Here is a 142,133-nt window from a genome sequence, read left to right as displayed (position 1 = left end):
GGCCCATCGGGCCCCGTATCACAGGGTTGATGCCCAGCAGACCTCCTGGTGGAGCAGGTGCTGTTTCCTGTTGTGCCAGGGGTGTCGGGTTTTACAGGGACGATCCCGGACTGGCTTCTACAGCTCCCCCCGCTCATCCCTGGGTCAGCCCTCGGGGTTTCCTCATCTTGTGCTCTTCATCTAGGGGACACCAGTCTCCAGTTTGTCTCCCTTTAGGTGGGTCCTAATCACCAGTTTATGTGAGAGATTCCTCCCCTGCAGGGGTCCAGGGCACCGGGGACATGGGGGGGGCAACCAGTGAGCATGTGCTCACCCAGCTTACATTCTGATGACTGTGAATGCCTGTGCTGACACCCCACGCTTTGACAACTCTTGTGACCCAGAGTACCTGACCTGCTTCAGAGCTGAGTAAGTGGCACCGTGTCGACTGCGAGTCGACAGCCTCTCCCTCAACGTCCGGTGCTGGCTGTGGTTCCGCAGGACTCAGGTGGAGGGCCGGTGTAGGAGCCCCAGGAAGCCCCTCTTTCTTCCTCTGTGTGGACTGTCCTCTGTGTGGACTGTGTGTCTGAGCACAGAGGTGGGATCAGCCATTACCGCCCCCTTTGGGAGTCCATTCTCCCTGCCATTGTCCCTCTTGTTTACATACGGCACAAAAAGAGGGCCTCATTTCCTGGCTTCTTGTCCCTCTGGGGGGACCGGGGTCACTTGCGGCGTCAATGGCCTCTGTGGGCCCAGATCCCTGTGACGTTGGAGGGCGGCAGCCAGTAGGTGGGGCTGCCTTGGGGCTGCCTTCTCCTCTGACTTTCCTGCCTCCCTCTCAGTTATTGACACCCAGTAGGTGACCGCGACCAGGCGAGGGGTGGGGTATCTTGTTCTGTTCCCAGTTTCTGAAGTTGATGCCTAATGTTGGGGGCACTCTGGGTGATGAAATGCGACGTCCCAGTGACTCAGGGTCAGTGCAGCACCGATTCGGGGCAGAGCCGTGGGCAAGACCAAGCGGCTCCTCCCGCCCCCGGTCCCCGTCGTCCCCGGACGTCTGGCTCTGCAGGCAGACGTGTGTGAGCTTCCATCTCCCGTCTTCTCAGGGGCCGCAGTTCCGGTTACCAGGGCTATGCTGTGTGCATACCATACCCGGGTATGGGATGCTGGGCAGAGTTGTTCTGGATTCAGTCTAAATGCACCATGCAGGTTAGTTCAGTGGGCGTTTCACTTTGCCTTCCTGGCAAAAGGGCACGTCTCTGGGGTTTGCTCAGGACGGAGCGGGGACAGAGGAAACAAAGTGAGCCGTGAACAGGAAATTCAGAGAGCTGGCTGATAAATACACAGGGGCTTAAAATTCTGTCTGCTTCTACATATGTCTGCAATTTTCCATATAAAATGCCCGCCTCTGAGCAGCACACCCCATCTGCTCCCATCTGTGCCCCTTAGGACCTGTCAGAGCAGGTTGTCAGACCGCCGAACTCTGTCTAAATTCCAGAAATAGTAAGAGCACTGGAGCTTTCAAACGTAGCACCTGACATAACTAGGGGAAAAGTCTGTGTCCGTGTGTCCAAGACCATTAAAGAGTTCAGGAAGCAGGCCAAAGCGGGGGCCGGGGGGCGGGGTGGGTGAGGGAGGAATCTTTTCTTTTATTAAAGCTAGCTGTTAGGGGTTTATGCCAAGTCCTTGTTACTTTATGTATAAACTTTTTGAAACTCAGAATTCTTCTATCCAGCAGAAGACTGTGCTCTCTTAGCACTATGACAAGGAGGAAGAGGGGTCAGGATGGCTGGAAGGAGGGGAGTGTCTGTGGTGGGGTGGTCTCTGAGCCCCCATCATTGATCCGGGCAGCCATCATGAGGTGCGCCCCATGACAAAGAGCAGAGCCATCTCAGCCTCCAGAGAAAGCCTGTGAATGGATCACATGGATCCCTGACTTTGCACGCAAGTGCAGACACAGAATCGATGCCATTACCTTTGCAGGAGCAAAGATGAAATGTTGGGGCAGGTGTGGCTGATGAGGGCTGACATGCCATGTGACAGCGTCTCCATATGGAAGGGGACCAGGCTGCTCCCAGCTTGTCCCTTTGTCTTCATTCTGACACTGAATTTAGGTTTCCTCCCATTGTTATTCACAAAGTCTTTGTCCTTTGCAAGAAGAGATTTATAAAAATTCACGGACTTTAAAAGAAGAAATTGAAACATGAAATCAGAGCAAGGGGAACAGTAAGGAAAGAAACAACAGCAGCAGTGAGTTTAGCAACAGAACGCACACAAAGACCCTATTGTCTCCTTGGAGCTGAGCCCAGTACTGCTGTCTACGGACGCTCCACAGAGGAGCGCACACCAGCGACAGGGCATGGGCCGTGCACAGATACACCCAAACGCGCTTCTTGGAAGATGCATTCCCAGTCTGGAACAAGATCACAGAGAAATTCCTCTTGAGAGTTTGTTATTAGAGTTAGTCTTTCTTATCTTCCAGGGAATGCGCTTTGCAGTGGGAGGAGAGAACATGAAAAAGCAGAGTTAGTGACACAACTGCAAAGCAATTTTAAGTGGTCACAGCTATTTTTTTTATTTTGGAGAGCATGCTTATTTAGGACATGTAGCTAAACACCGAGTCTACCTTCCTTAGGAAATCCTAAGATTAGACTCCTTTAGATGTGTACATGGACAGCTGGCCTTCTGTGCTCGTGGGTGTTGTTTTGTAAAGTGGGCTGAGGTCAAAGGGCCTAGTACCAACCCTTCACCATCTGCATCATCAACACCATCACTCATGCCACCAGAATCACCCCCACCCATTCCCGTCAGTAATACCATCACAGACGCCACCACGGCAGCAGCACCAGTGTCCCTGGCACTTGAGCAAATACACAGGGGAGTCAGGCATGAGCTTGTGATGCCCTGACATGAAATTGCACAGTACTATACTTGGAGACAAAAACAGGAGAACGTTCATAACAGTGTTTTACTGAAAATTATGGGTCTTGATACACAGTTTTCTCAAAGAGCTATTGAATCAAGCAATGGAGTGAGACTGAGGATGGAGATGCAACCTCAGGGGAGAGAGGAAGACCAGTAACCACCAGCAAGCGGGACGAACGGGCAGATGGGGCCAGCTTCCTGTACCTGGGCTGGTAGTCGAGCACCTGGGGTTGACAAGCACCAGCTCTGCCCAGATCTTGTGGCTTTAAAGGTGAATAAAGAAACAACAAATGGCACAAGAACCTTTAAAAAAAAGTGTGTGAAGTGTGTGTGCACACACGTGTGGGAAGCAGAGGAAGGTCCTACCTCTAGAGTCATTTCCAGGGAAACACAGGCAGGTTGTCGGACAGCCTTCAGCATTCCTCTCAGTTGACAGCACCCAGGTAGAGCTCCCCCAGGAGAGGGCCGCATGGTGATGGGGAAAAGGGGGGATGGAAAAGCAATGGAAAATGTGAGTTACGTTAGGGACGAGAACGGACCGGAAGCACCTCTTACAGCAGCAAACCTGAGTTTGAAAATAACCTCTACACAACTGGACCAAGAGTTTTATTTAGGACCAACACAGACCAAAAAAAACCAAAACCAGGTAAACTGCTGAAAATTAAGCCAGTCACTTGGTCAGTAGGCTTGAGAACACAGAGGAAAAGGAGGAAGAGACCAAGTGTGGGTAAAACGAGCCAGGCTGTAAAAAGACAGGGAAACGGTTTACCGATCAACAACTTTCAAGGGGAGACTCCAGGGTGGAAAGAAAAAGCAAAAGGAAAAAGCTTTTATTTCAGGGCATGCAGTTTACAGTGAATACAATATCCCAAGCGTATCATGTGGGGCACGTACAAATGAACACACAGTAATACTTAAGGGAGAATACTTAGAGCAGATACTGAGATAACTGGCACAGAACGGAGAAGAGGAAGTTTGGGACAGAATATCAACCCAGTCCATGCAAGGACTCACACTCAAAACACTAAATTCCATAGAAAGGAGGAGAAGCAAGGCAGCGTTTTTGATCTGGGGATTCTGTACCAGTCTGTGAAGATAGCAGAGCGAGAACTCTCTTTCCAAGAAAGACGTCTGAAGATGCAGCGCCCAGACACCCTTGCTGAAAGGACGGGCCCAGATGGAGGAAAGGATCCGGCCGCTGTCGCTTGGGTGAGAGAAGAGACAGCTGCCCGGCCAGTGTGGAGGTCAGTCTTACTCAGCCCAGATAAGCTGCTTTCTTTCTTTTTCTATTACAAAGTTCAGCTTAAATAGCAAACCTCACCACACAGTGCATTTTTCAATCTCAATCTCGTCTCCAAAGAGTAAGGTTTCTTTAAGTTGTTAGTAGCGTGTGACTTCGTTTAAAGGAAAAACATCAAGTCCAATTAGAGTAGTACCACAATGGACCTGTGTGAAAGCTGATTTGGTTTAAGAGCAATCTATTTTTTTTTTCCCCAAACAACTGGTATCTTAGCAAGATATTTAGAAATAATAAACAGTTCCGAAGCTACATTGAGAAGCTGAGAAATGCTCCATAATTTTGGCCCACACTCCTACCCTGCGGGTCTACATTGGCGCTGTGGGCTGAGAACAAGGGCAGAAATAAACCTGAGTAGCAGCACGGACTACCAAAGCAACAGAATGATTTGGGGGGGATTTGCTCTCCAGCAGATGTGTGCCGGCCCTGGAGTTTCAGGTCATTTAGCGACAGTCCCCTCGGAGTGACAACAAACTCAAAAGCAGCCTCTCATTGACCAGCAGAGTCTGACTTGAGGGCAGGAGTCTTAGGCTAGGCGTGTGCTGGGGAGGACGGACCACCGAGCTCAGAGGATGTCAGGGGCAGAGCCGAGGGAGGGAGCCTGTGTCCTCACCTGGAGCAAGGGGCAGGGAGATCTCTGAGGTCTCCTTCTTAAGGACACCTCCCATCCTGGGGGCTCCACCCTCATACCATCACCATCCCCCAAAGCCCCACCTCCTGACACCACCCCCTTAGGGTTGGTGCACTTGAATTTTGGAATTCCCCAGCCCTGGCAGGACACAGGGGCTTCAGTATCTTGTCTTATTAGAGGCGTCAACAAAATAAGCGAGTAAGCACTATTTTCTCTTAATACAGCTGCTGGTAAAATCCCAACCCAGCTGAGTCCCTCCAGCCACCACCCCTTGAAGGATCCCGCGAAGAGCACACAAAAGCTGGGACGTTCACCACACCCCAGCTCACGGCAGCCCCCCTACAGATCAGAGCACCGTAGGGCCTGACATCCAGACCTCCAGCCTTACCCCCGCCCCTCAGGGCAGCACCAGCTGTCTCTGAAGTCAGAGCCCAAGGGCCTGGGGCACACGCAGAGAGGCCCTGCTCCCTGACCTCTCCCCAGCCCCACTTCTGTCTTCCCGCATACCCCCAGCTGTGTCCGTCTTGTATTGCATGTCTGTCCATGATTTAGACCATAGTGATTGTTACCTGTGCTGAAGAGCAGCCTTGAGAGTCCACCTTCTGAGGTAGCCTGTCACACCGGTGATGACTTCACACAGCATCCACCCCCGTGACTAATCTACAAGGATCGCCGAGAGACCTGTTGTCTGTGTCTGAATGTACGGATTGGAACTGATTAGCTAAATTCCTGGGAGCTACTTCACAGAGGAAGTTTGTTAACTCATGATTAATTTTACCTCTCGTCATTTGCATTTCATTTGATGGACCATTATTAACAAGCTGACTGAGCATTAATGTGATTGGAATCTGAATTAATGCATTTTAATAACTGACTGTTTTCATCAGTCCAAGACTGATGGATTAGATGGATGGACCTCGTGTTCTTAGACCAGTGGATTCAGAATGAAAAGCCCATTTTACCTTTGAGTGCATTCAAATCTCTGTGCAAAGTGGCTTGTCCTGGCCCAATCACTTTCAGTGCTGGTGACAAGTGGGTAAGTTTTCTGGCCCTCACCACGGAAGTCCCACTTCTGTAAATGTGGAGACTGATCCTCCGGTGTCAGGAACGACAGTATGTGCAGTTCAGGACCTGGCCAGGTTCTGATTCGGTCTCAATGCCAAATTCAAAGGTGTGAACTTCCATCTGGCTCACGGCTGACGTCTTGAGTTACCCCTTCAGTCCCATCCCTGTGGGCACCCGTGCATCTCTCTATGTAAACAGAATTGAGAGTGTGATGTACGGGCCACTCCTGCTGGCTGCTGCTGGTCAGGAGAGCATCTGCTTTCTTCTCCATCATAAACAGGTGGGAGCCACACAAGATGGAATTCGAATCATCATCCTGAATGAGGTGAAGGTGTTAGTTGCTCAGTCCTGTCTGACTCTTTGCGACCCCATAGTCTGTCGCCCGCCAGGCTCCTCTGTCCATGGGATTTTTCAGGCAAGAATACTGGAGTGGGTTGCCATTCCCTTCTCCAGGGGATCTTCCTGACCCAGGGGTCGAACCCAGGTCTTCCACACTGTGGGCAGATTCTCTACCATCTGAGCCAGCAGGAAAATCTGAGGGTGAGTTGAATCAAGTTCAGTTTTCATTTCGGTTAAACCCCAAGCATCCTAAAATCTACATAACTGTGTTGGGCCTCACAAAGTGAAGTTTATACGTGAACAGCTTTTAGAATGTATTTGGTCAAATGAACTTCAAGTTTTAAATTATATGATTTGAGCATTTTTACATGTCAGCAGCTTATTTAATTCAACTGAAAAATGCATTGTTTGTGTAAACTCATGTGTGAGATGTTAGCCTGGTTAAAATTGGAAAATTAGACCATGAATACCTTTGTATTATGAAGGCAGGTGTAGTTTCTCAGAAACGTGTGGTTGAGACCATGATCTTAATCTCCATCAACGTCTGAGTTAAACAGCTGCTTACAAACTGAGCCACCAGTCAGTTCACGACGTGGGAGTTTGGTGATGTAATGCCAAACCTCAAATGAGGCTGTTCCTGCCTTTTATCCAGTGACTTAAATGGATTGGTTCCCTGCCTTAGGGAGACGAGTGCACCAGGTTAATACCCAGGAGATGCTGTCCTGCCAGACTGACCTGGGAACCCGCACAGAGAACCTGAGATGTGCCTTGGAGCCAGAAACACAGGGACACCCTTCATAATAAATGCAGCAACGGCTCAAAGGGGCTGGACAGCAGACACTTTCTGACTGACTGGTAAGATTCTATCCGTAAAGCAATAACTATCACAGCTGTGGTCCAAACATCACTCATTATCAGAGAAATGCAAATCAAAACCGCTATGAGGTACCATTTCACGCCAGTCAGAATGGCGGCGATCCAAAAGTCTACAAGCAATAAATGCTGGAGAGGGTGTGGAGAAAAGGGAACTCTCTTACACTGTTGGTGGGAATGCAAACTAGTACAGCCACTATGGAGAACAGTGTGGAGATTCCTTAAAAAACTGGAAATAGAGCTGCCTTATGATCCAGCAATCCCACTGCTGGGCATACACACTGAGGAAACCAGAAGGGAAAGAGACACGTGTACCCCAATGTTCATTGCAGCACTGTTTATAATAGCCAGGACATGGAAGCAACCTAGATGCCCATCAGCAGATGAATGGATAAGAAAGCTGTGGTACATATACACAATGGAGTATTACTCAGCCATTAAAAAGAATACATTTGAATCAGTTCTAATGAGATGGATGAAACTGGAACCTATTATACAGAGTGAAGTAAGCCAGAAAGAAAAACACCAATACAGTATACTAACGCATATATATGGAATTTAGAAAGATGGTAACAATAACCCTGTGTACGAGACTGCAAAAGAGACACCGATGTATAGATCAGTCTTATGGACTCTGTGGGAGAGGGAGAGGGTGGGGAGATTTGGGAGAATAGCATTGAAACATGTATAATATCATGTATGAAACGAGTCGCCAGTCCAGGTTCGATGCACGGTACTGGATGCTTGGGGCTGGTGCACTGGGACGACCCAGAGGGAGGGTAGGGGAGGGAGGAGGGAGGAGGGTTCAGGATGGGGAACGCGGGTATACCTGTGGCGGATTCATTTCGATATTTGGCAAAACTAATACAATATTGTAAAGTTTAAAAATAAAATAAAATTAAAAAAAATCTACCTCCTTATGGTTTTTTAATTCAGAATAAAAAAAAAATTGAGTGATGGTGGAAGGATGACTAGGCAGAGCACAGAGGATGTTCAGGGCGGTGAAACCGCTTAGTGTGACACTGATGGTGGATGCTTGTCCTCGGACGTTTGTCCACACCCACAGGACGCACAGCACAGTGACCCCCAGGGGCAGCTGGGGACACGGGTGCTGACGATGCGTCGTCCATGTGGGGTCGTCAGTGTAACAGGTGTTGATGGTGGAGGAGGGGGACAGGAACGGGGCATGTGTGGGAAATCACTATGTCTTCCTCTCCGTTTTGCTCTGAACCTAAAACTGCTCTAAAAATAAAAAACTTTTAAAAAAAAATCACTGTGATACGTAACTAAACCCCAAAGTACGTCACTCCCGGAGACAGCGTGATCGGATATGTGAAGGGGAACTGAGAGTATTCAGTAGCTCTGGATCATCTCAACATGTTCATAAAACCAAAGAGTAGTTTTATACTACACACAAAAAAGCAATAGAGTAGAACACTTTAGTTGGAAAGAATTCCTTCAGCCAGTTATCTGCAAAGCCATCCACCTGCAACACAAAGCCTTTTTCCCGGGATGACTGTCAGCATGCTGGCCACCTCGCATGGCCGGTGGCAGAGGTCACACCTGCTTGTACATATGGACAGACGCCCGGGCAGGCTGTCGGTGACAGGGCCCAGGCCCAGGGATCATGCTGCAAAAGTGCGTCCATCAGTGTGGTCCCAGGAGCTCACGGAATACACGGGCAGTGTCTTTACAGTCCTGTCAAGACGTGAGTTTTTTATAGAATGTTATTTCTGGTTCTCTGGATACTGAAAAACCATAAGGAGAGAGACTGGTGGAGTGAGCATATAATATTAGCAGCTTATGGTAACTGTGTCAGGGGCATTCTTTCACAGTGTCGTTTGCTTTGGAGTATATTCGAATACTTCTGCAAAGATGCATGGAACATGACCTGAATATTCTAAAAGGTCGGCAGGCAGACGAATGTGTCTTCTGCTCACTCATCGTGACCAGGTTCTGATCTGTCTTTCCAGGTCACTGTGTGTGTGTGTGTGTGTGTGTGTGTGTTAGTCGCTCAGTCGTATCCGACTCTGCGATCCCACAGACTGTCGCCCACCAGGCTCCTCGTCCATGGAATTCTCCAGGCAAGAATACTGGGGTGGGTAGCCATTCCCTTCTCCAGGGGATCTTCTCAACCCAGGGATCAAACCCAGGTCTCCCGCATTGCAGACAGATTCTTTACCAACTAAGTCACCAGGTCTTCGAGGTTATTGGTATTTATGAATTTTAGTTCTTACTCAGACCTCTTGTGCTGTCCTGGGTCGTGCCTCCATTGAATGTTATACTTCCCGTGTGTGAGTGTGTATTTGCTTTTTTAATTTAACTGTGGTAAAATATGCATAACAAAACTCACCATCTTAACCATTTTTAAGTGTTCGTTCAGTGGCACTAAGTACGTTCACATTGTTATCCAGCCATCCCGTCCACCGTCTCCAGAAACTTCTCGTCTTCCCAAACTGAGACTCTGTCTCGATTCAACTCTGAGTCTTTTTCTCCCCTCCCCTGGCACCCACCATTCTATTTTTGTCTCTGATTTTCACTGTCTTAGGGACCTCCAGCATCATGTTTGTACTTTTGCATCTGGCTTCTTTCACTGAGCGTAATGTCCTCGAGCTTCATCCGTGTTGTAGCCCCTCAGCATGTGCTTCCTTTCTGAAGCTGGATAATACTCCACCGTGTGCACAGACCACACTCCTTTATCCACGCACCCCCTGCTGGGCATTTGTGAACTGTGCCGCTGAGAGCATGGGATGCAAGTATCTGCCAGAGACTCTGCTTTTAGTTCCTTGCGCTTCACACCACATAAAATAAGTAAGATACTGTCCAAAAAGGATTAAGTATATCTTCTTATTGGAGGAAGTGGAATTGCAGAGTTTGGCTTTAAGTTTGCCTTCTGCTTTTAATGCTTCTTCTTTTCCTGTTTGGGGTTTTTAAATTTTTCATTGGGTGGCCTACTGTATGGTCTTTGTATGTGCTTTGGTGTCCTTTCTTTTATGCTAATTTAAAGGTTTTTTTTTTTTTTTTGTCTTGCTACTAGTTTATACTACATTACTTTGCCAACAAAGGTCCGTCTAGTCAAAGCTATGGTTTTTCCAGTAGTCATGTATGGATGTGAGAGTTGGACTATAAAGAAAGCTGAGTGCTGAAGAATTGATGCTTTTGAACTGTGGTGTTGGAGAAGAATTTTGACAGTCCCTTGGACTGCAAGGAGATCCAACCAGTCCATCCTAAAGGAAATCAGTCCTGAATATTTATTGGAAGAACTGATGCTGAAGCTGAAGCTCCAATACTTTGGCCACCTGCTGCAGAGAACTGACTCATTTGCAAAGACCCTGATGCTGGGAAAGATTGAAGGTGGGAGGAGAAGGGGATGACAGAGGATGAGATGGTTGGATGGCATCACAGACTTGACAGGCATGAGTTTGAGCAAGCTTTGGGAGTTGGTGATGTACAGGGAGGCCTGGTGTACTGAAGTCCATGGGGTCGCAAAGAGTTGGACACGACTGAGCGACAGAACTGACTGACTGACTGACATTTTACTTATAGTTTTTGTAGTTTTATATAGTTAGTTTTGCAGCTTTAAACTACTTGTGTGATATCCTTAATCCTCTTTGGACAGTATCTTGTTTATTGTATGTTATGTTGACAGCGTAACAGCAGAATGTCATAAGTGAGACGCTGTGGCCCAGACAGCGTCGGGGGTGTGGGTGGCGGTACAACCAGGTGGTGTCTCTCCCCAGCTCTAGTCTGGAGTTGACACACACGGCATCAAAATGAGTGATGCAGGTAGTATTCCGCTGTCACCGTAATCCTCACGATGGTTCTGGTCTTATTCCTACATTTAACTGGCTTCAGGGCTCACGGCCCATGTTTCATGTCCGCCTCTCCATTCCCTCCAGAGCCATGTTCCAGACGCCCCCAGGAGGGGTCCCAGAGACTAGCCCCTGTCTTGCATGCGCCAGGCGGCTTTGCTCCCTCCCAAGAATGAGCATCGTTGGTGAGTGTGAGGGCCGCCGAATTTCCCTTAGAAACATCTCATTCTTCGTTTCCTTGGCCTGGACACCGAAAGGAACTTTGCTTCACCTTTTATAGATGCCTGTTCCTCACCCGCGGTCAGTGTTTCCTTAGTGTCTGGCCTGCAATCTGCACGTGGCAATTTATGCTTCTTTCTGTATCAATCTGATTTAAGCCTCTGCCTTTATGACTTCTTCCCCATCTTGACCTTGACATCATCATCTCCAGCCCTTTGCTTCCATCCTCTTCCTCACTGCCGGCACTTCCTATGGTGGCTGCACATCTGCAGTGACCTGCGTGTCCCTCAGATCGGACAGAGGGACCAGAAGTGCCCACCTCTCTTCACATGCCCGAGTGTCCCCTGTGTCCTGAGGGAGCCTTTCTCTGATCTCAGCACTCACCCCAGCCTGTTGGTTCCCCTTTATCCAACTTCTTCCTTCCCTCTTTTTTTTTTCTTAAATAGTATCTTTCCTAGATGCCTGTTTTTTTCTTTCTTGTTAAATTCACCTTTTAATAAAGGGAGGCTTTTTTGGACCAGCTGTTTACACAAGATACAAATGAAGGTCTTGGTGACCAAGGGCAGTGTGAGTGTGTGCAGCTGTGTGCAAGTGTGCATATGTGTGCCTGTGTATGTGTGTGTGTGCAGGTGTATGCATATGTGCACACGTGTACCCGTGCATGTGTGTGTGTGCGCACCATCTCTGTTGCCCTGCCCCAGCCAGCAGGGAGTGAGGACTGCGCTGCTCCGTCTGCGGTCTGTGCCCCACACCCCTGACCCTGATCCATGGCCTCCAGCAGAGGGTAAAGTAGCGTGCTGTTTAGAGCGACACCTGAAACAGGGGCCCGGTGCTCAGGATGGGCAGTTGCTTGCTTCCTTGTGGGCTGTCTCTGCTCCTCTGGGTGCCAGGAGGTGTCTGCAGCTCCTGTCTTCCAGCCAGGCTCACGTCATGTGGGAAACCTGGGGCACTGCCAGCTGTGCCCTGGCCCCACCTGATCAAACCGTGTTTGACGACCTTTCCCGTCACTGCTGTTCATCGTTGTGCTATCTGCTTCATGGAAGAGAATCTGCTGTCTGGATTTTTTTTTAATGAACGTTTAAAATTTTTTTAACATTATTTCATTTTTGGCTATGCTGGGTCTTGGTTGCTGCAGGGGCTTTTCTTTAGTTGTGGCGAGTGGGGGTTCCTGTCTAGTTGCAGTGTGCAGGCTTCTCATTGTGGGGGCTTCTCTTGTTGTGGAACAAAGGTGGGTGTGGCTCAGTAGTTGCAGCTCCCAGAAGTAAAAGCTCAGTAGCTGCCATTGCACAGGCTTGAGTTGACCCGAGGTACACGGGATCTACCCAGACCAGGGACTGAACCGGGGTCTCCTGCATTGGCAGGTGGATTATTTACCACTAAGCCACCAAGGAAGCCCCTACTCTCTGGATTTGTTCTTGTTCTCTAGGGATCACTTTGGATGAGAAGATGTCTATACTCTGCTGCCTTAAAGTGGAGGCAGTATGTTGTTTTGTTTCTGTTTATAAGCAACAAAAAGACCATCTACTCCAGGACATTTCTTTACTCATCATCCAACAGAAGTTGGTTTTGTTAACGTTTCTAACTTTGGTGCATGTGAGGCATATAAAAATAAACAAAACCCAGTGGAAATGGAAGGAGAGACTTGAAGGTCTGTCTGTACAACCATGTGTACAGCGTGACTCACCACCACCAAGTGTGCACACAACCCAAGAGTCCATCAGCAGATAACTCCGTACACAGAATGTGGTGTACATATGCAGTGGAATGATACTCAGCCTTATTAAGGAAGAAAATTGTGACACAGGCCACAGCAGGCATGAAGCTTGAGGACATTATGCTGAGTGAAGTAAACGAGGTGCAAAAGGACAACCCTTGTGGGATTCCTGTTACACGAGGGCCCCAGAGCACTCATGTTCATAAGTGGAATGGCAGGGACTGGGGGCAGAGGAGGTGAAGAACTAGGATTTACTGGGTAGGGAGCTTCTGTGTGAGATGGCACAAAAGTTCTGGAGATGGTGGTGGTGATGGTCGCACAACAATATGAACGTCTTAATTCCCCTGAGCTGTACACTTAAAAAAAGATAAAGATGGAAAGCTTTATGTGTATATATTTTATCACAATTAAAAATGAGAAAAATAAGCAGAACACCATCGCAGCCTTCAGGAAAGCCCTGCAATGGCCAAGGAGGAGGCTTGTTGGCAAGAGACTCCGCTCCCCTGCAGACCCGTGCAGTGTGGAGGCGCCAGGCCCCTGTCTGAGCTCAAAGGGACAGATTCTCCAGGTTCTCTGAGGTTCTGATGTTGTGGTCTTGCTTGATGTTGCCCCAAACAGACCGTAAATCTACCAGGGTTATTATCACACAGCCCATGCTTTTGCACATACAGCTCTCCACCTCCCATCTGTGGACAGCTCTGTACACACAGGTGCAAACCGAGCTGGACAGAAATGGGGTTTTGCAGAACCATGCAGGGTTCAGGCCAGAGGTGCCTGTGCCCAGTGACCAGAGCTGGCTTCCTCGCCTTAACCTTGGCAGGCACCCAGCCTGTCGGGCCTCTCGCCCCACCAGCCCCACCTTGAACATCTTCACGAAGCACAGCATCCCCAATCATGCGGCTGGCTCTGCACAGGCTTTCACCCCAAGCAGTGAAGGTCAAGTCAGAGTTGCTTCATTTTCAAAGGAATCCAGCCCTTGGCTTCACTACGAGGACAGCTGACCAGGGCTTTGAAATACTGAGAAGAACAGCGCACCGGGAGCCATAAACATGTCAGAGAGACGCCGCAGAAGCCTGCTTTCTTATGCCAGGCCCTCGGCGCAGGCTGGGATGAAGGATGAGGCTGGGAGCTGGAGCACAATGACCAAACTCGGACTGGTTGACGTCACTTTCTGGCCTATGCACTTGGCTCTTCCTTTAGGCTTTATTTCTGTTCCACTCACCCCTCCCCAAAGGCTCCCTTCTCTGATCACAGACAGAATTTTACTAGCATTTTTGAGAAGAAACAGGAGGAGAGGAGAGAGGTTAGGTGGCCCCATGGGTCTGGTTCTGCTTCAGTTGGCCGTTCTTCACTGAAACTTAGAGTAAATAGTTAACTATCTGGAAAGCAAGTAAAATAGAGAATACATCCCTGGCTCAGCATCTCTTGGCTGTTGTGTCACTGGGGGTGCCGTGGGTGCTCTGGGGAGCCCTTTCTGTAAACCCTGGGGCTTCAGGTTACAGGACTGAAACGTCAAGGCAGTAGAGACCCCAGCCCGGGTCTGTGAACCAGGAAGTGGGTCCTCACCAGACACCCCATTTGCTGGTATTTTATCTTGGACACCCCCAGACTCCAGAACTGGGGGAAATGCACACCTGTTGTGTATAAGCCACCCAAGAGGCTGGGATGCAAGGTCACATGGGGATAAAGAGGCCCCAAGTGAGAAGAAATACATGACCCAACGCAGTTTTGAGAGCTGCTTAAACAGTTCTGCAAACAAGGGCAGCTAAGTGTCAATATTCATTGATGGCTCCCTGCCACAGATATTAGCACTTCAGTGTTCATTAATTTTTACACCTAATTGAGAAAGCAGTGTTCTCCATTGTCTTCTCATACACCAGACTCCCATCTCCTTAAATCAGTGTATCCGCCTGCCTGTAGCTGGGACGTTGCGAAGTGCGTTTTAGTCGTGATGTACATGCTGCCCAGGTCTGCAGGGTTGGGGGATGTGTCACTTTTCATAAGCAAAGAGGAGGATGCTTTCCTCCTCAGTGCTCAAGGCAAACGGGAACCACAGGTTAATATCTCCATGTTATTAAAGGTCATCTTCTTTAATTAACATAATCAGGGGAAAATAATATACTTTGGAGGCCAAAAAAGTGGCATATCTTAGATCAAAGATTTTTCCTGGTGATTGTGTTTGATTATCTTTTAAAAACATGCATCATAAGAGTTTCTAGATGGCGGTAATTTGGTTCTTGGCTCTATTTACTTTGTATAGTACTTACTCTGATTTTTAAATCATAAGGCGACAGGGGATTTCCTTTTATAATGTTTGTACTGTTGGTAATCCAGAGGGGAAACTATGTAAACTGTACATTTTCTTAATTCTAAATAGAATTATACCTGGACCTGCAATTACTTTTCTTAGGAACAACTTCAATGAGAACAGAGCTTAGTAGCTTATCCCCCACTGCCCTGTGCTCCTTCCTGGTGCTGCCCTTCCATGTGGGAGAAGAAAAAAGGCCATGGCTCCCACACCTACACACTCATGTGTGTGTGTGCACATGCTCATGTGTGTCTTTGTGTATGTGTGTGTGGTGTGTATGTCTGTGTCTCTGTCTTTGTGTATCTGTGTGTTGTGTGTGTACATGTGTATGTCTTTGTGTATGTGTCTCTCTGTTGTGTCTGTGTGTGCACGTGTGTGTGTCATGTGTGTGTTGTGTGCATGTCTTTGTGTGTTGGTATATGTGTCTCTCTGTGTGTGTTGTGTGTATACATGTGCGTGTCTTTATGTGTATGAGTACCTGTCTCTGTGTGATATGTGTGATGTGTGTACACACATGTATGCCTGTGCTCTAAAGAACTGCAGGCCCCCATGGGGTCAGGACTCCACGTGTCCCATGGAAGGTCCTGTGGGGCCCTGCACAGACTCTGCACCTTTCAGCACCCCTGAGCTGCTGGCCTCGCTGAATCTCATGTTTTCAGGTACAGGAGGTGCAGAGAAGACCATGGCTAAAATAAATGCAATAACACACACGAAGTGTGGGCGGGCTGCCATGTGTGATCAGGGTGCCCTTGGGTTGGTTATGGTGGGTGGGCACCCTCTTCCTGGCCTGCAGACAGCACCTTCTCCATGAGCTGTCACAGTGGGGAGCGGCTTGGGGGTCCTTTCCTCTTGTTTTAAGGGTCCTTTCAGATCAGGGGCCCACCCTCACCACCTCATTTAACCGTTAACAATGCCAAGAGACCCCGACTCCACATGCCTTCACACGGGGTCAGAGCTCAACGTGTGAATTCAGGGGACATGGTTCCGCCCCTTCTGGGGGCCTGGAGACCCAGCCATCTGCCCTCCCACATCCTTCTGTAACCTGAGACCTCTACTCCCACAGAGAGCCTGGGAGCTTTTCCAAATAATGCTCTTCTGAAGGACCGAGGTGCCTGCAGAAACCCAGGCCAGAGCTGCCTTGCCTCCATATCTGAGCCCCTGGGGTGGGAAAGCCGGCCTGAGAAGATGAAAGGACTCCATCCCATGACCTGAGGAGGCCTGACACTCAGAGTCCTGCGTGGAGTCCTGGGGGCCCCAACTTGGAGAGGCGGCTACTCGCCTTTCATTTTACGGAGACTCTGAGGGTGATGGAGAAGGTGATGGCACCCCACTCTAGTACTCTTGCCTGGAAAACCCCATGGATGGAGGAGCCTGGTGGGCTGCAGTCCATGGGGTCACTAAGAGTCGGACACGACTGAGCGACTTCACTTTCACTTTTCACTTTCATGCATCGGAGAAGGAAATGACAACCCACTCCAGTGTTCTTGCCTGGAGAATCCCAGGGACGGGGGATCCTGGAGGGCTGCCGTCTATGGGGTCACACAGAGTCGGACTCGACTGAAGCGACTTAGCAGCAGCAGCAGCTGAGGGTGAGGGATGACTCAAAAAGCCATGGGGTCCAGAGCACCAGGCTGGGAGGTGCTCACAGTGACCCCAGTGCAGGGGCAGAAGCCCCGAGCTCGCCCTGGCGGCTCACTGGCCTGACGGCGGTCAAAACAGTTCTCCAGGCCTCTGCCCCTCCAGCCAGGCCTCCTCTCCTGTCTCAGAAGACAAATGGCATGGATAGAAACGCAGACTGAGCAACACAGCACGCTCATTTTCAAAAGGCAAAGTTTAAAACCTTCAGAAGCTTTTCGATCCGGCCTCATAGTCAACAACCAGTCAGATCCCTGGCAGCAGCCGCGGCTGTGTTGTGCTGACGCTCCTGCCCTGATGGGCGACACGAGAGGTTTTGTCCACACAGAGACCGACCTCTGCTTGAGACCCAGGTCCTGCTCCGTGGGGCAGTGAGCACTGAGGAGGTGATGGCTGGCCCCACGGTGTCGCCTCTGCACTGAAAATACTAGAACACGTAAAGGCCCCGCAGGGCACCGCTTGAGTCGGCTCCTGGTGGCGTCCTGAAGGATCTCGCCATGCTGCTGCTTCTCAGTCATGTGGAGACAGCTCGTGGGAAGAGCGAGGCTTGGGCAGAATCATAACAGAGCAGGACCCTTGGCTTTGGAAGCTGTACCCACCCTTGACCCTGAAGCTGCTGTGGGAAATGGAGGGCTTCATCTTCCAGAATACCCCCAGGTCAGCACTGAGAGTGACCATGACAGAGCAAAGCACGTGGCTCCTCCCCTGTGAGACGAGGTGGTGTTGCTGGAAGGTCCCTGGTGCTCCCGAGCACCAACCACCCCCCAACCCCACCCCGGGACAGGCAGTGCCAACCCACAGAGCCAGGCCATCCTGGGGACCAGGACTGCCTACCCCCAGAGACCACCGTCTCCACACCCGACCGGAAAGACAGCCGACGCGAAAGCCCCTAGTGAAAGCTTGGAACTGAGCAGAGTGTATCTGTGGGGAAGGAGGGAGCTCAGATTTCAGAGGTGGTGGGAGAAAAAGGGTGAAATTCATTATCCCAGATGCTTCTAAATTGTGGTGTTGGAGGAGACTCTTGAGAGTCCCTTGGACTGCAAGGAGACCAAACCTGTCAATCCTAAAGGAAATCAGTCCTGAATATTCATTGGAGGGACTGATGCTGAAGCTGAAACTCCAATACTTTGGTCACAGGATGCAAAGAACTGACTCATTAGAAAAGTCCCTGATGCTGGGAAAGATGGAAGGCAAGAGGAGAAGGGGACAACAGAGGGTGAGATGGTTGGATGGCATCACTGACTTGATGGACATGAGTTTGAGTAGACTCCAGGAGTTGGTGATGGACAGGGAGGTCTGGCCTGCTGCAGTCCATGGGGTCACAAAGAGTCAGGCATGACTTGAGTGACTGGACTAAACTGAACTGAACTGAACAACACAGATGAAAGTGGTGGTCGCTTGGTTGTGTCCGACTCTTTGCAACCCCGTAGACTGAAGTCTGCCAGGCTCCTCAGTCCATGGGATTCTCCAGGCAAGAATAGTGGAGTGGGTTCTGTTGCCTTCTCTAGGCTAAACATACAAATAACCCTGAATGTGTAAGACAATGGAAGACTGCTCAGAGGCGGATTGCTGTGCAGAGGCAGAGGGCTTGGGAACAGAAGGAGGAAAGATGCTGGGTTGGACTGTCTGCTTAGCCGTCGCCACAAAGATCCCCTGTTCCTTTAGAGCCACGGCAGGAAGCAGACGGGTTCAATGCTGCTGTGTCTCTCATCACAGGCACACTGCGGGAACTGCCTGATCCACATGACGTACAAGCTTCTAATCTGTCCGGTCCTCGCTCACGGCAGTCATGCAGACGTGGGTTCATGATTGATTTGGCATGTATTAAATATTTCTTTTTCCATATGTATTTTTTTATTCTTCACTAAGTTATTGCAGTGTCCTCATTTATCTTTGGCTTGTTTTCTTTGAAAGGAGTTCTGTATCCCCTCTTTTGGTTTCATAATATTTTCTGTAGAGTAAGCCCAGATTTGAGAGAAGTAAAGAGCTCGTCAGCAGCTATCTTAAGAGTGATGACTGAGGCCCTCCCTGTGCTGGGCTTTCCAGTGAAGGGGTCCGCTTGGAGAAAGATGATCACTTTCTTCAGCCGTGGAAGTGCCGTGGGCTTCCCTGGTGGCTTAGACAGTAGAGAATCCACCTGCAAAGCAGGAGACCCAGGTTCGATCCCTAGGTCTGGACGATCCCCTGGAGAAGGGGATGGCTACCCACTCCAGTATTCTTCCCTGGAGACTCCCATGGACAAGCAGCCTGGTGGGCTACAGTCCATGGGTTGCAAAAGAAGACACAACAGAGCAACTGACCCTTAGAAGTTCTCACTTTTAGGAGAAAATGCTCTCCCTCAACTGTGGAAGTGCCCTGGGTCCTAGCACTGCCCTCTCCAGCCAGGCAGCCAGGTTCCCAGGACAGTGGGATCATACCAACAAGACCCCTTCGATGCCCTCCAGGGTGGCAGAGGCTGGCACTAACACGCCTCTCAGCTGCTGCCATCCTGCCCTTGCTGGCATCTGGCTGGGACGCCCTGTAGCCTACTTTGTTGGAAACTTAGTTTTCCTTTTATTGTGTGGAATTCACACTTAAATTTCCTGTCTATTGTCTACACCCTAGTGAGTCCTTAGGGCACTGGGTTTTTTTTTTTTTTTTTTTATGACAGAGAATATAATCAAAGCTGCTTGAGCCTCTTCTTAGAAAAAGTCTGGATGTAGATATGTGCAAAAAAATGTACAGTTGATTTTAGGAGGTCAAAGTCCACGAATAATTCTTGAGATTTCCAGCTTGAAACAAGGTGAACAAATACACTCCAAACCCCATGAAAACATTAGGAAAACTTTGGTTAAGAAGATGTTGATGGACTAACAGCGGATTCTCTTAACCTGATAGCTGGCTCTGCCTGCTTATGTACCCTTACTCCCAATTTACCTGGGAAGGATTAGAGCCACCCCACCACCATGAATCACAGCCACAAGCAGTGTAGAGTTTGTGTACAGAAGTAATGAAATGCTGACCGTGGGTGCTGGAGCGGGCGTTATTTATTATATTACGACGGAGCATTCACTGTGTGTCAGATCAGGCTGGCATCCCCGGGCAGTGCCCAGCAGGTGACCAACCGCTGCCCAGTGCCCCTCTGATCGCACAGGGACACTGAAAGCAGCCTGTGGGTTCTGTACTGGCTGCGCCACACCTTTAACACCACAGAATTTTAGGTCTTCTGTTTGTGTCCTTAAGCCCTATTTATGGGCTTCCCTTGTGGCTCAGCTGGTAAAGAATTTGCCTGCAATGTGAGAGACTTGGGTTCGACCCCTGGGTTGGGAAGATCCCCTGGAGAAGGGAAAGGCTACCCACTCCAGTGTTATAGCCTGGAGAATTCCATGGACTGTATAGTCCGCGGGGACACAGAGTCAGACACGACTGAGTGACTTTCACTTCACTTCACTTATGTCCTTAAGACACTTCAGTTTGGGAGACAGAAAGATCCCAAGGGGAAAATCGGATCACTGACTGCAAGAGTTCTTCTGCGCTAAGAAGGAAGCTGTCAGTTACATCCCAGCACAATTCTTGCCTGGATGCTGACAGAGATCAGGACTTTCTATGTTTCTAAGAAAGGTGTTTCAAGACTGTAGCTTCAGTTGGTGATGTATTTGTTTTTAATAAAACTCAATAAAATGCATGTATCTCAGCTTCTTTCTGGGACAGTATTTGATACTTTGCTAGTTTGGTTCTTCTGTGGACTGGAAGGATGGGGGAAAGCATTCGTCAGCAGAGAGAAAGTTGGACAGCTAATCGGCCTCACTCCTGGAGGTCGAGTCCTCTGACCCAGCCTGACCTTGCAGGAGGGCACGCTTCGTGTTGAGCTTGTCTTCTTCAGTGACTGCCACCTTAATAATGCCTGATTCCTGCATTAGCCCTGTGGGCGCCTCGTCTTTGCATCTGTACTGTGGTCAAAGGTTTCCGGATATTCCATTGTTATTGCCCCAAAGAAACGTTCTCACTATTGTGCTTAACTCGGAACACAGAACAATGAACATTTTTCAAAGAGGAAGAAATCTGGGAGATTTCTTTTCATTTCACAGACTTCTTAGTGGCCATTTCAGGAAATGGAGTGTACCCAGGCGACAGGAATTAAAACAAGGGAGCGGGTACTTTTCGAGAAATGGTGAAGAGAGTCTTTGGGGAACAGAGTTGAGCTTGGCTAAAGTGAAACTGAATATGTGTCACCGGGGCCCTCGTGTCCTCCGTGTTCTGTCGGGTGACACAGTTACCTGCAGGATCAGGAGACACTCAGGCTGTTTGCCTGGAGTCCTTTGAAGATCAGAGAATGATGAGTGTGTTTCAGATGTCATGGCAAACATCTCCAAATAATTGTGTGGGGCCCCCTGGGCTTACATAAAAGATGCTTTATTCTCACCTGAGAGCGGGTGTGATGGCTGGGTGAGAAGGGCAGTGATACCTGAGACAGGTGAGCCCCAGACATGACTGCCCTGAATGGAAGGACACCTGGGGTCCTTTCTGCGGGACAGCATGGACCAGGGACCAGGCTGTCTGTGATGGAGCAGCCTATTGATGCCTCACTGAGTTACAGTGACCAGCATAAGGAGGAAGCTCACTCTCATGGGTGCTTTTTTCTTTTTTGGCTGTGGCGAGTGCCATGTGGTGCCAGGGTCCAGCCCCGGCTGATCCAGGGTATTCGAAGCGGGGACGGCGTCGGCGAGGATCAGGATACAATAGCTTCAATTAGATATTAATTAGACATGTAAAGAGTAATAGAATGAGGATAGCTCAGTAGGAAAATTCAATGGAGAAAAGAGGCTGGGTAGCTTGATTTACGCGGGAGACCAATAAAACTTCAAGACAAGAAGTTTGCACCACTTACGTAGGCCGCAGGTGTCCTTCCGTTCTCCCGAAGGAGAGGAGACACTGAGGCCTCCCCAGTCGGATCTTAGAAGCCCAGGCATAATTAGTAAGCATGGCGGGTTCTGCGCTCCAGATGGAGACTCAGCCGGAGTGAGAGAGAGAGCGACATGGGGAGACCAGTATTTTGAGAAACTGATCCCAATTCTTTATTTTCCGTGGTCTACTTTTATACACTGAGATGTTATGCAAAAGTCACGCGGGGTCAGCAGTCCTGACTTTTATCAAAGTCAGGTGCCTCATACAAATGTATACAGAGGTCTTAGGGGTGTTACATCATCTTCTGGCCAGGGGGCCTGCTGACAATTTATGACCCTCTCCTTGTGACAGCAGTCAGTCAACCAGGACACTTATTTCTCCAGGGGTGATTATTCTTAAAACAGATGCCACCCAAATAAAGTTACATTCCTATAGGGTGAGGGTGTAGTGGGTTTTAGTTAAGGAAAGAATTTACTTACTAAGGTCTAATGTGATTAATATCAAAGGTTAATACTTATTTCTTCTATGTATTCATTAATGTGTGTAAGGGCAGGGGATATGGAAACTTAGCAACAAACATTGGCTCAACAAATGAAAAACCCTTCACCAACACAATTTCTAATCAGCCCATTATACTTATACTAATAGTTTTCTAACTTTTCTAAGGAACCTGTTTTTAGAAGGTTTAAAGCATCTCGTGCCTCTCACGGTTGGCAGGCTGTGAGCAATCACATGTGGCCGGACAAGCCTGTCAGGCAGGCTAGAGAACCTTCAGAGGAGTTTGTAGGTTAAAACACTCTTGTCATGCCCAGGAGTTTTTATTAACTGGAGCTCTAGGTTAACTCCTTCTCAGAAAGAGGTGGTGGGGGACAGCCCCCCGTAAAGTCAGAGGTGTAGGTGGGAGCACAAAGTAGTAAAGCAGGCAGGCTCTGGTTACGGGGGTAGATGCTCGAGGATTTCCAGGGGGACTCCTGAGGCTCGATCCCGCCTTTGCGTATGTCGAGCCTCCTTCCTCATGACCTTTGCCACGGGTGGAGTGCCTCACTCTGGCCCCCAACAATGTGGGATCTTCGTTCCCTGACCAGGGATGAAACCTGCACCCCCTGCAGTGGAAATGTGAGGTCTTAACCCCTGGACCCCAGGGAAGTCCTCGTTGGTGCTGTTTGCATGAGTCTGGAGCCGGGCGCTCTCTCAAGGTTAACCCCAAGCTTCCCAGCTCCCAGTGCACTGAGCCCGCGCCCCCACAGAGCAGTGGTCAGGCTCACGGCTCATCACCCCGATGAGCTCGTCCCTCTCGCTGGAGCACCAGCTGCCCCACCTGGGACTAACCCGTTTACGTCTATTTTCAGAGCTTCATGCATGGCCCGACACACAAATTTCCATACCACATACGTGTTCATTGAGTGAATGAGTAACGGAATCTATGAAGGAAAGGTAAGTGATTTATTATGTTCAGAAGTGCGTCTACCCCATGTTCATTGTTTAGAGGTGGGAGCAGCCCACAGGCAGTTATTACTCTTCCACCCTTTGCTGTGCCCTGTGCCCTGGCCAGGCTGAAGTCCGAAAGAACCCTTGCCACCATCCCCATCCCAAGTGTTTGGGGCCCTTCCTCATCCACATATTTGAGCAGTTCGTGGTGCTGCAGGTCCCTGACCCGCGTCCTCCCGTCCCCACCTCTTCACCCCCCGGCCAAGTACCACTGGCCCCGGCACCAGCTCTGCCCTAAGGTCACCAACCACTCAGCCCGCTCTGAGCTGTCACCTGCTGGCCTGATGTTCACAGCAGACGGTCCAGATGCGCTTCACGTGGTCGCGAGGCTCCGCATGTTCACCTGCCTGGAAGACCACTGTGAAGTGGGACCAGATTTGTCTGTAGATCCCACCCCGACCTCTGAGTCAGTCTTTCCTGGCTTGCTCCCCACATCCCTGCCCTTCGGAAGGTTCCCCTCGAGGCCGGGAAGGAGCTGCCTGCCGCTGGGGAAGTGAGGGCTCCCCGTGGCGTGTTGGCAGATCTGGGTTCTCCATCCTCAGGGACGTCGAGGACTGTCCCCTTGTGGTTTTCCCAGGGCTAGGTCCACGCTAGACTCCAGGCCCCAGCCCCAGGCCAGGTGCTCCCCACTCTGGATCTCAGGACCTAAATTCTTGGACTCGTCTGTTTCATTCTCTATCAAATTTGTGTTGAGGCGTCCTGAGGTGCTGGACACTGCAGGTGGTAAAGATGAGAGAACCTCCATGGGGGTGCGGGGGGCACAGCGGGGAGAAGACGGGAAGCAGCAGGAGCCACAGGCAAGGTCCCTGCTGACACAGGCCCCTCCCTGGGTGGACGGCCTCACCAGGAACAGAGTGCCTGGGACCCTGGGCCTCCAAACAGCCCTCGCTGGCTCAGTCCTGTTCACATGGAAGGCAGGTTTGGGGCCTCAGCAAACTGCAGGCCCTGGCATCTGGGGCCCCACCTCGGTGCCCCCCAAGAGCAGCTGTGGGGTTCAGGGGCACTCCAGAACTTAGGGCTGCTGTCGAGTTGTCTGTTGACAAGTCGAGTTGTGTTGAGGTTGTCACTCAAGGGAGGAAAGCTCTGCGGGTGTGAGTCAGTGTGCCACCTGCGTTTCCCCTCCTAACCCCAGCACGCCCCCACACAGGGCGGTGCAGGTCTCTAAGGTCTGCAGGCGTCCGTCAGCCCACAGTCACATGGCCCAGGGCCCCAGGCAGCTGCTTGATTCTGAGAGGCCTCAGTGAGGCACAGGGACAGGTGCCGACCAGGGGACCTCTGGGAGCTCTCATTCTACCTTCTTTTAAAAATAATTTTATTTACTCATTTGTGGCCATGCTGGGCCACATTTGTGCACCAGCTTGCTCTAGTTGTGTGGAGTGGGGGTACCTTCTAGTGTCTCTAGCTGCGGGGAGTGGGGGTATGCTCTATTTGGGGTGCTCGGGCTTAGCTGCTTTACAGCTGGTGAGATCCTCCCAGACCCAGGATTGAACCCACGTCTTCTGCGTTGGCAGGATTCTTTACCACTGAGCCACCTGGGAAGGCCTGATTTCACTTTCTTAAGGAGCCTCTGTGCTGTTCTTCGGAGTGGCTGTTAGCAATGTACATTCCCACCAACTGCAGAATTTATTGCTTGTAACCTTTTTATGAGGGTCATTCTGACCAATGCAAGGTGGTACCCTCATTGTACTTTTGATTTGCATTTCTCTGCTAATAAGCAATGTCAAGCATCTTTTCCTGTGAGCTTTTGTTTAAAACACTGTGAGTAAAACTTACCTCTTGAAACTGGCTTCTTGAAGGTCTGCCCTTTCTCTTTCAGTTATCTACCCCAGGACAGTGCTTGCAGGCAGGGGTCATTTACAGCCCCTTGGGCCTTGTGACTATTAAGAGCCAGTTTTAAAGTTGTTATAGGAAACAGCCACAAGGTGACAGCATTTCTTCCTGCCTGACTCTGGGTTCCTGGGGAACCAGAGCCTGACCCGGTGGGGGACCCACGTGCTCCAGGAGGTGTCCTGGGCTGGAGCAGCGGGAGGCCCCGGGCTGGACAGAGCGTCCCTGCGGTTGGAGGGCTGCTTCTGGAGCTCAGCTGAGAGCAGAGGTGGGCCTCGGGGGCCTCGTGTCCATGGGGAGGGGGCCGAGGTGGGGAAGGGGTCTCTGTTCTTGCCTGAAGTGCAGGGGAGGACCCCAGGCTGACCTTCCTGTCTCTGCCTCACTTTGCCCTCATGGCACACAGGTGACCACCTGTTCTGTCCTGTGTCACCTGCCTGCCTCTGGGAGGGTCACTCTGGTTTCTGTTAAAACTAAACAGAGCGAGCAGGAGTGTATCTGGGCTCCGCAGAGGGTCTGGGGCTCTGGCTCTGTCCCCCGCCCTCCACCCCCTGCACAGCCTTTCTGCTGCTTCTTCGCGGGCTTAGCCATCTCGTGCCCTGCTGACTGCGGCTGTTGGGGGAACCGCTGGAGCTGGCCTTGGAGCAGCTGAGGCCCACCCGAGCGCCTTCCCACGCGTCCCGCCGTTCATCTTGGCCTCTGCAGCCACACAGGGTCCCTCGCCGCCAGGTGGAGGGGTGGGCCAGGGCCTGGTCAGAGCTGCCAGGCCCAGGGGTGGGGGGCCCCGCAACCCCAGGATGAAGATGGTTCACAGGAGCCACTGAGCCCTCCATCTCCGGTCCTCCCTCCGCCAGGCTCTTTTCTTTTGTGGTGAAATCAGATGAAATGAACCCAAAAGTCAGCCTTCAAGGTGAGAGGCTCCAAATGGAAGCCCTGGAAGCCCTTTGTTCTCAGCTCTCCTGCTCCTCCGACCTGGGGAGGGGGCGGGGCCTTCCAGGAGAAACACCAGGGGACGCCTGCACCCCGGGCCTCTGGGATCAGGGGACGCCTGCACCCCGGGAGTCAGGGATCAGGGGACGCCTGCACCCTGAGCCTCTGGGACCGGGGGACGCCTGCACCCCGGGAGTCAGGGATCAGGGGACGCCTGCACCCTGGGCCTCTGGGATCGGGGGATGCCTGCACCCCAGGAGTCAGGGATCAAGAGACGCCTGCACCCCAGGCCTCTGGGATCAGGGGACGCCTGCACCCCGGGAGTCAGGGATCAGGGGACGCCTGTACCCTGGGCCTCTGGGACACCTGCACCCTGGGCCTCTGGGATCAGGACCTGCCCTTCACGGATGACAGGCCCACAGGCCCTGCGGCCAGGGCCCCCATCACCACAGACATGGTGCAGCTGTGGTCACTGCACAGAAGTGTCCCCATGCTTGCTGGCCTGGGTCTTGGGAAACCCCAGAAAGTCAGAGAAGGTGACAGAAGCCACGCTGAGGTTGGAATCACTCACACACAGTTCACTGAATGGCGGAAATGTGACAGAGGCCAGAATGGGAATCACACTCAGCAAATGGATGTCTGGTAAACTGGACATTCTAGGAATGGGTCAGCCATGAACAGATTTTTGGTGGGTTGGCCCATTTCTGGATTCATGGCCAGGGGCCAGGTGAGCAGAGCCTATTCTTGGTTCCACTGGAATTATTATTTCACAGAGATGACTGCCAGGAGCAGCAGAGGAGCACCCTTGTGATGGGGATGTCCAGGCGAGGTGCTTGGGGGAGAGTCTCAGGAAATACTGATGATAGACAGGAACACACGGACCACTCTCAGATCCTCAGGGACGTGGTGGTCTCTGAGCCAGCTGCGGAGATGAGGATAGCAGTAGGAGGAGCAGACGTGTCCAGTCACACCTGCTCTGTGCAGGGACTCCACGTGAATCCACTCGCTGACCTTCACAACCCTTAAGGATCGTGATTCTCGCTCTGTTTCTCAGAAGAGAAAACTGTCATGTTCACAGGTTTTAATTTTCCAAAGCAAGAATCAACTAGGCTTCTAAGAGTTTTATTAATTTTTATGTCCACAACTACGTATTTCCTGTATGAAATATAGGAACATGTTTGGCACTTGGTCGTGTGAACTTGACCGTCCTCTTGTGAACTTCCTCTACATGAAGATGCTGTCATACCTTTGTGTTGCTGCTGCTACTGCTGCTAAGTCGCTTCAGTCGTGTCTGACTCTGTGCGACCCCATAGACGGAAGCCCACCAGGCTCCCCCGTCCCTGGGATTCTCTAGGCAAGAACACTGCAGTGGGCCGCCATTTCCTTCTCCAATGCGTGGAAGGGAAAAGTGAAAGTGAAGTCACTCAGTCGTGTCGTGTACAACTCTTAGCGACCCCATGGACTGCAGCCTACCAGGCTCTACCATCCATGGGATTTTCCAGGCAAGAGTACTGGAGTGGGGTGCCATTGCCTTCTCCAATACCTTTGTGTAGGCCCAGGCAGATGGCCCGTGTTCCATAAATATTTATTAATTGCTTTATGTTTGCCTCTCAAAGCAATCGCATCGAAGGGACTCAATGTTACCTCCTTCCTGTATATTTCATGCCTTCTTGAAGGAAATGTAGATTGATTCAGGAAAAGTCAGTGAGTGGAGGGAAAACAGCTTGAGAGAACAGGTGGAAGAAGTGGGAAGCTTTCATAAAATCACTTCAAGAGAGACTTTATTGTGATTTGGGGAGACATTTGTTAAAACTGTCCGAGACTGAGCTAGGATATTCTGCCTGCTTGTGGAATAAAATTCAGCTTTGAAATGAGGGTACAGGCAAGTGTGGGAATATGCGGATTCAAGTAGAAGGGTCCATCGTGGGTTAATGGGACTGATGTGTGTTTTTAAAAAAGAAGAGACATAACTAAGGAAAAAAAGAGATAGCAGTCATCCTGGGCTAACAAAAACAGAAGTGTTGTCAGACTCCACTTTCTACTGTAATAAGAGTCTTATTACACTTATAAGTGTAATAAGTTCTGGGAGACAGAACTCGCTATGGTATTTTCATTAATTGGGACTCTTAAGTACCAAAAGGTTAATTCATGAATTTTAATCACCTAATATTCAATCCTTGTTATAATCTTTCTCCAAACCAGTCTCCCAGGAATGGTTTCCCAAGTATGATACTGTGAAACTATTCACAATTCACCAAAATAGTCAAGACAAAATCCAATCTCAGATTAATGTAAGTGCTTCACATGAATTACCCATGACAAATGGAGAAGTGAACCGAGAAATGAATTAATGCCCTCTGACCCACGAAGCTGCCTTGTCAGCCTCCTGCTCTGGATGGAGGAGCTGCCTACAGGGGAGGGAGCGTGGGAACTGCTTCTGTCTGCAGGTGTGGTCAACTCGTTGCCAAAGTCCTCAGTCCCTTGGCAATTCCCTGTTGAAATAGTTTCTCCTCAAAATGATGGCAATTTGAAGTTTGGGTCTCTGGATGAGGGTATGCTAAGAGACAACTTGATGTAGGCGAGCGGTGGCCGTGGTGGTGGCAGGAAGGCAGGCAGGCTGCGGAGGGTTGAGTCTGGTCATAGGATTGATGCTGCAGAGCCATTCAAGTTTCTGAAGCCGCAGGAGCTGAAAGAGCACGGAAGTAGTGAGTCTGACCGCATCTCTACAAACACGTACATGGAGAAACGCTGAACATACGGGTAGTGGGAGAAGGGTCAGGCTTAGGGGTTGTTTCACACCAGGGGCCGTGGGAGCCCCGTAAGGATGTGTGGTGTGGTGTTGGGAGAAGAGCATTCTGGATGAGGGCACCGCAGGTACAGGCCCTGACGCAGGGAGGACCGGGCGGGAACATGGATCAGCTTGTCAGGTCATTCTGAAGACCTGGGCTGGCACCAAGAAGTCCAGGCACAGAGGGTGGCTTTCGGGCAGCACTCAGTTGACAGTCAAGGGCTCATGAGGTAAAGACACAAGGAGATCCACGCCTACGTGTGGAGGATGAATTTCAGCCTCTGTAACCCCTGATTCTCGTGGAATGTTGAGCTGTCAGGGTGGTGGGAAGGGGCGCTGCCACAAGCAACCTGAGTCCTCACGCCCTTGGGTCTGAGAGATGGGCCTGCTAGTTCCTGAGATGCAGGTGGACCTGTGTCTACAACGTCTAACGAGAAGCTGTCATCCGAACAGGAAGGCACCAGGTCCTCTCGCCCAGGACTGGCCAGGGAACCCCAGAAACACAGAGTGTGTGAAGGATGGGAGGGGGCGTTTCCACCCCCACAGCCAGAAAATCAGCAATGGTTTTGGATTTTGTGGCCCCAGGACTTTGGGCTGCCTGGAAAAGGAAATGGCTTAAAATGGGAAATGGTCAAAACCCAAGAGCGAAGAGAGCTTGGGCACGAAGGCTGACCGTCTGCTCCGCTGCTCAGCTTCCTGGAGGGACTGTCTGCCAGCTTTCCCAGCTGAAGAGGGGAGATGCCCTGCTATGGGGCCCAAGAACTTCCTCGGAAAAGAGTTGGTTGCTTGAGTCTTTGCTCCGCTCCTGAACCAATTCCTGTCAGTGGAGGCACAAGCGCTCTCGCCCGCAGGGTGAGCGGATGGACCGTTCACTTGGAGAGGGCTGGAGGGTGTGTGCAGGACTGGGACCAGGAGGGACGTTCACGGACGCTGTGGAGACAGAAAGCCCTCGTGCACCTCCCACTCCCTTCTCCACCTCGGACTCCCTTCTCCTCCACAAAGCACTGCTATCAATGTGTTTATTGTAAAAGTGCGATAGTGCTTTGTTGAGGATTTTGCGTCTATTTTCCTCAGTGAAACTGGCCCATGATTTTCTTTTTGGTGATGTCTTTATCTCGTTTCAGAGAAGGCAATGGCACCCCACTCCAGTACTTTTACCTGGAAAATCCCATGGATGGAGGAGCCTGGTAGGCTGCAGTCCATGGGGTCACTAAGAGTCGGACACGACTGAGCAACTTCACTTTCACTTTTCACTTTCATGCATTGGAGAAGGAAATGGCAACCCACTCCAGTGTTCTTGCCTGCAGAATCCCAGGGACAAGGGAGCCTGGTGGGCTGCCATCTATGGGGTCGCATAGAGTCAGATACGACTGAAGTGACTTAGCAGTTGTCTCGTTTGGGTGTCTGGGGGATGGCGGCCTTGTAGAATGAGGTCAGAAGTGTTCCTTCCTCTGCGGTTTTTCAGAAGAATGTGGGAAAGATGGGCATTAGCTCGTCTCTAAATGTTTAATAAAATTCACCCGTGAAGCCATCTGGTCTGAGACTTCTGTTGGAAGATTTTTAATCACTCTTTCAGTTTCATTACTTGTGATTGGTTTCTTCATATTTTCTATTTCTTCCAGGTTCAGTCTTGAAAGGTTGTACCTTTCTAAGAATTTTTCCTTTTCTTCCAGGTTATTCATTTTATTGGCATAGTATTAATAGTCTCTTGTAATAGTTTCTTATGATCCTTTGTATTTCTGCGATGTCAGTTGTAATTTCTCCTTCATTTCTTATTATTTGAATCCTCTCCCCATTTTTTCTTGAGGAGTCTTAATTTTTTTTTTAATTTTGGATTTTTTCTCAGGATAGATTCCCCAAAAGAATAATGATGGAGACCCACTTTATACTTTCATAGTGACGGAACAGGAAAGGAGGATGGATCTAGGGAATAAGCAGCTTCTGACCCACTTTTGGACACAAGAGGAGGAAATTAATGTTATGAAACAAGAATTGTCATAGAACCGAGATGCAATAAAAACATAAATAAAGTTGGGAAATATGTCTTAAGTTATATGTTACAATACAGTCATTCAAATGATAGACTTTATATTCATTGCCTTCTCCAAAAAGTCCTTTTTAATGTTCACAGGTTATTTTTTTGATAATTGGGCCTTACTTTTTATTTTTTAATATTGATCTATTTAGGCTGTGCTGGGTCTTATTTGTGACCTTTGAACTTCTAGTTGCAGCATGTGGGATCTAGTTCCCCTGCATTGGGTGCATGGAATCTTAGCCACTGGACAGCCAGGAAGTCCCTGTGTTGACAGGTTTGCTTGGAGAAATGATCAAAGAACAAAACAATAAAAAACTTAAAAAAAAAAAAGAAATCCTCAGCAGTTCTAAACTCCCTGTTACTTTTGGTTTATTTACAGCGACCATGGCTTTGTCTCACTTGTCCTTTTTACAGTGCCAGCCAAGCAGGCTGAAGTGGTCGTAGGTGTGAATAACTGTCATGAAAGCAATTTCAGTGAAAATAAATAAACCGTGTAAAGGACATATTTATGCAAAAGCAGAATCCTTGCCATGGAAATGGTGAAATTTAAGGAAAAGGCGCCATCTAGTGGCTGTTACTGAAAATCAAATTGAGGGCTTTGCGAAGACAGCTCTGTTGGAGAGGAAATCATTTTCTTTCCTGTAGATGACAGTCATTGCTAGGGGCTGAGGGACCCCAGAAAACGTGTCTCTCGCTGGACCAGAATCACACCTCCAAATCGCTACCTCGCAGACTCCCTGTGAGGCAGGACGTGGAGCTCAGTAGTTGCAGCTCACGGGCTCCAGACCACGGACTCCCTAGCTGTGCCACCTGTGCCTGGTGGCCCCGTGACACGTGGGATCTTCCCAGGCTGGGGACCAAACCCCTGTCCCCTGCATTGCCAGGCACGTTCTTAACCACTGGACCGCCAGGGAAGCCCCAGACATTTCTAACTACAAAGTTTTATTCAGTACAGCAGTTTTTTTCCACATAAAGGGCAATCCGATGGAAATTCTACTTTATTCATTCGTGAATATGTGCACATGGTAAGCCATGCGAGGGAAAACGCCCACTGTCAGGAATGTGAATTATTTTATCATCTGATCAATTGCTGAGTGCGGCTCTAAAGTGTCCTAGGTGGTTAATACTCCCACAATTTATGTGGGAGGAGTTCCCAGAGACACCCAACCATTCTCAGACACTACGTCTTTGCCAACTGGATTGGCTAAAAATGGTTTCCCACTTCAATTTTAATTTTCTTAGTTGTCAGTTTGAGGGTCTTTCTTCTTTTTGGTCATTTGTAATTCTATTTTTGAGCCAACTTCCCCAATTTTAAAGAATTTGTAGTTATTTATTTTTGGCTGCACTGGGTCTTCATTGCTGTGCGTTGGCTTTCTCTGGCTGTGGCAAGTGGGGGCTACTCTCTAGATGTGGCGCCCGGGCCTCTCATTGTGGTGGCTTCTCCTGCTGTAGAGCACAGGCTCTAGTTGCCCCCATGCCGTGTGGCATCTTCTCGGGCCGGAGACTGAACCTGTGTCGCCTGCATTGCCAGGCAGATTCATAACCACTGGATCACCAGGAAGTCCCCCGAAGCTTTTGATTATTGGTATTTTCCTATAAGATTTATGGGATGTATTTATATACTAAGGGCTCTTTCTGTCATGATGTTTGCAAAAAAATTTTTATGGTTTGCCGGTCTTTTGACTTTATATTGATACTTTTGTTTGCACATATACTTTAAAATTTTATACTGACCAATGTGCCAGGTTTTCCCTTTATGAATTCTGGGTTTTTGTACTACATGCTGTGCTCAGTCGCTTCAGTTGTGTCTAACTCTTTGAGACCTATGGACTGTATCCTGTCATGCTCCTCTGTCCACGGGATTCTCCAGGCAAGAATACTGGAGTGGGTTGCTGTGCCCTCGTCCAGGGGATCCTCCCAGCTCATCCTCCCAGCTCAGGAATCGAATCCATATCTCCAGTATCTCCTACATTGCAGGTAGTTTCTTTACCCACTGAGCCACCTGGGAAGCCCATTAGCACACTAAGACCCCCTAAATATTGTTTCCATTAGCTTGTTCCCATTTTATACCATTAAATCTTGTTCCCGTTTTATACCATACTTATAAATCCTAAGTTATGTTTTGCATATGCCTATCTTTTATGTTTTTATGAGGTCATTTTACATTATACTCATTGATCCATCTGGAATCTCTTCTAGAGTATAAAGAATGGGTCAGTATTAAGCTAATTTAATCTCAACATCATTTCTTAAATAATCTTTTCCTCAATGATTTAAAATGCTTTTTATTGCACATGAAATTCCATATGTTCTGGGTCTGTTTCTGGACAGACTGGGTTTCTGAGGTCAGTCTGTTTCTTCCCTCTTGAGCAGTGGCCTTCTGTGCTGGTTTGTTAGGGCCAAAAGGGGGCACATATCTCACCTGAGGCCTTAAACAACAGACATTTGTTGTCTCCCAGTCCTGGAGGCTGGGAATTCAAGATCAGGCTGTCGGCGGGGCTGGTTTCTCCAAGTCATTCACTCTCACAGAAAAATTTTGAGAAGATGAGTATTTGCATTTTAAGCCTTTTCCTGACTTGGAAGTGTAATTCTATCTCCCACCAGAGTAGTTCAGGTATCAGTGAGTGAACGCTGGGCGTGATGTGTAGGGGAGGTCCTTTCTCTGCCTCAACTTCTTCTGAAAATTGCACCCTATGAGTGACTTATTCTGAGGGCATTTTAATCTTCAGGATTTTTCTATTACAGAAAGCAGAGACAAGCATAAATGAGAAAAGTAAAACTTTTAAGCCCTTAGAAGAAGTATAATATCACTATGGCGTTGGGGTAGGTGCAGAGCTGAAATAGCAATTCAATTCCCCCCCCATATAAATTACGAGATTTTTTGAAATTGTTCTCCAGTGACCTACTTCTAGGTGTCTATTCCTGGCTTTTTTATAGATTCCTTCAGCCTGTTTGCTTTTCTCTCCCTATGTGCTTAATGCACATTGTCTTATTTGCTATAGCTTTGTTGACTTAAGTCTAAAAGTCCTTAATAAAAAACTTTTTAAAAAAATTCCTGCTAAAGTAAGTTTCCCACACTGTCCTTTAGAATTGCTTTGCCTCCTCTTGAGTCTTTTCTCCTCACCTGTGTCTTAGGATTGCTGTGTGCTCCTCACCTGTCGGGATCTTTACTAGATTCCCACTGCATTTTTGCAGAGAAATGACATTCTATCCCACTGAGTGCCTATCTATGGAAATAGAACATCTTGCCCTTTATTTAGGTCTTTATCAAATGCCTTTCGTTAAAGTGTTATATTTGATTCACAACTAAAATCTCCTTTTTGACTAATTCCACTCAAATGCAAATATATTTTTCCTACTTAAGTGAGAGCTTCAGTATGCATCTGGATTTCTTCCTTTTTTTTTTTTTTTTTTTTTGGGAGAAGGGGCCATGCTGCACCAGTTCCCTGACCAGGGATCAAACCTGTGTTCCTTCCTATGGTAGCCCAGGGTCCTAACTGGACCACCACAGGGTCCCCTGAATTTTTTTTCTTACTACTCTGTGATAGGTAGGTAGGTAGGTAGGTAGGTAGACAGACAGATGTAGATATTTATATAGATATGTGAAAGATGATGTATATCACTATTTTTAACTATCAAAAGAAGGGGGCAGCAGAGAATGAGATAGAGAGCATCACCGACTCAGTGGACATGAATTTGAGCAAACTGAGGGATACAGTGAAGGACAGAGGAGCCTAGCGAGCTGCAGCCTATGGGGTCACAAAGAGTCAGACCCAACTTAGCAACTGAACAACAGCAACAAGTGTCTAATTATATAAATGTGTTATAATTTAAGAAAACTCCTCTTGGTAGACTTGTACATTGTTTAGTATTTGTTATAGTCAAAAAGTGCTGCAAGGAGTATCTGTCTCCCTGTACATCCATACATCACTGTGCCCTTGAGAGAATATAGCTATAGGTTAATTTTCATAAAGGAAAATTTCTGGTGAAAGAGTTGTCTCCCGCCCTCTGTTGCCCCCTTCTCCTGCCCTCAATCTTTCCTAGCATCAGGGGCTTTTTCCAGTGAGTCAGCTCTTCGCATCAGGTGGCCAGAGTATTGGAGCTTCAGCTTTGGTCCTTCCAATGAATATCCAGGGTTGATTTCCTTTAGGATTGACTGGTTTGGTCTCCTTGCTGTCAAAGGGACTCTCAAGAGTCTTTTCCATAATGACAGTTCGAAGCAATTCTTTGGTGCTCAGCCTTCTTTATGGTCCAATTCTCACATCCATAGATGACTACTGGAAAAACCATAGCTTTGACTACATAGATCCTTGTGGGCAAAGTGATGTGCATTTAACATTTGTATAAATGATGCCAAAGTGCTTTCCAAAAGGTAAAAAATATATATAGTACCACATAGTTCCCAGAGCATAAAAATACTTGATCCCTTTAAATTCACAGAACTCACTAGCCTTGAGTTTTATCAAACTGTTACATTTGATAATGTCCCATTGTTATTTTAATATACCTTTTCTAAATCATTAATCCTGGCCCTTTTTCATAGTTCTATCTATATTTGTAAAGTTTTTATAAGTATTATTATTCTTAAAGACATTAGCCGAGAGGAATCTCAACAACATCTTAGGCTTTCTAAAACAACTACTTAAGACATCCAGAGTTAAACCAAGCTCAATGACGAGGTGACATGCATCAGGATGAATGTCAGGGAATGTACCTGGAAGCAGAAATGAAATAAAATCTGCCAAATTAACCCGAATTTCTGAATGGGTCATTTTAAACAGACAAAATAAAACATAGCTGAAGTCAGTGTGTGACCAATGTCAAAATTAAGACCCACAATGATAAAACTATGGAACCTTAGGGTTGAAAGTCAACTGGGAGGAAATCAGGGCCTCTTTCTCTTTACAGATGGGCCCATTTTTACAAACCCAACAAAAGATGAAATGGTTTACACAGACTTTTTTGGATGAAATGTCCAGTGATTGGCAAACAAGCGACATGGAATAAACACTGAGTGACAAAGTGAAAGAGCGCTGGCATTGCAGTCCTAGGGTAAACCTCATGTTTAACTCTGAGGCTCTTCCCCTGGTTGCGTATTATTAGCACTGGGTTCTGTTGACATTTTATCCCTTTCAATCATGCCAACTTCGGAGGCACTTTGCATTTCCAGCAGTCTCACTTGACTGCTGTTTATGATGGTTTCAGAAATAAAGGATTTGCAAAAGCATGCATTTTGTCAATGACATGCAATCCTGGAAAACAACATAGTTAAACCACTGTCTGTTTTTCTTCTGGAGGTAAAATAACCTTGACATCTTGGTATTCGTTTGCTAGGACTTCGTCACAAAGTACCACAAACTGAGTGAGTTAGCACAACAAAAACTTATTGTTTCATAGTCCTTGAGGCCAGAACTCAGGGCTCATGGTATCTGCAGATTGGTTTATCCTGAGGTTGTGAGGGCCAGTCTGTTCTATTAGCTCTTCCCCCGCCTTCTGGTGTTGTCAAAATCCTTGGGCACCTTGGTTTGTAGAAGCATCACTGCCTTCATCTTCTTTATCATCACCCCAATCTTTGCCATCATCTTCATCATCACCCCAATCTCAGTCTTCATCTTCATCACCTGCACTTTGCCTTCATCTTCATCCATCACCTCCATCTTTGCCTTCAGTTTCATGTGCTATTTTGTGTCTGTCTCAGTGTGGCCAACTGTCCCCCCATGATAAGGACACCAGTCATACTGGGTTATCATTTTAACTTGATTACCTCTGCACAGACAGTTTTTCTGAATGAGGTCACATTCTGAGGTTTTTTAGGACATCAGCATATCTTTACGGGGAGATGCAATTCTACACCTGACACTCCAGTGTTAACTTGATTGTCTTTCTAAGTCCCAGGCACACTTTCCTGAGAATGCCCAGTTGCTAATCTAACACAATGTTTCATTGTAACAAAGGATATTGCATAGACAATTTTTGATCTTTCTTTTCTACATGGCAGTTTAGTTCAGTTCAGTTGAGTTGCTCAGTCGTGTCCGACTCTTTGTGACCCCATGAATCGCAGCATGTCAGGCCTCCCTGTCCATCACCAACTCCCAGAGTTCATTCAAACTCATGTCCATCAAGTCGGGGATGCCATCCAGCCATGTTGTCCTCTGTCGTCCCCCTTTCCTCCTGCCCCCAGTCCTTTCCAGCATCAGGCTCTTTTCCAATGAGTCAACTCTTCGCATGAGGTGGCCAAAGTACTGGAGTTTCAGCTTTAGCATCATTCCTTCCAAAGAACACTCAGGACTCATCTCCTTTAGAATGGACTGTTTGGTTCTCCTAGCAGGCCAAGGGACTCTCAAGAGTCTTCTCCAGCACCACAGTTCAAAAGCATCAATTCTTCGGCGCTCAGCTTTCTTCACAGTCCAACTCTCACATCCATACATGACCACGGAAAAAACATAGCCTGAACTAGATGGACCTTTGTTGGCAAACTAATATCTCTGCTTTTCAATATGCTATCTAGGTTGCTCATAACTTTTCTTCCAAGGAGTAAGTGTCTTTTAATTTCATGGCTGCAGTCACCATCTGCAGTGATTTTGGAGCCCAAAAAAATAAAGTCTGACACTGTTTCCACTGTTTCCCCATCTATTTCCCATGAAGTGATGGGACCAGGTGCCATGATCTTTGTTTTCTGAATGTTGAGCTTTAAGCCAACTTTTTCACTCTCCTCTTTCATTTTCATCAAGAGGCTTTTTAGTTCCTCTTCACTTTCTGCCATAAGGGTGGTGTCATCTGCATATCTGAGGTTATTGGTAATTTTCCTGGCAATCTTGATTCCAGCTTGTGCTTCTTCCAGCCCAGAGTTTCTCATGATGTACTCTGCTTTAAATAAGCAGGGTGACAATATACAGCCTTGACATACTCGTTTTACTATTTGGAACCAGTCTGTTGTTCCATGTCCAGTTCTAACTGTTGCTTGTGACCTGCATATAGGTTTCTCAAGAGGCAGGTCAGGTGGTCTGGTATTCCCATCTCTTTCAGAATTTTCCACAGTTTACTGTGATCCACACAGTCAAAGGCTTTGACATAGTCAGTAAAGCAGAAATAGATGTTTTTCTGGAACTCTCTTGCTTTTTCAATGATCCAGTGGATGTTGACAACTTGATCTCTGGTTCCTCTGCCTTTTCTAAAACCAGCTTGAACATCTGGAAGTTCACGGTCCACATACTGCTGAAGCCTGGCTTGGAGAATTTTGAGCATTACTTTACTAGCGTGTGAGATAAGTGCAACTGTGTGGTAGTTTGAACATTAGTGATTTGTGTTAATGTAAACTGAGATTACATATGAATACTAATATTATGTTGGTGTGTCTCAAAGTAATGATTTATAAATTCTTAGTGGAAAATTCTGAAAGAGATGGGAATACCAGACCACCTGACCTGCCTCTTGAGAAACCTATATGCAGGTCAGGAAGCAACAGTTAGAACTGGACATGGAACAACAGACTGGTTCCAAATAGGAAAAGGAGTACATCAAGGCTGTATATTGTCACCCTGCTTATTTAACTTATATGCAGAGTACATCATGAGAAACTCTGGGCTGGAAGAAGCACAAGCTGGAATCAAGATTGCCAGGAAAATTATCAATAACCTCAGATATGCAGATGACACCACCCTTATGGCAGAAAGTGAAGAGGAACTAAAAAGCCTCTTGATGAAAGTGAAAGAGGAGAGCGAAAAAGTTGGCTTAAAGCTCAACATTCAGAAAACGAAGATCACGGCATCTGGTCCCATCACTTCATGGGAAATAGATGGGGAAACAGTGGAAACAGTGTCAGACTTCATTTTTCTGGGCTCCAAAATCACTGCAGATGGTGACTGCAGCCATGAAATTAAAAGACACTTACTCCTTGGAAGAAAAGTTATGAGCAACCTAGATAGCATATTGAAAAGCAGAGATATTAGTTTGCCAACAAAGGTCCGTCTAGTCAAGGCTATGGTTTTTCCAGTGGTCATGTATGGATGTGAGAGTTGGACTGTAAAGAAAGCTGAGCGCCGAAGAATTGATGCTTTTGAACTGTGGTGCTGGAGAAGACTCTTGAGAGTCCCTTGGCCTGCTAGGAGAACCAAACAGTCCATTCTAAAGGAGATGAGTCCTGAGTGTTCTTTGGAAGGAATGACGCTAAAGCTGAAACTCCAGTACTTTGGCCACCTCATGCGAAGAGTTGACTCATTGGAAAAGAGCCTGATGCTGGGAGGGACTGGGGGCAGGAGGAGAAGGGGATGACAGAGGATGAGATGTTTGGATGGCATTACCAACTTGATGCACATGAGTTTGGGTGAATTCCGGGAGTTGGTGATGGACAGGGAGGCCTGACATGCTGCGATTCATGGGGTCGCAAAGAGTCGGACATGACTGAGCAACTGAACTGAACTGACTGAGTGTGTATGTGCAGGTTTGCTATCAATGAGGTTTATCCTGTGGGAACATTCTACTAAGTGGCAATTACTGGGTTTATGTAGCATTTATTCTTCAGAGATCAAAATACTAGAACCTTCAGTGCCTCAGTTTCCTGCACAATCACTACAGGGTTAACAATGCCCAGCTGTGTCCCTCAAGATCACAGAGAAGTTGTGGTGACTCAGTGACACTCATCAGCCAGATTCTCATCAGAGGAAAGGTATCTGCCCAGAGAGTGTTCATGTTGCAGCATCTCACCATCACCCTTGCTTGTCCTGGACCCACGAGTGTCCCCTCTGAACAAAGAGGTGCTGTGGTTAACTGCAGAATCCTCTGTGCTGCAGAGAGGTTTCTGAAGACTTTGCTGACTATCTTCTAGGATGCTGGAAAAGCATCATGTGTTCAGACCGACTGCACCTGTCTACTTAGCGTTCTTTCTTTAGAGCCTGGAAAAAAGGGCCATGGGATTTGAGTCCCTTTGAAGTAGTGGGTAGGCAGGGGATGGGGTTGGGAGGAAAGAGGAAGTTGAGAGAAGGGAGGAAGCCAAAGCTGTGAGAAACCGAGGCCAGACTTGGGTCCTGCCTTCTTCCAAGTGCCCCCAACCCCAGCCCCCAGTGTTCCCACCAGCCTGCGCCACCTACCTGGCCCACCCACTCATGCTCCGCCCTCTTGGGGCCAGTCCCCTAGGTTCCAGAAGGCTACCTGTGTTGTCTCTCCAGGCACAAATACAGGTGGGGAGCTGCCCTGAAGTTTGCTGGGACTTTTTTTTTTTTTTTTTTTGTAGTTTTTTTTAAAACCTTTTTATTTTATATTGGATAGCATGACACACTTCGATAGCATGTTAAAAAGCAGAGACGTTACTTTGCTGACAAGGTCTATATAGTTAAAGCTATGGTCTTTCCAGTAGTTATGTATGGATATGAGAGTTGGATCATAAAGAAAGCTGAGCACTGAATAACTGATTCTTTTGAACTGCGGTGTTGGAGAAGACTCTTGAGAGTCCCATGGACTGCAAAGAGATCCAACCAGTCCATCCTAAAGGAAATCAGTTCTGAATATTCATTGGAAGGACTGGTGCTGAAGCTGAAGCTTCAATAGTTCAGCCTCCTGATGCGAAGAGCCAACTCACTGGAAAAGACCCTGATGCTGGGAAAGTTTGAGGGCAAGAGGAGAAGGGAATGACAGAGGATCATATGGTTTGATGGCATCACCAACTCAATGGACGTGAATTTGAGCAAGCTCTGGAAGATGGTGAAAGACAGGGAAGCCTGGCATGCTGCAGTCCATGGCGTTGCAAACAGTTGGACACGACTGAGCGACTGAAAAACAATTTTATATTGGTACTGATTAACAATGCTGTGATAGGTTTCAGGTGGACAGTAGAGGGACTCAGCCATACATATATATGCATCCATTCTGGCTGGGGACATTCTTGTTGGGACCATTCTTAAAAGCGTGACATCACGGAATCCTGGCCCTGGAAAGCAGGCAATGCCTCGGACCCCATCCACGAAGCCACACACCCCAGGGCTAAGGCGCCCGACAGGTGAAGCCCTACTCGGTCCACTGCCCTAGAGCTGCTGATGGACGCCTGAGCTGGCAGAGTGCCGGAGCCCAAACGTCTGTCACAGAGACCAGGGTTACCTGTGGCCTGAGAACCAGGCAAGTCACCTGGATCGGGGTAAGCCGACCCCTCCCGCGCTCAGCCCTTCTCTCCCCTACCAGGCCCCACCCCCTTCCCGCCAGCCTATCGGAGAGACCGTAGCTCCGGGCGCTGGCCAATTGAGAGGCGGCTGGCTGGTCCCGCCCCACGGCGTACGTCGGGTTGCACGGGGTCACGCCGGCGACGAGCTAGTCTGGCGGCATGTGGCGCGGCGGTTGGCGGGCGCGGGGCGTGCTCCGGAGGCTGAGCGGCGGGTGAGGGGGCGGGGCTGGGGGCAAGGGAGCAAGCGGACGGTGACGCGGGGAGGGGGTGGGGCGGCGTGGCTCCCCGACCCGGGACCCCTCGCGCTGGGCTCCGGCTGCGAGAGCCTGGCCCGCAGCCGGGGCGCCCTCGCAGGCCGCGGTGCGAGAACGGCAGAGCGGGCCCCGCGGTGGCCTTCATCCCGGAGAGAGGGAGCCCCTGTCCGGTTACCGAGGCTGGGGAGCTGCTGCCAGCGAAGGCAGGGTGAAGCCGGCCAGGACCCAGCACGGACAGGTGGTCGGGCCTCCGAGGCGGAGAACCCCTGAAGTGGGCTGACATGAGCGACACTAGGGGGCGGCGGGCAGGGCTCTCCATAGGCGTTTGCTCTTTTCCCCGCGGTTGTGGGCGGGGGGCTTGAGCGCCTCTGCGGCCTGGAGAGTGGGGCCTCCGGGGTGGAGGGCTGATCGCTCGGGCGTGTCCGACTCTTCGCGACCCCTGAACCGCAGCCCGCCGGGCTCCTCTGTCCACGGGATTCTCCAGGCGAGAACACTGGGGTGGGTTGCCATGCCCTCCTCCAGGGGATCTTCTTGACCCAGGGATCGAACCCGGGTCTTCTGCATTGGCAGATGAATTCTTCCCTGTCTGAGCCTCCAACTTCGTGTTTAATGAGTGGATTTATGGGAAAAGAAAGCATTTAGTTTCAGACTGAATCAGCATCATTCCTTTTGACTTTGTAAAATGTAACTTTTTACTTTCTAAAGAAACGTAAATTGTTTAGCTTCATGCTGATTCAGAGAATTAGTTTATGGTGGAGTTTAGCTGCTGTTGGCTCAGGTGAGGAAACGGGGGTGTCTGTCGTTGGGCTGTCTTTATTGGGTATTTGGGTTAAAATCTTCTATCCCATAATTCTAGAATTGGCTAATCCAGAACGGAAATGTTGGTTGTTTATAGAGTACTATTGCATGATGTTGAATGAGTCAAGTGTTTTCAGCCCGTACTTTCTATAAAGAATATTTTTGTGAGATTTAACATTAATGTAGAAAATACTACAAATTGTGTCCCTGTTACCCAGGTTAAGCTTACCCTTTACCCATGATAACTCTCCCTCTCTCTCAAATGAAATTCTCTTTTAGTTTACAAAAATAATTTTGCTTTCCTCTGTATTTTTACCATCCTTGTATAGTCTTACACTACGGTATTACCTGGTTAGATGGCACCTTTTTTTCTTTGCGTCATGTGCCCACATCTTTGATACATGTAGTTGTCCATTCATTCTTAGAGCTAAGTTTGTCAACTGAATAGTTGAGTTTATCTGTTCTCTGTTACTGGACATTTGGGCTGCTGGGTTTGGGGCCCTTGGGAATGGTGTGCACGTTGTTGTGTGTGTGTGCACCAGGGAGTGAGTGCAGGTCACGGGCACATACGTTGAGGGGAATGAACTGCTTATCTAATAAGGACAGGGCTGTTCTGAAGTCTCCCTTCAGTGTGCACACCCAGTGGCCATGTGAGACCCTGACAACATTAGATTGTTAATTCTCACTAATTTGGCAGGTGTGGGATGAAACTTTATTGTAGTCTGAGCTCATTGGAATACCGTGATCTTGACATAAGAATTGTATTTTTTCCCCAGAATCAAGGGAAATTGGTGACATGATTGTATTACAGTTATTTATGGACATGTAGAAATAAAAGGTTTTCAACATTAAGTGTTTGATATTATGAGGCTTAGGTGAGTTGAAATACAATTAAAGGACTTTAATGGAAACCGATTTTCTGAAATGCGTTTAGAAGATGCAGGTTTTCATTTTTCTTAGAACTCTTTGTCACATGGCAGTGTTTTTGTCATGTTGCTGAATTATGTTAGCCAGTCTTCCAGCAGATCATCTGACTCCTTTTCTTAAATGTAGCAGTGCCCACCTCGGAGCCTGGAGATGGGGGAGCACCAAGGCCTGTGAGCGAGCACTGCAGTACCACATTGGAGAGAGGATCCACGGCTTCACCGTCAACCAGGTGGGCCTGGGGGCGCCTCTGGTGTCAGCTCAGAGCAGAGATGTGGGGGGTGGGCTTGATCATCTGTGTCCCCAGCCCCGCTTCCTTCAGTTTCACAGCAGGTGCTCAAAGGAGCAGACTTTGCAAGTGAAAGGGTTTCCTGACTCTCAGATGAAAGCAGACCCCCTGACCCCTTCCCTGAGTGCCTGAGGCCTCACTTCTTTGCAGAGCTTAGGGAGCAAATAAACACGGTTTTGTTTCTGCATTGCTGATGACCTGTGTTGAAGACTGAAGGCCCCACATCTACTCAGGTGAAGTTCCTACCATCAACCAAGTTTGCTCCAAAGTTGGGCAAAATCTTCCTGGTTTTGAGCCATTTGGGTTTCAGGATTATAGAAAAGAGATTGTGTGGGCTTATAGGTACTTAGTTTATGTTAAAATATCTTGTTTTGTTTGGCTTAAACTTTTTTTTTTCTTTAATGCTATAATTGACAGCGATGTACATGACATAGTCCACTGGATGTTGGTTTCACACTGTACTTTACACTAATAAAAACAGAGGCAGGCAGCTCACAGTCAGAAGGACTCGGGTTTGCAACAGGAAGACACAGGAGGGTCTGCTGGGCACAGGCAGGGTGGGGATGGATTTGTGGAGAAGTAAAGGAGAGCCACCATCTGTCTCCAGGAACAGGGGCAGGGGGTATTCAGCGCAGGGTCTCCGAACCACTTAAAAGGGTTCATGGTTGTGGGGCCCCTAAAGAAGTCTCAAGAGACTTGGGATTTCTGTATAGTTCTGGTTAATAATACCTTTTTCAGAGGCATGATTCTTTTCCTGTATGTTTCAAGTTTTGTGGAAACTTAGTTTATAATAAACCATGGTCCTTTTTGAGAAACAATTACTGTGAGAGCTGTTTGTGAGGTAAACTGGTTTTATTTTTACTTTTAATTAACTTATTTTTGGCTGCACTGGATTTTTGTTGCTGTGTATGGGCTTTCTCAGGTGGTGCTAGTGATAAAGAACCTGTCTGCCAATGCAGGTTAGAGTTAAGAGACACCAGTTCAATCCCTGGGTCAGTAAGATCCCCTGGAGGAGGGCACGGCAACCCACTCCAGTATTCTTGCCTGGAGAATCCCATGGACAGGGAGCCTGGCAGGCTGCAGTTCATGGAGTTGCAAAAAGTCAGACGCGACTGAAGCGACTTAGCACACATGCTTGGGCTTTCTCTAGTTGTGGCGAGCATGGGCTACTCTAGTTGAAATGTGCAGGCTTCTTATTTCGGTGGCTTCTCTTGTTGCGGAGGATGGGCTCAGGGCACAAGGGCTTCAGTAGTTGCAGCACTCGGATTCAGTGGTTGTGGCTTCCACGCTTTAGCGCACAGGCTTCAGTAGTTGTATCACGTGCCCTTAGTTGCCCTGTGGAATCTTCCCGGACCAGGGATTGAACCCATGTCCCCTTTCTTGGCAGGCGGGTTCTAAACCACAGGACCACTAGGGAAGTCCAGAGGCAGACTGGTTTTAAATATTAGGTTGGTGCAAACATAATTGCGGTTTGGGACCATGAAATTTAAATCATTATAACGAGGCTCAAATACATCTTTATGTATTAAAATCGGAACAATTACAATAAACACTTTTTTGCCAACAAGACATAAGTTTGTTTATTCCTGTCACATAAAAATCCGTGCTTCAGGATTCAGTGAACTCTTGGGAAGCATTTTCTGCATCCTGTTGGTTGTGGAAGCATTTTCCTTGCAAAAGATTTGTCTCGATGCTTGAAGAAGTGGTTATCGGTTGGCGAGAGGTCAGGTGAGTATGACAGACGAGGCAGAACTTTGTAGCCCAGTGCGTTCAACTTTTGAAGCATTGATTGTGCAGCTTGCGGTCGGGCATTGTCACGGAGAAGACTTGGGCTTTCTGTTGACCACTGCCTGCTGCAGGCTTGCAGTTTTCAGTGCATCTCATTGATTTGCTGAGCTTGCTTCTCAGATGTGATGATTTCTCTGGGATTCAGAAAGCTATAGTGGGTCAGACGCACAGCAGACCACCACACAATGACCATGACCTTTTTTTGGTGCAGGGTTGGCTTTGGAAAGTGCTTTGGAGTTTCTTCTCCATCCAACCACTGAGCTGGTTGTCGTATAAAATCCACTTTTCGTCACGTGTCTCAATCTGATTGAGAAATGATTTGTCGTTGTTGTGTGGACCAAGAGAAGATGACACTTCAAAACAAGGATTTTTTTTTTTTTATTTGCAGTCAGCTCATGAGGCACCCACTTATCAAGGCTTTTCACCTTTCCAATTTACTTCAAATGCATAATGACTATAGAAAGGTCAACGTTGAGTTCTTTGGCAACTTCTTGTGTAGTTGTAAAAGGATCAATTTTGGTGATTGCTCTCAGTTGGTCATTGTCAACTTCCAGTGACCGGCCACTGTGCTCCTCATCTTCAAGGCTCTCATCTCCTTTGCAAAACTTCTTCAGCCTCCACTGCACTGTGTACATTCACTACCGGTTCCTGGGCCAAATGCGTTGTTGATGTTGTGAGTTGTCTCAGCTGCTTTATGCCTGTTTTGAACTTGAATAAGAAAATCGCTCAGATCTGCTTTTTGTCTAACATCATTTGCATAGTCTAAATATAAAGTACGCAGTAAGTAATAAGTCATTAGCAAAAAACATGAAGCAAGAAATGCACATTAAAATGATGTATGACATAATCGCATTTAAGAATGTGTTCTAATAACAAGTGGCGAAGTTCAACATTGCAAAACCGCGATTATTTTTGCACCAACCTAATACATTGATCACATCTGACAGAAGTACAGTTGTGAACTCCCAGGTGTAAACAGTTTCATTGCTGTAACTTATGTGGGCATCAGTAGGCCACTTGGAGCACACAGTTTTTGTAGCAGGGCCCCCAGAGCAGGCTGAGGACAGCAGAACTTTCACCTCTGCCCTGCTAGGAAGTTGCATCAGTAAAGACAGGTCCCTGTCACACCCCGTGGTGGTCATGGTGACAAGGTGCTGAGGTTATAGGTGGGGCCTTGACGCAGTTGCTTCAGTACCAAGGACAGTGGAAGTTACTCAGTGCTCACAGACAAGACCTCCCCCAGGGGGTGAGCAAGTGTTTGCTGTTTTTAAATAATAGAATAGTTCTTTTCATTTATTTGACTGTCCTGAGTCTGCTTTGTGTGGGCTTTCTCTATTTGTATTGAGCGGGGCTCTTCTTCATTGTGGAGCGTTCCAGGTGAGTCCACTCTCTTCCAGGGCAGCCTGGTGCTACACAAGGGGTCTGACTCTAGGCTCTGTGATCTTGGCAAATTGTACCGTCAGCCCCAGGCTCAGTTTTCATCTTTAAGTGGGGTGGGATGCCTCCCTCCTGGAGTCACCTGTGGCACACTCAGGAGATGCTAGCAGACAGTGGGCGCTCAGGGGGAACCATGGTGCTGTCATCAGCCCCAGGTCTTGCCTTCTTGGTCCGTGGACTCGACTTGGAGTTTCCTGCCAGGTCCACCGGGTCCCACAGACGCAGCGTCCCTATGCTGCATGCCTTTCCAACCGAGTCGAGCGCCCCCATTTCCTCATTGGTTCAGGTGACGCCTGTCCCCGAGCTGTCGCTGACAGCTGTGAAGCTCAGCCATGACGGCACGGGAGCACAGTACTTGCACCTGGCCCGCGAGGACGGAAACAACTTGTTCAGGTGTGTCTGTGTTCTGGGCTCAGGGTCTGATTCCCTGCAGGGGCGTCTGCCACACCTGCAGTGGTTCAGCAGGAATCGGGGGAGGGGAGTCTCCCCCCCGGCTCCCGTGGGTGTGGCGGGGACGCGGCTGGCCCTTACCCCAAGGGGCTCTGACTGTGCGGCTATGTCCCCAGCGTGCAGTTCCGCACCACCCCCACCAACAGCAGCGGTGCCCCCCACATCCTGGAGCACACGGTCCTGTGCGGCTCTCAGAGGTACCCCTGCCGAGACCCCTTCTTCAAGATGCTGAACCGGTCGCTGTCCACATTCATGAATGCCTTCACAGGTGAGACGTGGGCCCGGCCAGGGCTGCCTGGATTCCGATGAGGGGGTGGCAGCCTGGAGGCTGGGGTTGAGTTCCCAATCTCTGTCTGGAGGCCGTTTATTGCATAATCCCTTAGGAAAACCACACTGGGGTTGATTATAAAACCTGGAATTTTAGAGAAAATGCACCTGAATTTTCTGGGAAAGGTGACCACTGTTTTCTTTGGGAAATAATGCTGTAAAGGTCAGTTAGCAGGGCTGGTGTCTGGGTTGTGGCTGCAGGAAGCAGTGGGTATGGGCTGGTGGCAGGCACCCTGTGGGCAATCCCACCCCCCGTCCCCCAGCGGGTGCTGCTGTCTCTGTGTCCCTGACAGTGTGGACCTGTTGTGAGGCTGAAACAGACATTGCTGGCGTGAACCTGGGGGAACCGCTGTGTTTAAAACCCTGCTCTTCTTTGTGTCTAGCTAGTGATTACACCCTGTACCCGTTTTCCACACAAAACCCCAAGGACTTCCAGAACCTCCTGTCCGTGTATTTGGACGCAGCCTTTTTTCCATGCTTGCGGGAACTGGACTTCTGGTATGTAGCAATTGGTTCATTGATCTTTAGTTCAGCGATAGAGTCACTGTTACCATGTAATCATCTGTCACTCTTCAGGCAGGAAGGATGGCGACTGGAACACGAGGACCCGAATGACCCCCAGACGCCTTTGGTCTTTAAAGGTGTCGTCTTCAATGAAATGAAGGGAGCATTTGTGAGTGTTTCCCTTGCTCATGCTGTGTTAAATTATCCTACTGTATAAAATGTTGGAGTACAAACAGTCTTTGCAGATGGCTGCCATCTTGTTATGTCACTTAATATCCTCACTGTGAGAATCTGCGTTAGCGTGGGCAGTGCAGTGAGCTGGCACCGCTGGGCAATGAGCTAGATGGCAATTCTCAGCGGGGGTGTGGGGATCACAGTGACCTCTGGTCTTTGGGGCTCAGCCAGATGAAAACCGTGTTCCTGACAATCCTGAGACCTTGGTTTTCTGCTCTTTCCTGCCCTGGTGTAGGGTGGGGTTCACAGATACAGTGTCTCTCAAGTTATGGTAAAGATGACCACACGCAGTGAATGTTGCAGGAAAGCAGATCATAGGGAGTTTTTGTTTCCCGACACTACTCTGGAGTTCAAGTGTGCAGTGGCACCATGTCTAAAAAAACAATGTACACGTCTTAATTAGCATTTCATGGCTGAAAGGAGCATCTGGGTGGGTACTTGGGGGTGTCAGCAGGGGGACTCCCAGGATGCGGCTACTTTGTTGAATTGTGTGAACAGTGTGTGTGCTGGTTTTCACATACATGTGTATTTTTACTTGAAGACAGATAATGAGAGGATATTCTCACAGCACCTTCAGAATCGCCTGCTTCCTGACCACACGTACTCGGTGGTCTCCGGAGGGGACCCCCTGTGCATCCCCGACCTCACGTGGGAGCAGCTCAGACGGTTCCACGCCATGCACTACCACCCCAGCAACGCCAGGTGACGCTGCCTGGGAAGCCTGGTGCCGGGTTGCTTTCCCCCAGTGTCCTGCTTCTCTTGAGTTGGGCTTGGGAAGCTTGCTTCACGACCACGGGCAGTGGACGGGAGCCTGCTGTGCGTGGACGTGACCTCAGACCCACAAGGCGAGGCCCCTGCCTGCTGCCTCTGCAGCTCAGCCTCAGGCTGATGGTATAACAGGAGGTTGTGGTCCTCCTCTCAGGGCTGACGTAGTCCTGGAGAGGTGCCCCCAGAGAGGCAGCTGTGTCATTCAACCTCTGATCAATTGCTTGTTTCAAGTATGATTAATAGTAAAACGCTGACAGTTTGCAAGGACTTCTCTGGTGGCTCAGTGGTAAAGAATCCACCTGCAGGGTGGGAGATGTAGGTTTGTTCCCTGGGTCAGGAAGATCCCCTGAACAAGGAAATGGCAACCCACTCCAGTATGCTTTCTTGGGAAATCCCATGGATAGAGGAGCCTGGCAGGCTACAGTCCATGGGGTTGCGAAGAGACATGACTTAGTGACTAAACAACAGTAGTTTACAGATACTTTAAGCAGTCATGTAAAGTCATTTGCAAAACTATTTTAGCTGTAAAATTTTAAAAATTTAATTATGAAAACTCCTAATCATCCAGGAGAGTGTAGGGAGTAGATCAGTGAACCCCATGTGCTCAGCCTGTAGCTCCGTCCTCTGGGTGTGTACATAGACACAGGTAGACACACATAGACAAGTAGATACATGTAGAAACAGGCAACTAGACATGTATAGATACACACAGACATGTATACATGTATAGACATACACAGATACACATAGATGTTTACAAGGATGTTCTCTTATGTGAGATAACACCGTTTTCACATTTAACAGAATAAATGATTGAATAAAACCACCTATGCCTTGACCGAGATTGATTTCCAGTTGTCCCTGAGATGTTTGATAAGTCGAGGCCCACAGGCAGCCTTTCCTTGCTGTGTCCCTTAAGCACCCTTTCTGGTGGGACGGTGCCCCCTCATGGACCATAATGACCTCATGGAAATATTTTCATATGTGTATATATTTAAGACCATGTGATCACCAGATGAAATTTTAAAACTTTTTAGTGCTCACATTGTCCCCACAGTGGCCTAAGGAAGTTCCTTGATAGTTATCCTTGACATCTTTGGTGACTTCTCATTTCTGCCCTGGCCCCAAAGGCAGGCCTCCTCCTGCTCTAGACCCGTGGTCATTCCTCCAGGGGTCCTGGGCCTGAACCAGTCGGGCGTGCGGGGACCAGTGGGCACAGCCAGGTGCTCCTCACTGCCGGCTTTGCACTGTCTAAGCTCTGAGTGGGAGGCTGACGGGATCTGTAGGATACTAGCTCCCAGGCCCTTAATCATAGCTCAGACACTGCATTCTGCTAGAAAGATGAGGTCTGCACTATGCTCTTTACCCCCGTAAGTAATGTGTTGTCCTAAAAACATGGGCGAGCTGAGATTTGTGACCCAGATTTGATGTTTGTGACGTTTTAAATTTTGTTGTTAGTCTTAGATGGATTATTGTGGTGCTGTAGCTTAGGTTTTAAATATTTTAATGTGTAGTTTATTTGTTTTTTATAACACATTTATAGTAAATTCAAAATGAAGAGCAGTTTTTGCCAGATTTTATTTAATTCTTTTTGTACAATCTGTGCTTTGTTTGAACCACATCTTGAGAAAAGAGCAGAAGCCTCTCTATTCAGTGTTGTGGTTAAATTAAGTGAAACAGGTGTTCTGTGTGAAGTTGACGTCAGCCTGGGGACTGGCGTGTTCTGGCCCTTAGATCCTGGACACCCTCTGGTTCAGACAAAGCCTGATGTAGACTAAGGTGCTCTCTCAAACTTCAGGTTCTTCACTTATGGTAACTTTCCACTGGAGCAGCATCTGAAGCAAATTCACGAAGAGGCCCTGAGTAAATTTCAGAGAATTGAGCCACGGACGTCGGTGCCAGCCCAGAAGCCCTGGGATGAGCCGGTAAGAGCTGGGTCCAAGCCACAGGTCAGCAGGCCTGTGAGCATGTGACATGCAGGTGGGGTGCGTGTTCCCAGTGTTTCCAGTGCTGTGGGCGTGCCATGGGTGTGAGGGTTCTCCAGCCGGAAGAGCGGCGGTCTGTGCAAAAGCACAGTTGCCCTGACAAGAAGCACGGGGAATGTCCTTCACGTCAGTGCCCTTGCCCATCTGCACCTGCTGATGCACGCCTGTGCCCTTGCAGAGGGAGTTCCAGATCACGTGTGCCCCGGACTCGCTGGCTGAGGGCCCCTTGGGGCAGACGACCATCAGTGTCAGCTTTCTCCTGCCAGAGTGAGTGTGTGAGACTCACGTGGCCCACCCTGTGGGGAGCGCCCCTGGGAGCACGTGCATGGGGGGATTTGGGCCTCCAGTGGTATTATTAGATGTGGGGTGTCTAACAGCATCGGAATGGTTTGGTATTGGGGTCACAGTGCCTCTGCATGTGAAAAGAGCCCTGTGAACTCTGACCTTGAGAACCTTTGCTCTCAAGACTGACCCCAGCGGCCTGGCACGAGGCGTGTGGGCTGGGAGGGTCCTGCCGCACTGTCACTGTCTGCTCGTGGCGTGAGACCCCCAAGGTCCCACAGTGCAAGAGTTCGGCAAGTCAAGGAATGCTCTTTTGTCCATGTAACTATTAAAATAGAGGTTGAAATGGAGGAATTTCTAGTAGAATTTCAGCTGCTTTGGAAAATAAAAGTGTTTATTTTGGTTTTGATAGTTTTGAAAACATTTCCATGGGCCAACCATTTCCCTCTCTTCCCCCGCCTTTATAAATGAAGAATAACTGACACGTTTGAAGCCTTCACGCTGAGCCTTCTGTCTTCACTCCTGATCAGTGGCCCCAACGCCCCCTTCTACAAAGCCCTCATTGAATCTGGACTTGGCACCGACTTCTCTCCTGACGTTGGGTGCGTGTCACTGTCAGATCAGATCGTTACTCCGCGGTGAGGGGCACTTGTGACACCTGATACTGTCTGGACACATTCTGGGCTGGTCACTGCAGGGCAGGGGTTACTAGCCGCTCTTGGGGTATGAGGAGGGGTCAGTGGTGTAGGCGGCTCCATACCCTGTGGTTAGGGGAGGGCCCTCTTCCTGCCCCAGCTGTGCTTCCAGCACAAGCTGTGGATGTCCTCTGTAGTGGGCAATTGACAAAAAAAACCCAACAAGGTAACTCTTCCAAGAGTGGCATGTTGCTGCTTGCTTGAAAAGTGAGGCCATTAGAAGTCCTTTGAAATCATAGCATTTGGTAAAACTCTCTAGATTTGTTTTGCTCTGGAATTTTAATTGTGGTGGATTTTGGAAAAACTAAAAGGATGTGAGTGTGAGCCATCGTATCTGAGCAGCGGGTACCTGAGGATCTGCCCTCCTGGCTTCTCCTGGCTGAGTCCTGTAGGCGCTCTGATCTCAGTGAAGAGTGTTCTCAACCAGCGATGGAGGGGCGTGCAGATTCTGACGTGTCACCTGCTTTCATACCAGGTACAATGGCTGCACTCGGGAGGCCTACTTCAGCGTGGGCCTGCAGGGCATTGCAGAGAAGGACGTCCAGACAGTCCGGGACATCGTGGACCGGACGCTAGATGACGTCATCGAGTACGTGTGGCGTCCACAGGGCTGGGCTGGGTCCTCATTCCCGAACACAGGCTCACATCACACGCACTCCTTCATGGCAGCTGTTTGAATATCACCTTTGTGGCCTTGTTGTTCAGACATATGGATTTTTCAGCATCTGAGTTCTTGATGTTTCTGTAGGAAAGGATTTGAAGAGGATCGCATTGAAGCATTACTTCATAAAATTGAAATACAGATGAAGCACCAGTCCGTCAGCTTTGGACTCACCCTGACATCTGTGCGTGTTTTTAAACTCCTCAGTCTCTTTTTTTGTTAGTTCGTGGTTTTTTAAAATTTATTTTTGGCTGTGCTGGGTCTTCATTGCCGTGTGGGCTTTTCTCTAGTTGTGATGTGCAGGCTTCTCATTGTGGTAGCTTCTCTTATTGCAGAGCATGGGCTCTAGGTGCTTGGGCTTCAGTAGCTGCAGCGTGTGGCTCAGTAATTGTCAGACTCAGGCTTAGTTGCTTCACGGCATGTGGGATCCTCCCGGATCGGGGATCAAACCTGTGTCTCTTGCACTGGCAGGCAGATTCTTATCTGCTGCATCACCAGGGAAGCCCAGTTAGTAGTTCTTGAAAATACAGATTGTCATTCACAGCACCTTTCATTTGAACTGGGGAAGTTATGGTGTTTGGATCTGTTATAAAATTACTGTTAATTTAATTTTGTAATACATCGTTCCTGTTTTTATTTGCTTACTTCATTAGCTTTCTGATATCTTATTTTTTAATAGATTTAGAGAGTGCTTTAAATGGATAGGGATTTAGCATGACTTCATAATTATATTTTCCAAAAAGTAATTTTTAAATCTGTGCTTTCTACTTTGTTAGGGGGAAAAAATCACGAGTTTAGTTCTTCTAGCCAAAAAAAAATGATTTAATTTTCTTCATGAGCAGTTGTCTGTGGTATTTTTAAGTCTAGAAGCTGAGTCCTGATACAAAGGCAGGCTTGGACGTTTGCTGGGCAGACACAGGGTTTGCAGGTTACGGTGGCTTGTTGTGACTCTCCTACCTGCCCCCTCAATAGTACATTGCTTCCTGCTGGAACCACGACGGGGACCCCGTAGAGCTCCTGAAGCTCGGAAGTCAGGTGGCTCAGTTCCGAAAGTGCCTGGAGGAAAATCCAAGGTTTTTGCAAGAAAAAGTAAAACAGTATTTTAAGGTAAGAAAGTTGAGAATATATGTCTGTAATTTTGAAGTTGAGTTTTATAATAATGAAGGGAACATTAGGAATATTCTCTGCATTGTGTAAGTCGAGTTTTGACAATATGAGGTTTAATTTTTTAATTGTTGATTAAAAATGTAAATGGTCATATTAGCTTTAAAGATTCTGTTTTCCAGATATTCATGCAGGTGGGTTTTTGTGTATGAGTGTGTGTATGGGGGGAGCTGTTTAACGGAGCATCTGCATGTATTGCTTTGGTGAGGAGGGCGCTTCTTGGCTTGCGGGATCTTGGCTCCCAGACCAGGGATTCAATCTGGACCCCAGGGGGTCGCCCTATATTTTTGTTCTGTTTTGCTAATAGATTGTAGAGAACATGAGACGAGTTGCCCAAGTGTGTGAATGTTCTGGTTGTTTTTACCAAGGACTCTTTGGTACTCATTTGTCTCCACAGACTTGTGGGCTTTTGTGCTTTGTGTGTGTTCCCTGCTGGACCGTCACTGATGGAGGGGAATGTCATCTCCCCCGTTGCCCTGGGTTGGTGGGGGTGGGGAGGACTGTCCCGTGGTGAGTGGGGTCGTGGTCCTGGGCACCCGCGCTGGGGGTGGGGCACCTGCTGTGGCCGTTCATCCTGCATCTCTAATCACAAGCCATTCTGTACACGGTGCTTGATGTGCTGTGGTCCTCCCGCTCTGTGGTGTCACACGAGCTTTCTGTGGGTGTGTGTCTAGTGGCTGCATTAAGTCAAGGGGCCCAGTGTCACCTAAGTTATGTTAGATCAGCATCTATATTGTCCTCATGGTTTATAAAATACTGAGTGGAGAGTTTAGTTTTGGTTTGAGAAGTTAGTAGTACGATGAAGACTTGGTAAAAAATTATTTTATTCTGTTATCTTCAACTTAGACTAAAGCCAAAGGTTTATTATGGTATTAAAAGGTGCAGGTGGTTTCTTTGTACAACCAAGGTGTAAAGGCACTGTTGAATGTCGACGCGTTTGTGGTTAAGACGTAGGAACTACAGTGACTGTGCTCCAGATGGTAACAGCGTATGGACGCCATGGTCCCTGCAGAGCAGGTGGCCTCAAGGATTGTTTGTGGCTCCCAGGCTCTGCATGCACAGCCTCGTGGGGCAAGTTCTGTTGTCATCACCGTGAGAAATGGGAAAACGGAACTGTGGGGCTAAGTGCACCCTGCTGGAGGCCGGCTCAATGCTGGATTCCATAAGACCGTGTTTTTAATTGACTTTTCTCTTGCTCTGGTTGTTGCAGAATAATCGGCACAAGCTGACTTTATCCATGAAACCAGACGACAAGTATTCCGAGAAGCAAGCACAGATGGAAACAGAAAAACTGCAGCAAAAGGTCACTTCTCTTTCCCCGGAAGAGAAGCAGCAGATCTATGAGAAAGGTCAGGTCTGGCAGCTGCCTCCCCATCACCCAGTCCCACCGAGCTTCCAGCGTAAGGAGGCGGCTGGTTTCAGCCAGTAGGTCTCTGCCGGCTGCCTGCAGGGTTCTGTGTTAACCCCAGCAAGACTGACCTTCTCCTCAGAAACTACACCCTGTGATTCAGCAGGAGAGGCAGGAATTCTGGGAGAGAGGTGGCTTCACAGGGTTTATGCATTTACGCACTTCGCAGACGCCTTCTCCTTACCGAGGCTGTATAGGCCACTGGGTGCGTGCTGCGTGGCAGTCTGTAGCTGACTGCAGACGGGTCTTGGGGATGGAGTGCGCTGTGGGCTCAGGGGTGGCAGGTCTCGGGGGGATGCAAGCCTCGCATTCTTCACAGAGCCCCCACGGGTGCCTGTGGTGCAGGCACTGTGAACACAGAAACAGGTCTGTGGTTTCTTACGTGGAAAACTGCACTGCCTATAAAGCCCAGCGGTCCTACTCCTGAGCGTTCACCCAAGAGAAGTGAAAGTGTCTGTCCACACGGGACTTGACATGCCCCACATGTGTCCACACAGAGAGGTAACTGAGGTGTCCACACGGTGGGATTCTGCTCAGCTATAACAAGGGCCAGAACACTGGACACGCAGGATCTGTGAGTCTCACAGGCCGTGAGGCCAGAGCGGGTGGGGCTGCCTTCTGGGGTGGTGGCACCCGCTGTCGATGGTGGTGTGCTGCTCACGCTGTGCATTTGTCAGAGCCACTGGGTTCTATACAGCAGTTGCAGGTTGTAGCGTATGACGTTTACATATGTACACAGTACACAGGAACACATACACAACCACCCGCCCCCCACCCCTGAAAAGTTGGCTGGGATTACACGAAGGATTTATCAGGCATGTCAGCAGGTGGAGCTGACTCTAGCGTGACTTGATCATACTGAGTTTGAGGTGATTTGACTTTGTAAAGACAGAGTTAATGTCAATGTGTAACCTGTTTAATCTCTGAATTCTTTACATATGCAGAGAGTTACTTTAAGCTCTTCCATAAATTTGTTCTTAATTAAAGTGTAAATGAAGTATAGTTGATTTACAATGTTGTGTTAGTTTCTGGTGTACAGCAGAGTGGTTCCGTTCCTTTTTCAGATTCTTTTCCATTGTAGTTTATCACAGACTATTGAATATAGTTCTCTGTGCTATTACAGTAGGTCCTTGTTGGTTATGCACTTCAGTAGTGTGTATATGTTGATTCCAATCTCCTAATTTATCCCTCCCCACCTCCCTTTGCCCTTTGGTAACCATAAGTTTATTATTTTTTAAAATAATTTTATTTATTTCTGACCGTGCTGGGTCTTTGTTGCTGCAAGGGCTTTTCTCCAGTTGCAGCAAGCAGGGGCTGCTCTCTAGTTGTGCTCAGACTTCTCACTGTGGTGGCATCTTCTGTCACAGAGCGTGGGCTCTGGGGCATGTGGACTTAGTCATTGTGGCCCTCAGGCGTTGGAGCACAGGCTCAGTTGCTCTGTGGCATGTGGGATCTTCCCTCATCAGGGATCAAACCTGTGTCTTCTGCATTGGCAGGTGGATTCTTTACTGCTGAGCCACCAGGAAAGCCTCTTAATTTTTTTTTTTTTAATTGAGGAGTAGCTGGCATAACATCATATTAGTTCCAGATGTATAACATGATTTGATGTATTTATATATTGTGAGATGATTACCACAGTTTGTCCAGTTAATCTCTATTGTCATTGTTCAGTCGCTCAGTCGTCGCCAGCTCTTTGCAAGCCCATAAACTGCAGCACACCAGGCTTCCCTGTCCCTCACCATCTCCCGGAGTTGCCCAAGTTCATATTCGTTGAATTGGTGATGCCATCCAACCATCTCATCTTCTGCCGCCCTCTTCTGCCTTCAGTGTTTCCCAGTATCAGGGTGTTTTCCAGTGAGTTGGCTCTCTACATCAGGAGACCAAACTGTTGGAGCTTCAGCTTCAGCATCAGTCTTTCCAATGAATATTCAGGACTGATTTCCTTTAGGATTGACTGGTTGGATCTCCTTGCAGTCCAAGGGACTCTCAAGAGTCTTTTCCAACACCACAGTTCAAAAGCATCAATTCTTCAGTGCTCAGCCTTCTTTATGGTTCAACTCTCACATCCATATGTGACTACTGGAAAGACCGTAGCTTTGACTATATGGAACTTTGTTGGCATAGTGATGTTTTTGCTTTTTAATACACTGTCTAGGTTCATCATAGTTTTCTTTCCAAGAAGCAATCCTATTCTAATTTCTTGGCTGCAGTCACCATCCACAGTGATTTTGGAGCCCAAGAAGAGGAAATCTGTCACTGTTTCCACCTTTCCCCCTTCTATTTGCCGTGAAGTGATGGGACCAGATGCCATGATCTTAGCTTTTTTTTTAATATTGAGTTTTAAGGCAGCTTTTCCACTCTGCTCTTGCACCCTCAATCAAGAGGCTCTTTAGCTCCTCTTCCCTTTCTGCCATTAAAGTGGTATCATCTGCATATCTGAGATTGTTGATATTTCTCCAAGCAATCTTCATTCCAGCTTGTGCCTCATCCAGTCTGGCATTTAAAATGCAGTATCCTGCATAGAAGTTAAATAAACAGGGTGACAATATACAGCTTTATGCTTGTTTCTCAATTTTGAATCAGTAATTTGTTCCATATAAGGTTCTAACTGTTGCTTCTTGACCTGCATACAGGTTTCTTAGGAGACAGGTGAGGTGGTCTAGTATTCATATCTCTTTAAGAGTTTTCCAGTTTGTTATGATACACAGAATCAAAGGCTGTGGATGGGTGGATGGTGGGAGAAATGGATAAAAGGAGTCAAAGCTACCCCTCAATGAAACAGAAGTAGATGTTTTTCTGGAATTCCCTTGGTTTCTCTGTGATCCAGCGAATGCTAGCAATTTGATCTCTTGTTCCTCTGCCTTTTCTAAACTAGCTTGAGCATCTGAAAGTTCTCGGTTCACGTAGTGCTGAAGCCTAGCTTGAAGGATTTTGAGCATAACTTTACTAGCGTGGGAAGTGAGTGCAATTGTCCAGTAGTTGGAACATTCTTCAGTACTACCCTTCTTGGTAACTGGGTTGAAGATTGACCTTTTCCAGTCCTGTGGCCACTGCTGGGTTTTCTAAATTTGCTGGCATATGAGTGCAGCACTTTCATAAGCATCATCTTTTAGGATTTGAAATGGCTCAGCTGGAATTCCATCACCTCCAGTAGCTTTGTTCGTAGTGATGCTTCCTAAGGCCCACTTGACTTCGCAGTCCAGGATGTCTGGCTCTGGATGAGTAATCACACCATTATGGTCATCCGGGTCATGAAGATCTTTTTTTGTATAGGTCTTCTGTGTTTTGTTGCCATCTCTTCTTGATCTCTTCTGTTTCTACTAGTTCTTTGCCGTTTTTGTCTTTTATTGTGGGCACAGTAACAGACACATGGTAACCTCTATCATCATGCCTAGAATTTTTTGTCTTGTGATGAGAACTTTTAAATTCCCTTAGCAATTTTCAAATCTAAGTTCAGTATAATTAGCTTCAGTAGCCATGCCATGCATGATGTGCCTAGAACTTAGAGCTGCAGGCTTGTAGCTCTGACCCCTTTCATCCATTTCTCCCACCACCCACCCAACAGCCACAGTCTGTTCTCTGTTTATATGAGCTTGCTTTTTTGTGTTTTTATTGTTTAGATTCCCCATATCAGTGAGATTATAGATATTTCTCTGACTTATTTCACTGAGTGTAACCCTCAAGCTTCATCCACATTGTTGCAAATGGCAATTTTTCCTCCTGTCTCATGACTGAGTGTGGTACTCTGGGGTGTGTGGAGCGGCGTGGTTGTGTGTGTGTGGGCACTTTTACCCATTCATCATCGGTGGGCGCTTAGGTTGTCATTTGCACATCCTGACTATTGTAAACAGTGCGGTGCTGCCATGGACGTTGCGGCTGTGTCTCCTTTGCAGTTAGTGTTTTATTTTCTTCAGATAGATAACCAGGAGCAGGGTTGCTGGGCCGTATGGTGGTTCTGGTTTCACTACTTTGAGGAGCCACCACACTGCTTCCCATGGTGGCTGCACCAGGTCCCGTTTCCATGCACCGTGCACAAGGGTACCTTTCCTCCCGACTCGCCAGCAGTTGCTGCATCCCTTGTCTGCCCTTCTGACAGCTGTGAGGTGATGGCTCATGTGGTTTGATAGGCATTTCCCTGGTGAGTGGTTTTGGGCACCTTTTCCTATACCTGTTGGCCATCTTTGTCTTTGGAAAAATGCCTGTTCAGTCCTCAGCCCATTTTTTACTTGGATGGTTTTTGCTACTGAGTTCTTCGGCTGTTTTGGATATCTTACCAGTAACGTTAGATTTGTAAACACTTTCCTGCTGTGTAGGCAGCCTCTTCATGTTGTTTGATGTGGTCCATCCATTTTCCAAGCTGTTTGTGGCACAGAAGGTAATTCTACAACCAAGCACAGAGTCGTGTGTTCCCTGAGTTATCAGGTGCCTGGCCTGGCCGTGGAGGTGTCTTGTGTTAAGAAAACTCATATGTTCCAGCCCACGCCTGCCTGTGGAGGGATGGCGGCCCTGGTTACAAGATCACTGCAGAGTGGTCTGGAGACATAGGACACAGCCTAGTGCGTTTACCATTGCGTCAGGGTCAGTAAGTGTGGACTCAGGTCACATGTTACAAGTCACTTGAGTGTGGACTCAGTGCAAAGAATCTGTGAATCGGGGTCCAGTCTGCAGATGAGCACCAGTGAGAAGTGGGAATGGGAGTTAGTTTGTTGGGAAAGTCAGTCTTCCGGTTCGGGGCCCGTGTCGTGTGTGCCGTGCGCAGGGGCGTGGCTGGGCCGCCGGGGCCCGTGGTGGAGCAGGTGCCTGCGGCCTCTGCTCCGTGCTCGCCAGGACAGAGGGCACTAGGGGGCTTTCTCAGGATGTGAGGACATGTCTGAGGCGCAGCGGTTGGGGTGCTCCACTTGACTGGGGGGAAACAGCCGGGCGGGGGCCTTGAAGGTGTCGGGGCTCCAAGAAGTATGTGGAGCTGGCTCCCTGGGCCTGTGTGGGGCCAGGTGGGGAACCCGGTGCTGGAGACTCAGGGTGGGGGTGAGGTGACTCAGGCTGACAGGACTTCACCCTGTAACACCTCGTCCCCACGGGCTGCCTGGTCTGAGCAGGAACTCGAGGAGAGGGTGTCCGTCCATCCCCCGTCACCCCTCCATCACATCAATGTAGGATCAGCCCCTGAAAGTGTGTTCACCCATTTCTTTATTTGTGAACTTTATGTGATCACACAGCATATTGCCAAGATGAGTGAAAATGAAGTATAAGTAAATGAGTACAGAGTTAGTTCAACTCCAGCCCACAAGCTCAGTCTGTGGTATAAAGCGAGGGTGGGAACTGCTTGCACAGACTCCTCTCCCCCAGCAAACCTGTCCTCTGAAATCACTGAGGATGAGCTGGGGAGACGACTGCTGCTGGGTGCTTACTGTGCTGCCTTCTCTGGTTCTGGCAACCTCCGACCCCAGCGTTTCGGGGCTCCTTGTGCCCAGGGGAGGCTACAGAAACTAAGGGACAGGAGAGGGGCTGAGCAGGGCCTTCTAAGGGCCGGCCTGGATGCTCACTGCCGCCCCTGCCCCCCATAGGTTTGGAACTGCAGGCTCAGCAGAGTCGACCTCCAGACGCATCGTGTCTGCCAGCGCTCAGGGTGTCGGACATCGAGCCCCGCATCCCTGTCACGGAGCTGGAGGTGCTGCAGGCAGGTCAGTGGCGGGTACTGGTGTCCCTGGGAGGAGAGTCACCGGTGGGTGTCCTCAGAGGACATTTGAGCCCCCGTTTCTAGTCCTGGGTCCGGCAGTGCTGAGCGCCCTGCTTCTGGGTTCCACTGTGTGTGTACACATGGCTCTCAAGGGCGTGGGGTCCGGAGGCCCACAGCGCTGGGTGTTGCCTTACGGGATGCAGAGGGGTCGCTGCTGCTCCCTGTTGCTCGCTTCCCCTGGACACAGGACCCTCGCCCGTGGTGCTGATGCTGCTCCCCGTGGCCGTGACGTGATAGCCCCTCCTGCCCGAGCAGGTCTGACCCCAGCGCTGGCCTTCATGGTGCCCATGTCTAGTCAGGGTTCTGGCTGTGCGTGAGCACCCCCGACTCATGATGTGTCTGTTGTTACTCGTGTGTGAGTGTCGGCAAAGCCCCTCCTCTGGCCCAGGCTTCTGGGAAGCCGGGTCAGCGCCCCCTCAGGTCTGGTTTATCAGTGAAGGTCATTGAGTCAGTGCTGTGATTCATAGTCAGTGGTGCTCAGCTCCGCTGCAGGTCAGGCACTGCGCTCGGGATGTGAAAATGAGAACACAGGGCAGTGCCCGAGGGGCTGGGGGTGAGTGGCATGTGGGGTGTGTTGTGGGAGGGGCCGCCAGCGTCCCCCCACGCCCAGGATTGGAGTGCGGGCGGCGGTGCTGGACTGCAGGTGGTCAGACACCCCAAGAGTGTCCCTGCTCTGCTCTTGTTCCTCACAGAGCAACTCAAGACTTGCGGGTTTTGCCGTAACAAAAGTACAGCAAGGAAGGTTGTCTGATGATGTATGGCGAATGAATAGCGTTTTTTTGCTAATATAAAATTTAAAATTCTATCCTTGAAAAGCTTTAGTGTTTTACAGATATTACATGGTGGTTACATGGGTAAAACTTTGCTGGTAAGAATGTGAAGAAGTACCCTTGTTCCCGCAGCCAGGGACACGCCAGTCCAGTACTGCGCGCAGCCCACCAACGGCGTGGTCTACTTTAGAGCCTTCTCCAGCCTCAACGCCCTGCCCGAGGAGCTGCGGCCCTACGTGCCGCTCTTCTGCAGCGTCCTCACCAAGTAAGGCTGCGTGGGGCGGACGCGCACCTCTAGAGGCCGCGCGTCTTCCCTGGTTGCTCGGGGGCGTTCACTGTGTCCTGTTTCAGTGCGTCAGTGTCACTTATCAGTGAGCGGTTTTACTTTCCAAATCTCACAGTGCTGTTACAGAAAGGTGGGTGGTGTATTTGTTGAGAATTTTCCTCCTGGACGTCGTACTAATGTAGTACATTAAAACACATTTATAAACTGTGAACGTAATACACAGCTATCTTGACTAGGTTCTTTTTAAGATGATGAAGAGGATAATTCCTCTCAGAGGCTTTGAGCTTTAAACATGACATGTAGGCCTGAGGTCACCCACAGAACCTGACCACTGCTCCCCACCCTTCATTAGTATGGCTCCCGCTGCCTGCCTTCCACGGCAGAGGGTTCCAGGAGAGCCCGGTCGTCTCCTTGGCTTCAGTTAGTTATTCTTTTATTTGGGACAGTTAGTTAATATTGCACTCGGGGCAGCGATGAGGGTGTTCCCTCCCAAGGTGTCATCCATGTTGAAGTGACTTCTTGAGAGTGCAGAAAAGCTTGTTTTTCAGGTCCCCCACCCCGAGACTGCCTGTACCTGATGGGCTACAAAGCTTGGGGTGGGGGAGCCCAGCTTCTGGTGGGCGGGGGGCCCAGTCAGGGGACTCCCTCCCCAGAGGACCCTCCGCCCTGTGACTCCGTGCTCTCTTTGCACAGGCTGGGCTGTGGCAGCCTCGACTACCGGGAGCTGGCCCAGCAGGTGGAGCTGAAGACAGGTGGCCTGGCTGCCGCCCCCCAGGTGCTCCCCGACGACTCACACCTCAACACCTACGAGCAGGTGACCATTTCCTCGGGTGCAGGCTGGTGGGGGTTGGTTTTCCCCGTGTCTTTTTTTCTTTTTCAGAAGGTCAGAATTCTTTCTTCCCTCCTGGTTTAGGGTGTGCTGTTCTCCTCTTTCTGCCTCGATAGAAACCTAGCAGACATGATGCATCTGTGGAGTGAGGTACTGAATAAGTAAGTATTTGCCAAGACATGATCCCAGACACACCGGAGACCCAGTCCTGTGAGCACCTTGCCCTGTTGTGATTGGTTGCAGGCCTGGTCCTGCGGTCCCTTGGTCGAGTCTCGACATTTCCCTCCCCTGAGAACTTGCCCTCTGCAGGTTTCCCACTGGAGAAGGGGGCATGGCTGTGTCCCGGGGGGCTCATCACGGCTTTCTCCACTGCAGCCCCCGCTTTGAGGAGGAGGAGCACTTCCGTGTGCTGGTGAAGATGGCCGCCCAGGAGCTATCCAATGGGGTCCCCGACTCAGGCCACCTCTATGCGTCCATCAGAGCGGGCAGGACGCTGGCACCTGCAGGGGACCTGCAGGAGACCTTTGGGGGGATGGACCAGGTGAGGTGCTCAGGCTGGCTGGCTCTCCAGGGCTCTTAACAGATTGGCCAACATGAACTGGCCAGGTTTCAGGGGGAGGGTGGGGGGAATGTTCTCTCTCACCTTATTTTCTCAAGTCCACAGCTCCCTTCCCTCAGCTCCCTTGCCCACAGCTGGGCAAGTGCGAATCCCATGCGTGCACAGAACCATACATACCCACACACCCGTGTCCCTGTGTCAGGACGTCTGGTCCAGGCTCTCCCTGTGGGCTCTCTGACTTAGGTGCTGCTGATGAAGAGAATTGCGGAGATGACTGACCTGCAACCCGTCCTGGGGAAGCTCCTGCGCATCTGGAAACACCTGCTGAGCTGTGACAGCCTGAGGTAGGGCCACGCTGGCCTCCCAGCTGCACTTAACCTTCATGTTGCTGAGAGTGGTGTGGAGAGGCTTTTCAGAGGGAGCGCTTGGGAGCAGCCACGGCATGCAGAGAAGAGCCCAGGTCTTCTCAGTGTTTGTCAGATGCTTTTTTATGATAGTGTCTGATTCAGTGGAGGTTGGAGGAACCACAAAGAAACATTTTCTGAGAGGGTGGAGAACTACCACCACCCTCTGACTACTTAACAGTGCTACTCGAATGAAGGTTTATCTTCCTCTGGACAGTGTGTGTTCTGAGACCATGGCCCCGAAGGCACTGTGGGCGGGTTGCACCTCCTCGTCCTCAGGGACACAGAGCTCTGAGCCGGCCGAGAGGAGGGTCAGGCTTTTTTGTACCCAGAAAGCATGCGGTGAAAGAAGACAGCTGTGATGTTTGGCTTTTGGTTTACTCAGCTTTTGTTTGTACATTTACATGTACATGTTTTTACACTTCAGTAATCTTTTCACAGTAATGGTTCCGTGCACACACTGTTTTAAACAGATGTTCTGTGAATGCGACTGCCCAACAGATGTCGCAGGTGGAGGGCGCGGTGGAGGCCTTCCTGAGGAGCCTCAGCCGGACTGAGAAGGAGCAGAGGCCCATGTGCCCACACGTGGTGGAGGTGAGGCTGGGGGCCCGCCCTGGGGCCCAAGGACGAGGGGACTTCTGCTCCCCAAGCTTCACGATGGAAGAATACTCAGGCCACAGAGCCTATACTGCCTGAACCCTCAGCATCCAGGCTGTTTCCGGAATGTACCTGACCCATCACGTGCGTTTCAGGGTTTACTCATTTCTCTGTGAAACATTTCATTTCCAGAAACCTGCACCCAAGGCATCCAGCGGGAGCTGCCTAGTCATAAGGAGGCTGGTGACGGTGAGTCCCTTCCTCTTGCACCCTGCCCACTTCGCCGCCCCTTCCACGGCCAGCCTGTGTCTGAGGCCACCAGGTGCTGTCTGTGGATGCCTCGTGTTCAGTCCACCTCTGTTCAAACATCACTGCTGTACCGGGATCACTTCACCTCCCACCCCCACCCCACCCCTGATGATCCTAGGAAAGGCAAAGGCGCTTATCCCAGGAAAGTGACCAGACGAGGCCACATGTTCAGGGCCCTGGGAGGGAGTGGGGTGAGGTGAGCCAAGGTCTCTGGGCGGGCTGGGATGTGTCACCTCCACCCTGCGGAGGTCGTGTGGGGCGAGCTTGCCAATGCTGTTGTGTGTGGACGGGGTTGCTGCTGCCGACCAGGGCATCACGGTCAGGGCTCTGGGTCCTCGAGGGTCCTGGCCACGTGGCGCTGACACCACCTGGCCTCTGCCCCAGGACCCCACCTTTGAGCCCTGCCAGATGAAGACGCACTTCCTGCTTCCGTTCCCTGTGAACTACGTTGCCGAGTGCATCAGGACTGCCCCGTATACAGCCCCGGACCACGCCAGGTGCATGGGGCTGGGCCCTCAGGAGCAGGACTGCGTATGGCTCTGCTGAGTAGCAAGATGTGGGTTTAGAAACAGACAGGGACCACCTTCCCTGGGTGTGAGGACTTAACTTCCCGTATGTCACACAAGTAAAAGTTCCTGAAAAAAGACGTGTGGACGGGTCTCCCCCTCTCCACACCCCCATCCCTGCCAGGGAGCAGAGCCCTGTGCGGGCCGCCACCTCTCCCAGCTCAGGCTTACCCTCCACATGCCCCCCCTGCCATAGAGAAGACCCAGGGCGGGGCAGCACGCTGTCATTGCTCATGGTGGACGTCATGGGGACGCAGGGGCCTAGTAGACTTTCCCTGTTGGAGCATGTTTTCTAAGGGAGGGACGTGCTCACAGTGGAGGCCACTCCCCTAAGACGCCCGAGTGCTGCAGCAGGGCAGGAGGGAGTAGGCCCGCCCCTATCGCTCCCGTCACCCAGGCCTCACCTTGCTCGCATTTTTCTTGCCCTCGTGGATCACGCTGTGTTATGTTCAGTCCTGCTCTGCCAGCTGTGCTGTTGTTAATGTGCATCTTTTTATCTTTTCAGCCTCAAGATCCTGGCACGGTTGATGACTGCTCAATTCTTACACACGGAAATTCGAGAAAAAGGTGGTGCTTATGGCGGAGGCGCCCGGCTCAGCTACGGCGGGATGTTCACACTATACTCGTACAGGTGGGTCTGAGCGCACTGCACACTTCAGAAAGACGTTCCCCTGTTCTCACCACACCAACCGTGGGGACAGACAATCCTGGGAACCCTGGGCCTGAAACAGCTCTGGGGTTGGTGACCAGGGTACGTGGGAGACGACCTGGAAACTCTCGGGGCCGGGCTGGGTCCGCGGGGCCACAGACTGTCCTGCCTGCTCACATCTCTGTCCTGCGGCCCCGCTGCCCGAGGGCAGGACTGACACCCCAGGGAAGGAGGGGCTTCCCTCTGCTCCTCACGGGCTGGACGTGGTTGTAGTCGTGCGGGGGCCATGGGTCTCCAGGACAGAAACCAAGCGTTTTTCACAGATGCCCTGGGGACACGTGCCTGTGTGAGTGAGGACCTTGGAGGATTCTGTGCTCAGGGAAGATGCAGGAGATCGGCCTCAGCAGGGGCCATTGTTGCATCTGGGGCATCTCACGTGTGTCTTCTGTTTCCTCTGGCCAGTGCCTGTCCTGGTGGCAGAGGTGTAGTTAGTGGGGTGGACACGCTGGCTCACCAGGGGCAGTGTTGGTGGCTTGTGCGGCCACTCGTCAGTGTCCAGAGCACTGGGGTGTCTGTACCGTGTGAAAACAGCCGCTGATGACCCCAAAGTGTGGACAAACTGTGTCATACTTGGTTGTTCCTTATTGATAAACGTCAGTGTCTGACCCTTTGGTCTCCAGGGATCCACGTTCCACGGAAACACTGCAGTCCTTCATGAAGGCCATCGACTGGGCCAAGGCTGGGAGGTTCACCCAGCAGGACATCGACGAGGCAAAGCTCTCAGTCTTCTCTGCTGTGGATGCTCCGGTGGCACCTTCAGATAAAGGTGTGTGGTGTAGCAGACACACCTAAAGCCACGGTGCCCGAGCTCGTCCTCCCGAGACAACATCTCAGCCGAGTCAGGAGGAGTGGGCATGAGGGGCAGTGCTGAGACCTGTGGTGGAAGCGGGGCTTGAAGGCCGGGGGTGGCTGCGTGTCCCGACAACCACCCCATCCCATCCCCTGCGCTCACTCTCAGGCCTGGACCACTTCCTGTACGGCTTCTCGGATGAGATGAAGCAGGTACACCGTGAGCAGCTCTTCGCCGTCTGTCACGAAGACCTGGTTGACGTGAGCAACAGGTGAGTGGAAGCCGGGTGCTTAGCGTCCAGTCCCTGTGACCCCATGGCACCTGAGTGACCGCTGCCCCCCTGCCTCCAGGTACTTGGGCGCCAGGAGAAGCACACACGGCGTGGCTCTGCTCGGACCAGACAATGCGAGCATCGCCAAGGACCCGTCATGGGTCATAAGACAGCGGTGACTAGACGATGCGAGCATCACCAAGGACCCGTCGTGGTCATAAGACAGCGGTGACCCTGCCTCCTGATGCCGAGTGCCTTGCTTTCCTTACCTTTTAAGTTATTTTTTTAACAAAACTCTTGATCATCTGTATATGTTATCTATATATCAAATATATATGATCGTATATACACGATATCATTTGATATCAATTCTTAGAATTTTGCATGAGGTCTTGCCTGGCAAGTCAGATGAACACTCTTCTGTCTTGAAGAAGGAAATAGTGATGACAAAGAAATTAACTGAAATCATCGCTCACTAAATGCCAGAGGTGCACAGAGTATATAGTCTTGAGACTTTCTAAAGCTTTAAGTGCTGTTTTACCGTACTGTCCTAGTGCATGCCTTTTAAAACAAAAAGGTGACCCTGACCTACCTGTGCTTTAGACATTATTTTAAATGACTATTTGCTGAAGTAGCTTTTAGGGACTTTACGGGGAAACGCATGAGGTGTCCCAACGCTGGCCTCCACCCACTGGCTGTGGGACAACCGTGTCCAGTCAGGCTCTGCTCCGAAGGACACTGACTCTCCCCCATCCCCCTCCTCTGGGTACACACGGCGGGGGCTGGGGCCCCTTCTCTGCAGACTCTGGGGTGCATGCCCTCGTTCCCCCTTGGCAGCACCACCTTCCCTGGTCCAGGGCCATCTGTGCGCGGGGCATCACCCACGTGTTGCAGGTCAGAGCACTGCCTTTTTCCTCCAGTGACTCTGCCCTTGCCTGTGGCCAGCCCCGATTCCCTAGAAAACACCTGTTTCTGCCAACAGAACCCTGACCGCCACCCGCACACCCCGAGGTCTTCAAATCTCACGTAAAATAAAGACAGCACAGTGGCTGGGGTTGTAGCAAACGTTTAATTCTGCGGGACCCGCAGGTTGTGAAGCAGGAGACAGGACAGCACAGGCGGCCCGTGCACCAGGGCCTGGGGTCAGGCTTCACGTGGACGATGCTCGCGTAAAGTGCTCATAAATAACTGGACCATGACAGCAGGCGGGCGGCCGCTAGATGGCAGCCGGCTCCTCGGGGCCACGGGGCTGCACAGGCTCCAGCTGGCTGGCATCCGACACCTCGAAGCTGACCTTGTACTTGGCCAGGATCTTCATGAGGGGCCGCAGCTTCAACCACCACTGCTCCTTGGGGATCCGGTGCCTGCGGGGGGGACCAGGCTGAGCGGGGTGGGGCTCACCCAGGGGGCCTCCCCCGCCCCTGACCTCAGGCGCTTACTCGAAGTCTGTCTCCTTCTTCAGCTCCGCCACGGGCTGGAACAGCAGTGTTCTCTTGCTGATTCCCAGCACACACACAGAGTCCTCACTTAAAAATTTTTTTCCTATGAAAGGTAGAAAGATGATGTCAGAAAATGAGAGGTGAGGTCTAGATATTGGCACAAATTACCAAGGTCTGGAGAGCAAGAGGCACGGAGAGCTGTAGGCACTGCAGAGAAGAGGGTAAATTGTGTATTTTCATGCCAAACTTGAGATTCAAACAAAAGCAGGTCTGTAAACGTGGAAGACATGTAGCCGTCAGCTCTCCCTACAGCAGAAGCGCAGCCGGGACACAGGCAGAGGTTTATCAAACATCCCAAATCAGGACTCTTAGAAATGCTCTCCCCAGGGAACCCCCAGGCCTCCTGGATGCTAGACCAAGCCTACCCTCTACACAGAGGGGAACAGAGGGGATGCAGCCTAGGGGCGTCGCGGGTATACCCAGGAGAGGCAAGGTGAATGTAACATGAGCAAGTCAGCTAAAGAAAATTCAAGGGACCATCCATCTCATTCAATACAAGTGTGTCCTAACCTTCATGACTGAAACAATTCTTAGCAAACATCAGAGCATACAGTATCCACCAAAGACCGTCAACAAATAAGGTGCAGAAAGACTTCGCTTAAATATTAGTGAGAATTCTGAGTCATGAAGCACTGATGTGTTCCCTGTATTATCCAGGAGACAAGACAGGAGTTCTGTCACTACGTCTGTTGGGGTTTCTCTGGAGGAAACTCATCCACAAAAAGTCAAGGAAAAAAAAAGATCTGCATGCAGATGCTGTGTGTAAGAAAACCAAGAAAAGACACATCCATGCAGATGCTGTGAGAAAACCAAGAAAAGATGCATTTACACGATTACTACAATTTACATCAGTGTATAAAAATAAGTTGTATTTCTGTACACCAGCAGTAAGAAATTGTAATACCCTTCACAGTAATATATTTTTAAAATCACTAAGTCAGGAATAAACTTATAGTCAGTAGCTTTATGGAAAACAATGCTGTAGTAACAAACAGTCTAAATATATGGAGATTAAATTGTTCATGGATTAGAAGATAAATATTTTAAAAATATCAATTCTTATTCCAATTATTTGTTATTTGTGTAATTTGTTATTTACATGTAATCCCCACCTCCAAAAATCCAACAGAACTGATGGACACAAAGAGTCAGGAATAGCTGAAATGAAGAAAGCCCAGGTAGGACTACCTGATAACAGTAATTGTTCACTGGCAAGATTGCTAACTGCCAAAAAAAGAACCGAACAATCCAGAAACAGTCCCTTAAGTTTCTGGCTTCCTGTTCTTGGATGGAGATTAACTGTACTGCAGATTGAGGGGAATGGATTTTTCAGTGGCTAGCACCCAAGTAATTATTCACATGGAAAAAAATTAGACATTAGACCTTAAATGTTAATACCAGTTCAAATGGGCTAAAAACCAAATGTAAAAGGTGAATTTTTAGTAACAAAAATTTCTAATCTTCAAGGACAAAGTTAAAAAAACTGACTACATTACTAAATTGAGTTCTTCATTAAAAAATAACCCTAACAGAAAACGACTGGGTTTGCCAAATGGGAGATACATGTCTGCAGCCTGTGACTTACAGAATATAAAACCTGGACCTTCTCTAACATACAATATCAAAAATTCTTAAAATGTTTTTAAATTCTAGGAAATAACACAGCCCAAACAATCAGATAACATGAAGCAGTAACAGAATAAATGAGTGCTGGACCAGCAGGAGGGGCCTGGCCGTCTCCCTGCTGACCTGGAGGGTCAGCCTCCAGCAGCCACAGGGGGACCGGATACCCACCATCACAGCAACAGCTCAGAGGTGACATGGATGGGTGAGTCCCAGGGAGGGCGGGGTCCCACCAGTGAGCGTGTGGTGGGCGAGGCTGATCTGGGGAACTGGCCTCGCTGGGCCTGGGCAGTGGCTGTGACCCCGGAACCACTTGCTCAGGGCCAGGTGGGTTCCAGGCCATAGCAGAGACCAGCTCCCCTCATGTAAACCACAAAACCAGAGCCTTTGAAGGTTTAATCCTGCAAAGTCAGACCCTGAAGGAAGGATCGCAGGGCTGCTGCCCTGGGGAGGGGCTCAGAGTTGGAGGGAAAACCCGCCAGGGAGGAAGCCGTCCAGGTGCCTCCCCATCCCTTGCTGTCTTCCCAAAAAAGAGGCCATAAAGGAATAATGGAAGGTGCCAAGTGTCTTAGGTAAAAGCCAACTCGGCGTCAGCACAGCAGAGAAACAGGGAAGGTCACGGCGGCTCCGGGGCCCTCAGAGCGGGCAGTTTCTTCCTACATGAGCGGAGTGCCTCCTGCAGTAATTAGTGTTCTGTTTCCTTAAGTACATTTATTCCTAGTTATAACCTAAGTCACAGACAGTAGCTGCAGAAGTCACATGCAGCCCAAAGCCAGACGGACATGGGGCAGAAACGTGCCTGCACAGAGCACGGCCCTCCCAACCCACGCCGCCTGCCACCGATTGGTACCTTTCCCCACGGACTCCCTCAGCTTCGAGCTGATCCACTGCATGGCTCTGGCGGAAATTTTGGTTCCAAAGTTTCTGTCGAACGGAGAAGGCGCCCCACCCTGTGGTTGGTCAGAGTTAACATGAGAGTTAGACACCAGCACCTTCCTGACTGTTAGCTTTTAAAATGGAACAGAAGTTATAATGACTAACAAAATTCACGTCCTATTTCTAAGAAATGTGGGGGTCTGTTTCTATCTCCTTGTACGTGACTGGGAACAAACAAACCCCAAGAAAGCCTGTCACTCCTGCAGCCAAAACCCCCGGTCAGGTGTCGCTGCTTCCCGAGGAGGCGGCTTTTAATCAACCAGACCCTGAGCATCGTCCTTACGTCAGCATCTTCGTCAGGACTCCTTCAACTTGTTTTGGGGAGGCCGTGGGGAAGGGTCACAGTTCTCTTAAGAGGCTGGTCCACTCTGTGGGCTCGCTTTCAGAAAGACCTACACACGCCTACCACATATGCCATCGTGTAACTTCAGGGCAGTCACTGAGTTTGTGGACCCTGAACTACAAGCTCCTGAGACAAGGACTGAGACGTGGTGATGGGAGGGCCTGCTGTCAGGGGACCAGGTCCCACGACTCCACTCCAACTGCTTGCCCTGTCTGGGGTGCACTGACATGCATACCCCAAGATTCTGTCAAATTGCTCTCATTCCACGCAGATCTCAAAGAACTGTCATCTGTCTGACACTCCAGTTTAAATGGATATGAAGGCCTGATACTGAATCAAAGATACTGAAGAAAAGTTATGACCAACCTAGACAACGTATTAAAAAGCAGAGACATCACTTTGCCAACAAAGGTCCATCTTAGTCAAAGCTATGGTTTTTCCAGTTGTCATGTATGGATGTGAGAGTTAAACTCTAAAGGAAGCTGAGCGCCGAAGATTTGATGCTTTTGAATTGTGGTGTTGGAGAAGACTCTTGAGAGTCCCTTGTACTGCAAGGAGCTCCAACCAGTCCATCCTAAAGGAAATCAGTCCTGAATGTTCATTGGAAGGACTGATGCTGAAGCTGAAGCTCCAATACTTTGGCCACCTGATGCGAAGAACCAACTCATTAGAAAAGACCCTGATACTGGGAAAGATTGAAGGCAGGAGGAGAAGGGGACAACAGAGGATGAGATAGTTGGATGGCATCACCGACTCAATGGACATGAGTTTGAGTAAGCTCCAGAAGGTGGTGATGGACAGGGAGGCCTGGCATGCTGCAGTCCATGGGGTGGCAAAGAGTCAGACATGACTGAGCGACTGAATTCACTGAATCAAGTACTTAATTTGAACGCGTCTTTCCACTTAACTGGTGTCACAATGTATATGGAAGTGGACGGTTTTCTGACAAAGCCTATCCGCTCAACTGTCAGAACAGAAAGTGTTCCTGAGGCTGATGATAGCTGGTGTGACAACATACATAGTTCAGATGCTGATTCTAATCACTGTGGAACTGACTTAGAAATACACTTCCTTTTTGCAAAACGGCTAACACAGGCCATCTACGTGAGATAAGGCATGAGGCCATGCCCCGCCCGCGGCCCACCTGCTGCATGTGGCCCAGCACATTCTTCCTGCAGTCGAACACGCCCTTGCCCTCCTCGGAGTAGAGCTGGTAGATGAAGTCGGTGGTGTAGTTCTCGCTGCAGCTCTCGTTCCTGCAACACACAAGCCCAGGGTCGTCCTGCCCCTGCAACCATGCCACCCTCGCTCCTTATCACCGCGGCGGCATCGTGACAGAAACCACTGAACGAATCTTAAAAATGGAAACTGATGACCAAGCAAAATTGGATTTCTAAAAATGGCCCTTGAGTCATTTAAACGCCCGCTGGTCTGAACACGGAGCAGAGCGAGACCACGCGGAGGAGGAGCAGCCGCGCTTGGGGACCATGGGCTGTTACCTGAGCACCAGCCCCCTCTGGATGCTGGTCTTCATCTTCTCCGTCAGGTGCTCCACGTTGGACTAGGAAAGTCAGGACACTGTGATTAGGCGCCTGCTGTGTGCCGGGCACTGCCCCAAGTGTGGCCGGTGTGGCTGCTGTGAGCTGACCTCGTGGCAGAGGGGACAGTGGACAGTGGTGTGTCGGCTAGTGACACCCACTGGGGACAGCAGCACATGGAGACCATAGCCGGGGCAGGGCGGGGGGGTCATGGCGTCAGTGCACCGCTCAGTGTCCGCAGGCGATGCCTGAGAGGTGAGCCGCCCGTGGACACGTCACTGTGTGCTCTGTGTGCTCGCTAAGGCTGCTCCCCAGGCTGCTCTGCCAGTGCCCGTGCCTGCTGTCTCAGAGGAACACGGCTGTCACCTGGCTTTACACAGAGACTCCTGACCCTGCCTAACAGGCACGTTCAGGCAGGAGAATTCCAGCAAGGACACAAGAGCACAGGTTCCAGAGGAAGCCGGCTGCAGAAGAGCAGGTGGACTGTGAGTTTCCAGTCCTGATTTTGGGGGCGACGCTCCCCTGGGCTGCGTCCTGGCTGGGGCAAGCCTCCCCGGGGGCACTGGGCAGCCTTCCCCGTGTCGTCCTCCCCATGTCCTGGCCACAGGGGACCAGGGGCTCCCGCAGGCGGGGGTCTGTCCTCCACTGCTGCAGTCCCCCGGCTCAGACCCACAGGGACCCCAAGCTCTGGCCGCCTGCGCACCCGAGGCCTGGACGTGGTGGCCATGACCCAGCAAGGCCCCAGGCGCCTAGCACATCCGTGTCCCTGCAAGTGTAGGGCCTCCAGGGAGGGCATTAACTGCTTCCCAGGTGAGTGTGTAAGAGACACAGTTACAAGCTCGGGGTACGAGCAGCAGGTGCCCCGGAACCTGTTCCAGGGGTCGGCCTGTCCTTGCACATGGAGCTCTAGTGCCTCACTCGTGTTTGTGATCTGGCGGGGGATGGGAGTGGTTCCTGAGACCCTGGACCTGTCGGTCAGTGACCCCTGGGTCCCTGCGTCCACGCACCTGCAGGTCCCGGATGTCGAAGGGCTCCTCGAAGATGTAGGCAGCGTCTGCGCCAGCCGCCAGTCCTCCCATGTTGGCCAGGTAGCCACAGAAGCCCCCCATGGTCTCAATGATGAACACGCGCCGCTTGGTCCCGCTGGCTGACTGCTTGATGCGGTCACATGTCTGCACGAGGAGACACGGTCAGGAGATGCGGACACCACCCTGCGGCCGGCCCTGACCTTGGGCGGTGCGCTGGGCCCTGGGCCCTGGCCTCTTAGGGCTCGTCAGCAGGCATGTCCCTGCTCTGTTCTCTCCTGAAACACTCCGGGGACACGCTGGGGGAAGAAGGCTTTGTGCACCAAAGTGTACCACCACCAGCGGGGAGACCTTCGCTCCAAGACTTTGGTTTAAATGTGAACAAGCACGTGATCACCAGACGGGTCCCATTCCATCACCCCTGATGACCCCTCCAGCATCTGTGATGGATCACCACCGTCCCCCAAAACGGACTGATCTCATCCAAACTCAGGGTGCACTTCAGCGGCCGGGCAGCTCCGCGTTCTCCAGGAGCCCAGACAGGAAAAGAAACCACGTCAACACGCCCGTCTCATCCTCCTGGTGCTCAGGCCTGGGGATGCCCAGCCGGGTGGGGAGACCCACAGGGCCATGGTGTCCACGGGTCCTTCACGTGGCGTTTGAGCACTAAAACCTGCCTGCCTGGCCTCTGTCTCAGGAATTCAGGATGGGGGATGCACAGGGCCCCTCGGCTGCAGGTCTCATGGGCTCCCCTCCTGACCCAGAACAGCAGCTATCATCACCAGCCGGCAAAGCCCCTCTCCTATGAGGCCCAAGCACCCAAGTCTCAGCCCTACCCAGACGTGCCTGTTGGCCTCGACGGCAGAGGTCCTGGTTACAGCCTTCCTATCTAACCATCAGCTCAGAACCTGTGCTCAACTGCCGTTTACCAGGGCTCTGCCCAGCTGAGACGGGAACCTTCCAGCACAGGGGGCTCTGCACCTCTGGGGGTCCCCACTTGGGGAGGACACGGGTCCCACTGCCCACAGCACAGTCCAGGCAAGCAGGGTGCCGATGGGTGAGGGTCAGTGCCGATGGACGCCAGGTGGTCAGGGCTTGGAAACGCTGGTCCCTCGGAGCCTGGGTGACACCGGCCTGCTGGGGCCCCACTTGGATGGGGCTGGGAGGGACTGTGGGTGAAGCCCCCAAGGAAGGGCATCTCCTCCCCGCCTCCCTGTGACCCTGGCTGCACTGGACTCTCATACGCCCAGCACTGCGTCCCTCTGCCCACCCCCTTGCTCTGCGTCCTGTCTCCTCCAACACCATACTGCCACTGGTCACCTGGGGGCACCTCGGGGCTTTTGTCCTGGTAGGCAGGAGCAGGCTCACCCAGGGCCCCCAAGGGAACAGCCCACTGAGAGTCGGCACAGGTGGGCTCCCCAAGATAGGCTGGGCGGAAACTGTGCTAACCCGAGCTGATGAGAAGCAGGGCTCCTTCGCCCTGAAAGATCCAGCAGGTCCCCGTTCCGATTCTCCTTGAGTGGAAAAGACAGACCCTGCGGGACCCCTGACGGGCCATCTCCTTGAGCAAATGAGAAGATCTTACCTCCACAATCACGTTCAGGCCCGTGTCACAGCCTATGCTCAGGTCTGTGCCTGGGACGTTGTTGCTAATGGTGGCGGGCACCATACAAACAGGGATGCAAAACTCGGGGTGGCTGTCGCGTTTCTTCGACAGCTCCAGCAAGCTCCGGAAAGCCTGAGCGAAGCGGGGGCGGGTCAGCAGGGAACCCACATCCATAATGGCCAATGGGGAGGAAGCTGCAGGGGAGAGACCTGGGGGGGCTCAGGGTGCAGGGGAGACCAGCAGGGGGGCTCGGGGTATAGGGGGAGTACAGCAGTGGGGGGCTCGGGGTGCAAGGGGGAGACCAGTAGTGGGGACCTGGAGTGCAGGGGAGACCAGCAGGGGAACTTGGGGTATAGAGGAAGACCAGCAGTGGGGATTCGGGGTGCAGGGGAGAACAGCAGGGGGGCTCAGGGTGCAAGGGGAGACCAGCACTGGGACTTGGGGTGCAGGAGGAGACCAGCGGGGGGACTCAAGGTGCGGGGGAGACCAGCAGGGGGGACTCGGGGTGCAGGGGAGACCAGAAGTGGGGGACCTGGGGTGCAGGGGAGACCAGAAGTGGGGGACCTGGGGTGCAGGGGAGACCAGAAGTGGGGGACCTGGGGTGCAGGAGGAGACCAGCAGGGGGGACTCAGGGTGCAGGGGAGACCAGCAGGGGGACTCAGGGTGCAGGGGAGACCAGCACTGGGACTCGGGGTGCAAGGGGAAGACCAGCACTGGGACTCGGGGTGCAGGCCCAGAGCACACAGGCCTGGGCAGGTGGGCAGCAGAGCAGGGCCAAGGCGGCGCGAGGTTAGTGGTGGACGAGCAGCCAGGCCTTTCTGGCATCTTCAGGAGGAGATGCGGGCGGCCATTTGGCGGGACCTTAGGGGCCAGGCTGCTGGGACCCCTCAGAGAGGTAGTGCCGGATGGCTGGGGAGGCAGACGCCCGTGGAGCCCCCTCTGCCCAGGCCGTGTGACCCTCACAGAGAGCCCTGGAGGGTTCGGGATCCCCAGGAAACCACTGGGCTCTGATGTCAGAAAAGCGGGCTGCTCTCAAGCACACGACCGGGGACCAGATCTCCCGCCTCCACGTTAGTGCAAGTAGGTTGTTAGTGTCCCGGTCCACCACCTGCCCTGAGGCCACAGCGCCCCATGGCCAGACGCTCGCAGGACCCGGCCTCTGTCCCGTCTTTAGTCCTCACGCTTGAAGCCACTTCCAATGCCTTGTGCGGGGAAATTCCCGGCAGGACGACCCGGGCTTTCCGGAGAGCATGGCTCTCTGCCAGCCCTGCCTCTTCCGTCCCCAGACTCCCAGACAGGCTGGGTTCTGGGGGCTACGGCCCTAGGATGTGTGGACGGTGAGCCCACGCTGGGTGAGTCCAGGGAGCGGCCGTGAGGAAGATCAGGGGGTTGCTCACCTGCCCCATGCCCCACCACCGTCCTCAATCACCACCCCACCCAGTCCAGCCCAGATCCCCAAGGGGAACCTCCCCAGCCCCAGTGCAACTCAGGGCCACCGTGGGGCTGCCTGAATGCCTGCTGGATGGAGGGGTCATGAGCGCCGTGCTTAGATGGGCTCCCAGACTGTCTGCACCCCCCAGGACGCTCTAGGTGGGGTCACCCAGCATAGGGGGCGGGCGGGGCACCAGCACCTTGAAATCTGATGGCAGTTCTACACCTGTACATTCTTCCCACCCTCCCTCTGACCCTCATCACTCCCTGCTTTTCCTCTGATCTCTGGAAAATGAGACGGACACTCAGAGCCAGGAGAACCCTGCCCAGGACACGAGCCCGGGGCCCTGGGGGCAATGCTGAGCGAGCCAGCCGCCTGGGCAGCACCAAGCTCACATCAGCTGCAGCTCTGAAGGGGACCACCGTGCGGCCCAGAGGAGAAGACGCAGCCCCCACTTTGGCTTCAGACTCTGAACCCGAGCCCTGAGAGCCAGTGCCTCCCCGGAACCCCGGGACCTTGTGATGGAGTAAGTCCCCAGGGATCTGTTTCCAGGAACACATCCGTAAGCTCAGCACACAGACTGATGAGGAGGGGACGTGAGGACAAGGGGTTAAGTGTCCAGAGGATGTGCCACCTGACGACACTAGGCACCTCGGGGTTCACCCCCTCGGCCCCCTGGGATATTCCAGCTGAAGACCCCGGGCTGCGGGGTCATCCTGACATCACGCGGTCAGCAGCATCCAGGCCGATACTCACCAGACACCATGCCCCACCTCCCCACCCCGGCCACCCAGTTCTGACGGCAAGGGTGTCCCCCAACGTCGCAGATGTCCACTGGGGACAAAGTCACCGCCAGACCACTCTGGCCTCTGAGTGGAAGAGAGCAGCTGGTACCCGGGGCTGTCCCCAAGGCCGGGAGGTGGCACTGCCACCATCGGCATCCAGACCCCAGATCCCAGGCCACAGAGGCCTGTCCTGAACTGACCGGACAGACGAACAGACGCTGAGCTGGCTCTGGAAGCCCAAGAGCCTCTTGCCTCCCGGGAAGGCTCGAGAATGATGACCCTCGGGCCCTCCCCCAGCACGGTCCTGCCTGCCGCCCCCTTGAATGTGCCCGGCCCAGCCAAGGGCCAACCAAACCCAGGCCTCTTGAGAGACTCAATTGCACTGCGGCTCGACACACACAAGCTGGGGAACCAGTCGGTCTCCCGTCCCCCAGCTCCAGGACCCACTGAGCAGGCCCAGCTCAGAGTCATCCCAACCACCGCCTGACCACTGGGCACGAACTTAGCAGCAGAGCAGCATCCCCAATTTGTGGGGCAGCTCTGGCCCGTTACCAATGGTGACCCCAGCTCCGAGAAGCTCCAGTAAAGAAAAGCCTGCATGTTAAGGGCCATGTAATAAATCTCAAAACCCCTTGAAGGGAAGCAGGATGGACCATGTGGAATTTCCCCAGACCTGTCCTGGTTTTCAGATTTTCAACAATCCACATGTAGGGAATCTCTGTCACTTGGAAAAGTAATTCTTGGTAGCAGAGGAGCCTGGGATTAAGGAGTGGGAGCACCCTGTCCTGCTAAGAGTGGGAAAGGCCACAGGGGACACACACGACCCTGGTCAGGACCCACCGGCGACCGCCCCCGGAGTTCCTGCCACCCCCGGGGTCTCGTTAGGCGACAATCAGAACACGAACTCCGGCTGCTTGTACTGCAAGCGTGGCGAGAGCAGACTCAGACCCAACTACACGGGAGCAGTAATGACACACGACCTTTCAACTCAGACCTTGAGCAGCGAGCGGCCAGAGGCTGAGTTAGTCCCACAGCAGCGGAAGCACAGACGGCATCCCCGGGGGCACGAGGGGCGGGCGCGCGGGTGAGGAGGTCCAGCACGCGGACACCAGCCAAGGCCACGCCGGAGGCTTTTTAATACAGAAACTGCAGAAAGTTGAAGAGGTTCAGGAAAGCAAGGAACCAGCACCAAGCACTGCTTACCGCATACATCCTACTTTAAAAGCTTTTCTTTTATTTACCGGCACTGGAGACAGATTTGATGCCCATTGGTTTAAGGGAAAAAAGCTAGAAATACAGCCACGAGGCCTGTGTCTCCCAAGGAAAATAAAATGTGAGAATTTACCAGAAAATTCTAGACACTGAATTGAAAAAAAATAAAGGAGTTATGCATTCTGATCCTCACTGATCTTCAAAAACCCAAGTGATTTCCCAAGTGTGATTTAAATTTATGATAATTAAAATGTATTTCTATGCTTTGTACGGACTTTGCTGCTGCTGCTGCTAAGTTGCTTCAGTCGTGTCCGACTCTGCGCGACCCCATAGATGGCAGCCCACCAGGCTCCTCTGTCCCTGGGATTCTCCAGGCAAGAGTACTGGAGTGGGTTGCCATTTCCTTCTCCAATGCAGGAAAGTGAAAAGTGAAAGGGAAGTCGCTCAGTCGTGTCCGACTCTTATCGACCCCATGGACTGCAGCCCACCAGGCTCCTCCGTCCATGGGATTCTCCAGGCAAGAGTACTGGAGTGGGTGGCCACTGCCTTCTCCATGTATGGACTTTAGGGGGGATAAAAAAACATTCAAGTACCATCAGTATTCTTTCACACATGGTTTATCATCCCCAGTCCACAAGCAGGAGGAGGAGGACAATTGTTTAAAAGGATCCAGGTCAGGGAATGAACTCACAAAATCTTCAGTCCAGCTTCTACCTTCACACACCACAGCACGGGCCCCTGGACCCAGGTTTCATCACAATAACACAATAACGTGTTATGGGCTTGGGGGAAATTTAGCCAGAAAACAGGGGTGGGTTTAATTGAATATCCACATCACTGTGACCCAAAACCAGCTGAACTACAGATGGTGTCACCCCAGCTGCAGTGAAGGGAAACGGAGGTGGAAAGCTTTGGGGTCGAATTGTAGATTGTCAGGCTTTTTTTTTTTTTTCTCGTTTTTGGCTGTGTCAGCATGCAGGACTGTAGTTCCCCCCAATCAGGGATCAAACCTGCACCCACTGCCTCGGGAGCGTGGAGTTTTAGCCACTGGGCTGCCAGGAAAGTCCCTTTATTTTAAAAAAGAAAAACTTTTCAGCAGACCCCCAGCCCAGTCTGTCTCGAGCACACGGTACATAAAAGTGGGCCGGAGCCCCAGGTTAGTTCCGCAGCCCCTGCCCTGCTGCCCACACTCACGTCGGTGATGGTGTTGAGGGCGGTATCCGCCCCGATGCTGAAGTCGGAGCCGGGCACGTTGTTGGAGACGGTGGCGGGGACCATGACCATGGGGACACAGAACTCCTCGTGCTTCTGCCGGGCGGCCAACAGCTCCAGCAGCCCCAGGTAGGCCTGCGGGTGAGTGTGTGAGGTGGGGGGGTGGTTGGGTGGTGGGTGGCCATGCATTGCCATCTGGGCGTCGGCCCAGAGCGAGTGACTGTTTCAGGTTCTCCCGTTTTCTTTAAAGGAAACGTCAAGGTCATCGTGAGGCTGATATTAAAAATGAAGGTGGACAATCCAACAATCTGTAGTTAAAATATAATAATCTGGCCCCATAACTGCCCTCCTCTCTGAGTAACCAATGGGCTTCCAACTCACGAGAGAGGGTCACCGCCACAGACCCGGCAGATGTGAGGACTCACTGAGCAGACAGCCCAGCCACGGGGTCAGGGGCGCAAGTGGCCCCAAGTCCTGCATCGCCGGTGCTCAGTGGCAGCTGGGCCTGTGGCACCACGGCCCCCGGTCCCGACAAGGAGCAGACGGCAGGGTGCTCACAGGCGCTGACACAGGGTCCCCTCTCAAACGCGCAGCGCTGGCCAGCAGGTGAGCAGACATACCTCGAATCCACCGATGATCAAGAGCGCACTGATGCCATGGGTTCGCATCTGCGCCGCGATGTCCTCCAGGTACTTCCCAGGGAGGGTGCTGGGGAGGTTCAAGGGGGCGAGCTCAGGCAGGGCCCCCTCTGTGCCCCACCCTCTGAGGCCAAGCGGCATGACACTCAGGGGCAGGAGGCGCCCCGGGCCACGTGTCTGGGGGACAGCATGGCTGGGGAGCCACCCATGGTGGGCACAGCCAGGAGTCAGGTCTCAAAAGAGGGTCTTTTCAAAAGGAAATGGAAAGAAACTTTGCAGCTGCCTCACAGCTGGACCTCAGAAAATCCCACCTCCTGGGTTAGGGACATGGTGAACCATGGAAGCTATCACACGTTCACAGCGGTAATCGTCTGGATGGAAATGTCCGGTTTTCGAGTCACGTACAGACTACACACACCTCGTCTGGAGTAATCTCACTCAAAGTCACCTCCACACACACCTGCTCACCTTAACCCATTTCACCCTCTGTCCACACACGGCTGCAAGTGGAGGAGGCAAAGGATACTCAGCCGTTGAGAGAGCCCACCCAGCGCCCACCCCAACCTTTCCGCTGTGTCCCCTGGGCATCAAGGCTTCACAATTGGGATGGGCTCCCTAGGGGAAGCTGTAGAGAGGTTGTAGGGCTGGGTGTTCGGGACACACGAGTGCATGCGGAGTCGACTAGCATGCATCTAAGCATCGTGAGAAGGTGCTGCCAGCCACCCCTCCAGCCCCGCCGCCCCCAGAGCAGCCTCCGGGAGGGTGGGGCTCATGAAACAGAGTTACAGTTGGTCGAAGAGGCCCAGGAGGCAGCCAGGGGGCACTATCCCCTGCATGGAGCTCCGCCATCACACCACCATCCCCAAGGGTGCTGGGGGACAGGACCACAAGAGCTCTGGACACCTAGGTCAGCTCCGCGGAGCGCTGGTGGCAGGGTGCCCAGCTTCAGGGCAGGGCAGAAGCTGGGATGATTCCTTTGGACAACAGGCTACCACTCGTGCGGAATCCAACGCCCCTCTGAGCCCAGGTACCCACACTGTCCTTCCATATAACATGAGACACACAGTGATGGCTGCGCCCAGAGATGAGAGAGCAAACAGCCTCGTGTTAAATCAGCGCCTCGGCGCAAACACATCCGGGCCCCGCTGTAACCGCAACAGGAGCATCCACGGTTCAGAAACCTGCAGTTTTGTGCGGAGCCCCTCGGGTCCTCCCTTGGGTGGTGGTGACCTGGTGGCTGGGCTCCCTGGACGCTGAGCCACATCTAGCTCCTCTACAGGGCACAGTCACTGCAGCCCACGTGCCTGCGTCTGCACTGCCCCACACGGGATGAGGGCTTTCTGCCACCACCGGCTTGTTCCAACGAAGGAAACAAGGAACCAGCAGGGAGGCCCTCCCAGGCCCTCCGCTTGGTGTCCCTTTGAGGCCGCATCTCACCGCTCCCCACACCTGGCCTGGGTCTCTCCCAGAGTGTGGCCCAGACACGAGCTAGTGCCAATCCCTTCCCTCCCGGATCCCGGACGGGACATGAATGCCACACAGTTCCTCTCCCTGCAACGTGGCACCCTGCTCCCCGAGAGCAGGTCAGGATCAAGACGGGAGAATTACCGTTTTGTCCCAAGGATGGAGCCGCCTTGGCCCGTCCAGCCTCCAACGTCCCCCCAGCCAATTTCCTTTATCTAAGGTGCAAACACATAGAGAAACAGCTGAGGTGAACAAGTAAAGGGAAGGAGAAGGCTTTACAAACAGCTCAGAGTCTGCCCCTCTGACAGGCGGCATGTCTTTAAGGATTTGCCAAACATGAAGAAACAGCTTTCCCTGAGAGGCAGGAGGAGCCAGGGCCTGAGCTGGACCCCAAGGTCCCATAGTCAGGGGCACCAGCATCCCAAGCGCACCTCCCCACTATTTCGCGTGCATCTGCTCCCCTTCCCACCTAATGTCCCAGTTCCGGGATCCCAGAGACGCAGTACCCACCACCTCAGAAATCCAGAACCTGCCTTTCACCGAAGCTCTTCCCCGCGGGCGCCCCCAGGACTCACCTGGCCTTTGGCGAAGCCCTCGAAGCCGTCGTACACGGCAAACATCTTGTGTCCCTCAGAGATGCCCACGCGCACGGCAGCACGCACGGCCGCGTTCATGCCGGCCGCGGGCGCACCCACGTTCACGACGCCCACGTTGCAGTTGCTCTGCAAGTCAGGGGGCGGGGCAGGTCACTGGCTAGATGCAACCCCCCAAGCCCATGCGCAAGTGAGAGGCTGGCGCGGGGACTCGGGCCGCGAGGTCCGGCTGGGCGGGGGTGGGAGGGACGCACTGGAGGGGCGCAGGGTGGCCTCCACGAAGCAAGGACCAAGCCGGGCCGGAAGCAGGGGAGAGGACAGGGGGCAGGGTCTCCTACCTTTGGGATTTCGGAGTCCGGCAGCTTGATGGCCAGCCGCTTGTAGGTATTGAGGTTGTTCTCGAAGCTCCTGGAAGAAAAGGCTGGAGTCGGACCACAGGCTAGAGAGTAGGACAGAGCAGATGGGCTCTCCCGGGGAGAAGGGGCCTCAGACGATGCCTGCGCGGGGCGCGGGCGGCTGCGGTGCGGGCTTTCGATCTGGAAAGGAGCCCCAGGTGGTCCCAGAGTCTGGGATGGAGGCTGTGTGAGGGGGCTGAGGGGGCTGCGTCCAGAATGCAGCTAGTTTCTTTCCTGGAATGCTAGCAACCCACATGTCAGGCTCTCTGTCATCTCAGCTTCTGAACACCCCTCCACCTCAACAAAAAAACAAACACATTTCCCTCTAATTAGCCACCCAGACCATCCACCAGCAGAAGCAGTGCCTCCTGTCTCACTTCTGGCTTCTTATGTTGAGACAGAAGCAGCGCAACCTGGGCACACGCTGACAAACAGAGGCTTCAGGGAAACAGTTTTCAGAACAGTCACCTTCCTCGGAGTCGCACGGCATCCTTAAATCTCCTCTCATCCATCGCTTTTTGTACCTCCTGGGTCTGTAAGGAAGAAAGAACGTGTCAGGACTTAGTGTGTCCCCGGATCTGGGCCGGGGACACAGAACCAGCTGGGCCCTTCCATCCCGGGTTGGTTCAAATTGGACATTGCAGCCGGCAGCTGGGGTAAGCGAGCCCACACCACCCGACCGCCACACAGACTGCTTCGTAGAAAAGGACTAGAGGCACCGCAGGGTAAGTGGGTCCTGAGATCTCAGGGATCCTGCCCCCGAGAGCAAGGCCAGGAGGTGAGTCTCCCAGGCCAGGCTCCGAAGGATCCCCTTTGACTCTGGTGAGGAAAGAGCAAACAGAAACCACCTGACTCCCCGGGGACAGGGGCAGAGGGGCGGGGCTGGGGGCAGGCGGTCCTGGAGCCAGAGCACTTGGGGTCCAGCACCAACTCCCCCTTTCAGCCCCAGGATCCCAGGCGAGTCACCCCTCTCTCTGAACGTCAGTTTCCTCAGCTGTGCGGTAAGAAAAATGCCCCCTACTTCTGCTGTCGTCTGTAGTAATGACCACATGCCTGGCCCTTGGGAAGAGACCCAGCAAGCAGCAGCTGGTCAGGGAGGGGCCGGCTGTGGCCTTGCGACCGTCAGGCTGAGACACCATGACGCCCGGTCGTTGGAGGACAAGCCAGTGGTACCAGCCGCCTCTGTCTCCAAACAGAGAGAGCCTGGACAGAAGAAATGTGCTCACAGTAAACCACTGCACGTCGTTCCATGTTCTGTTCTTCTGAGCCACAGCCTCACACTCCACACACGACACGCGCACACACATGCATAACACGTGCACACGCTCATACACGCACACGACATGCACACTCATACACACACAGGCATGATGTGTACACAGACATGCACACAGATGACGTGCACACACACATGTGCACTCATACACACGCATGATGTGCACACTCATACATATGCATGACGTGTACACCGACACATGCACATACATTCCCACATGCACATGTGCACAGACATGACACATGCACACTCATACATAAAGGCATAGCACGTGTACACAGAAATATGCAGGACACATGTACACAGGCATGCACACATATACATGACACATGCACTCACACGTGCACACACGTGCACACTCATACACACGACAGGTGCACACTCATACACATGCATGACACACGCACGTTCATACACAGGCATGACATATGCACGCAGACACAAACGTGCACATCCTCATGTGCACACACATGGATGACGTGCACACTCATAAGCACACGTGACATGTGCACACTCAAACATGCATGACGCCTGCACACACACACATGCACACACAGACGCACATGAATGATACATGTACACACTCAGACACAGATGCACACACGTGCACACACACAGGATTCATTTACTGCCACAGGCTTTTGGAAAGTACGTTTCTAAGGTTTCTTTCAACAAGTCCCTTGACTTAATCACCGCTCTGTACACATAAAATCCACACACCTCAGAGCCACTGAGAAGATGAAATAAATCGATAGTCATGAAGAGACTTTGAAAAATAAATGGTAACAATTTCTAATGCAACTCCACGGCCGCCTCACCTAGTGGACAGTCCACCAGGAAATGGGCCTGAGGAGGTGCTGCACGTCAGGGTGTCACCTGAGACAGGCCCCCCACCTATGTCACATCACAGATGCGAGGGTCTCAGGGACAGGAGGGTGGGAGAGGCTGACCCTGGAGAGGCTAGACTGTCCCTCCTGCCCTGTGAAGATCCTGGTCCCTGCAGGGCTATCTCTGGCCTGGTAGGAAGCACACAGGCGCTCAGAGGATGCCCCCCATAGGATAGGCTAGACTCGCCATGGAGGCGGCTTGCTCGTGTCACAGGACCGAGACGGGAGCCAACACCCCCATTCTGCCGTCCACTCCCCGGGAATGGGGGCTCCTGGGGAAGGTCATTCACTCGTGCAGTGAACCCAGCCCGTGCCCGCACTCACCATCTGTACACACTCCATCAGCGGCAGCCGCACTGCCTGGTTCCCACTCAGTGACACCACGCAAGCCGGGGTCTCGGGAGTGGCCTGCAGGAGGGCCACCACGGCCTCCACCCCCATGCGGCTGGCCTGGAAACAACATCACGACGCTCAGAGCCGGCCCTCCGCCTGCCTGAAGCCCAGCTTGCTGTCCTAGGCAGAGGCCTGCCTGGTTCAGGCAAGACCAGCTGCATCCTCAGCTTCCCCCCAGCTTCTCCTGCCCCGAGTCTCTGTTAGTCACTCAGTCCTTCCTGCTTACTTCTAACCCCCCGCCAACAAAGAGCTCGAATCCAGTAAGAACCAGCCACTGGGGCTGGGGGTTCAGAGGCGTGCAAAGCAGGAAACAGAGACTGCACTCTGGGTCTCTGTGGTCCCTGGGTCCATTTCTAGAAACCTGCACACGAACACTGCCTGTCCACCTTCTGGGTGTTGTCCCCCATGTTTGGTGGGGTCTCCCAGTGGGTGGCTGGGGGCCAAGGAACCCCCTTGGTGAGCAGGTCTCCCAGGGACTTCAGGGAAAAGCCACCCAGCACTGTAGGCAGAGACGCCCTTCACTGATGGCTCCACCATGTCACCCAGTCTTTGGAGCAACCTGGTCCCTTTGCGATCCCAGAAGCTTTCCTTGCCTTGGGACATGCCTGGCCAGCTCCAGCCTCACTCACCAGAATCCTGTCAAAGGCTGATGGCGTCCCACCTCTCTGCACGTGTCCAAGGATGGTCACTCGCGTGTCGTAGCCCAGCTGCGTGACCACAAGCTGAGGGGAAACAGGACACGGCCGGGCATGTCATCTTGTCCAGCACAGGGGGCTAGGAATCGGGGAAGGGCTCTACCCGTATGCGTATCTACATGCAAGAATGTCCTAGCTTCTTAATTTTATTTCCTGAAAGAATGTTCAACAGCTTGCCAAAATCACTTTTAAAAAAAAAAAAAATGCTTTAACTGCAGGTAAAACCATTGTCTCTCCTACTTTGCCAGTGAACATAACTAAAACAGGTTTTTAAAGATACTATTTCTATAGCTTGTATTTAAAAGCATGGATACTTTATAAAAATATAAATTTTCCCATGAATCACCTTAAATTTGTAAGGCTGTATTTGAAAAGCACAACACAGTAACTCCAGGCATCCCCTATGGCCAGGGCCACGAGAACCAGCCGGGTGGCCAGGCCAGGTCCCGTGTCCCCAGTGGCCCTCATTTACTCTATGAAAACATCGGGGCTGGGGTGTGGGAATCCCATGGTCCCCCTCCGGCTCTCATCCTCCACAGTCAAATATCAACTTCAGTTAAGTGGGTAAGAAAATCTTTGCTCTGATCGTACTCATTATTTCTGTAAATACCAGCAGACAACTGTCACAGATCTCTTGATATTTTAATCACCAGGTGAACAGCTGGTCGGGGGCGCAGAAAAGGCGGAGATGCCAACTTGCAAAGCCACGCTGAGAACGTGTCTCCCCTGATGGGCAGTTTCCACCAGACCCCGTGGGCGTTTCCCCAGCACTGTGTCCAGAACCTGCCCAGTTACCTGGGTGACCGGGAGCCCAGTCAGTCCCTCCCAGGCTGGACAAGCCAGCACCAGACAAGCAGCCCTGCAGCCGGAGCATGGGGCCGGCCCCCCCACAGGGTGGAGGGGCGGTCACTAAGGCCAGCAGAGCACTTCTTCCATGAGCAAGGCTCAGCTGATGCTCCAGCAGGAGAGAGGATGACTGTGCTGACCCCCCCGGCTCCTGGAACCTTCTAACCCTGCCCAATCTCATGTCCTCTGTCTCAGGAGAGCCTGGGGCCTTCAGGAATATTCCTGACAGTATTCCAGAGGCATGGGCTCCCTAGAAGTCAGGAGCTGTGAGATCCTCATGCCAGTGAAGCCACGGTCGTCATGAAACTATTTTCAACCATCAAGAAGAACAGGAATACTTACCTAACAGCACCCCACTCCAAACCTCACCTCGCCCAAGTGTTGGAACAGCCCACTGTCAGGCAGGCACGGCGTGGAGCATACTCACCTCCTTGATCTGCTCCGAGGTGATGGGCTTGTTCTGGGTGTCGATGGCCCCTTCGGCCACAATGATGATGTTCAACCTTTTCTTCCGGGCACGGTTCTAGGAGATGGAAGAAGAAACCCTCAGATGCCTAAACCACTCTGAACGGGGGCCTCTGCCCAACTGACTGGGCTGTCTCCAGGGACACGCGGTCACCCGGTTTCATCAGCAGCACTTCCTAAGGACACGAGCAGGTCCAGGCGCCCGGGGTGAGAAGGTGGGACAGGCCGGCAGACGCAGGAGATCAAAAGCCTCCACTGCCTCTGACCCGGACCCCCAGACAGTGGTGAGCCCTGAGGCTGGGCTCCCGGGTCTCTCCTGCAGACAAGGCCTGCTGGCTCCCCCAGAGGACAGCTTTCTGCCATCTCCCTGGGAACCGGGCCCCAGCCTGGCCTTCATGAAGCAGAGAACCGCCCATGTCCCCAGGCCAGAAGCAAGGGACAGTGAACTCATGGCTTACTTCCGTGCTCACGGTCACCCCGGGACCTGTGCGGCTGACTTCAGCCTCAAAGGGGTGATTCCTCCCAGTTCCATGTGCATGCGTGCCAAATTGCTCAGTCATATCCAACTCTGCGGCCCCATGGACTGTAGCCTGCCAGGCTCCTCTGTCCATGGGATTCTCCAGGCAAGAATCCTGGAGTGTGTACCTTATCCCTCCTCCAGGGCATCTTCCCAACCAATGCTATAATTCAAGAGCCAGTGCAGACTTTAGAGTATTACAAAAAATGTATCTTAGGATTATAGTCTTCCCTTCTCCAGGGGATCTTCCCGACCTAGGGATCAACTTCCCAGCCAAGGGACGGCTTTACCAAGTCTCTTATACAGGTTTTTGAGTCAAAGCGTCTTACATTAGTTGCTGGGAATCTGCTCTTGGAAACCATCACCTTGAAGGTGACGGCCATGCCTCATGGATCGTGGGTCCTGGCTGCATGCATGTGCTTGCTGAATATGATAACTGGCCTCTGCCATAGGTTTCCATTTTTTGCCTACAGAACAGTGATGAGATGGTCATGAAAATAAGAGAAAGTCCACACACTGGGGTGGGATTTCTGTCCTGAAAGCCCCTCTTGTTTTCTGCGAGGCCTCACAGATGAAATCTGCCTGACACCAGTGACCCACAGTGTGAGACGAGCACAGTCCACAGAGAAAAGAAAGGAAAGGCCTGAGCCAAACCCACAGCGAGGCGAGCGCTGGGAGGGGGACGCCCTCTGGGGAACAAGCTGTCAGGGCCTGGCCTGCTGAGAGCTGGGGGGCTCGGGGAGGAGTCGACTCCCAGGCCTCCCGCCTCTTTTCCGAGAGGACAGCGGCACTGTGTTCCTTAGACCCTGCTCTTACGTGGCCTCCTCCAGGGATGGCTGAGCGCCCGCTTTGCACAAGTGGCTCAAAAGCTCAGCAGCTTCTTGCAGTGGGAGGTGGACGGACGGGACGCCCCCAGGTCACAGCCACAAGCCTGAAGCCACTCTGAGCAGAGAGCCTCCACAGGCTAAAAGCTCCTTGACATGGAACATGCCCACGGCCACCACACGGCAGGCCAGGCAGCGTGACCAGAGGCCGGCAGCCACAGGGGGCAGAAAGCGAGTTACCTCTGAGAGCTTGATGCACATGTTTTCCTGCCAGCCTTCCTCAGGTGGGGACTCGGGAAGGAAGACCCAGTCGGCCCCACAAGCCAGAGCGCTCACCAGGGCCAGGTACCTGCAGGCAGAGAGCGAGGGTTTCACGAGGCGTTGGGGCTGGGTGCCCTCGCCCAGGACAGCCCCACAGACGAGACATGCCCCTCCTGGGATGCTTGAGCAGGGGTATGGGGATCCCTGGGGACCTCCCACCCCGACTGCGTCCGTGTGTCCATACCCGCAGTGTCTCCCCATCACCTCCAGGACGAAGGTCCGCTGGTGGCTGGAGAGAGACAGAGGAGCGTCCACTTAGCATGGCCGGGCAGACGGCAGGGCCCCAGCTATCCCCCTCAGACGACCCACTCTGCACACAAGCAAACACTATGGGGAGTGTGTTTCAGGCTCTTCTGAGCGAAGGGGCTGCAGCAGTGAACGCCTCTGGTTGTGTTCTTGTGCCAGGCACGCTCACACCACCAGGACATGCGTGTATGGTCTTCCCAGGATGAGGGTTCCACTGGGCAGAGTCAAGCTTCTCCAGCCAGAATCATAGGCTGGATGTCCCCGCATCAGTTCAGGAGACGAGAGCGAAGGAGTCAGGTCTGTGCCCGGGACCATGGCCTTTCCACAAACAGGAAACTAACTGCCACCAGTAACCCTGGGAACCCAAATGGGGGCTGAGGTTTGTCTCCAGCCACGGTTCCCCGGGCGTGGCCCTGAGACGGTGGCAAGGGCTCGTCCACGAAGGAGGCACGTGTTCCACTGTCTCACTCACTTGACTTTCGTGAAGGTGCTTTGGAAGCCTGAGGGAGCCAGGGAGGGCGTGATGGGAAAGGTTCAGCCCTGAGCCTACAACCCGGGACGTGGGGTCACTCCTCATCCATCGGCGGGAACCCCAGGTGAGGAGGGCGCAGGGCGGGGCCTTGCTCAGCTCTGACCAGGGCCGTGCAAACCTGGGGCTCTACGGTCTGCCACTCCTGCAGGGGAGCTTTGTGCAGGACTTGACGTAATGATGACTAATTTTTTTCGTTTTTCTAAATTCTGTGCAATAAACATTTTCTTTGACAATCAGAAAGCAGTGACTCTTAAAAATTGAAAATAAAGAGTAAACGAGGACAACCACTGATTGCACCAATACAAAATTGTTTCTAATATCAAGCGACAAGGCTTGTGGAACTTTCCAGAGCTGGCTCTGAGGTCTACACAGCCCCCTCCTGCTGGTCCCTGCGTCCCCACCTCTGGGCGGTCGTCATGATGGCGTCCACCACCTCGATGATGCGGTGTAGGGCCGAGTCCGTGCCGATGGTCATGTCCGTGCCGCAGAAGTCATTGTCGATGGAGCCCACCATTCCCACCACGTTGAGGTGCCCGTGCTTCTGTACCTGCTCCGTGCTGATCTTGCCTGTGTGGGGACAAGCCGCACGCCCGGGATGACGTGGGGGAGCGCGTGCTCCTACATGCATCTCCTACCCACAGCGTCACGACCACGGGACCTAACCCTGCATGCTGACGGACGTAAGAGCCAGACGGAGGTGGAGGCGAGGACACAGAGGGGAGCAGTCACCCGACGCCCAGACAGGAGCACCAACCCAGGAACAGAAGCTGGAGGAGGGAAGGAGCGCACAGAGACGGCGGGGAAAGATGTGACTTCTGTCTGACAGCGGCCTGGCTCTGACTGTGGCGGGTCACCACTCCAGAAGCCTGTCCTCCAGGATGTGGTACAACTGGTACCCTGACTCCTGACAGGCCTGTGGGGCCCTATTATTTCACAGATGTACTTGGCGCTCTCAGGAAAGACCACCAGGGTTGGTAGAGCTACTTAAATGGACCACAAAGGTCAAGGCAGGGGCAGCGATGCTCCCCCCACCCAAGGCACCACCGTGCCCACCTGCCTCACACCAGACGTGGTGCAGAAGCATCACGAGGCCCCTGGTGCTGGCGTGAGAGCCACCCTCCATTCCCCAGACAGACTTCACGGAACGTGTGGGTCGTCTAGCGTGAGAGCCACCCTCCGTTCCCCAGACTTCACAGAACGTGTGAGTCGTCTGGCATGAGAGCCACCCTCCGTTCCCCAGACTTCACGGAACATGTGGGTCATCTGGCGTGAGAGCCACCCTCCATTCCCCTGACTTCACGGAACGTGTGGGTCGTTGCTCTAGTTCAAGCTTACGCCTTTCACAAGGTTGCTATTAATATTACTTCAGTTTGCTTCCACTGGTCATATTTTACATTAAATTGGAATTATATAAAACACATTTAAAAGATAAAAATCACAGGATATATAGGATTCTTAAAAATCCTTTCCTACACAGCTTTGGAGGTGATAAAGGACCAAGTCTCGTACCAGTGGCTGGAGGGACCCCAGGGGAGCTGGCAGGGGCAGCCGCAGGTGTCTGAGGGCTGGTGTGAGCGGGGCCACTCTCGTGGCCAGGTGGCTTCACCGTGAGCCCCTGACCCTCCTCTGTAAAGCGGGAATCGGCACAGAAGCTCCAGATGGTTATCCTGAGCGGGCACAAAACCACCAGGGTCAAAGTGGAGCCGTGCCTGGCACGTAGGATGTTGGAATAAATGTTATTCTTATAATCACTTTTGTTATTGTCTGAGCCACAAATCTGAGTCCTGCGGTGGCAGCTTTGAGGTCTGCAGCACCGCCAGCAACAAGCACGTGCAGACAGTTCATGGGGCAGGATGTCAGCAGTGGGAGCGCTGATGGGGAGGGGTGGGCGGCAGAGACGCACCGTCGCGGGCCAGCTCCTCCAGCAGCCCGCTCCACTCCGTCTGGAAGATGTGGGCCCCGGTGAGACTGCCGTCCCCGCCGATCACACACAGGCTGGTGATGCCCAGCTGAACCAAGTTACATGCGGCCTTCAGGCGGCCTTCCCGAGTACGGAAGTCCTGGCAGCGGGCACTGCCAATGATGGTCCCTCCCTGGAAGAGAAAACAACCTGTTTATCTGTCTCCTCCCAACTGTACAGACCCCTGAACACGTGCGTGCTGGGTATAAACACAGGACTTGGTGTAGATTTCCCACCTTTCATCTTTTCAGTTGATCAACCGTGGAAGTTTGGAGTCTTTCCATTTTTAGCTCCGAACTGGAATTAAATGGCTAAAGATGGAGGACCACTCCCACGGGGGACAGAGTGAGGCAGGGAAACAAGGATGCAGCCATGAGCTAAACGCACGGAGCAGAGAGAAGTCCACAAGAAGATGACGGCCATCCCGTGGGGGGCGGGGGGGACCCTGCATACTCTCTGAGCCTAAGGTGGGCCAGGGCCAGTCACAAGCCATGGCCAGAGAAACCCCGTGTCCAGCAGCCCTAGGTAACAAGGCTCCCCTTCTTAGTTGGGCTCACCACAAGTGCCAGAGAGATAGAAATCTGAGTTCTGGCCATTCCCCACAGGAGCAACCAAAAAATTACTGCTTAGGGACACTTAATATCCACAAAGAAGGACTGCTGGGCTCTAAGTAACACCTGCCCTCAAAAAATCCAGGGGTAACTGATCAAAAATAATTAAAAACAGGGCAAACTGTCAAGAAAAAAATATCAGCTACATACAGTTCCCAATGTTAAAGCACATGAGGAATGGCTCGATATGGGAAATTATCAGAGATGAGAAGATCAAAACGACAATGAGGTATCACCTCAGAGAAATGGAAAAGGACACTATTAAAAATCCGCAGAAGTACACTGTCGGATAAGAACAGCGGACCCTTCAATGATGCTGGTGGATGTAGCTGGTAACAGCAATATGGAAGTGCATTTAGAAGGCATTAATATAAACAAACAGAGCTGCCCTGTGATCTGGCTGTCCCACTCTTAAGAGCATATGAGGAAAAAACCAGACTTGGAGAAAACCATACACCCAGACAGGCACAGCAGCAGCTTTACAACAGCGAAGACAGGGAAGTAAACAAACTTCCATGAACGGATGAGGAGATAAAAACAAGTGATACATGTACACAACGGAACATGACTCAGCCATGAAAAAGAGCGAAAGCATGCCATCTGCAGGAGCACGTGCAATCTCAGGATCATCGTACTAAGTGAAGTGAGAATCAGAAAGACAAAACTCCAAGGTACCACGACCAAGTGGACTCTAAAACGGTGACAAATGAACTCCTTCAGAAAGCAGAACCAGCCTCACAGACGTATGGTTATCAAGAAGGAAAGGTGGTGGGCAGGGAGAAACTAGCAGGTGAATGTTATTTGATAAATAATGGTGTGTATGTATTAATCAAAAAAACCCAACTGTATAGTGCAGGAACCCTATAAAACACTCAGCAATAACTGATATAGGAAGAGAACCAGAAAAACATATATATATATATAAAACTAAGTACAAGTGAATCAAGTGGCTGTACATCTGAAAAAACCACACCACATGGTAAATCACCTATATACTCCCATTCAAACAAACAGTAAAAGAAGAAATAAATGCTGGCTCTGTCCCCCTCAGGCCTTGGTGACCCAGGCTGGGGTCACACCCCTGGAGTCCAAACACTTGGGTCCCCAGGCTGGACCGTCCTGGGCTGAGGGAGCGGGACAACATGCTGGCCCACAAGCCCTCCCCAGTGGACCCTCTGCATGAGCTGCAGAGTCCAGGCCTCCTGCCCCCACAGGAAGGGGTGGGCTCAGGGTTGCAGGAGCTCTGGACAGTCCCCTGGGCTCCATGGCTCTGCTGGTGGGGTTCCCACCTCCAGCCTCCTTCTTGAGGGCCCCCCCGCAACCCACAGATGACAGCACCCTCTCCAGACTGCTGTTGCAGGAATGGGGAGGTTTTCAGGGGACAAAAGGTAAGGGGGAGAAGTGAGGAGACACAGCCTTGGCTGTTTCCTCTGACACATTCAACTCTAAACTGACCGGGTCAGCTTCCTGAGAAACCAGAGTTGGGCATGGAGAAATGCTGCTGCCTTGTGGCCCTTTTTGTAACAACACCTTGAAAATAGGCCCTGCTGCTGGGGCTGCTGCTAAGTCACTTCAGTCGTGTCCGACCCCGTGAGACCCCATAGATGGCAGCCCACCAGGCTCCCCCGTCCCTGGTATTCTCAAGGCAAGAACACTGGAGTGGGTTGCCATTTCCTTCTCTAATGCATAAAAGTGAAAAGTGAAAGTGAAGTTGCTCAGTCGTGTCCGACTCTTGGTGACCCCATGGACTGCAGCCCACCAGGCTCCTCTGCCCATGGGATTCTCCAGGCAAGAGTAGTGGAGTGGGGTGCCATTGCCTTCTCTGGAAAATAGGCCCTGCTGGGCTCTTAATGTTCTAGAGGCCTTGGGGCTGGAAAGGACACCTGCCCTCAACAAATGCCCTGGGTAAATTATCAGAAAAGATTTCACAACAGGGCTGGTTTTCAAGAAGCCAATGTCAAGAGGTAAACTGTGCTCACACAAATAAAAAGAGCATGGTAAGATTCCACCCCCCTCAGTTATCAACACAGAAATGCAACTGAAAACCACAATGAGGATTCACCTCACATCTGTCAGAAGGGCCATCACTAAAAAGATCTACAGAGAACAAATGCTGCAGAGGGCCTGGGGGAACGGAGAATCCACCTCCACTCTTCGTGGGGTGTAAACACGTGCAGCCTTTATGAGAACAGCATGTAGGTTCCTTAAGAAAACCTACAGGAGCCAGTAATCCCAGCCCTGGGCTTAGATACAAGAAATTGCCATGCAAAATGACACGTGCACCCTGTCTTCAGGGCAGCACTCTTTACAAGAGCCAAGACACTGAATCCACCAACAGGTCCAGCAACGGAAAAATGAAGTCTAAGTGCAACCTCTGCACCATAGAGTACGCTTAGTCATATAAATGAGGAAAATGCCATTAGCAGAAGCAAGAATCAACTGAGGGATGAGTACATGTACATATGTCCATGTGAGCTGATGTAACCCAGAGCAGGACAAGCATCCTGTCTTTTACAGGGGAAATGAATAAATCCACGCAAGAGCACTAACTTACACAGAAAGACAGCATTAGAAAACAGACTTATGGTTATTAATAAAAACCTAGGTGCAGGGATAAACTAGGAGGTTAAGATTCACACATACACATACTATGTATCAAATAGATGATCAAAGACGACCTACTGCAGAGCACAGGGAACTGTACTAAACACAATACAACCTACATGGGAAAAGAACCCCATAGAGAACAGACACAGGTCTGCTGCTGCTGCCGCTGCTGCTAAGGCGCTTCAGTCGTGTCCGACTCCGTGCAACCCCATAGACGGCAGGCCACCAGGCTCTACCATCCCTGGGATTCTCCAGGCAAGAACACTGGATTGAGTTGCCACTGCCTTCTCCAATGCATGAAAGTGAAAAGTGAAAGCTAAGTCACTCAGTCGCGTCCGACTCTTAGCGACCCCATGGACTGCAGCCCACCAGGCTCCTCCATCCATGGGATTCTCCAGGCAAGAGTACTAGACACAGGTCTATCTATGATTACTAAATGAAGGTCCTGTACCACCTAAAACCAACACTGCATTGGAAATCAACCCTACTCTAACAGAATATAAAAATGAAGATACTGCCACCTGGTAACAACAACTTCAAAACCCGTGCAGATGGGCTCTTAGTGAGGCCTGAGGGGCTTGCCCAGTCCCCATCTCTCAGAGAGAGAGATGCTTCATCCAAATTATTTCACCTGATTAATGACTGTCATAACTTTATTGCTACTTCTGCCTCGGGTATTCCTTTGGAAAAGGTGCATGGATTTATTACATATTCTAATGTACTATTGATGATAAGATAAAGTCAAGCATGTATCTGCTGATACTTTTTAAGTTGACCTGTCTTTATACTTAGAAATGTCTGTTAATAGTAGGCTTCCCTGATGGCTCAGATAGTGAAGAATCTGCCTGCAAAGCAGGAGATCCACGTTGGATCCCTGGGTCGGGAAGATCCCCTGGAGAAGCAAATGGCAAGCCACTCAGTATTCTTGCCTTTAGAATTCCATGGACAGAGGAACCTGGCAGGCTACGGTCCATGGGCTTGCAAACAGTCAGACACCACTGAGTTACTTTTACCTCAAGGGGCTGTTAGTTAAAAAAATACCACCTGCCCTCCACAAATGTCCTGGGGGTAGTCACCGAAATAGAATTCACACAGGGCAAACCTTCAAGACGCCAACCACAAGAGGTAAGGGCCACTCACACTGTTTAAAAAAAAATCACAAGAAAAGATTTCAACATCGTTTAAAATTTTTGAGAAACGCACATCAAAATTACAACAAGGCATCACCTCACACGGGTCAGAATGGCCATTGGCAAAAAGCCTGCCAAGAAGAGCTGCTGCAGAAGGTGTGGAGGAAACAGAGCCCATCTACGAGGAAGCTGGGAACCTACACTGGGAAGCGCCAAAGGGCGGACAGTGTGCAGGTCCTTAAACGTTACAAACAGGATGAGATGCGAGGATCCCTTAACGCTGCATGCGATAATTAACTTGGAATAGATGAAAGATCTAAATGTAAGGATCCGATAAGAAGTCTTGAGAAAAATACAGGCAGCACACACTTTGAAATTTATGGCAGCAAGTTCTTTATGGATCCACAACTCAGAATCATGAAAATAAAACAAAAATCAACATACAGGACCTAATTACCCTTCAAAGAGTTTGCACAGGAAGGAAACCATAAAAAAGACAACCATCAAACTGGGAAAAAAAATATTTGCAAAAGGATATTACCCCCAAAGAATTTGTCTCCAGCACATACAAACAGTTGATGCAACTCAGTAACAACAAAAACAATATGCAAAGACAAATGGACCAAAGATCTAAAGGGACATTTCTGCCAAGAAGGCACACAGATGGCCATAAAGGTGGGGACAAGACGGTCAGCATCACTGATTATTCGAGAAATGCAAGTCAAAAGTCCAATGAGGTATCACTTTACACCTGTCAGAACGGCTATCACAAAAAATCTGCAAAAGAGGGTGTGGATTAGGGAAACCCTTCTACACTGCTGGTGGGAAGGTAAATCAGTGCCTGTACTGCGGGGACCGCAGGGAAGGTCTTTAGAAAGCTGAGCACCGAAGTCCTTTGTGATCCAGCTTTCCCAGGCTGGGGCGAGATCCAGACCAAGGCACCTGGGCCCCAGTGATCATGGCAGCACTATGTACGACAGCCAAGTAAGGGAAGCAACCTAAGTGCCGACGGACAGACGAACAGACACACGAGATGGGGTACAGATACAGAATGCAATGTACTCAGCCCCAAGGAAGAGATGAAATATTGCCACGCCCAGCCACGAGAAAGGAAGTAGAGCTGATCACACTAAGTGAAGTCACAGAGACAGGGAAAGTCATACGCCGTGTACACTCCCGGTTACATCAAAACTCAGACACAAGTGACTTCTTCACAAAACAGAAGCAGCCTCACAGACTTACAAAAGCAACCTATGGCTGCTAAAAGGAAAAGGTGCTGGCCAGGAAGAAGTTAGGTTGAGATCATTTTATAAATACTAGTGTGTTTATGTTAGTCAGCAAAAACCGACTGATCAGTACAAGTAACCCTACTCAACAGTCTGTAATAACAGACATGGGAAGAGACCCAGAATAACACGTACATAACTATGTACAAGTGAATCAAGTTACTGTACACCTTAAAAAACAAGCCATACAACATTATAGATCACCTATATACCGCTATTCAGAACAAACATTAACATGAAAAAAGGAAAAAAAAGAGAAACGCAGGCTCTGCCCCCTCAGGCCTTGGTGACCCGGGCTGGGGTCACACCCCTGGAGCCCGAGCACTTAGGTCCCCAGGCTGGACCGTCCTGGGCTGAGGGAGCGGGACGACATGACAACATGCTGGCCCACAAGCCCTCCCCAGTGGACATTCTGCACGAGCTGCAGTCTCAGATGTGGGGGCGGTCCCTCCTGCAGAGTCCAGGCCTCCTGCCCCCACAGGAAGGGGCGGCCTCAGGGCTGCAGGTGCTCTGGACAGTCCCCTGGGCTCCATGGCTCTGCTGGTGGGATTCCCACCTCCAGCCTCCTTCCTGAGGGCCCCCCCAACCCGCGGATGACAGCACCCTCCCCAGACTGCTGTTGCAGGAATGGGGAGGTGTTCAGGGGACAAAGGGTAAGGGAGAGAAGTCAGGAGACACAGCCTTGGGTGTTTCCTCTGACATATTCACTCTTAAGGGACGACCAGGAACAGGAGTTTCCCTAAGGTCAGCTTCCTGAGAAACCAGCGTTGGGCGTGGAGAAATGCTGCCGCCTTGTGACCGCTGTTTGTAACAACACCTTGAAAATAGGCACTGCTGGGGTCTCCATGTTCAAGAATCATCGAGGCTGGAAATGAGACCTGTGTTCAATATATCTCCTGGAGAAAATCATCAGAAAAGATCACAACAGGGCTGACTTCCAATAAGCCAATGCTGCTGCTGCTGCTGATACGTCGCTTCAGTCATGTCCGACTCTGTGCAACGCCATAGATGGCAGCCCACCAGGCTCCCCTGTCCCTGGGATTCTCCAGGCAAGAACACTGGAGTGGGTTGCCATTTCCTTCTCCTGGAGAAGGAGAAGGAAGCCAATGATACTCACCAAATAAAAAGAGCATGGTAAGATACTCTACATCCGCAAATGGAAACTACAATGAGGTGCCATTCACACCTTTCAGGACTGCGGGCACCAAAGAGATCTACAGAGAATAAGTGCTGCAGAGGGCCTGGGGGATGGGGGTCTGTCTACACTCTCGGTGGGGTGTAAGCGGGTGCAGCCACTGTGGAGAGCATTGTGGACGTTCCTGAAGAAATGAAAAACAGAGTTCCTGTGGGATAGGGCAATCCCACACCTAGGCGTATTTGGGGAAAAGACATTAATTCACAAAGAGACACACGCCAGATTTTCATTGCAGCAACCTAAATGTCCATCTACAGAAGAATGGATAAAGATGTGGTACATATATACAATGGAATATAGTCAGCCATAAGCTGCAATGAAATAATGTGATCTGCAGACAAGTGGATGGACCTAGAGATTGTATTACAGAGTGAGGTAAGAAAGAGAAAAACAAATACAGTATTGCTTATACAAGGAATCTAGAAAAATGATACAGATGAACTTATTTGCAAGGCAGAAATAGGACAAGGTGTGGTGAACAAACTTATGATTACGGTGAGGGAGGGGGAGATGAACTGGGAGACTGGGATTGACACATATACGATACTGATACCATGTTTAAAGTAACTATTGAGAACCTACTGTATAACACAGAGAACTCTACTCAGTGCTCTTGGTGACCTGAATGGGAAGGAAACCCCAAAGAGAAGGGGTCCGTGTATACATACTATAACTGATTCACTTTGCACAGCAGAAGCACAACACTGTAGAACAACTGTGTGCCAATAAAAATTCTAAAAAACTCAAGACACAGATTAATATTAACACAAACATTTCAAAAGATCAAACCGCAAGTAAAACACTTGCCATGAAGCCCATTCTTTCCACATAATCTCTTTATTTCTTAAAAGACTTGGAGCCTTCACTGAGCTGCATTGTTCCTGGAATTTATTGGGCGTGACATATTCGGGCAGGCTTCTTTACAATTCCGTGTAAGAGCTGTTTCGCCTGCAGTCGGAATTACCTCATCGTTGCACATGCCAAAGAAGTCAGCCCTGAGTCAGGGGAGATGCTGTGTCCCCACTAAAGCCACAGCCCTCAGAGGCTGCTGGTCAGGGGCCTTCCCAGGCCACGGTCACTGATGCCAAATGGCACCCCAAACCCAACAGGCAAAGAGATGCACCACTAAACACGCAGCACCAACAAACCAAAACTGTCTCAACACTGATCTGCTCTTAAAAAAAAAAAAAAGATCCCCCACAAGTACCACTCGCCATCAAACACAACTTGTTCTTGCAAGAATAATTCCTCAGTGTGCAAAGCTTTTGTCAAAAAAAAATTAAATGGAAAATTAAGAACATATTCTTTCCATGATGCCAGGCAGCACATTCACCTGTTTTAAGTGCTCCTGGAACACAAGCAGGAGAGGTTTCAGACCAGAGGGAACTCAGAGAACCGAGCGGGACGAGCGCAGCACGTACCACTTGCAGGATGCTGGAGACGCTCTCCCAGTCGGCTTCCACAATGTTGCTGCCACCGTCCACCATGCCCTGGTAGCCCTGAGGAGGAAAGGACGGCGTTAAGGCCAGGTTCAACTGAGTTGACACATTAACCGATCCATGAGTGATGTAAAACAGAAACGCCAGCGACAATGGAGCCGAGTCTCTAGGGGCCCGGAGCTCAGGAGACAGCGTGACCTGAGTTACAGGGGTGATGCTAATGCCCTTCCCAGGTGCAGAACTGTGAGACGGCCCCTCAAATGCCCTTCCCAGGTGCAGAACTGTGAGACGGCCCCTCAAATGCTCTTCCCAGGTGCAGAACTGTGAGACGGCCCCTCAAATGCTCTTCCCAGGTGCAGAACTGTGAGAGAGCCCCTCAAATGTCATCTCCAGTAACGAGGATGCTGCCCAGACTAATCCAGGCTGCTAATGCTCTTCCCAGGTGCAGAACTGTGAGAGGGCCCCTCAAATGTCATCTCCAGTAACGAGGATGCTGCCCAGACTAATCCAGGCTGCTACAGAGACAGGGCATTCTGCCTGCTGTCCACTGGCTCCCGAGACATTGAAAAGGGACGGAATGACCCCAACACCATTGATGATTCCACACACACTTGCTGAGAACAGTGGTGTTGACCACACGGAGTACAGGAACACATCCACTCGGTAACCCGGGAGGGCCTCCAGCCGCCGGATAACCCGCAACTCTCCAGGCACGGGAACAGGGTCTGAAGGCACAGCTGATGCCACCCACCCCCATCCGCCTCACCTTGGGGCTGGTGCCAGCTCATGACCCCGAGGGAGGTCGCAAGCAGGTCTGGACAGCCATGAACGTTTGGCCGGAAGACCAGAGACAGTGACTTTTCAACTCTAAATGCAGCCCATTTTCCCCACAGAATATATAAGATCAACAACGACAGAAATGTTCACGTGCACCTCTGTCTACGTGACTCACTTTCCAGGGCATTTTACCCCTGAAAAGGAAAAGGTATTGGCTGTTTAGAAAAGTTTATAATAATTATTGTTGTGGATTTCTATCCCCTGGAGAAAGAATGGCAACCCACTCCAGTATCTGTGCTTGGAGAATTCCATGGACAGAGGAGCCTGTGGGCCACAGTCCATGGGGTCGCAAAGAGTCGGACACGACTGAGCGACTAACACTTTCATTTCATCATAGACAGTATAATTACACACATTATATATAGCACATTATACATCAATATTGTACATAAATACACATACACCTGCACGTATGTGTCTAGTCTAGGGTTACACACATGACGATGCTCCCTCGGCCTCAGGACAGGCTGGCTCAGGGGTACCCACAGCCCTGCCTTCACACTGAAGAAGTGGCATTTCCTCCAGACACATCTCGGGCCAACTCCAAGGATCACTTTTATCTTTTTGTCCCCATCTCCCTTCTTTCTTTCTGGAAACCACAGAGGGTGTACATTTTTAGCCTGCTCCATTGAAAGCCCTGAGCCCAGGGCGGCTGTCACCCTGGAAGGCGAGGGTGATAAGCCTGAGTGTGATGTGATCCAGGCCTTCTCAAGGAGAGGGAGTGCTTATCAGAGGTGCTATTTCAGTTGTGTCCTGGTATGTCAGCTACCTGAGGCAGGTGCTGTCCTGCAGGGCACCCTGCTGCTCCAAGAGCGGATGAAAAACCAGGCCCTCTTCCCTTCCAAGGGACTCCAGGGAGCTTGTTTCCACAGAATATGAAAAACAGAGGACAGACAGGCAGCTAGCAGATGGTGGATAGATCACAGGCGGCAGGTGATGGGCGAGCTAGGTAGGAGGTAATTGATAGGTGATAGATGGGAAAGGTCGGTAAAAGGCTATGGTTTGGTTTTTCTAGTAGTCATGTATGGATGTGAGAGCTGGACCACAAAGAAGGCTGAGCACTGAAGAACTGATGCTTTCTAACTGTGGTGCTGGAGAAGACTCTTGAGAGTCCCCTGGACTGCAAGGAGATCTAACCAGTCAATCCTAAAGGAAATCAGTCCTGAATATTCATTGGAAGGACTGATGCTAAAGCTGAAGCTCCAACACTTTGGTAATGTGCTGCTGAAAACTACCCTGTTGGGAGTTGATGATTTCTGAGAATTTAAATACAGATTTAATTTTTTAAAAAATCTGCAAATCCTTCTGCTCCTAGAGTAAGAACATGGAAAACCATTCTACAGACCATAACACTCATTCTGAGACGTAAAATGTTCTCCAGAAAGAGTCTGGTTATTTTGTGCAGCCTAGATACACACAAGAAAGAAAGTGACTAAGGAATAGGGGATGAGCTTGCAAGTGTTGCTCTCCAACCCTCTCACTGCGCCCATGGGCTGGGCCGTAGGAAGTGACTCACCCTGTTAACTGCAAACTTGTTAGGCCCGTGGAACATCTGAAGAAGAACTACCTACTGCGGTTTTAAATTGTCTTTTGCTAACATGGAAGATGTTACTGAGACAGGAGGACTAGTTTTACACAGATGTTACTCTAATTTATCAGTTCTGATGAGCTTCTTCAAGTCTCCTTACAACGTTGAATACTTATTCCAACGTAGCCAGAGCCCAAAATATTTTCTACAATTCTCTTTTGGAATCTGCCTTTCCGAGCCAGTTCTATGACTCACACAAGAAAAACAAACTGTAAAACCTTTGAAGCTCGCTTAGTTTTGGACCAAAAGTAACACCATCTCGTTGGTGCTGGTCATAAGATGACCCAGGAGACCCTCAGCTGTCTGATCCAGTCCCACACCAATCACGTCCGAGGCTCTGAAGCCACCTTAACTCACTGTCAGATCAGTTTGAACAAAACAGGCACAGTCTGCAGGAGATGGTCCTACACATAGGAGTATTTTTAAGCATCTGTTAAATCTGTTCTAATAGTGTAAGAGCTGGTCACCTGGGTGGTTTTCTCTTAAAAGAAATCTCACGAGTGCTGTTTAAAGACCCGGAGCGAAATTCCAGTCTTGGGCTACGACAAAGTTGGCTTTTAAAAAAGTTATTTTTTGGTCATGCCTGTATGCTTGCCAGATTTTGGTTCTCTGACCAGGGCTTGAACCTGTGCCCCCTGCAGTGGAAGGGCAGAGTCCTAACCACTGGACTGCTAAGGAAGTCCCTAAAAGTGTATTTTTAATTTATCTTATTTTCTTGAAGGTATAATTTCTTTGGTGTGGGGATGGTATCACTTGTGTTTGCATAAGCCCAGACTCAAATTTTAGATATTTACTATCTAGAGTCTTTTGTGTATTGATTGCACCTTAATAAAACTTAAAAAAAAAAAGAAAAGCTATTTGCAATAAGTATACAAATTGAAGACAAAGATGAAGGTGAAGGAAAGTTACTGGTATTTTAACTCTACCTGGTGGCAACTTGGCCTTCATTTTTCTGACTACTCTTAAAGAGAAGATGTCTAATAGTCCCTTCTATTTGTCAGTCACTCAGTTCAGTTGCTCAGTCATGTCCGACTCTTTGCGACCCCATAAATCACAGCACGCCAGGTCTCCCTGTCCATCACCAACTCCCAGAGTTCACCCAAACTCATGTCCATAGAGTCGGTGATGCCTTCCCACCATCCTCTGTCCTCCCCTTCTCCTCCTGCCCCCAATCCCTCCCAGCATCAGAGTCTTTTCCAATGAGTCAACTCTTCGCATGAAGTGGCCAAAGTACTGGAGTTTCAGCTTTAGCATCATTCCTTCCAAAGAAATCCCAGGGCTGATCGCCTTCAGAATGGACTGGTTGGATGTCCTTGCAGTCCAAGGGACTCTCAAGAGTCTTGTTAACACCACAGTTCAAAAGCATCAATTCTTCAGCGCTCAGCTTTCTTCACAGTCCAACTCTCACATCCATACATGACCACAGGAAAAACCATAGCCTTAACTAGACGGACCCTTTGTTGGCAAACTAATATCTCTGCTTTTCAATATGCTATCTAGGTTGGTCATAACTTTCCTCCCAAGGAGTAAGTGTCTTTTAATTTCATGGCTGCAGTCACCATCTGCAGTGATTTTGGAGCCCAAAAAAATAAAGTCTGACACTGTTTCCACTGTTTCCCCATCTATTTCCCATGAAGTGATGTAGTCCACTGAATTAGCTGATTTCTTTTATACATAAGATTTGAGACCAATTCTGCACTGAAGCCAGGTAAGATGCTCTGTTCCGTTCAGGCTAGGCTGCTTCTTTTCTAAAAGAAAAGTGTTGCGTGGGTCCTCATGTCTTCTCAACTTGGCAGTGCTTTTCCTAAATCCTAGATTCTTTGGGGAGCAACACAGTTTGAATGGCAAGCCTTTCAAGGACCAGAGGAAACAACTGCTAAAAAGCTTACCGGGCTTCAAAGTATTTCCTAGATACTGTAACCACCTACATTCAGAGGCTTCTCCAGGGGTCCCGAGCAAACACCCACGTTTGTTTCCCACAGAATGAAGCTTTCCCAAGTCAGTTCGTCGTTAATAAAGCTTTTCGTGTATAGCATTTGAAAGCCAGCACACAGGTCGGCTCTGAACTGCTCAAGAGCCATCAAGTCCATGGTGCTGGACCAGCTGTGGGTGCCAAAGAGGTGGGCAGGGACAGCTCTCCACGCGGACGGCTTTAGAGGTACAGGAACGACGGTTCTATTCATCCACAGGAGAGTCAGTGCCGAACCTGAGACCACACACGCCCCACACCCAGGCCCGGGGCCTGAGAGGCCCCACCAGGTCCTAAAGGCACGGACACTCCAGTCCAGAGGACCAGCCATCACTCCTGCTTGCTGACTTCATGGCTTCAGGGAAAACGCCCTTGGCTTTGTCCTCGGTGAGATGTGATCAACTCCAAAATTCTCAGCAGCTTGGAACGCGACAGTCACGGCACAGCCCTGCACTTTGTGCTTTTGAAACCCGATAATAAACCAACGTGATTTATTGAGCCCTCTGGCTCAATATTAGATTTCTAAGCCAAAGCTCGTAATACACAGTTCCTGGTAAACCAAAAGTCATGGCAGGATGAAGCCAGCCCTCTTATCTCAGTGACTTCCATGCTTAATTAGTGATATCAGTGGGTGGGGCGGAAGCAGCGGGAGACATGATCATTTTTGCAACTTGAGCACTAAAATGAGAGCTAGCCCTCGGTGGTCCGAGGCCGCGGGAGCGATGCCAACAGCGCTCAAGCCAGGTCATACACGAAGGATTCTGCTCGAGCCTGGCAGGGAGCAGCATGTGGTTACAGAGGTGGCCCTCGTGGCTCAGACGGTGAAGAATCTGCCTGCCGGTGCAGGACACCCGAGTTCGATCCCCAGGTCGGGAAGGTCCCCTGGAGGAGGGCATGGCTACCCACTCAGTACTCTTGCCTGGAGAATCCCAAGGACAGAGGAGCCTGGTGGGCTACAGTCCATGGGGTCACAAAGAGTCGGAGACGACCGAGCGACTAACCCTTTCACGCTCAGGGCTGTGATGGGTCATGACTCCAGGTGGGCACAAGTCAGCCTCCTGCCGAAAAGGTGGGTTTCCAGCTGCATTCCCCAGGTCACCGGCCAGCTGGACCAACTGGCACGGGGCACGTGGGCCGAAGGGCCAGGCGGCACTGCCTCCCTCTCAGCCACCCAAAGAAGCTTCTGCCTCCCTCCCAGCACCACTGTGGCTGTTTTTAGTTAGTGGTTAAGGAGTTCTGTCTTTAAGGAAGTTAAAATGCAGAAACCGGAAGTGTAAAAACCTCAAGGAGACGAGACAATGGGACTCTGGTCACCTCCTTGGCCTTCAGGGAACTGTTGAGGGGGCAGGCAGAGGCAGAGACCACGGATGAGAGAAAAGGACAGGCGTGTCCCCAAAGCTGAGCTTCTAACCTGCTCTCTGTGCGGGCGGCGGCGTCACCATCCACCGTGCCCACATGGCCCGGGACCACGGGACACCATCACAGCCACCTGTGTCCCCCTCCCTCCAGCTTCGAATCCCCTTTGGGGTGAGCCCCCAGCTCAGAGCTCAGCCTGGGCTTCTGGGCAGGTCGGCCCACCCTGTCCCCCCTGGGATAGTAAGCTTTGTTGCTGTTTGGTCACAACGTGACAATTCTCACTTGAAAAACTGTGAAAGTGGACAGTTTCTCATATCCAAGAAGAAAATAAAGTGTCAAAGGGAGGCAAGGAAGGGAGACAAGGCTCCTCTAAAGCTTGTTCATGCTCCTACAACATCTGGCTGGGAAGCTCAGGCCCCAGGTGAGTGCAGTTCAGACTCCAAGCTGGTCTGAGGGGCCTCGAGCTCTGGTGAGAAAGTCATCACTGGACCTCCTCTGACGGCCGGCAAGACGAGAACATTAATTCCTGGTCTTGCTCCGATGTCACTGTTCTTTTCTAGTCCAAAATCCTGACTCACCTAATGCACTTAGAATGTATTGTCTGTAATAATAAGATTAGCCACTTTAAGTGAAGCTCCACTTTCAGCTTGTCTTCAATATGTGGAGGATGATGGGTGAACCCTGATATTCACAAATGCTGGGCTTGAGCAGGGCAAGCCGCTCAGAGTTCCTTTAAAGAGGAAGACTCTTGCGTTAGTCATAGTTAAAGAGCTATAACCAGAATGGTGACTTTTTTTAATCTTCGGTAAAGTGTTAGTCCCTCAGTCATGTCTGACTCCTTGTGACCTTGTATATAGCTCTCTAGGCTCCTCTGTCCATCTCCTCTGGGACTCTCCAGGCAAGAATACACGAGGGGATAGGCATTCCCTTCTTCAGGGGACCTTCCCGACCCAGGGATCAAACCCAGGTCTCCTGAATTGCAGGCTGATTCTTTACCATCTGAGCCACCAGGAAATCTTTGGGAAAAGTGAAAGTCACTCAGTCGAGTCTGACTCTTTGCAACACCATGGACTATACAGTCCATGGAATTCTCCAGGCCAGAATACTGCAATGGGTTCCCTTCTCCAGGGGATATTCTCAACCCAGGGATCGAACCTAGGTCTCCCACATTGCAGGTGGATTCTTTACCAGCTGAGCCACAAGGGAAGCCCAAGAATACTGGAATGGGTAGCCTATCCCTTCTCCAGCAGGTCTTCCTGACCCAGGAATCGAACCAGGGTCTCCTGCATTGCAGGCGAATTCTTTACCAACTGAGCTATCAGGGAAGCCATCTTCGAGAAAACGAGCATCTTGTTTTGAGCTCATATATTAAATGAAACACAACTAGACCATTTCCACAGCCAAAACCAGAGCAGCAGGCAACATACGGACTCTCCCTGCTCCACTTCTTATCCATCTGGACCTGGGACGGTCCACCCTGAGCACCTCACTGCCTCCAAGAAGCTGAAGGCACCTGTATGTTTCTAAGGAAAAGTCCTATCTTAAGAAGGAAAACACGCAAACAAATCTACAGCGGGCTAGGTGGAGAGAATGAGTTAATCCACACCCCGCCCCATCCCTCCCAGAAAGCGCTCAAGGGCTGGCATGCACCACACGTAGACACATCTCAGACTTATAGCAAGCTCGGTGGCAGCCAGACAGAACATGTCCGTGCCAGACCCTCAGCAGAAATACCAGTGTTTTCTGGTCAATACACTTTCCACATGCTTTCTGCCCAAGAAAAAGCCAAAGCACCTTCATTTCAATAATTGATGTGGACCTGTTTAACTGTTTTGATGTTGGCAACCACCAAAGTTCCAGCTAAACTTAGAAACTCAACTAGGGATGGAAAAATATGTTGGATAAGTTACCAAATGATGCTTTAAAAAACAAACTCATTCTCTAAATTTGAGCCCCATTGGGTACAGGACGGTGGTCCCCAACCAGGGCACAACTGCTGACTTCTGGAGACATTTCTGGCTATCACTGCTGTGGACTGGGGGTGGTCCTGGCTTCCAGGGGGCTAAGGCAGGGATGCTCTAACCACCATACACAGCCCAGCCATGCTCCCCACACCTGGATCCTGCAGGTGCCCACAGTACTACAGCCAGGAAGGAAGCCATGTCTGTCAGGACATGACCCAGACAGTGGATGTCCACAGTCCTGAGACGGTCCATGAGGTGAGTCACCCGAGCCCCCAATTCTGCACCGGCCACAACCAGCAGAGTCAGTGGCACCTGGAACATGATGACCCCTGCCTGATTTGTGCAGAAAGTCCTTCCAAGCGCAGAAGGTGATGGATGAGGAAACAGGCCCGGAAGGTGAGCATGTGGATCTCCCGTCACTTGGCTACGGACGTGGGCCCTCAACCGCTCCCCCTAGCCTGCAGGTCAGAGATGTGCGGGACTCAGAAGCTGGGGTTTTCAGCAGCAGTACAAATGTCCCAGTCACCTGGTGCTGTTGGCAGCATGAACAGGCCTCACCCGCATCCTGGGACAGTCAAGCTAGGCAGCGGGCACTGTCACAGGCAGCCCCATCAAGGACTGCTGCCCAAATGAACTCAGGCAAACTTGAGAGATTTTTGAATTCAGAATTACAGGTGCACAGTCCTCACACCTGCAGTGAGGGATGACTGGATTCAGGGGAATGGTATTGATACCATTTGTGCCCAGGCCCTGGATCAAGGCCAACTGAGAACTCCGGTCTCAAGTGGGCCCTGAGGGGAGGCTGACCCCAAGGACTCCCTTCCACAGGGCTGGAAAGAACAGGCCTCGTTCACCAGAATTGCTCTCCTTTTGGGGTGGGGGAGGGGTGGCATGAGAAGCATGGCATCACTTCCAAAGAGGAGATTTTGGTTCATCCACACCCACCTATTTCTATTTATTTCTCTATTTTCTCCCAGAATGTAAGGCCCTCAAGTTCTGGTCATTCACAGTGCCGACCCTGAAAGGCAGCACTCAGCTGGACGAGATGCCCATAAAGTGATTATTATGAGAATCAGAGTCACCAGTGCAGCTCTGCCCAGGGTTCTCTCTGACTTCTTCCTGACTGAGGAACTGCAGAATGCCCTGGTCCTGTGAAGGGGGTCTGTTCAGACTCAGGAGGCCTTACAGCCCTCCCAAGGGAGGGCAGGATGCTGAGCTCCCAGGGGCCCACCATGCCCTTGCGCCCCCTCACCCAGACCCCGAGAGGTCATGAAGAGCTCAGCCCAAGGGCGACATCAGGAGGACCCCGTTACCCATGAGGAACACGGCTTCTGGGTGTTGAGACCCCTCCAGAGAGACTCCACACATTCTTTGAAGGAAGCCCAGGTGTGTGGAGCCCCAGGCCACCTGATGTACCTCAATTCCTTCATTAAGCAAAGTGCAAAGTCTGGTGGGTGTACGTTTGGATACACCAAAATATCCCCTGAATACAGACACAGCCGCGGGACATGGTGCCAATTAGAAACAAACACACAACAAAAACCGTTAGCCTGAGAAGGGCGACTTCAAGTTGACCAGTTACAGTGTGGGTTCCAGTATCCACACACCCCCTGCCCACCATCCCAGTGACACCAGACACAGTGCGGCCCCTAGCTGAAGGCAGGGTGTCACTGGCCCTCAGGATCAAGCCCTGCGGACGCGGGATGTTGAGCAGCGTCCCTGGCTCACGAGATGCCCCTCAACCTAGGCGGACCCAAAACCATCTCCAAGGCAACAAAGCCTGGGGGTGAGACTCGCCCCCCATCACTGCTTTGCCGTGCACACCAGCTCCTGTCCCAGGCCCGCCAGGGACTGAGAAGTGACACAGAGGAAGTGCACTGCCCACAACCCCTCGGGTTCTTCAATGAAGTAACTCAACTGACTTCCCTCACCTCCCGGCAAGGCAGTCTTAAAGATGCCAGGAGGGACGGAACTGCACCCCTCTACCACCCACCAAGGTAGGAAACAAGGAGGCCAGCTGGCCAGGCAATCAAAGGCTTCCTGGGGAACATGCTGGAACCGGAAGCTGGAGGACTGTTCATCTCCAGTGAGTCTGAAACAACATTATTACATGTAACAGAAAAGCCAGATCTGAGGGGGCTCTGCCCCCGGGACACATTTAACCGTCAGCCCAGGCTGCGGGGCCCACACTCAAGTTCTAAGGCACACAACCCCACCCCAAAGCGAAATAAAACAAAAGGTCAGTGGGTACGAGCGGGAACAAAGGAACACTTTGGCAGGACCCGTAGGAGAACCATCCCTTTTAATTTGGCCGGATGCTGTATCTTGGGATCACAGCAATGATTTAAAGTATAGAGCGACTTCAAATACTAATCTAGGGCTTGCTGTGTTCAGTTCAGTTCAGTTCAGTTCAATTGCTCAGTTGTGTCCGACTCTTTGCGACCCCATGAATCACAGCACGCCAGGCTTCCCTGTCCATCACCAACTCCCAGAGTTCACTCAAAGTCATGTCCATCGAGTCGGTGATGCCATCCAGCCATCTCATCTTCTGTCGTCCCCTTCTCCTCCTGCCCCCAATCCCTCCCAGCATCACAGTCTTTTCCAATGAGTCAACTCTTCACATGAGGTGGCCAAAGTACTGGAGTTTCAGTTTTAGCATCATTCCTTCCAAAGAACACCCAGGGCTGATCTCCTTTAGAAAAGACTGGTTGGATCTCCAGTGTGTTAGGAGAGCTGAGAAATGGGTGGTGATCTACATGTATTTCAGTGCCATGAGAACACGAGGTAAATGATGAGACATCAGGTTGATGGAATTTTATAGACATAGAAAACTGTTACAACGTAGTGGCAGATAAAACATACAATACACAAAATACATTTGCTATGATGTTAATAATGTAAATGTTTCCTTCCAGTCTTTAACATACATAATACTAGGAGGAATCAGAATAAAATGCTAACAGTGATTTGGGAAGAATTAAGCAATTTTAAAAAACCATTCTCTAATTTCCATTTTTAAAGTTTAAAAACTAATGATAAGCTATTTTTTCTAATAGTTTTTGAAATAAACCATGTGGTCGAAGCTACAGGTTTGCCTTCCCGACAAATACAACTTACTTCTAAGCTGCCAGGACCTCAAAAGCAGGATAATCAACCATCCCTGCTGTTTGCTTTCAGAAGCTCCGTTTTGAAGTCAAGGCATAAACAGACACTAGGGAGGTAGCCTGGGTTTTACATTTATGATGAAAAGTTCAAAGAGGCAGCTTTCTCCCATTTACCTTAATGTCTATTCACATTCAGGCTGTATTTTCAGTGAATATATCTATAGGGATGGGAACTATGAATAAATACAACCAGCTTGAGATCCTTATTCTACTAAGTTGATGTCAGAATGGCATTTTGAGCCCTATTTCATTTATTTATTAGGAGCCCTGCTCCCTAAGACAAATCTCACAGACGTGCATCTAGACTAGAGGGTGTGACCCCAACATCCCCAGCAGGCTCTCCTGGTACCTGGGCTGCCCTGCTGGTACGCTGTGTGCCCGTCACCCCTTGCCTGTGGTCGGCAGCCCCGGGCAGGCATGAGGCCCGCAGAGAAAGTGGGAAAAGACGTGACACTGACCTCATAGATGAAGTACACCTTGGCCCCCACGTATATCCCCATGCGCACGACGGCCCGGACAGCAGCATTCATGCCTGCAGAGGAAGGCAGACAGTCGTTACTGATGAGGCCCTAGTTAACTAACCATGACGGTGGGAAAACTGGGCACCCCTTCGGAAGGCTCCTCTTGTGAACAGTGGTCCCGACGTGAACCCCCAGGACTAGTGAAGGGAGTGGGGGACAGGAGTACAGAGACCACTGTGTCGCAGGCTGGACTGCAGGGAGCATCACAACGGAGCCGGGATGGTTGTTTTGAATTTTGCTGCAAACACACTCGGGACATGGGCGACCTCAATCTGATATGAATCTGCAGGTGATTCCATCCAATTGCAGAACGACAGAGAGGAGAGATGCTTTCTTATAGGTAGTCAAATTCAAAGAAAACAGGCCTGAAGAGGCCCATTGGTCTCCGGAGGAGAAACTATCACCCACTGCCAGTGTTAACGAATAAAATTTTAATCAGTGGCCTTAAAAACAAAACAAATCACACAATCCTATTAAAAGAAAGCTCAAGTTAAACCAGTATACTATAAGTAATACCTAACCAAGATAAAATCTAGGCCATTTTTCATATTTCCCCTGAGCCTGAAAGGAAATTAAAAGTGCAAAGTATCCTTGTATAAAACTGCTACACTCCATTTGGATGGCATCATCGACTCAATGGACATGAGTTTGAGCAAACTACGGGAGATGGTGAAGGACAGGGAAGCCTGGTGTGCTGCAGTCCGTGGGGTCACAAAGAGTCAGACATGACTTAGCAACTGAACAACAGAACCACATTCTGCTTTCCACTGAAGCCCCGTTTCTGGGCAGCCATCTGTGAAATGGACCATAATCTAGACCTACGTGAACAGGTCAGGATTTCGTGTCTCATCACCCCAGGTGATGAGTGAAGCCATCAGGAGGACAGTGAGAAAGGAGGACCATTCCTCTCTGAAAGGAGGGAACCCTGAGTCTCAGAAAACTCATATCCCCTGGGCCCCCGAAGGTTTCAATCTGAATCCTTCGTAAATTTAAATTTCAGAGTCAAACATCAGGACTAAAGGTGTTGGAGAAGGTGGCCCATAGAGTAAGCGGTGCTGTAGGTAAACAAAGCAACAAGTGAAGGCAGCTGGGGTCCCAGGGATACGCTCCACAGACAAGGAGACTAAGTTTGTATGTATTTGGAGGGTAAACTGGCTCAGAAGACGATTACAAATTTTCAGACTTCTTTGAACCAGGTCTGGAAATGTGGAATAAGACTGCTGCCTCTGAAAGGTGACCATTTTGAAAGGTTACCAGGTTCATGGAGCTGAAACCGCTGGAAATAAATCCACGTTAAACAAATACATGCATGTTAAACAAATAAATGCATGTTAAATAAATAAATGCACGTTAAATAAATAAATGCACGCTAAATGTGGCTGCCCCACTGCTCCCGGCTGGGCGCTCACACCCGCCCATCTCACCAGCATCAGGCCTCGACCCCACAGACAAGCGCGCCTCCTTGTTCCCTCCCCACAGACCCTGTGATTCCAGAACTTCATTCTGTGGCCCTGGAATCGAGCCTGACCGCCAAATGCTGGGGCCCCGCCAGCCCTTCACCGGGACGCCAGCACGAATGACACGGACTCCTGCCCACCCCCCCAGTGCCATCACTTCTGAAGACCTCTTGATGCTGGTGGCGGGGGTTCTAAAGGCAGGAATAAAGAGGACATGGGAGATTTTAAAACATGCAAGGAGACAGGGCAGGAGGAATGGCAAGCGGGAGACCGTCAGAGGTGACCCTGGGGGCCCCCAAGTGAAATAAACACAAGCTGGGGTGACCCCTGCCCGCGAGGCTGGACCACCTTCATGCTAGCCCCGCCCCGAGGGGCTGACCCGGGATCACCTGGGAACCCGACCTGTCCCCTCAGCCTGCAGCAGGCCCCGTGGGGCAGGGTCTGGGGAAGGTCCTGAGCACCCATTTCTAGCAAGCTCCTGGGAGAGGAAGCCCTGGCGTCTGAGAGGCTCAGTGCCCAGCCCCCAGGGCTTTTATTCGAGGGCAGTTAATCTGCTGCAAGGCGGGCTTTTCTCAGCAGCCCCCGTGGCCCCTTCTGACTGGGCCCTGAGCGGAGCCATGCTGCCTGGGGCTCAGTGATGACCAGGGCTGAGTGCTCTGCACACCTGGGCGGGTGTGCCCACCATGCCTTAGGGACCTGGTCCTCCTGGGAGCCCAGGGAGGGAGTTAGCCCCTGAGTGAACATATTAATAGCCAAGGGAACAAAGCGAGTAAAAGGCAAAGCTGGGGTGTAAGCCCTACTCTTCCCCTTATTGTAACTTAAAAACCATTGTACTGATAACTGCTTCTAGAAGGAAGGAAACTTAGAGGAAAAAACGCCCATTGGGCCCGGTGTCTTGTGTAAATGTTTGTGGAGAGGCCAACTGTCCGCTTGAACTTGGGGCCCACAGGGCAGAGCTGCTACCTGGCACTGGCCCCAAAGGTGGGTGCCTTCCAGAAAGTGTCCAAAGGACATAAGCAGAAGGCAACAGGAAAGGCCAGTTTCCACCGGCCGTCTCTGTGACACACGAGTGGGGTCCAGGCTGGGTTTGCTGTCTGAGGTCTCCTGGGTGAGCAGCCCCAGGTTCCAGGGCACTCCAACAGCTGTTTTTAGTAAACCTTCAGACACAGTCAGTTTCCTTCCTTTTCCTTTTGGTTTTGTTTTGGCAGCCAGGCCCCATAATTCAAACAGCCTCCATAACTGTTTCCATGGGAACCATCATCCTGCTACCAAGAAAGTGCCTTAGTCTTTGGAGAGTAACCTCTTCATCCCTCGCAAAAATTAGAACCCTGGTCCTCAGGGAATGACTGGACTTGTTACAGGAACCAAAAATAAACCTTGAAAAACCCAGGGAGCAGCTAAGAGGGAAATGTGAGCAAATTAGGTGTGATAGAAAGAAGGGATTGTTAGACTGTCTTCCTGCCGTGACAGATCCTCAAGTAGCTTACTAAAAGCATGGTGCATGTAAGACAGTCATTAGGATAACTTCTTTCTGATTGGGGAGGCCAGTGACCTCTAAGGGAGGCTTCTAAGATTCTGTTCTGATAAAATTTAAACTTGGAGCAATTTGTAAGAAATGAGGATTGTGTTGCTTCTAATAAAATAATTGGGGCTGCTTTATTTCCCCATGGTCTGAAAAGCCTAATAAACATCCTTGCTCGGCCCTTCTGGACCATGTTGAGCCGTTTCCCCTGCATATTTCTCAGGGCCTACAACCACTCCCTGACTAACTTCAACATTTAAATTCTCTTTTGAAAAATAAGATGCAGTGCTTAATCTTACTGGCTTCTCCCTGATACCACGGGGTTTTCACCTTTGTACCAAAGGGAGGACGTCAGCACAGGTCAGAAAACAAATTTAAAATGAAGTTTATCTTGCTTTTGCTACTACAGCCCTCCACAAAGCTTCCCTGTTTTAGTAAATCAGGTGTGGGAAGGACAAACAGTCCTCAGAAGGCGTCCCTGTGACCAATTACCAACCTCACCTTCTCAGCACCCTGCCATGTCCAATCACCAAGCCCTGTGTCAGACACCGGTGAGACCAGTCCCTGAGGGGTGTCGACTGTCTGTCCATCCAGGACACCTGAATGGGTGTTTCTCTCTGCCGGCACTGCTGGGCAATCCACTGACACCATGGTGGACCTGCTAGCCTAGTGGGCTTCCCCCGTGGCTCAGCAGTAAAGAATCTGCCTACAATGCAGGAGCTGCAGGAGACACCGGTTCAATCCCTGGGTCAGGAAGATCCCCTGAAGGCGGGCATGGCAACCCACTCCAGTACTTGACTGGAGAATCCCATGGACAAAGGAGCCTGGCGGGCTACAGTCTACGGAGTCACAAAGAGTCAGACATGACTGAAGTGACTTAGCACGCACGTGGTAGCCTAGTGGTTAGGATCCCAGGTTTTCACTGTGCAGGACCTGGGTTCAATCCCAGGTTGAACTGAGACCCCACAAGCCATGTGGCAAGGCACCAAAAAAAAAAAAAAAAAAAAAGTGCATTTGATTAGTGAAGGCTTAATTCATCAAAATGACTTCATGAGAAAAGACAGCCAGAAGACAGACTAGTCACCTCCATCTTGCAGAAGGAAGCAGTCCATTCTAGGTGAGGTTCCAGGAGGGAGATTCAGCAAACATCTGGGTACCTGCCAGGTGCCCCCAGCACTGCACCCTGGTGAATGGACACACGTCCTGGACCACCGCTTCCCACTATAACCACGTGGCCCAGCCAGCTCATCTCAGAGCCCACTTGCTCGTGTGTGAAACATATGAGTTACTGCATGGAAACATTGGTGGCTACTGCTAAGCAAATGATCACTAAATGTTAGTTACTCTTTTTTTAATTTTATTGGAGTATAGTTGACTTACAGTGTTTCATTTCAGGTGCACAGCAAAGTGATTCAGTTACACATATACATATATCCACTCCTTTTCAGACTTTGTTTCCTTAAAGATTAGTACAGAATATTGAGTAAAGTTCCCTGTGCTATAGAGCAGGTTCTTGTTGGTCATCTATTTTATATATAGTACTGTGTGTATGTTAATCCCAAACTCCTAATTTATTACCCGCCCCCCTCGTTTCCCCTTTGGGCACCATAAATTTGTTTTTGAAATCTGTGGGTCTGTTTCTGTTTTGTAAATAAGTTCATTTATGTATTTTTTTTTAAATCAGATTCCACACAAGTAATATTGTGTATTTGTCTTTCTCTGTCTGACTTGTTCAGTCACAAAGCCGTGCTTAGTATGATAATCTCCAGGTCCATCTGTTGCGCTGCAAATGGCATTATTTTGTTCTTTTTTTTATGGCTAACCCTTCCTATTAGCAGAAAGGCTTATACAGACTCCATCTACATGTTGTTGTTGTTCAGTCACTGAGTCCTTTCCAACTCTTTCCCACTCCATGGACTGCAGCACACAGGCTTCCTGTCCTTCACTATCTCAGAGATTGCTCACACTCATGTCCACTGAGTCAGTGATGCCATCCAACCATCTCATCCTGCCACTCTCTTCTCCTCCTGCCCTCAATCTTTCCCAGCATCAGGGTCTTTTCCAATGAGTCAGCTCTTTGCATCAGGTGGCCAAAGTACTGGAGTTTCAGCTTCAGCATCAGTCCTTCCAATACATATTCAGGGTTGATTTGCATCAGCTTTCTGTAAACACTGGCTTACTTTGCTATAGGTCAAAAAGGACTCAGTTTTTCTGTTCAGTCTACCCTGTAGAGGTCCATTTCTCTACACTTTGATCTGTACCGGGCCCTCCAGAAGCCCTCAATTTGAGTCTAAGGCAAGGAGCATTTTCGGCATATGACACAGTCTTGCTTTGGGGGTGGGTACCTTGTTAAGGTAAGTCTGTGCACTGGCCTGAAACTTATTGTAGGTTAAAGTGAAAACCAGCTGAAATTTACAGACATTCCTTGTGACAATGAAAGCAATCCAAAGAATGAAAATAATAATTAGCCTTAGAAATAGTCTTCCTCTGTGGCCAGGGCTGGGGGAGTCAGGAATATAGCTGGAGGATTTTCGTTTTGTTGAACAATCATATAATATAAATTCCATTGGAAATAAGCGCTTCACACTTTAGTCTCAGGTGTGACGTCAATTTAGCCACCCAGATGCTATCATTGTACACACGTATTTTATGTTCTACTTGCAAAGCTGCTTAAAAATCATCTGCATCATCTATATAATATCTTCTTTCTCTTTTGACTGGTAAGTAGGGCAGTTTGTCTCATGTTTAAGTATCTATCTGAAATTTTAGGTTATTTCCTTTAGATGATTACAGTTTACTTCTTCATTAATTTCATGAGGAAATCATTAAGACATTTTATACCAATTAAGCAGTTTATATATTTTAGTAAGAGAAATTTCACACAGTGATCCTATCTTCCAATGTACTTTGTTAAAGCACAGTCTTAAACTCCATTTGAGTCTTTAAAAATTTTTAACTTCTTTTGCTTCTAATCTGAGGGAAATTTTTAAAAAAATACTTCTTTATAATTTGAGGGAAAATATTTTTACTTGTGGCAAATTAATTACTTCTTCCTAATCTGCAAAATAGAAAGAAAAATGCCACTTGCCTTACTAATGAAAAGTTTGGTGTTATGAAAAAAAAAAAAATCACCTGTGTAATTTTCAGCAAACTTGGCTTCTGAGTATTAATTAGATGTTACAACCTTAAGAGCAGGGCTTACTGGAAAACATTTGGGATTGAGGCTGAACTTGGTTTAAATCCTTCCAAGGGCCACCTAAGAGCCTGTCACCTTAACAAGGTTACTTCTCTCCCCACCTCCAAAACCAAGACGGTAATCAGGCCAGGAGATGAAAACCACAAAGCTCCTAGGACAAGAACTGTGCCCAGGAACCAGCAGCTGTAGCCTTCTCCACATGGAATTTTATCTTTGTTTCACATCTGAATAGAAAACTATCCTGAAACTAAGACTTGTGGTTATTCTCCTTGGTCTTTAGCTGTGAGCAAACCTCTCTTATCTTAGGGAAAATCAAGTATGGATATCACACAGAGTCAAGACAAAATGGCAGAGCATGGAGGAGTAAAATCATCTCTAGGAATCACCTCCTCAAGGAGCTTAAGTCCACTGCTGCGGAGACCAGCCCCCTGGTGCACGTAGCGAGGCGAGCTTTCTCAGAAGGAAATGCATGCCCCTGTTCAGTCAGGTCCCAGATAGGATCGAACAGGAGGTGGCACTTGGCATGAAGTCCAAGAAGAAACAGATAACAGTCTCAGCAGGAGGTGGCACTTGGCATGAAGTCCAAGAAGAAACAGATAACAGTCTCAGCTCTCCCTAAGGGAAGATGCCCAAACGCCGGGCCACCAGGGGCTCTCCAGCAGGGACCACCCAGAGCAGCTGGTTCAGGGCATCAGGACAACTCCCATCAACCTGACCATACACCTACCAAGCCGTCTGACGTTGTCATATAATTCTGATTCTCAAAGTATGCTTTTCACTGAGAAGAGGTGTGGACTTACTGACCTCTATTATTCATAACTGCTCACAGGTGACAGAGATAAGTAGCAGGTAAGTAGCAGAGAAAATGCTGATTCTGTCTATTGCGTCATCACCTCAACTGCCTTTACACCAGCTACCAGGTAGCTGAGCAAATTTATGGAAAAGGATTCAAGTGAATGACCTACTTTTTTTTTTTTTTTTAACAGACACAGCACCTTAATTCTAAATGACTTTGCAACTCTGACCTTGAAAGCTGGAGGATTAAGAGACCAGTTTCTTTTTCTGTGCCAGCATTTTATTCTTTTTCCAAGCCCACGTTAAGAGTCACTCAGGATGCTTCCTAACTTGGGTAGCCCACGTCTCGAGACGCAGGTGCTTTTTGAAGCGCGTTGACCGGGAAGCCCCTATTAGCTCAGCATCGACCAATCCAGCACATCAGGTAAGTAACGTGGGATCTGTCATCAATTTCACTCTGCCATTTCCCCGCCCCCAGTCTTCACTGTATCACGTTTTCTCTCTTCACTGGGGCCACTTTACTAGAATACCAAATTAGACCAGCCTGTTCGGGCTCAGCGGACTTGTGGGGCGGGGGCGGTGACAGATAAGGCGTGCACCACCTTCAACAGGACAGGGAGGGGCTCTCCAGGGACCCAGGGTCCCCTGGCCTCCTGCCGGCCGTGCGCTGGGTGTCCGGGGTCGGGGGCGCGGGGCGCACGGGCGGCGACGGGCCCGGCATCACGTACGCGCGCGGGGCAGGCGGGGCCGCGGCCACAGCTCCCCACCTGCAGCCCCCGCTCCCGGCCCGCCCCTCTCAAGGGCGAAGAGAAGGTCACCAGCAGCGTGGGCGGAGGCTAGGGCGCGAGCCAGCCGCTTAAGCATCCCTGCACCCCGTATGGTGAGATGAGGTGAGAACGAGGCATCGGGGCCTTTCAGCTCATCTGGACAGGAGGAAGGGGGTAAAAGAAACGCCAGAAGCTGGCGTGGGAGGCGTCTCTGGCCTGCAGTCCTCTAGGTTCCGAACGCATGGGCAGCGCCCCGCTCCTTTCTAGCGGTTGGCTCGCCCCACCAGGGAATCTAAGAGGATCAGGAATCCCCGGGCCCCCACGTGCGCCCGGCGCTAGGGGCCCAGCCGTGTCATCTCCGCTTCGGTTGTCCGCGGGCCCCAACCTTGGGGCCCCATTTTCCCCGAGACCAGCTTCCAGGCTCGCGGGTCGAGGGCGGCGCCCGAGTCCGCGCTCCCGGAGCTGGCGACACCCCGGAGTCCCCGCTTCCTGGTCCTTCCCATCCAGGGGAGGCCGGCGGGGAGGGCCTAGCGACCCGCTTCGGTTTTCGGTTTAGTGACGAGCCGGAAGGAGACAGGAGATGAGGGCGGCGGAAAACCGTTTTTAAAATCTCCCAGCGGAAACGCGAGGCGGTGCCGGGCGGCCCGGCTACCCGGGCGGGGATCCCGTGCGTTCGCTGCCGCGCGCCGCGGGACAGCAGCGGGGACCCCGCCCGCGCCGCGCGGGGGTAGCGGGGCTGCAGACGCGTCGCGGGGACGCACCGGTGTGAGGAGTCTGGGACGGAGCCAGGGCGGCCGCAGCGGCATCGGAAGTGGCCGCGCTGTAGCCAAGCCCTGGAGGGGCGTCCGGCTTCATCCCGCCTCGCGGAAGCGGAGGGACCTCGGAACGAAGTCCAGGCGACCCTGTCGCCAGTCGTAATTTAGGAAATAAACGTGGAGGTGGAAAACTGACCTTCCGGGTAAGGGACCCCCGCGCCCTCCGAGCGGGTCCCGCAGTGGCTCCTTCCGAGGCTGCACCGGCTCCCGCCCCGGGAATGCACCTCCGAGGTTCCTGGGCGCCGGGCTTCTCCCCACCGTCACTTACCCCTGGTACCCCTCTCCTCCTTGCTCCTCTCGGGCCCCCCATCCCTTCTGCCTGGTACCTTATCCTTTCTCTGGCGTCCCTTCTCCCCGGCACCCCCATCCTTTCTCCCCGGCACCCCCCCTCATTGGTCCCCTCCCTGAGACCCCGCCCGGGACCAGGGACCCGGTGGCGCACCTTGGGCATCCCCGCCGCTGGTCAGCACGCCGATGGCTTTGCCGGCCCCGGAGAGTTGCTCCAGGAATTTTCGGAGGGAGCCCTTGGGGGTCTGGGGGCTGTCGTGGCCGTCCATCGTGAACAGGCCGGAGACCGCGCTCTGGAGGGCGCTCAGTAGGCACTGAGCCCCGCCCGCGCCGCCGCCACGGGAACCGCCGGCCACGCCCGCGCGCCGCGCGCCAATGGGCGGCCTGGGGCGGGCGCGGGGACGCGGGGGAGATGGCGCGGGCGGGGCTGGGGGCGCCGGATTGAGGGGAGCTCCCGGGGCAGGGGAGCCTGGTCGGCAGGAAGGACCACTCCGGGGTGAGCCACATGGTTGGGGGGCGCGGTGTGCATCGCAGATGGGAGGAGCTTTACGAGCCGGAAGCACCTCGGAGGGAGGGGACACCCCGCAGGTGGGAGGGGACAGCCCCATAGGTGGGCGGAGCATCCCCGGTAGGCCGCGGGGAGGGCACCGCCGGAGTGTAGGCCACGGAGGTGGGGGGGACGGGGAGGGGGCGTCCCGGCGACTGGAAGGTGCTGGGGACAAGGCGGAACTATAGGTGGGCGGGGTCACCGTAGTCGCAGGAACGCGGGAGGTGGGCTAGAGCATCCCGCGCGGGGAGCCCAGGAGGCGGGGTTGGGGTGCGGGGATGCCGCACGTGGGGCGCCGGGTCACTGGCGGTTGGGGGCCCCGAACCGTCGCCGAGGCGCGCGCCCGTTCCCGCAGGGTTCCTGCCCGGGTGGCTCTCGGGGCCCGGGCGCCCCAGCCTTTCCTCTGGCCTGCGGACCGTCGAGTCGGTGGGCGTCGCCTGCGGGCGAGGACGAAGCGCCGGTTCCGTCCCCACAGGGGCTCTGGCCGCACGACAAGGAGGCGGACTGGGGTCGTGGAGGACACGCGGGGACTCTGGGCGACCGCTGGCGCAGGGCTGGGCGCTGGAAGGGAAGGGGCGGGGGAAGGGCAGGAAGGTCCTGGCGAGGCGATAAGACCCTGGAAGCCGCGGTATTCGGGGTCGCCGGCCGGATGTTCGCTGCCCTGCCGGGCGGGCACTCCCGGACCGAGGCGCTAGTGTCTGGTCTGCTGGGTGATGAATGAACAGGGAGCTTGGTCCCGGTCGGTTCCTGCCGCGGGTGCAGACGGATGCGCAGTCTTTCGGAGCGCACAGCGCTGAGCTTGGGGTACGGTCACCCCTAGAAAAGAGTTTCATAAGCGGCCGCATCATCAGTCCCTTGTGGGGACCGCACAGGATCCCCTTACTACTTGCGCAGCAGATGTGCGTCGAGTGGACACAGGGAAAAGAGGTTAAGTCAAGGCCGTCCCGTACACCCTGAGCAGCCTGACAGTGGTTTACTCCTGGCTGCCCTGGACAGAAGGCAATGGCAACCCACTCCAGTATTCTTGCCTGGAAAATCCCATGGATGGAGGAGCCTGGCAGGCTGCAGTCCATGGGGTCCTGAAGAGTCAGACACAACTGAGCGACTTCACTTTCACTTTCACGTTTCACTTTCATGCATTGAAGAAGGAAATGGCAACCCACTCCAGTGTTCTTGCCTGGAGAATCCTAGGGATGGGGGAGCCTGGTGGGCTGCCGTCTATGGGGTTGCACAGAGTCGGACACGACTGAAGTGACTTAGTGGTAGTAGTAGTAGCCCTGGACAGAGCGGTGTGTGCGCTCACTTCTATCTGGCACTTGCCTTATCCTCCTGTCCTCTCTCTGAGCATCACAATTTTTTTGCAGAAAAGATACAAACACCTGACATGAACAAGGCCAGACTTCTGATCTCTACCCTGGACCAGAAGTGATGGAGCATCTTCTAAACCCCTCGTGGTCATTTGAATCACCTGGCCTGGTTTTTCCCGCTCCACCAGAACCACAGAAGCCCAGTTTCTGGGAATGCTGCCTGGAAAAATGTATTTTCAACAAGTCGAAGCACATTCTGATGACTGCGGAGTCTGAGCGCACCTGCTCCACAGAGTGAAACTGAGCAGCGATGCTGAGAAGATACTGGGCATCGGGAGACTGCCCTTCACTGTCCTGGCCCAGAGAGCAGAGCCAGGTTCCTGTTTGTGCTCCAGAATCATCCATCCCTTTCTGGAGCATTCTGCACTTTGAATTTTAGCCCCAAAGTGTTTATATTCTTATAAAAATTGGCATTTTTGTAATTTAGAGGATTGGCCATTTGTCATTGAGTTGTCTGTAATGTACTGAGTTTGCCAGTTTGTAAGATGGTATGGAAAAACCTGAATGAACTTTTTGGCCAACCCAGTAAAAAATAATAGATACAAACTAAGAGTCCAAACAATGGGTTAAGTACATTTTGATGCAAATATACACATAGCCTTCTATTGCTGGTATGATTATGAAGACAAATCTCCATTTACATGGAAGTGTATTTAGGATATGTTAATAAATGAAGGAGAGTCAGAAATACCATTAAGCTGTGTGTATGCATGTGCACACACACATATGTAAATTTAGATATTTTATTTTCCTTTCTTCTGCTTATTATGGGACTTCCCACACTGTGCAGTGGTAAAGAACCCCTCTGCCAATGCAGGAGACATAAGAGACTCTAGTTCCATCCCTGGGTTGGGAAGATCCCCTGGAGAAGGGCATGGCACCCTCTCCAGTATTTTTACCTGGAGAATCCCACAGACAGGAGTCTGGTGGGCTGCAGTCCATAGGGTTGCAAAGAGCCAGACATGACTGAAGCAATTTAGCATGCACAGAGTCTATGGAAAGACACAGCCATCTCTCCCTTCTTTTTCTTTTGCATTGTGTTTATTTTAGTATTTCTTCAGCTGGTGGTGGGTTTTTTGTTGTTGTTTGGCCTTAGAAGCGGCTTCTCTGATACAAGAGGGAGAATCACATGCCATGTTGAGGTCACAGCTTACCTCCAATGTGTTGGTTCTCCACTGCTGCCTAAAAAATTACCCCGAGCTTCTGTGGCTTATATGACCACTTATATCACAGGTTTATCATCCCAGAGAGGGCGTGCAGGCGGGTTTTGCCAGGCCTTCTGCTTGAGGTCTCAGAGGCTGCAGAGGTGTCCCCGGGCTCCCGATTCTCCTCTGATCCCTCATCTTAGCAACTCCCTTCTGTCCCAGCCCCTGAGCCAATTTCGAGCTAATCTACAACCACAGCTCCACCACCACCTGCCATTTTCCTGGTGCCTCATCTTCTCTCCCCTTCTCCCCTAGACTTTGCTTAACAAGGATATGCTGCCTTCAACCCCTGTCCCTCCCCCGCCCTACAGTTGTCTTTCAGTGTCCTTGTGCAAACTTAAAAATAATTCTGCTTTATGTCCAACAGATAAACTTTAAATTATATATAAAACAGTTGGATGCTTTCCAAGACCTTGACGCAGAACCTTGTTGTCCTGGACCAATTAGAGTCAATATCCAGACACTGGGGAAAAAAAATGGAAAGAAAGCCAGACTCATTATTTCTGCAGAGTGTGTGGCCATTAAGAGTTTAACCCCTCCAGGAAATGTCACTGGTGATGTGAACTGGACCCTCTCAGAGAACAACTATTTCCTTCTCCATGCGGTGTTGAAAGCTGGTTCACGGAGACTTCCTCATACTTCCAACACTTTTCCTGCAATAGGAAAGCACAGGTTCTGATAAGGCGGAATAAACTGATCTTCGTAATTGTAAATGCTGAGTTACTTCAGGAAACAGAGGAAAGGAGAGATGGATGGTTCTTTTGAAAAATAAGTTACATAGGGATTTCCCAGTTAGGAAAGGAAATTATGATTTTGGCAGTGTTGCCATGTGATGGTTAATTTTATGTGTTAACTTGGCCGGATCATCGGGTGCCCAGATAGTTGGCAAAACATTGTGTCTGAATGTAAGTGTGAAGATCTTTCCAATGAGATTAACATTTGAATCTTTCCAATGAGATTAACATTTTGAATAAGTGAACTGAGTTAATCGATCCCCTCTGCATGTGGGGGTGGAGGAGGGCCTCAGCCTGCCCATCGAGGATCTGAGTAAAGGTGAGCTTGTGGTCTTTCTCCCTAGATGTTATCAGATGTTATCAGATATACAAGTCCTGCTGGTTCTGCTTCACTGGAGAATCCTGGCAAGTCAGTCAGCTTAAATACATTCGTTGTGTGTTATAGTTGTGAAATGCTGTTGTCCACACACAGGCCTGTGTCCCCAGTGGCATTTTACATGTTCAAGTTTGTAACAACAGATCTTACAGCGCCCTTCCTCCCGCATCGGAACTGAAGCGGTTCATGGCCAGCAGTCAAGGGCAAACATGCCAAAAAACCCAGAAACACAGCTATGAACTATAGTGCTTTTTCAGTTTGCAGACGGGCCCACAAGGACCATGCATGTGTCAATGGCAGTGCCGGCTTGTAGCAGGGGTTTTGACCTTTTTTGGTGAATAAAACGTCTGAGATTCCCATATAAACTACACACCTCTTCCTCCATCCAGGCATACACATGTACACACACAACCCCTGCATGTTGCATACAGTTTATGCAAGCCTGGTGACTCAGGCGGACAGAGGGCAGAGGATGGAGTCTGGCCTCAGGTCCCAGGGACGGAAAGTTGAGTCCTCCTGAGCGGCTCCCTCTGGCAGCTCCCTGTTCAGCCCTGGGCCCCATCTGATCTCAGAGCCTAAGCCAAACCCAGGCCAGATAGGGACTGAGTACCAGTTCCTGGGGTCTCAGTCCTGCATCTGGAGGAGTCTTCCTGCACCCCTCATCCCACGATGCTGTTTGGAAAGCATCATTCAGAGCGCCAGCTCTCCCTCCACTGATGATGTGATCCTGTGATCCTGCCTGGGGCAGACTGTTACTGAGTCTATAAAACATTATTACCAGAATGGGCCATCCATTTAGGGCCATATTTCAGCAAATGAGGCACCTCTGCAGCAGACAGGGCTGATCATTTCTCATCTGGCTCGTTCTGAGTCCCTTCTGCCCTGCGGTCCACTTTTCTGTTCCTCCCTCCGCCCCAGGGCCTGGTGGGGAGCTGGTCACAGGAGCTGTGCTCCACGTCGTGTAGGGAGCTCACCCCTTCCCTCTGTCCAGGTCACCGGAGGGCAGAGGACACAGCCTAGCCCTCAAGACTCCCCAACTCCAGCCTTTAACCCCGGAGCCCTTTGGAAGGACCTTTTCTGGAGTCATTGAGTCATCAGGGGGAGAGAGTTTGTGCTGTGAAGACAAAGGAGCTGAGAGATGCAGGCAGAGAGACATACGGAAAGGCAGAGAGAGAAAGCAAAAATACAACATTCTTTGTGTTTGCTTGTGACAACCACCAAAAATGTTTAAAATAGTCGCCGTTCCCTCAGGTCCGCCTCTGAAACTTTTGAATGTCATCAACTGTCGGTCCAAACAACCAGCGAATAAAACAGCTTGTGAAACCAATTACTCGACTTTTTCTTGATATTTTTCTGAACTCTATGGTGGTATTTCCTAACACTGCCTCCTAATACCCTCTGTAAATTGGGTTTTCTTGGTTTCGAACAGAGAACACAGATAACAATGGTGAATGTAAATGAAGAGAAGATGAAGCCCTTCAGGAATGTTTTGTTCGTAGAACTGATTTCTGTCCTCCAGGGCTCCTCCTATGGAGAGTGTTGGGGCTCCTTTCCTCACAGTTACAACGAGGACCTTAGCATTTAGACTTTCTTTGTGGCAGATAAAATGCCAGATGATAAGCATGTATTTCAAGGTTTCTCCTTGGATCCAAATGGCCCATTTTTCAAATTTTTATTATACTGGTTTGGTGCCTTCTATGTCCTCTGTCCCAGAGATTCTGGAAGGAAGAAACTTTGGGAACTCTGGTTAGTCCCATGCAATCTGTTCCATGCCCTTTAGCATATTCTGACTCAGAATTATTGACTCACAGGACTTGAGGCCCCCTCAAGGATGCTCCTTGTCCTGCCAAGTTCTGAGGTGCTGAGAATACCTGCCAGCTCACAGTTTAGACCCAGAAGGAAGGGCAGAAAACAGCCTGAAGGTGGAATCCCTTAGCAAAGAAGGCAAAATTTTTCTAGTCACTAGAAACATGAAGATAGTTCATCTAGCCGTGGGGCATTGCTGAGGACTCGGTTTTAATTTTTTTTTTTAAAGTCACTCAGTTGTGTCCAACTCTTTGCAACCCCATGGACTATACAGTCCATGGAATTCTCCAGGCCAGAATACTGCAGTGGGTACCTTTCTTTTCTCCAGGGGATCTTCCCTCCCCAGGGATCGAACCCAGGTCTCCCGCATTGTGGGCGGATTCTTTTACCAGCTGAGCCACAAGGGAAGCCCAAGAATACTGGAGTGCATAGCCTATCCCTTCTCCAGCAGATCTTCCCGACCCAGGAATTGAACCGGCGTCTCCTGCATTGCAGGTTGCTGAGGACTTGGTTAAGTACCAGTATTCAAAATAGCATCTTCTGGGAGGAAGGGACAGTTAGGTAGGGCATCTGGGGAGAGCATGTACACCCTGCCATATTTAAAATAGATAACCAACAAGGGCCTACTGTGTAGCACAGGGAACTCTGCTCAATGTCAGGTGGCAGCCTGGTGGGAGCGGGGAGAATGGATGCGTGTATATGTACGGCTGAGTCCCCTTGCTGTTCACTTGAATCTATCACAACAGTCTTTATTAATTGGGTGTACCCCCGTACAAAATAAAAAGTTAAAATAACCCCAGAACAGCGTCTTCAATAAGCCAGCACTCATGGAACAGAGGTGAAGGGCAGGGTCCCCCCTGCTCCAGTTGTCAGAGCTTCAGATCCGCCCAGGAAGGGGATCCTGGGGATCCCAGCTCTCACTTCCGGGCCTGAGGGCCCCACGCCCAGTCCCCAGCGGGCGGGAGTGAGCCTCACCTGACCTGGACTCTCAGGCTGGAACACGCTTACTTCCCGAGGTTCCTGCACCGGAGCCGCACACAGAAACCTTTGTTCCTACGGCTGTCGCTTCTGGGGCAGGAGGTGCCCTGCTTCAGTGTCCCACTCTGCCTCTAAGAGTCCAACCTCAGTGTAGTGTTCAGAAACTTGCTTTTTAAAACTTATCCTCAGATTTTTTTTTTTCTTAAATCAGGCAACTAGAAAAAAAGAAAAAAAGGACACATCTAAAGTAAGGTGAGTCAGATGCGAGTGGGAATTTCAGGTGATGAAATATGCACGTGGACAAACATGCTTGGGGCTTGCAGGGCAGTGAGCTTCCCCGCTGAGAACCACTCAAACAAAATAAATGTAAACAACAAGGAAATGCTAGGATTCTCTGTCAGCTCCTACTTTATGATAAATGCGTCTTACAGACTTTCTTTTTCTTTTTTATTTATATTTATTTTTAATTGCAGGATAATTGCTTTACAATGTTTTGTTGGTTTCTGCCATACAACAGTGTATAGACTTTCTTCTAGAGACTGGGAGTCGTAGAAGTAAGACAACAGGACCTCTTGTGAGCAGTGTGGGCTTTCCCAGGTGGGCAGGAGAATTCGGAGCCTGTTTGGTATAAATGAAATGAGTACGAAGGATGATGGATTATCTAAGCAGAATTTTCTACCGAAATATGAAATGGAAAAGGGACAAGTGGGGCGGGGAGAGAGAAACAGCAATTTATCACTCCGCCCCAGAGACCCTGGCCGATTGACCAGACGCCCCCAAACCCCACTCCCTCCCCACCACCAGCATTCTGGGGAGAGGCTGGTGTAGCTGGTGCTGAAGCTCTTTTTCTAGAACTTTCCACCTTCGGGCTGTAATTGATCCGCTCTTCGCTCTCCATTTTGAAAGCAAGCCCTGTGACGGGAGATTGTTTTCGTATTTTGTTAGCTATGTCCTGGTGACGTTCCAGGAATGACTCCAGTCTTATTAGCAAGGGGGCCCTCAGATCTCTTTCCCTGAGACAGGCTCCTGGAAGTCTTCCCTGGAGGAGGCTGGTTCTAGGCTGTGTTTATGAGTTCCCTGAGAGCTCCTTCAGGTTCACTGTTTCCTGACTCCTGACTCTTCAGTACTGTGTAAGCGTGTGCAGACACACGTATACGTGCGTGCACACACCCCCCCCCCCCCCAGGAGGGTCGACAAGCTTCCTGCGTCCCCAGCTTTCAGGTGCTGAAACGAGGGGAGCTGTCGCCCCTTGTTCTGTTCCCAGCCATGTTCCATCCTGTTTTCTGGGATCGGGGGACCTTGTTCAAGGTGTTGGCCTCAGGCCTCTACCTGGGCCTTGGCCTCCTTCGCCTCCTGCTCACCTGCCGTGTCTGTGTTGCCTGGTCTCTGCCGCCACCTCTGGGTCTGCAGCTCCGGAAGAGGACCATGCTGAGCGGTAGTGAGTTTGGGGGTCCAGCTGGGGCTCTGGGGCTTCAAGCTGGCTCCCAGGAGGGTGATGTGACCTGTGACTAGGGGACAGGTAAGGGCTGGGGACGCTCTAGCCAGATGGACGCCATGGGAAGGAAGGATGTGAGTGTGAACAAAGTGAGTGAGGTTTGTGTGGGTGCTGTGCTAGGGGGAGGCCTGGAAGGGTGTCGGGGAGCTGGGGGAAAGGCAGCTAGCAGGTGGGGGGGACAGATGGGGGAGGGCAAATGGAGGGGGCAGGCAGGGAGAGTGGCTGGCAACTGGGCAGGTGCTGGCCCTGGAGGGACCCTGAGCATCTAGACTTCAGGGAACTGCCCCTGGGGTTCCCTTGGAGACAGGAGGGACTGTCCTTGTGCTAGGCTGGGTGCCCTGGAGTCAGGGCTTCTTGGCAAGGCTGGAACTGTTCCCACACACCCCTGCTGGTTGCCCTCGGGGCCAGGACAGACCTGGGCTGTCAGGTCTGCAAGTACTGGGCGTGAGGTGCTGAAATTAATACACCCTGTCCTCCTTCCAGACCTTGGGGTTCCTGTACTCTTTTCAGGGCAGATAGGGGCTGTCACTCAGCGAGGGCCTGTGACCTCCACCGAAAAACACATCAGAGCGAAATGCAGAGTGCTGCCAAGGAGGCTGTGCGTGCTGCTTCCTCCCAGCTCCCCTCCCCGGGGGGCCCTGCCTGCCTTGTAGGAGGGCCAAACCCGGAGCTGTGAGCCAGGAACTTGGACCCCTTCAGAGGAGTCTATCTGGGGTTGGGTTGGCAGATTCCAGAGCCAGGGTGGGCGGGAGGAGAACTCTTAAACAGGCGGGGCTGCAGTCTCTGCAGTCACAAGGCTGGGTCCCTCAGGCCTCTCTTTAGGCAGTGGGGAGGGGCTGCAGGTGGCAGGGCCTGGGTGTCAGGGGTGAGGAGAGGATGGTGGAATCAGCTTGAGGCGGGCAGCGGGAGGGAGGGTGGTGGTGACCAGAGTATTTCCTTTAATGCAAAGGAGGACAGACATACAAATGCTCTGCCTTTAGTAAGAGTAGCTGCTGCTTTGTGAAACCCTTCCAGAGGTGTGTTGGTCAGATGAGGCTCCTTTCTTGGCATGACTCATGGTTTGCAAACATGGCTTTGTTGTAGTACAAGCAGAAATGCAGTATTCCTCTCCTGAGAACAAGGAAAGTGAAGGGAACAGTGAACAGGCCAAAGAAGAAACGTGAGCAGGCCTGAAAGAGTTAATCACTCCTTCTTTTGCTTTAACTGTTGCTGATTTGCAGAGTCAGTTAGGAGGAGCCAACCTAGCACTCCCAAATACTATGTAAATTACATCCTGTCCTGGTATTTGCTCTCCTGCACTCTCCCAGCAAATCACCCCTAGTAGCTGTCTGCCTTGCAGAAAGAAGATAACCCCCCAGAGACAAATGGGCCCAATTACCGGCTGCCTGATGCCATGAAAAATGCAAGACCTTCTTTACTTTGAGCCTTATCATTTACCCTAAGATGGTGAGACCCCAGTTCCCCTAGGTGGGGAGAGGGCACAGTTCTTGAGGTGCTAGCCTGCCCCCCTTTCTTTAAAGGATTAAAGCCCTCTTTCTATTTCCTCCAAACCCTGTCTCTGTATGTTTTATTGGGCAGCGGTGGGCAGAGAAAGCCAAGATTTTGGCGGTCGTGGTTTGAGCGTGTTCTGGGTCAGTGGACTTGTTAATCATTTGAAAACCGCGCGCTGATCTGGGGCACAGTGGAGATCTTCTTTCTCCCTCCCCTTCTCTCCCGCTCCGAGTCTTCCTGATCCTCCCTGAAGGCTGGGGGCAGGCCCCAAAGGGCCACTTAGTAGGACAAGGAACACAATGACAGGACATCCATGTCCACAGGGGAAATGCCCCTTCATCCTCACGGCCTCCACCCAGCCTGGGGACAGGGAGTTTGAGGATGGGAACCTAAGTGCTCAGTGTCCCAGGGCCCTGGTCCCCATGTGTGCTGGACTTGGACTATCCTTCCGGAGTGTGAGCTGAGCTACCTGTGCATTTCCATCTTTACTGTGGAGAAAAATGGGAATCTAGACACGCCCTCTTTGCTCCATCCCCTAGCTCAGGTTGGAATTTAGAGAATATATATGTACCTGAAAAGCAATTTCAAACAAGCTTTGTATAAGTGTTACCATGCTGGAATATTGAGAAGGTAAAATCCTGACCAAGCAGATGGGATTTCATTGGCAAGAGTCTTTCCCCTCCTCCAGCTCAGCCTGTCTGGGAACCCTGAGATCTAAACTTAGCCAAAGCTGTTCACTGAAGTCAGAGAAACTATGTGTGTGTGTGTGGGGGGGGGGGGGGGGGGGCGCGCGCGCCTGTGATGTAATGCAATACTACATTCTTCTTCGGATTTGTCTCAAGATATTAAAAACAACCCTTTGGGATTTGTTTCCATCTCTCTTCACTGCCTCTGCACCCCTGCTCAAAGCACGGTCTGTGCCCCAGGAATCCACACCTCAGGGCCTGATAGAGATGTAGGTTCTAAGACCTCATTCTCCAAGTGATTTTATGCATCATCACTAAGCTTTTATTTATTTTTTGTGTGTGTGTGCTCAATCGTGTCCGACTGTTTGCAACCCCATGGACTGTTGCCCACCAAGCTCCTCTGTCCATGGGATTGTCCAGGCAAGCATATTGGAGTGGGTTGTCATGCCATCCTCCGGGGGAGCTTCCCAACCCAGGGATTGAACCCGCATCTCTTTGGTCTGCCCAGGGATTGAACCCGCATCTCTTTGGTCTGCTGCACCTGCAGGCGGGTTCTTTGCCACTGTGCCACCTGGGAAGCCACCCAGTCTTACAGAAGACCCCCAAGCTTTGGATGCCCGCCATTCCCCACAGCATTCTCTGTCTTCATCGTGCTCTTCCTGGAACAGATACATGAGCCTCTGACATCTCCTCACCCTCCTCGCCACATGACGGCCCCAGAGCCCTGGATGCAGAGACTTAAGCCAACCTTCCTACCTCACACTGATTCCCTGATTAAAACATTAGGAGAACACATTAATTCTACTCAATAAATTTCAAGTGCACAATGCAGTATTACCTGCAGCCACCATACGCTACACTAGGTCCCCAGAATGTATTCTTCTTACTACTGTGCATCAGTTATACCTCGATAAAAGGTTAGAAGAGAATGAATAATTTCCCTAAAGAACAGACTTGAAATCGATACATTTCCCAGGATTTTTTTCCCCATGTAGTCAGGGATTAATAGATTCCAGTTAGATCACATGGCCTTTCTCCATTCAATAAAAAGGCTTGCTTAGACATAGGGTAGATTTGAAATAAATTTATTCTTTTTCTTTAGGACACCAAAATTTATAGAAGTACCTCTGAGCTCAGTATTTCAAATGACTCTACCTTAAATTTGAATGTTGTAATGCTTTATCATAAATATTTAAGGCTTAAATAGGACAAAGTATGTTTGATTTTTTTGCCATTCTGTTAGCACTCTTTTTTTTTTTTCTTTCTTAAGCCTTATTAAGGCGTAATTGAAGCACAGCAAACTGCACTTATTGATACTGTGTACTGATGAGTTCTGGTCTGTGTGCAGCAAGAACTCAGTGGGGTGTCCATCACCCCAAGACTTTTCCTGAGCCCTCTCTCCTTCCCCCCTCCCCCCGCCTACCTAACAGAAAGAACAGCCTTTTCTTGTTTACATTTTCTAGAATTTTATACAAATGAAGTAATGAGCTATGTACACTTATTTTTGCTAGCTTTTCTTACCGAGCATTCTGATTTTGAGATTCAACCACGTCTTAGCATGTATTGAAAATTCTCCCTTTTATTACTGAGCAATTTTCCGTTGTATGGGCATCACTTGTTGATGGGTGTTGGGTTGTTTCCAGGCTTTGGTTAGTAAATAAAACTGCCATAGGCAATGGTGTTCAAGCCTTTGTGTAAGAGTCTGCTATCATTTCTTTTGGGTCATTACCAGGGAGGATATGACATGTATGTTTAATTTTAAAATAGACCACCAAATTGTTTGCCCAGCTGGCCGCATTTTACCATTTTACATCCCTGCCAGCAGCCTGGGAAGTGTCAGTTGCTCACATCCTTGCCAACACTTGGCAGAGTCAGCCTTTTACATTGTAACCCTTCTGGGGGTATGTGGAGGAATCTCATACTGGTATTGAATTGCATCTCCCTAACCACCAATAATCTTCAGGACCTTTTCATTTGTTTATCTGCCATCTGTGTATCACTTCTAGCGAAGGGTCTGTTCAAATCTTTTGCCCACTTTTCAATTGGGTTGTTTTTTTTTTCTTATTATTATTGCATTGTGAGTTGTTTGTCAACTGTAGGTATAAGTCCTTTGTCAGATATATGTTTCACACATAATTTTTTCCAACCTTTACTTTGAAGATCAAAGCTGTTGACTTTTTTTTTAAGTAAAAGACTATATTTTTTTGCCTGCCTTGGGTCTCTGTTGCTGACACAGACTTTCCCTAATTGCCCCTAGCAGAGGCTACTCTCCAGCTGAGAGGCTCAGGCTTCTCTCATTGCAGAGCCAGACTCCAAGGTGTGGGGGCTTCAGTAGTCATGGTACCCAGGCTTCGTTGCCCCAAAGTATGTTGAATCTTCCTGGACCAAGGATTGAACCTGTGTCCCCTGCATTGGCAGGCAGATCTTTAACCACTGACCCACTGGAGAAGCCCTGATAGCATGTTGTGAAGCCATCATGATACAAGTTTTCAGGGGACATTTGGTGGAAGTTCCAGCTTCCTAGTTTCGTAAACTGGTTTTGGTCGTTTATGGGTCACATCAGTCAAATTACATTTCACTGAAAGTTACATTCCACCTGCTCTACGATGAGGCACCGTTTTGTATACTGACAGAAACAAACAGAAAAGCCTTAAGTTGTACTACAGATCCTACTTGGAGATAGTAAAATGTTAAATAACTTCATGGTACTAAGGGAAAAGAGTAATTGTTAGAAAGATAGCAAAAAGGGATGGTTCACGGTGGCAGCACGCTCCCCAGGACGGCAGAAGTTGTCTCAAACTCATGAACAAACAGAATTTCTTCCCCCGAAACTGACCGCTTCTGCTTCTCTATGAAAACTAGGAAATGTGCCTTTATATGCCAGATCCATAGATGGCCCTTGGGACTAGCTTTCACTTTTTTCTTTTCTTCCTTGTTCTTGGAGATACTCAGCTTCTTTCAGCGGGAAGGAACCATTAGAGGAGATCCCATGTGCTCTGCTGGGCCGGTGGGCACGGACTTGCTGGGATCTCCCCTTTCTAGTTCAGATCCTGCAGCATTGGGATATTGGGACAGTTCATTAACCTTCACCGTGGCCCCTTCCTCATTAGTTAATCTGCTCATCACAGGACAGAGTCACCAGATGGACCGCTAGAGAGACACAGGCAATCTCCTCAGGGTTTTAGAATTATGTTATTGTTGTATAAAGGGAGCTGAAGCTTATTTAGCATGTGATGTGTGCGAGACACTGCTTTCAGCAATGCATGTGTATGATTTTCCTCATCACCATCTTATAAAGCAGGGCTCTCAGGACCCGTATTTCATTGCTGTGGATGTTGAAGGTCAGAGCTGCTCCCAACTTTCAGGTTGGAGCGGTTCAGGAGCCAGAACCAGAGTCTACACAGCCTGACAGAAGAGCTAGGCCTCACCTGCCAGGCGTCCTCCACCCTCCATCCCACCCAGGCCCCTCCTCCTGACGCTGGTTACTGGGCCACACAAGTCTAGCTGCAATTCTAAAAAAGTCCTTCCCCACTATTTAGTTTCTGATGAAGAAAGCCTTAAAATCAATTTCAGAGTTATCTGTATTTGAACAGATGGCATTTGATCACCAGTCCTTCCCTCATGGCTCAGTGGTAAAGAATCCTCCTGCCAAGCAGGAGACCTGGGTTCAATCCCTGGGTTAGGAATTTCCCCTGGAGAAGGAAATGGCAGCCCACTCCAGTATTCTTGCCTGGAGAATCCCATGGACAAAGGACCTTAGTGGGCTGCAGTCCATGGGGTTGCAAGAGTTGGACATGTCTTTGCAACTAAACAATGACAACAGCAAGTTGGATTACCGTCTTTTATTCATGACCCATCTTTACTTCTTTTATTGTTATGAGACAGTGATAGAAAATGAAATTTTTTATTCCCCAGTATTTGATATTTTTGTGGCTTCTGATGCACTGACCTTTGGTATGAATCTACATGAATATTCTTGAGTCTAAGAGATTCTAGACTGTCCCATTACAGGGACACTTAATGGCAACCCACTCCAATATTCTTGCCTGGGAAATCCCATGGACAGAGGAGCCTGGTGGGCTATAGTCTTTGGGGTTGCAAGGAGTCAGACACGACTGAAGGGACTAAGCATGCATGCATGCATGCATACTGTCCTGAAGTGCCAGTTTGTTCTGTGTTCCTCTCCAGTACCTCCCTGGCTGTGGGCTTGTATTCTGTTTCCATTTGCTTTTCACTAAAATCCCTGGAAGTCTTATTCCCCAAGGCTCTGAAATCATGCAGTCCTTACAGGCATTGATTCAGACACTCATGCTTTCTTAGTGTGTTAAACAAGCCTTTTTTTCCTGATCCGTTGACATCTGGGGCCTTAGGGTCCTGTAGGAACTGACCACTGCCCCGGGCCTGGCCAGGGGTAGCTGTCCCTGGACACTCTGAAGGACTTGTCTGAGGGTATGCCTTTTTGTATGCAAACCAATCAACTCAGAGCCCACCCTGCAAACCGCCTCTTTCTTGAGCTTTTATATGCCTGGTCTCTCTCCCCCTGCCTTAATTACGGAGCCAGGCATCTGACAACCAGCCTCTTTCCCCCGGAACCCACAGAAATTATTCAAAGTACCAATCCTAAATCTACGTGCCCTTCCACTGCAGGCTCTTACCTATGTACCCCTACTCCCTCTGCCTCCCCAGTCCCCGCTCCTGGCCCCTCTGTGGCCAAACCCTCAGAGCCTGCATGGTGTGGCAGGGGCCCCCTCCTCTTGGAGCCATGAGGAGCAAACCGTCTTGTCAAGGACAATGTCTCCTGACCTGTTGGCCCCACCATCCCTGAATAATAATAAAACCTGAATTTTAAAACACTTCTACAGAAATTATCTTTCTCCCCAAGGGAAATATGTGCAAACGAGCCTAGAGAGAGAGGGATATGTTCTGTACAATGTGAAAATATGGATCCTGTGTTATATTCAAACAGAAACAGTTTAGGCTGAAGCTATGGAATTCTGTGTCTTACGCTCCAACAGATTTGCTTTGAGGATGAAATGGCTCATTATTGCTTCAATGTTTATAAGATAATGTATCTGTACAAAATATTTTCCCTTAGCAGCATATAATGCACACAGACATGCATTTATTATAGTAAATGCAGAACATTAGTCACTTGTAAATGTAGATAAACTATTTTATTTCAGATTCTTAAATTTCAAATTTGCTGAAAAATCTCCCTGACTCAGAAGTCAACTGCTTTTCAGCACAGATGGTGTTGTCCTGTTTAAAAAAGTAGTTATTCATCATGGTTAGGTTGCAGCTCTCTTTTGTAATGCTGAAGCAATAATGTTGCATGGGGTCCTCTAGTGAATGGTTGGTTCTCATTATACATCTGGTCAGCCAAAATGTAAATATAATCATCAAGTCTCAGATGCTTTATAATTGTGTTTAACCCGCATGACATTGAGCTCGAAATAAACAGCAATGTTTTTGAATAGTACTGGTGTGAGTGTGTGTGTGAGAGAGAAAGAGAGTCTAGTGTTAGTCCTACATGTAGGACTCGTCACATGTGCGTGTTCTGTCCCTCAGTCACACCCGACTCTTTGCGACCCCATGGACTGTAGCCTGCCAGGCTCCTCTGTCCATGGATTTCCCAGGCAAGAGTACTGGAGTGGTTGCCATTTCCTTCTCCAGGGGATCTTCCCAACCCAGGGATTGAACCCACATCTCTTGACATTCCCTGCATTGACAGGCAGTTATTAATCATATACCACTTGGGAAGCCAGGACATGTCACAGTGCTACTCAAACAAAGGACTCAGTCTCAATCCCTCTTCTAAGTAAAAAGTGGTTTCCTAATAAAATGAGCTTAAAACCCCACCCCCGTTGCCATAGCGGAAAGAGGAAAACAAATCCTCTTACGGGAAGCGAAGACACACTCCGATGAGAGCTGTATCATTCCTAAAGCCATGAGCCAAGTCTTCCAGAGTGTGCCAGAGAGAAGCACAGTTTAGCATAAATCAACTGGATAGACAAACTGTACTTTGGACAAATTTATAGGCACAGACTACATTTTGGAATAGAAGCCTTGGAAGGAGAAGTAGACATCTCAGTGTGATGGGGTCTGAGAATTAGGTGAGATCCAGGTCCTTGACCAGGAGAGAATGTTCCTGAATAATGGAAGATAAACGTGATCATCAATTATTGAGAAGTTGTGAGTGACTAGAACCAAAATCCCTTTCTTATCTCCATGGTTCATATTCCACTGAGTACTATGAACGATTTGCTGCTTTTTGTTTTCAGGAACTCCCACTTGAATAAACTGCTCTAGATGCCCTGGGTTGACACTGGCTGTTGGCAATGAAGAATCTGGTGCTAAGGAATGTAGAACATTGTGCTAATATCCCCCTGCACAGAACCTGGGCTTTAGGAAGATGGTTTCAGACTGAGACTGTTGTGTTATATAAGTATACTGTGTTCTTTTTTTTTTTTTTAAAGAGAACTTTCTATTTTGTACTGGGGTATAGCCAGTTAACAATGTTGTGATAATTCCAGGTGAACAGGGAAGGGACTCAGTCATACATACACATGTATCTGTTCTCTCCCAAACTCCCCTCCCATCCAGGCTGCCACATAACACGGAGCAGGGTTCCCTGTGGTACACGGCAGGTCCGTGTTGGCTACCCATTTAAAATACAGCAGTGTGTACATGCTGCATCATTACTCAGCCGTAAGTGTTTCTCTGGGCCTAATGAAAGCAATATTTGCCTTGGAGAGACATGAATTAATTATGGCTCTGAGTCCTCTGTGGAGTCTCTTTTAAGATGATGCTGAGTCATGATGAATGCATCTTGGAGCTGAGCTCTCCTTCTGGACCTGAAGTTCCCATGTTTATAGAAAAATTGATTCATTAAATATTAAAATGGGAAGAGGGGAAAGATTCCTAAAAGAAAGACTTGACTTTACTACACACAGAGAACACCCCAAGGCTTAGGAACAATTAATCTTATGGTTACAGGAGTGATTGGGTTCTGATGTGATCATTGAAAACATTGGGAATTTTGAGATTTATTAATTTCAAGTTTTTAAATTTTTTTTAGAAGGGGAAGCTAAGAATGTCCACACTGATAGGTCTTGTTCTCAGCTTCACCTCTCTTAGTCACAGGGACCAAATGGAATTCCGAGTTATACACAAAGGACTGGTTTTCCTAATCCTTGGGGAAAGGGTCATTTTGACTCACTTGATGCCTCTGGGTTCCTCAAATTCTCTTATCAAAACAAATAAAGCTATTTTAAAATTACCCAGCAACAAAGAGGAACTTACAACTACAACTCTTTACTGTGTCTTATTTTTTTCTACTCTGTGGAACAAGAATTAATGCCTCATACATTTGACCTTGAGATCTTTGAGATTTTTTTCCTAAGTATCTGTTCTACTTATCTGACCCAGGAAAGTATTTGTATGCTTAAAAGTGTCTTCACAAGGGCTACATGTTGTGCTGGTGTTGCTGTGCCCTATCTTGGCTTTCTTTGCCCACTGAAGCCGAATAAAAAATTATGGAAACAGAGTTTGGAGGAAAGAAAAAGGTGGTTTTAATACTCAGCCGGCAGAGGGGGGACATACAGCAAGCTCCTGGCTCAACTGCCCCTCCTTCCCCCCTCCCCACTTCCCCCCTACTCCCTTCCCTCCTCCCCACCCCTCCCCTCATACCTTGAGGAGTCTCGGGGATTATATAAGATGAGGCCTCACAGTCAGGGGGAGGTGATGAGGAAGAAAGGTATAAGGACCTTATATTCTTCTCTTGTGTTGTTTCAGAAAAAATGGTCATAGGCTGATGTCAGGTAGCCCAATAATTGGGTCCATTGTCTTTTGTGTATGGTACTGCTTCCCTCTTTCTGTAATGCAAAAAGAGAAGAACTCTGAGGGGTGGTCTTTGAAGAGAGCTGTAAAGGTGAGCACCAGATACAGGATGTAATTAACGTAGAGCTAAAGGACAGCAAACTTTGTTACAGACTACAGATGAGGCTCAGTTAAAGTAAAACGTAGGAGCGATCAGGCCTGCTGATTGTCCTCTTTATTTTCTTTGTTTTCAGGAAAGGAAGACTCATTCCTCTTTTCTCCTTTTCACTGCAACCCTGGGAGACACAGGCTATCCATCATTGAGGGTAGACAACAAACTCATGGGTTTAGTCTTTTGCAAACTTTCTTCCCCCTCCCGTGTTGGTTATGATTATAAATCACAGCCAACAAATACTGTGCAGATACTAATATGATACCAGTCAGATTGGCATTGCCCCCATTGGGGAGCTTTTGTTGAAGAAGCTCAGCACAGCAGGGCTGGGTCTCAGTCACAAGTTGTCAACTTGAGTGTTTCTTTGGCAATGGGCGCATCAAGCTGATCAGTTTCCCAATGATCCTGGGGCTCGAGGCCAAGTGCTAGCCAAGCCCTTTAGGCATGTCTGATTCCTGTGACCATCCTCATAACCTTGTGAGCAAAGTCCTGTTCGTTCCCGTTAACCGGGCAAAGGCACTGAGTGACTGAAATCTGTGACCTTGCTCAAGACCACCTCCGGGACAGGCTGGTGTGGGCAGTGTGGCCCAAGTGCCAGCCACACGCTCTGCCACTGCTCTTGAGGCCCTCCTCACACAACAGTGACCCACCTTTAACTATAACAGTAATTCACAGATAACGAGCTTGGGCTTTGGAGTCAGACTTTGCTTGGCATCTAGCTGAGCCGCTTGCTAGCAAGGTGAGCCTTTGCTCTGTGTCTTCTTATCTATGAAGCAAGAATAAGCCAACCTGTCAGGCTACTGACTTGATTAGAGATAGGGCACTAACCAGCCAGCCTGGCACTTGGGCCCTTTAGAAGGAGCTATTAATAACAATTGATTAAATATTAACAACAAGGCATAAAAGCATAGAAAAAGTACAGCTAACCCCTATGGCAGAAAGTGAAGCCTCTTGATGACAGTGAAAGAGGAGAGTGAAAAAGTTGGCCTAAGCTCAACATTCAGAAAACTAAGATCATAGCATCTGGTCCCATCACTTCATGGGAAACAGACGGGGAAACAGTGGAAACAGTGTCAGACTTTATTTTTTGGGGGGCTACATAATCACTGCAGATGGTGACTGCAGCCATGAAATTAACAGACACTCCTTGGAAGGAAAGTTATGACCAACCTAGATATTATATTGAAAAGCAGAGACATTACTTTGCCAACAAACGTCCATCTAGTCAAGGCTATGGTTTTTCCAGTGGTCATGTATGGATGTGAGAGTTGGACTGTGAAAAAAGCTGAGCGCCAAAGAATTGATGCTTTTGAACTGTGGTGCTGGAGAAGACTCTTGAGAGTCCCTTGGACTGCAAGGAGATCCAACCAGTCCATTCTAAAGGAGCTCAGTCCTGGGTGTTCTTTGGAAGGAATGATGCTAAAGCTGAAACTCCAGAATTTTGGCCACCTCATGCAAAGAGTTGACTCATTGGAAAAGACTCTGATGCTGGGAGGGATTGGGGGCAGGAGGAAAAGGGAACAACAGAGGATGAGATGGCTGGATGGCATCACTGACTGATGGACATGAGTTTGGGTGAACTCCAGGAATTGGTGATGGACAGGGAGGCCTGGCGTGCTGTGATTCATGGGGTCGCAAAGAGTTGGACATGACTGAGCGACTGAACTGAACTGAATAACAAAGAATTTTTGGAAACTACCTTTGTGAACACAAATAATCAAGCCACAAAATCTCCATTCTTCCAGTCCACCAGCCTTTGTATATTACAGAGGCAGCATCTCTGGGTACCAGGCCTCTCGGGTGTGGGTGAGCAGGAATGGTACCATATTGACGGTCTCCTCTTCCTCCCCAGATACATCTTTTTTTTTTTTTAAGTTCGGTCCCTATACTTTTTTATTTATGTATATATTTATTTATTTATGGTTGCACTGGGTCTTCATTGCTGCACATGGGTTTTATCTAGTTACAGAGAACAGGGTCTCCTCTCTAGTTGCAGTGTGCGGGCTTCTTCTTGCCGAGGCTTCTCTTGTGGAGCACGTGTCTAGGCATGCAGGCTTCAGTAGCTGCTGCACATGGGCCTAGCAGCTGTGGTGCACAGGCTTAGTTGCTCCACGGCACGTGGAATCTTCCTGGACCAGGGATTGAACCCGTGTCCTCTGCATTGGCAGGTAGATGTTCACCCACTGTACCATCAGGGAAGTCCCATATTCTTGATCAGGTTCAAAGTATATTCCAAGGTATTTGTGGAATAATACACTATTGATGCAGAAATTTTATCTTTTCTCTCTCTGACAGGTTCAAAGGAAAGAACACTGCATCTTGAGTCCTAGAAGTTAACATAAGTCTAATAACTTCCCCCTTAGTTAGTTAGTTAGTTCAGTCGCTCAGTCGTGTCCGACTCTTTGCAATCCCATGAATCACAGCACGCCAGGCCTCCCTGTCCATTACCAACTCCCGGAGTTCACTCAAACTCATGTCCATCGAGTCAGTGATGCCATCCAGCCATCTCATCCTCTGTCGTCCCCTTCTCCTCTTGCCCCCAGTCCCTCCCAGCATCAGGGTCTTTGCCAATGAGTCAACTCTTTGCATGAGGTGGCCAAAGTACTGGAGTTTCAGCTTTAGCATCATTCCTTCCAAAGAACACCCAGGACTGAGCTCCTTTAGAATAGACTGGTTGGATCTCCTTGCAGTCCAAGGGACTCTCAAGAGTCTTCTCCAACTCCAGTTCAAAAGCATCAATTCTTTGGTGCTCAGCTTTCTTCACAGTCCAACTCTCACATCCATACATGACCACTGGATAAACCATAGCCTTGACTAGATGGACCTTTGTTGGCAAAGTAATATCACTGCTTTTCAATATGCTATCTAGGTTGGTCATAACTTTTTTTCCCCTCCTGAACTACATTCACATCTATGCAGCATTTTCGGTGTTATATTTTATATTCTACTTTGTAACATGTACATGTCATATTTGATACTAGTTTGTTAGTTGCTTTC

General features: G+C 50.4%; 2 protein-coding genes and 1 long non-coding RNA gene across 6 annotated transcripts in view; 2 read left to right on the top strand and 1 right to left on the bottom strand.

Moving 5' to 3' along the window:
• Positions 1-41,014: 41,014 nt before the first annotated feature.
• PITRM1 (pitrilysin metallopeptidase 1) lies at positions 41,015-67,191 on the top strand. Of its 4 annotated transcripts, none has more exons than XM_027559472.1 (27): positions 41,015-41,108; positions 43,002-43,104; positions 46,673-46,779; positions 46,953-47,104; positions 47,547-47,661; positions 47,740-47,836; positions 48,443-48,603; positions 50,468-50,594; positions 50,833-50,921; positions 51,410-51,538; positions 52,107-52,220; positions 52,380-52,476; positions 53,265-53,399; positions 54,667-54,805; positions 60,429-60,545; positions 61,504-61,636; positions 62,351-62,471; positions 62,571-62,647; positions 62,862-63,027; positions 63,289-63,389; positions 63,923-64,043; positions 64,239-64,295; positions 64,740-64,852; positions 65,427-65,552; positions 66,251-66,396; positions 66,589-66,691; positions 66,771-67,191. In XM_027559472.1, exons 1-27 carry the CDS (start codon positions 41,056-41,058, stop codon positions 66,868-66,870), a joined length of 3,099 nt encoding a protein of 1,032 aa, XP_027415273.1. In that variant the 5' UTR covers positions 41,015-41,055; the 3' UTR covers positions 66,871-67,191. The 4 variants fall into 4 exon arrangements, with proteins under 4 accessions (XP_027415273.1, XP_027415274.1, XP_027415275.1 ...); XM_027559473.1 differs by having other exon boundaries at positions 41,022-41,108; positions 43,005-43,104; XM_027559474.1 differs by lacking the exon at positions 41,015-41,108 and adding an exon at positions 41,159-41,388 and having other exon boundaries at positions 66,771-67,044.
• A 550-nt stretch (positions 67,192-67,741) lies between these two features.
• On the bottom strand, positions 67,742-120,800 carry PFKP (phosphofructokinase, platelet). Its single transcript, XM_027559477.1, has 22 exons — positions 120,616-120,800; positions 111,559-111,632; positions 100,205-100,282; positions 91,898-92,087; positions 90,396-90,561; positions 89,401-89,445; positions 89,136-89,244; positions 87,517-87,612; positions 86,178-86,270; positions 85,480-85,605; positions 83,461-83,525; positions 82,936-83,005; positions 82,580-82,726; positions 82,149-82,219; positions 80,523-80,610; positions 79,885-80,037; positions 73,638-73,802; positions 72,592-72,653; positions 72,237-72,348; positions 70,664-70,763; positions 68,131-68,233; positions 67,742-68,055 (listed from the first exon to the last, which is right to left on the bottom strand). The coding sequence occupies exons 1-22, from the start codon at positions 120,728-120,730 to the stop codon at positions 67,908-67,910; spliced, it is 2,376 nt and encodes a 791-aa protein (XP_027415278.1). The 5' UTR covers positions 120,731-120,800; the 3' UTR covers positions 67,742-67,907.
• Positions 120,801-141,970: 21,170 nt separating this feature from the next.
• LOC113903393 overlaps positions 141,971-142,133 on the top strand; it is a 3,837-nt gene continuing 3,674 nt past the window's right edge. Inside the window, exon 1 of the long non-coding RNA XR_003514094.1 lies at positions 141,971-142,133. This exon is cut by the window's right edge and continues 838 nt beyond it. This is a non-coding gene — a long non-coding RNA (uncharacterized LOC113903393).

Source organism: Bos indicus x Bos taurus, chromosome 13 (genome assembly GCF_003369695.1).
Source record: "Bos indicus x Bos taurus breed Angus x Brahman F1 hybrid chromosome 13, Bos_hybrid_MaternalHap_v2.0, whole genome shotgun sequence".
NCBI lineage: Eukaryota > Metazoa > Chordata > Mammalia > Artiodactyla > Bovidae > Bos > Bos indicus x Bos taurus.
Note: the sequence above shows the minus strand (reverse complement) of the source record. Positions and strands in the feature narration are given on the sequence as shown.

Coding starts and splice junctions, on each gene's coding strand:
- PITRM1 (XM_027559472.1), top strand. CDS start 41,056: ATGTGGCGCGGCGGTTGGCGGGCGCGGGGCGTGCTCCGGAGGCTGAGC. Junction 41,109..43,001: donor CTCCGGAGGCTGAGCGGCGG/GTGAGGGGGCGG, acceptor TCTTAAATGTAG/CAGTGCCCACCTCGGAGCCT. Junction 63,028..63,288: donor CCTTTGGGGGGATGGACCAG/GTGAGGTGCTCA, acceptor TCTCTGACTTAG/GTGCTGCTGATGAAGAGAAT.
- PFKP (XM_027559477.1), bottom strand. CDS start 120,730: ATGGACGGCCACGACAGCCCCCAGACCCCCAAGGGCTCCCTCCGAAAA. Junction 111,633..120,615: donor CAGCGGCGGGGATGCCCAAG/GTGCGCCACCGG, acceptor CTTCCTCTGCAG/GCATGAATGCTGCTGTCCGG. Junction 92,088..100,204: donor TCTCCAGCATCCTGCAAGTG/GTACGTGCTGCG, acceptor TTTCTCTTCCAG/GGAGGGACCATCATTGGCAG.